At 37.9% G+C, this 144,179-nt stretch overlaps 2 protein-coding genes across 6 annotated transcripts; both read left to right on the top strand.

Moving 5' to 3' along the window:
• Positions 1-23,904: 23,904 nt before the first annotated feature.
• Positions 23,905-109,817, top strand: MED14 (mediator complex subunit 14). Its single transcript, XM_069065704.1, has 31 exons — positions 23,905-24,125; positions 29,797-29,823; positions 34,176-34,281; positions 38,579-38,752; positions 39,545-39,674; positions 41,474-41,602; positions 43,445-43,552; positions 44,364-44,496; positions 45,213-45,363; positions 47,423-47,534; positions 49,525-49,650; positions 50,858-50,936; positions 53,602-53,761; positions 55,265-55,459; positions 55,799-55,933; positions 57,698-57,774; positions 79,896-80,056; positions 80,150-80,296; positions 83,465-83,556; positions 86,112-86,264; positions 86,576-86,845; positions 88,597-88,743; positions 95,142-95,253; positions 95,768-95,899; positions 97,412-97,594; positions 99,102-99,337; positions 100,139-100,318; positions 100,412-100,519; positions 105,068-105,193; positions 106,604-106,796; positions 109,190-109,817. The coding sequence occupies exons 1-31, from the start codon at positions 23,920-23,922 to the stop codon at positions 109,261-109,263; spliced, it is 4,362 nt and encodes a 1,453-aa protein (XP_068921805.1). The 5' UTR covers positions 23,905-23,919; the 3' UTR covers positions 109,264-109,817.
• Positions 109,818-116,461: 6,644 nt separating this feature from the next.
• CUNHXorf38 (chromosome unknown CXorf38 homolog) lies at positions 116,462-139,240 on the top strand. Of its 5 annotated transcripts, none has more exons than XM_069065706.1 (8): positions 116,464-116,851; positions 118,899-119,027; positions 123,912-123,962; positions 126,503-126,622; positions 128,515-128,664; positions 128,969-129,148; positions 138,166-138,328; positions 138,814-139,240. In XM_069065706.1, exons 1-7 carry the CDS (start codon positions 116,636-116,638, stop codon positions 138,301-138,303), a joined length of 984 nt encoding a protein of 327 aa, XP_068921807.1. In that variant the 5' UTR covers positions 116,464-116,635; the 3' UTR covers positions 138,304-138,328; positions 138,814-139,240. The 5 variants fall into 5 exon arrangements, with proteins under 5 accessions (XP_068921808.1, XP_068921807.1, XP_068921806.1 ...); XM_069065705.1 differs by having other exon boundaries at positions 118,893-119,027; XM_069065707.1 differs by lacking the exon at positions 123,912-123,962 and having other exon boundaries at positions 116,462-116,851; positions 118,893-119,027.
• Positions 139,241-144,179: the final 4,939 nt, after the last annotated feature.

Genomic DNA, 144,179 nt, shown 5'->3' with positions numbered 1-144,179 from the left:
CTGGGGGCAAAGGCCAACCACACTCCCAACTACTTGATCCCAAAGTTCACACTGCACTGACTTTTCACTTTGTCCTTTACACCTATGTGTTGATAATTCTGGAAACCACCACAGCTGCTGGTGATCTAAAGTCCCTCCAGCAAGTGTTTGGTCAGACCCACCCTGTGGCTAAAACCTCTGGCTCAAGTGGGGCTGGTCTAGGCTCCCTGAGTGCTGAGCTGGCTGCTTCCTGCTGGCCTGCCAGACTGTCCTCTTCGGGAGGTTAGCTTCTCTGTGTCATTTTGTGGGTTTTGTAGCTCCAAAGTCGTTCAGAATCCCCTTTTTACATGAATTGGGGGAAGTGGAAGCCAGAGCCCCACAGAAGTCCTGTTTCTACTCCTCCATCTTGACTCCACCCTGAGAAAAAATATTTTCAAAGCAAATAATTCTTATGTCCAAGTCTTATAACCAACATGCACAGACAAATGATACAAATATATTAGAAAGTGGTCAAAGGATATGAATAAGCAACTTTTTAAAAAGGGAAATGCAAGTTATCAACAACCAGATGACAGAATGCTTCAGATGGCCAATAATAATTGAAATGCAAATTCAAGCAACTCTGTGGTTTTAATTCACAGCTATCAGATTGGCAATGATGACAAGAGATGAAAATGGAAATGTAGGAAGTACAATTAGGGATGCTACAAATCCATCTAACCATTCTGTAAAACAACTTAGAATTTTTTTTAAAAAGTCACTAAATTATACATAACTTTGGCCCAAATATTAATTTCATTACTTCTGCTAAGCATATATCTCAAAGAAATCAAAGACAGAGGGAAAAGTCCCCTATATACAAAAATATTTATAGAAGCAAGTTTTTATAGAAGCAAAGAACTAGAAGGAAAGTGGTTTCTATTGATTAGTAAATGACTGAATAAAATTATTATATATAATATATTATTATATCACGAATAACAAATATGAAGGATTCATAAAAATTTGGCAAGATTTATATGACTTGATCTAGAACAAAGTAAGCAAAACATAACATTTCCCATGATGACCACAAGGAAAAGAACATTGAGAACTCTAATTAATGAAGTGAACAATTGAGACTTCAGAGGATTGATGATTAAGTATATCTTTTGCCTCTCAGTCAAGAAGAAATATTCAATTAATACAGCATCGGTGTTGATTTTCTTTGCTTCACTGTACTTGTTCCTTATAAGGAAGAGTTTTATTGGCAGGAGAGGGTTATCATTAGGAAATGACAATGTTGCTTTAAAAAAGAGCATCAACAAAATATTTTTTAAAATAAACATGCAGAAGTCATATATAATAATATAATACATATGCTTAAAATAATAGCTCATCTAGTAAGATAGAAGCAAACTATATGACAAATATATAGGTGATAATGCTATTTAATATGCTAAAACATATGAAAAATACCTTTTATGTATACTGAGCACCATTTGTTTACATGTATAACCACTTTACCCAATGTATTTCTAGCCTTCTAAGGTAGCCTCTCTTTCCAAAACCCCTTCATGCATTTTACAAATCAAAAAAATGGGCTACTTGCTCTTATTTTAGATAAAACCCTTCATGTCCTGTCTCAGCTTTGCGCACCTTGTCCCCCAAGCCTGAGATTCCCTCCCCCCTCACTTCTATCTCCTAGAATGCCTGGTTTCCTCCAAAACTCAGCTTGTGCCACCTTGTAATGAGGCTTTTCCTGTTCCCTCTGGTCCTGGTGCCTCCCCTCTCTGAAAGTACATTTTATTTAGTTAGTATGTATTTGTGCTTTTGTGTACATGTCATTTCCCCAATTAGAATGTTATTTCCTCAAGAGAAAGAAATTTCATTTTATTTTTGTATCTCCAGTTCCCAGCATAGTGCCTGGCAAATAGTAGGTGCCAAATAAATGCTTATTGGTTTACTGATTGCTTTGGGATAGTCCTGGGATTATCTTCAAGTGATCTAATATCAATTATGTATAAGCGCTATCCTCAGACTTATTAGCCTCTTAGTCTTATTTTGGGGCTTGGAACTGACTGTGGTTATCTTTTTTTTCTTTTTAAAAATTTTTAAAAATTAATTGATTTTTAACATTCATTTTTTTTTAAAATTCTGAGTTCCAAATTCTCTCCCTCCCCCACCTAGGCAAACAATATATCAATTATACACATAAAGTCATATAAAATATATTTCCACATTAAGCATGTTGCCAAAAAATAAAAATAAAAAGCATGAAGTGGAAAAAAAAAGTATGCTTCAAACTACACTCAGACTTCATCTCTCTCTGGAGATGGATAGCATTTGGTATCATAGGTCCTTAGGAATCGTCTCATGTCATTGTCTTGATCAGAGTAGCTAAGTCTTTCGCAGCTGATTATTGTTATAATATTGCTATTACTGTCTACAATGTTCTCCTGGCTCTGCTCACTTCACTTTGCATCAGTGCAGATAAGTCTTCCCAGCTTTTTCTGAAACCATCTTGCTCATCATTTCTTCTAGCTCAATAGTCTTCCATCACAATCACACACCACAACTTGTTCAGCCATTCCCCAATTGATGGGTATGCCCTCAATTTCCAATTCTTTGCCACCACAAAAAGAGCTACTTTAAATGTTTTTGTACATATAGGTCCTTTTCCCTTTTCTTTTATCTCCTTGGGCTACAGACTAGTAGTGACTTTGCTGGATTAAAGGGTAATCACACTTTTATAGCCCTTTGGGCATAGTTCTAATTTGTTCTCCAGAGTGACTGGAGAACTCCACAACTCCACCAACAGTGTGTATTAGTGTGGCTGTTATCTTTCTTAGGCTCACTGATTTACAGTCCCAGTCTTGAACTTGTAGATAGGGCAGGCTGGATATTTATATCTCTAGTCTCTGTAACTAACCTCCATTCCTGAGGGCCCTCTCTACAACTGAAGCGTTAAGCACAATAGAGAACTGATTCAGCCTTTCTCTCTGTTTAGGCAGACATTCTCTATATCTGGGTCTGGAACACCTATTTGATCTTTCCAGGTCTTAGGTGAATACGGATGACATACAGTTTCTTCCTCATGTGACTTGTCCCCTTCTAAGCTTTAATCCAGCTCTGGGGTTTCACTACAACTGGTGAATAGGTTCTTCTTGGAACCCATTTGGCTGACTCTCCATCTGTCTTGTCTTTCTTTTTGCCAGGGGGTCTGACCAACTCCCCTATGAGCAACAGATGGTTACAATGTATTGTCTTTGGAAAACTCTAATTGTTCTCTGGGGAAATTTTATATGCTGGCAAGTTGCCCAGTCTTTCAACTACTTAAGATCAAATGGTTTTCCAATAGTTTTTTACCTTCTGTGTCCTCCTTCCTACCCCCTCCCACACCAAGATTTTTTTGGCAAGACTCCCTATCTATGCTGAAGTTCTTAACAGCCAACTCAAACATTATAACATTGCTTATTTGTCTCTGAGATTTTCTGAGCTAAAGACATATCTAGACAGTAGTACTCCTTCAGGCAGTTTCTCAGTCAAAATATGAACTTATTGTGAGTCATGATGTCTTTTTCATATTCTAAGACCTGAAACACACATAAACAGGTTAACATTGGACTTAGGAGTTTCCCTCTTCCCTATGGTTCACTTTTTTATTCTTGCCTACTCAGAATGCAATAAAAATATCGTATTTGTTACAAAACAAATTATGCATTATAAAAGATACAGACATCAAATAAATAAGGAATAAAAAGAGTCAGAAACTCCCAAGGATAAATAATGTCAGTTTGCTAGACAGCAATATAGCAGGGAAGGAGAGGAAGTGGAGACTATAAATTTATCAGCTCCCATCAACAGTAAGGAAAGCATAGTCAGGGAAACAGCAAGATTCTATCTAGTTAGATCACTCTTCATGTGGGTCACTGAGACAGACATGGCTCCAGCTACTCAATATTATACTATATTCAGAACAGTGGTGCCATTCATTTGCAATTGACTCACCACTTATATATCCATTTCCTTCCTCCCTCCCTCCCTCCCTCCCTCCCTCCCTCCCTCCCTTCCTTCCTTCCTTCCTCCCTCCCTTCCTTCCTTCCTTCCTTCCTTCCTTCCTCCCTCCCTTCCTTCCTTCCTTCCTCCCTCCCTCCCTTCCTTCCTCCCTTCCTTCCTTCCTTCCCTGTCTCCCAGTCCACAAAGGATATCACACCCTTACCTGCTCTGCCTAAAGGGAATGTAAATTTTAATTTCTGAAACTTTTTTTTCTCTTAAAGATCAGTCAACCCAAATCACTCTGGCTGTCATTGATTGGCCAACAATAGGTCCCTATTTGGTCATTGTTTGGACCCAGATTGGCTCAGAATGAATATAAATAGCAATATTTTTATTTTGGCCAGAAACCCTGAGGATCTTTAATGTTAATGGGATTTAGGATCTTCTTGGGGAGGTTTGCTTATAGGAAATCTTTCACACCTTTTGCTAATATCTAATTAGGCACTGAGTCAGGGGAGTTGTGATGCCTTCTGGCTCTGAAAAGTGTATAAGTTGTTAGTTTGCTTTGGGAGCTCTCTTATGAGGAGGATCTTGTGATTCCCTGGTTGAAATTCTGAGTGGCCATATATTCAGAGCTTCCTGACTGCTCAGATCTAAAGGTTCTCTCCATCCAGGGATGTATGTAAAGTATATAGTTGATTCAGGCAGTCAGAGCCCTGTCTGTTGGACTTTATTTCTCTGTTTGTATTTTCTCTCAAGTTCAAGGTGCTGACTTTTCCCCTAAGCTAGTGAATGTAATTTAAAAAGATTTATGACCCCTTAAACAGCTATCTTTCCTACTAAGGCAGATCTAAGAACCTGTGCTAGCAGCCATCCTGGGTATGCTGCTACAATCTTCCCCCTCCCAGATCTCTCTCTCTCTCTCTCTCTCTCTCTCTCTCTCTCTCTCTCTCTCTATATATATATATATATATATATATATATATATATATATATATATATATTTTTTTTTTAGAGGCCATTCTTTGCCTCATTTCTTATTAAGTGAATAGGCATTGCCTCAGTCAAACTGAGACCTGCTAAAGACCTTAGCTTGAAAAGACTCATGTCCCCACTGCATTCTTGGCCATCTCCAGTTGTCCTGATCTATATCTGGTCACTGGACCCAGATGGCTCCAGAGGAGAAAGTGAGACTGGTGACTTTGCACAACCCTTCCTCACTTAAATACAATTTACTCATATATCATGACATCACCTCCCTAATGTCACAGTTCTCTTTGCAGCAGCATAAATCTTCAAAGAAACTCTTCTCCTACAATACGTTAGTAACTCTCTAAGCTTTCTGGTTCTTGTTTGGTTATACCTGTATACAAATGAAATGGTCTGTTGCCACTAGGACATTACTTATATTCTTTCTACTGCCTTCCAGAGATAAAAAAAAAAAGTATAAACAACAACAACAAAAACCCCTAAGTATTTCTTATTTGTATACTGTCCAAGTTTGCAGTATAAGTTGGTAACACCTTGGAATATATTGAAAGCAAATCTCACACTTCTTACAGACATCTACTGATACCTTTAACCAATACAATCTAATTCTTACTAGCTTTAGTGAAATGTTGATCTAAAAGTTCAAAATTATCATGCAGTACTTTTATGGCCATAGGACAAAACACCTTGTTTCCTGGTACCATACATTGGATCAATAACAGTCTAGTACAATATTCTATTATATAGGTCAAAGTGCTGCTACTCTCTCAAAATTTTTTTCCTCTTTATTCATTCATTTGTTAAAAAGTTTAGGCAATTTACTTTTTGTCCTGCAGTTTTCATTTATGATTTCTTGAAATATAGCTCTGAAGAATCAGGCTTCCAAAAAGCCCATTGTGATTCAAATGGAGCTACTTGACTAAACCTTTAAAGCCAAATTACCTTGGATTTCACTGAGCTGCCAATAATATCCCCTAGTCCAAGCCTCAGTGGCTCATTGTTTAGATTTTGATACCTTATGATGAGTTCAGGTAACAATTGTTTTCTGTTCAGGCCAGGAGCTTTGAAGGTCTTTCCCTCCCAGATTGATACTTTTGTGATAGGCTGTCTTTTGTCTCAATTCTTACTTTGCCCTTAGTAATTGAATGGAAGTTACCTCGGACAAATAGAGACCTGGAAAAGATCTTTAGAAAGGCCAACGTCACCCACTGCATCCCAGACCATTAGCCAGTCATCTTGACTTTTGTCTTGCCACTGGAGGATGGCTCTGGAGGAGAGAATGAGCCTGACAACCTTGTGTAGCTCTGCCTCACTTAAATCCAATTCATGAGCAAAGACATCACCTTTGTGGTATCCTCTTTTAGAAAGAAGTATCAACAACAACTCTCTCAACGCTGGGGGGCCCTCTGAGGAATTAAGATGGAATCCCCAAGGGTCACTCTTTTGTCTCTAGCCCTCTCCCTATGTTACATCTTATAGTTCTTTTTCATGAAGTTGTTTCCTCTGTCAATCATCCAACGAAACTGAGACAAGGAGAATTCATTTAGTGTAACAGGTTCACATCTAAGGGCATATTCTTAGATGGGAGTCCCAATCTCTCATAACTTTGCTTCCATATGAGAGGGGCCTGACCTCTTACATGTCAGAGATTACTTTCATTCTTCTATAGGAGTCACTGCAATGTGCCCTCATAACTTCTGGGCCAGAGTTTCTATATCCACATTAGTTGGCCTTGGATAGCAATGCAAGCTGAACTTGTGTTTTACTAGGATTGCAAGCCAGAGTGCTAATTTTGTCTTTGTATCTCTTTAAATTGCAAGGTAGACTGGTAGCTTAAAGCACCACCTGGTGGAGCTGTGAATTTGTCGAACTATTCCAGAAAGCAATTTGGAAGTGTGCCCCAAAAGCTCTTAAATTGTGGATACCCTTTGACCTTGTGTTATTGCTACTAGGTCTATACTCCAAAGAGATCAAGGAAAGAGGAAAAGGACTCATAGATAAAAAAAAATATTTATAGCAGTTGTTTTTTGTGTTGGCAAGGAATTGGAAACTGAGGTGATGCCTTTCAACTGGAGAATGGCTGAATAAGTTATAGTATATTAATTTGATGGAATACTATTGTTGTAAGAAATGAAGGGGATGATGCCAGAAAAAAAAACTGGGAAGACTTGTAAGAAAAATGAAGTGATCAGAATCAAGAGAACAATTTATATATTAACAACAATATTGTAAGGATAATCAGCTTTGAAAGACTTAGGAACTATGATCAACACAATTTTTGTTGTTCAATCATGTCTGACTCTTCATGACCCTATTTGGCGTTTTCTTGACAAAGATACTGGAGTGGTTTGCCATTTCCTTCTCCAGCTCATTTAATAGGTGAGGAAACTGAGGCAAATAGGGACTTGCTCAGGGTCACATAACTAGTAAGTGTCTGAGACTGGATTTGAGCCCAGGAAGATGATTCCAGGCCCAACTTCCCACAATTAATACCATGACCAATCACAGTTCCAAAGGACTCACAATGAAACATGCTCCACACCTTCAGATAAGGAGCTGAGGAATTCCGTGTAGACTGCAGCCTCTTTTCTTTTTTTTTCTTTCTCCCTTTTTTTTGGACATTGCTAATGTGGAAATTTGTTTTATGTGACTATATGTACTCATTGTTTTTCTTGCCTTCTCAATAAGTGGAGGAAAGGTAAGAGGGAGGGAGAGAATTCAGAAGTGAAAATAAAATAAAACTAAATTAAATTTTTAAAATTTTAATATAAAGTGGAGTATTTATACATTTTAATAGAGATCCTAAAGGGGTCTGTTTTTTTTTGGAGGGCAGTTGGGGTTAAGTGACTTACCCAAGGTCACAAGGCTAGTTTTTGTGTTAAGTGTCTGAGATCGGATTTGAACTCAGGTCCTCCTGACTCCAGGGCCAGTGCTCTATTCACTGTGTCACCTAGCTTCCCCCTAAAGGAGTTTTCTTGAACAAGGATGCTCTATCTAAAGTTGAAAGTGTGCTATTCAAACTTTTTATGGCATGGATTGATCTAACGGTCACTTTTTAGACCTTAATAAATCATTGCAATATAGGACCAATCTAATGTTTATTATTTACCCAAATACCATGTAAAGTGACCCTCTTGAGGTTTTAATTTACCTTCTATATTTTGGGCTACTCTGAATATTCTACATTTCCTCTACATCTTCAATTTGTTGCTTATTACTTCATTCCATTAATGAATCTGTGGTCTCCTCTATGTGACTACTCCCTCCATTGGTGCAGATTCCAATATATTAATGCCCTTTCATGCTTTGTTATTCTTGTTTATCTTTCTGCAAATTCTCCATAGAGGATCTATCCACCATGCAAGAGACCTTCCCCCTGTTTTCTTAGTATTTTATGGATACCAGTGAATATCCACCAAATATGTCAATCTGTTACCTCTTATTCTTTTTTTTTCTTCAATTTTATTTTATTAAATATGTTTATCTACTTTTAGTTTACAACATTCAGTTCCACCATCCCTTGAGTTTCAAATTTTCTCTCCCTCCCTCTCCTCCATGTCCCTCTCCCTAGTGGCATGGGATACAATATAGGCTCTACAACATACCTTCACATTAAGCATTAGGTTGTAAAGAAGATTTATACCCAATGAAGTGAACGAGAAAGAAGGAATGAAACAAAGCTAAACACAAAAGAGAGGGCAAGTAGTTTGCTTCAATCTGCATTTGAACTCTCTAGTTCTTTTCTCTGGATGTGGATATCCTTCCCATCATGAGTCTTTTGGAGTTGTCTTATAACCTTGCATTGCTGAGAGGAGCCCAGTCTATCAAAGTTAGTCATCACACATATGATGTGTCTGTAATTGTATACAAATGATGGGGTGCTTGGGATCTATGCTTGTAAAATCAATTTGTAAACTCAGTTTGTAATACCAATTTGTAACATCAGTAATGATCGGGTGCTTGGGATCTATATTTGTAACATCAGTCTGTAAAACTTAGTAACATCAGTTTGTAAAACCAGTTTGTAAAATCACACTCCATTCCCCCACCCCTGTCTCAGAGCATCAACTCTGTCCCTTCTCCCCCTGCCCCTAGCTTCAAAGCATTAATTGTGCCCAGCAACAACTCATGGATTGTTTATCTCAGCCTTGAAATACTAACAAGCTATACCTACCAATCCTTCACAAAAGTATCTATAAACATTCCAGTTTAGGCAACTATTATCTCCCCCTTGCATAGTGTCTCCTTACCCCCATGAATTCTTCAGTACCCTATCTCTAGGTTGACTCCCTGGCTGCCTCAATGAATCCTTCAGGACCCTATCTCTGGGTTAACTCCTTTGCCTATTATCCACTGAGTCTCCGGTTAACCTTGGTTCCCAGACATTAATCTTGTCAAACAGGACACTGACACAGATGGGTGGCATTTCTCCATCAGCCCTTGACTTAGTGACATTTCAAGCCTAAAACTACACCTCTAGGTAGCCCCACCTTGGGCTTTTTCCCAGTGAATCATGGGCAATACACCTTTGAAGTTACATTACACTGTCCCCACCTTAACTGCTCCCTAATCCCACCCTTAATCACCTAGTTAGCATAATTGGCACAGGTTCTACTATGAATGATTCTATATAAATCCTAATTCTACCCCTTTAAGGTTGCAGGTCCCCTAAGGATCCTTGCCCGCTGTAAGGCGTATAAAAAACTTTTTCAACTCTGACTCCGAGTAAGCCTGAGCTGAATTCTTTCCAGATGGAATCACAGGTTCTGGTCTTAGATAAGATCAGAGTTCCTGCTGAACCTATTGGGAGCCATCCCTCATCACAAAGTCCTCCTGGTTCTGCTCTTCTCACTCAGCATCAGTTTATATACATCTCTCCAGGTTATTATGGAATCCATCTGTTCCTCATTTCTTATAACACAATAGTATTCCATTACATTCATATATTTGTTTAGCCATTCCCCAATTGATGAGCATCCCCTTGATTTCCAATTCTTTGCCACTATAAAAAGAGCTTCTATAAAACCTCTTCTTCTTTTTTTTCTTTTTGGAGGGCAATTAAGGTTAATTGACTTGCCTGAGATCACAAGACTAGTTTTTGTGTTAAGTGTGTGAGGCCAGATTTCAACTCAGGTCCTCCTAAGGGCCAGTGCTCTATGCACTGTGCCACCTAGCCACCCCTAAAACCTCTTATTCTTAACACATAACATACCAACTTCCTTTTCTGGTCCCATACATCATCATTATATGGCAGTTTAAGGTTTGCAAACCACTTTACATATGTTAACTCATTTGATTACATCCTTGATTTTCTACTACTCCTCACACAAGTCATTCCTGATAACATGCTGCAGCCTGCTGCTACCCATCTTGCATTTTTCTTGCCCTTTGGATCATTTGTGATTAGGATTTTTCTAAGTTAGTAGGATCCCATGATTCACAGCCATTGAACATGACTGGGAGAATATTATTGTTAAAAAAGAAATAGGATTATCTGTCCACAGAAGAATAGCTAAACAAATTGTAACATCTGAATAAAATAGAATATTATAGTGTTGTAAGAAACAGTTATTATGAAGAATTCAAAAAACCCTGGAGGGTTTATATGGATTGATTAAGAATGAAATAAGCAGAATCAGGAAAACAACATACACAATGACTACAATGATGTGAATGGAAAGAACAACAACTAAAAACTGTGAATATATTGACCAAGCATGTCCCTGGAGAAAAGTTGAGAAACTGTATCCATATAGCTTCTTTGCTAAATTGGTGGACTTGAAATGTTGCTTGTATTGCCAGGCAAGACTATTTTGGCTGAACTGTTTTTCCTTCTTTTTCTTATTAATGTTTGTTATAGGGGTTAGGGGAAAGGGATAAAACAATGCTATCTTCTGAAATATATTCTGCAAAAATAAAAGATACAAATAAAAAATAAGACCCTTCAAAAAGATTTTTTTTGTGGTAGTGATGAGTTGAGCATAGGATAGGCAACCCAGCTTAACTGAAGAAGCAAGCCACCCTGAGGGAGAGTCAAAGAGTAGCATGTCCCAAGTGATTCAAATCATTAGCACCTCCTTCCCTCAGACCCTAACGGATATAATACAGAAATCTAAGCCCAAGAATCCTGGATGAAGCAACACTCCATCCCACTATCTGTGCCTCCAGCCAACATCAAAGGGAGAAATCTTTGTGGAGAATTGACCCATTATCCTTGCCATTGCCAAATCAACCACTGACCAAATACCATCAATGGAGATATAAGTTCAGTCATCAAAGTAAAAGCAATGCCCTCCAATCTGGTCCTGCTTCCAGTTCAGCTCCCTATAATGGTAAGGGAATTTGAAGATCTTCCCTTCACCTTAATAGACCTCAAGTGGAACCCAATAGGGGGGCCTTGATTGGGGGGAGGCTTGTGTTCAGGAAGGCCCACACCTTTTGTTACTTTGTAATTAGGCAGTGTGTCGTGAAGGTTGTGATATCCTCTAACCCTGAACAAGGGTATATATACTCTGAGGTGAGGTTTTGCTTTGGGGCTCACTTATGGGAATAGTTGTGTGATTTGGCCAGGTGAGACTTTGGGTAGCTGTTAAGCCTTTGAAAACCCAGATGTTGACACTCCCCTCTCCTGTAACTAACTATGTATGTATGTAATGGTTAGACAGCTAGAAGTCCTGTCTGTTGGTCTGTTAAATTTTGTTATTTTTTCTGTCTGTATTTTTTGTCTGATTATAATTTCTGTTTGTATTTTCTGAAGCTCAAAGTGCTGACTTTTTTCCCCTGTACTAAGTGAATGATACACACACCCACCCATATGTGTGTATATATGTTTAATTAAAAACTATTTAAAGTTGCTTTCCTTTAGAAAAGCATATCAAAGAACCTATGCTAGTAGCCATCCTGGTTATGCTACGGTGCTTGCTATACACTCCCACAGTCATCATTTAGAAGACCCAACCCTGTAGAGAAGAGGCCAGGAATCTTTACCAATTGCCCTATGACTGCCACCCACAGGTCAGGCAAGTCAGCCTGGTTGAAGTGGCTGTATTGCCATGCACAGAAGCTTTCCAGAAGAACTGCTACTGTGAACAGCTTTTTAAAGGTTCTGATTACTCAGTTCCTTGACCTCCGGGGAGGTGCTGCTCCATACTGGCATTCACAGGGCCTGGTCCATGTCAACTCCTTCACCATTTCTGCTCCAAGGAATTCAAGGCTCAACCAAGCCACAAACAAACAAAGTCTCAGCATCCTGGTCATGCTTCAGTGACCTGGGCTCCTGGGCTCCTGGCTCTGGGCTCCTGGGACCTGTTCAGAAGAAGCTCTGTTGGGGATGGCAATAGGTTATACAGGAACTCTAATCCTTATCAAAGACCAGAATGCCTGTGATTCAGTCTGGTAAAGAATTCAGTAGGCCCAAGCACTCTTGAAGTTGGGATTGTAAAAGTTTATTGTAAGCTTTACAGCAGGCAAGGGTACTTAGCGGACCTGCAAGTTTATTGTTATGCTGTACTGCAGGCAAGAGCTCTTGGAGAACCTGAAAACTTAAAGAAGACACAGGCATAGTTTTTAAGGGTTCTAGGCAATTAATTAGATGTCAATTATGCTAACTAGGTAAGGGTGGGATTAGGGAGGAGTTAAGGAGTGGTCAGTGCTTAAAGGAATGTGAACTTTTAATGTCAACTTCAAAGGCGTATTGCCTATAATTCACTGGGAAATAGCCCAAGGGGGGGCTACCTGGAGGTGTGATTTTTAGCCTGAAATGTCACTAAGTCAGTTAGCAGTCAAGGGCTGACTGAGAGGTGTTTAGTCTACCACCCATCAGTGTCATGTTCGACAAGATGGATGTTGGGAACCAAGGCTAACTGAGACTCAGTATATGTATAACTGGCTAAGGAGTAACCTATAGATAGTGCTTTGAAGGATTCATGGGTGCAGGTGACCACTTCCTAAGCTAAAATGTTTATAGATGGTTTAGTGAAGGATTCATAGGTGCAGCTTGTTATTGTTCTAAGCAGAGATAAACAATTCATGAGTTGTTGCTGGGCAGAGTGCTGGCAGGGGGAAGGGGCAGAGTTAATGCTCTGAGGCTGGGGGGGAGAAATGTGATTTTACAGACTGGTTTTGCAAATTGATGTTACAAACTGATATTACAGACTGAAGTTACAAACATAGATCCCAAGCACCTCATCAGCTCCACCATCACAAGTTTTCAGGACTCAGTTCTCCATTCTTCTGTAGCTGTTCTGCCACGAGATCTTGGTCTCAAGGAAATTCTGACTGTGCCTCTCTGGGGCTTTTCTTATATACACAGTATTACCTACTTTCTTTGACCAACCCCTTCCTGTTACCCAACCCCTTCCTGTTATGTCAGTTAACAGGAGACAGGAGTCCATACCTTCTGTTCCCCCAATCAGAGGCTTGATAAATTACTAAGTGTTAAGTACCTGCTACTTTTGCCAACACAAAAGGGATCTTCAAATTCAAAATTACATTACCATTACAGTAGCAAGCCACCCTGAGGGACAGATGGCAAGTGAAATATTCCAAAGAAGTCAAACACATTTACCACCTCCCCTAAGACACCAATGAACACAGCCTAGGACCCCAAACTCATGAGACCAGGAAATAGCTCCTACAAGGATTATGTAAGTGAACCAATTCTTAAGGCAATACAACCTGTCTGCTTTTGTGGCGGTATTACAGTGCCTGCCTCTGCAGGAGCCACAACTACTGCAGATCTGGTAAAGACAGTTCTTGCCACCAAAGTCCTTGGCACTGTCAAAAGGTTCAACATAAGAAACAGATATAGTTCTGTTAGTAAAATTAGCTTTAAAGATGATGCATTTTTCCAATTTGCTTTCTGTACCCTAGGGACCATGGGACTTTTCCATGTATCTCACTTGTTTCTTCCTATTAGAAAGTTAGCTCCTTGAGATCAGGGACTGCCTTGCTTTTCTATTTCTTCGCCTTACATGTGCAATCCAGTCCAACATTCTCCTCCTAGGCTATTTTGGTTCCTTTCAAATTCTTGACCTTTTTTCCTTCTTATTGAATTTTTGTTTGTTTCTATGAAGTAACTCCTTGATGGCATGAACATTTTAAAAAATTAAATAAAAAATAATTTGTAGCTAAATGGAAGAACACTTCACAGGTATTCTTCAGAAAAAAAAAACAAAGAAAAGAGTTGTAAGTTAATCTTGTCGGGGCAGGCAGGGAAGGGGCCTGATCAACTCTGAGTTCAAGTCTTCCCACCAACCACAAGGTCTACTACCAGGCCTGTCACCAAAGGGCTGGGACTGGAAAGAGCAAGGTAAGAAGCAAATACAGGGGCCCCTGTCCTGGACAGCAAATACTCCTGGGGCTACCACTTCATAGCCCGGAAATTTTTTTTTTTTAAAAGCTCCTTTCAGGACCTCCAAAGATTAGGATGACAGAGTGAACCTCACTTGCTCCAAACCTCCCCCTCTGACCCTGAAAACATAGTAACTCTTGCCCCAGGGCAAAACCCTCTACAGTAAAGGCTTGGGATCCTAGAGGAAGGGCGTGGCTAGGACCCTGCCTCAAAATGGGTAGAAAGCAGACTACAGAGACAAAGACTCTGGAGTCCTACTATCCTCAGAGGGAGGAACCAATCTCAGAGGGAGACAATGTGGACTCCACACCCAAAGCTGGAACTTCAACAAGAAATGGGTCCCAAGCACAGAAGGCTCTCCTAGATGAGATCAAAAGGAACTTTGAAAACAAAATGAGAGATAGAAGACAAAATGAATAATTCTCTCAAAACCAAAATAGCAGAATTAGAAAAACATTATAATGAGGAAAACATCTCTCTAAAAAGAAAAGTGTATGATATGGAAAAGGAGCTTCAAAAATTAACCAAGGAAAAATGATTTGCTAAAAACCAGAACTAACCAAATGGAAACAAATAACTCTATGAGGAACCAAGAATTAGCCAAGCAAAACAACAAGAATGAAAAATTAGAAAAAGAGGTAAAATACCTCAAAGAAAAAATAACTGACCTGGAAAACAGATCCAGGAGAGATAATCTGAGAATCATAGGCCTACCAGAAAAATATGATGAAAAAATGAGCCTGGACAACATTCTCCAAGAGCTCGTTAAGGAAAACTGCCCTGAGATACTAGAACCTGAGGGTAAAATAGAAATTGAGAGAATCCACCGGACACCTGCTGTAAGAGATCCCAAACTGAAAAGTCCTCGAAATGTTGTGGCCAAACTCCAGAACTACCAGATAAAAGAGAAAATACTTCAAGCGGCCAGGAAGAAACAATTCAAACATCGAGGGTCCACAGTGAGAATTGCACAGGATTTGGCAGGCTCTACACTGAAAGATCGGAGGCAGTGGAATACAATTTTCCGGAAGGCAAAAGAGCTCGGGTTACAACCAAGGATCACATACCCAGTGTGACTGTGCATATTCTTCCAGGCAAAGAGATGGTCATTCAATGATATAAAAGAGTTCCAGACCTTCTTGATAGAAAAGCCAGAACTCAATGGAAAATTCAACCTCCAATTACGAGATGCAACAGAGATGTAACAGACTTAGAAAGGTGAACAAGGAGAACACACACACACACACCCTGCTATTTGATAAGAGCAAACTGGTTATAGACAAGTATTTTATATGACTATAAAATACACAAAATGAGGATTTAAAAAAAATCTTCTTAAGGGCTACAAAGGGACTGCAATGGAAGAAAGGGAATGGTTGAAGTGGAAAAGGGTAAATTATGCCACTCATAGAGGCATAAAAACTGTATAGCAGAGGAAAAAAAGGGAGGGAGTTGGGAAGCATATGAGCTTTTCCCTCATTGGTTCTGGTAGAAGGAGGGAATAACAACCAGTTAAGCATAGGACTCTATGGAGAAGAAACGCAAAAAGTATCATTTTAGAGGGAAAGAGGGGAGGGAGAGGAGCTTCGCATGAGATTTGTTCCTGTCATTTTTGATTTGAAGAAGAAATAGCATAGTTCATTAAGTATAACAATATCCTATAGGCAGTAGGAGGGGGAAAGGGGAGGACAAGGGAGGGGGGCTGAAAAGGGAACACTGAGGGAGGCGGTGGTCAAAAGGAAAACTATTAAGGGGGGGAAGGGAGAAGGGAGGGAAAATATGAATATTAACAGGGGCAGGAATAGGATGGGGGGAAAGAAATAGATAACAATCATAACAGTAAATGTGCATGGAATGAACTGTCCCATAAAACAGAGACGGATAGCAGAATGGATTAGAAATCATAATCCTACAATATGCTGTTTACAAGAAACACATCTGAAACAGAGGGATACACACAAGGTAAAGGTAAATGGTTGGAATAAAATATATCATGCCTCAGCTAAAGTAAAAAAAGCAGGGGTAGCAATCCTTATCTCAGATAAAGCAAATGCAAAAATTGACCTAATTAAAAGAGATAAGGAAGGAAACTATATCCTGTTAAAAGGCACCATCGAGAATGAAGCAATATCACTACTTAACATATATGCACCAAGTGGTGTAGCATCCAAATTCCTAGAGGAGAAGGTAAAGGAATTAGAGGAAGAAATAGATAGCAAAACTATACTAGTGGGAAACCTTAATCTCCCCCTCTCTGAACTTGATAAATCCAACCTCAAAATAAACAAGAAAGAAGTTAAGGAGGTGAACAGGATTTTAGAGAGGATAGGTATGATAGATCTCTGGAGAAAACTGAATGGGGATAAAAAGGAATATGCTTTCTTCTCAGCGGTTCATGGCACATACTCAAAAACTGACCATTTTCTAGGGCATAAAAACCTCATAATTCTATGCAGTAAGGCAGAAATATTAAATTCATCCTTCTCAGATCATGATGCAATAAAAATTATATGCAATAAAGGGCCAGGGAAAGACAGACTAAAAACTAATTGGAAATTAAACAATTTAATCCTAAAGAATGAGTGGGTCAAACAAGAAATCATAGAAACAATCAGTAATTTCATTCAAGAGAATGATAATAATTAGACAACATACCAAAATCTGTGGGATGCATTAAAGGCAGTTCTTAGGGGAAGTTTTATATCCCTGAATGCATATGTGATTAAATTAGAGAAAAGAGAGCTCAACGAATTGGGCATGCAATTAAAAAACCTAGAAAAAGAACAAATTCAAAATCCCCAATTAAATACTAAATTAGAAATATTGAAAACCAAAGGAGAGATGAATAAAATTGAAATTAAGAAAACTATTGAACTAATAAATAAAACCAAGAGCTGGTTTTAGGAAAAAACCAACAAAAGTGATAGACCCTTAGTCAATATGATAAAAAAAAAAAGAAAGAAGAAAAGCAAATTATCAGTATAAAAAATGAAAAGGGTGAATCTACCTCCAATGAAGAGGAAATCAAAACAATAATTAGGAATTATTTTTCCCAATTGTATGCACATAAATTTAACAATCTTAGGGAAATGGATGAATACTTACAAACATACAAATTGCCCAGATTAACTGAAGAAGAAGTAAATTACTTAAATAATCCCATCTCAGAAAAAGAAATTGAACAAGCCATCAGTCAGCTCCCTAGGAAAAAATCTCCAGGGCCAGATGGATTCACTAGTGAATTCTATCAAACATTTAAAGAACAATTGATTCCAATACTCTACAAACTATTTGGGAAAATTAGTGAAGAAGGAGTCCTACCAAATTCTTTTTATGACACAAATATGGTACTGATACCTAAATCAGGAAGAGATAAAACAGAGAAAGAAAATTATAGACCAATCTCTCTCATGAATATAGATGCAAAAATTCTAAATCAAATACTAGCCAAAAGACTACAGCAACTTATCTCAAGAATAATACACTTTGATCAGGTAGGATTTATTCCAGGAATGCAAGGATGGTTTAATATTAGGAAAACCATCAATATAATTGATCATATCAACAATAAAACTAGCAGAAACCACATGATCATCTCAATAGATGCAGAAAAGGCTTTTGACAAAATACAACATCCATTCCTATTAAAAACATTAGAAAGTATAGGAATAAATGGAGCCTTCCTTAAAATAATAGGTAGCATCTATTTAAAGCCATCAGCAAGTATTATATGTAATGGGGAGAAGCTAGAAGCATTTCCCATAAGATCAGGGGTGAAACAAGGGTGTCCACTATCACCCCTCTTATTCAATCTGGTACTAGAAATGTTAGCAGTAGCAATTAGAGAAGAAAAAGAAATCAAAGGAATCAAGTTAGGCAAAGAAGAGACCAAGCTATCACTCTTTGCATATGATATGATGATATACTTAAAGAATCCCAGAGAATCAAGTAAAAAACTGCTTGAGACAATAAATAAATTTGGCAGAGTTGCAGGATATAAAATAAACCCACATAAATCCTCGGCATTCCTATATATTTCCAATGAAATTCAACAGCAAGAAATAGAAAGAGAAATCCCATTTAAAGTTACTGTAGACATTATAAAATATTTGGGAATCTACCTGCCAAAACAAACCTAGGATCTGTATGGTCACAACTACAAAACACTTTTCACACAAATAAACTCAGATCTAACTAATTGGAAAAATATCAATTGCTCATGGCTGGGTCGAGCTAATATAATAAAAATGACAATTTTACCCAAATTAAGTTATATATTTAGTGCCATATCAATTAATTTACCAAAAAACTACTTTATAGAGCTAGAAAAAATAGTAACAAAATTCACTTGGAAGAATAAACGGTCCAGAATATCAAGGGAATTAATGAAAAGAAATGCTAGGGAAGGTGGACTAGCTTTACCAGATTTCAATCTGTACTATAAAGCTACTTGGTCATCAAAACTACTTGGTACTGGCTGAGGAATAGAGGAGTGTATCAATGGAATAGATTAGGCACAGGAGATTCAGAAGTCAATGACTATAGTAATGTATTGTTTGATAAACCTCCAGACCCTGGTTTTGGGGATAAGAACTCACTATTTGATAAAAACTTCTGGGAAAACTGGAATATAGTATGGCAGAAACTGGGCATAGACCATTATGTAACACCATATACCAAAATCAAGTCTAAATGGGTTCATGAACTAGGTATAAAGGTTGATACTGTAAGTAGTCTCCTAAAACATGGAACAGTTTACCTATCAGACTTGTGGAGAGGGAAAGACTTTATGACTAAACAAGAATTAGAGAACATTATAAAATGTAAAATGGATAATTTTGACTACATGAAATTGAAAAGTTTCTGTACAAACAAAGCCAATGTAACCAAGATTAAGAGGTGGGAAATTGGGAAAGAATCTTTACAACCTATGTCTCTGACAAACGACTCATTTCCAAAATATACAGAGAATTGAGTCAAATTTATAAGAATACAAGTCATTCCCCAATTGATAATTGGTCAAAGGATATGAACAGGCAGTTTTCAGAGAAAAAAATTAAAGCTATCTATAAGCCCATGAAGAAATGCTCTAATTCACTATTGATTAGAGAAATGCAAATCAAAACAACTCTGAGGTACCACATCTCACCATTCAGATTGGCTAAGATGACAAAACAGGAAAATGACAAATGCTGGAGAGGATGTGGGCAAATTGGAACACTAATGCATTGTTGGTGGAGTTGTGAACTGAGCCAGCCTTTCTGGAGAGCAATCTGGAATTATGCCCAAAGGGCTATAAATACTTTCATACCCTTTGATCCAGCAATACCACTCCTAGGGTTATATCCCAAAGAGATCATAGAAATGAGAGAAAGACCCATATGTACAAAAATGTTTATAGCAGCTCTTTTTGTGGTGGCAAAGAATTGGAAATTAAGGGGGTGCCCATCAATTGGGGAATGGCTGAACAAGTTGTGGTATAAGCATGTTATGGAATACTATTGTGCTATAAGAAACGAAGAGCAGGCAGTCTTCATATTTACCTGGAGAGGCTTAAAAGAACTGATGCTGAGTGAGAAGAGTAGAACCAGGAGAAATTTGTATACAATTACAAACACAGCATATGTGTGATGACCAACTTTGATAGACTGGACTCTTCTCAGCAATGCAGTGATATAAGTCAATCCCAAAAGACTCATGATGGAGAGAAATATGTGCATCCAGAGAAAGAACTAAGTTTATATCCAGGTGGAAGCAAAATACCTGATCTTTTTCATTCTGTTATTTGGTTTTATGTCCTCTTTACCATTTTTCATTCCAGCTGGTGCAATCCGTCCTTATAACCTAACTAATGTATAATTTGAAAGTATTTACAGATCCTATACTTGACTATAAGCCGCCATGGGGGGAAGGTGAGGGAGGGGGACAAAATGTGAAATTCAAGGAATCGTGGAATTGAATCCTGTAAACTAAAAGGAAACAAATAAATTAATAAAAAAAATTAAATTAAAAAAAAAGAGTTAATCTTGTGGTGTGCTTCAAACCCTGGAGGGTTTAAATGTAGTGATGCAGAGTAAAATGAGAACATGGAGAACAATTCATATTATAACTACAACTTATAAAGAGAAACAATGTAGAGAAACTTAACAACTCTGATAAAGTCAGTTATCAGCCACAGTTCTGTAGACCTGATAATTAAACATGCTTCCCATCTCTTGACAGAGAGGGGATAGACAAGAAGTGAAGATCAAGGTATACATTTTCAGAGCTGGTTAATATGTGGATTTGTTTTTCTTGACTTTAATTATTGATTATTTCTCAGGGTTGTTGTGAGGAATAAAGAGATAATAATTGTATAGCACCTAGCACAGTGTCTTACACATAATAAGTGCTATATTAATGTTAGTTATTGTTGTTATCATTATTTTTACAAGAGAAGGTTTTTATTGGAGGGTGGGGAAGAATGAGGGGATGATAATATTGACAAAAAATGTCAATAAAACATTTAAAGAAGTGTACAGAATAGAACAGAAGGAAACAAAGGGAAACAGAAAAATAGGACATCTCTGGAACTAACATGCTGAATCTATTATATACTTTTTTTTTAAGCCAAGTAGTATGTAATAGAGATTCGAAGTTTCATATACAATCTGTTCAGCCACTTTCCAATTAATGGTGCTCCTTTTAGTTCTGTGATACAACAAAAGTGCAAGTATAAATATTTTTGTACATATGGGTCCCTTCCCTCTTTTAATCTTTTGAGGTATAAGCCTAATATTGGCATAAATGGGTCAAAGGGTATAAAAGCTTTTTTAACTTTATGCAATCAAAATTATTTTGTCTCCCACGATCCTCTCAATCCCTGATTTAGTCGAGGGTTTTTTCCTATCCATAGCTGTGAAAGGTATCTTCTTTCTTGCTCTTCCAATTTGTTTATGATGTAGCCTTTTATGACTGGGTCACATACCCACTTGGGAGTTATAGCATACGGTGGGAGTTGCAGGTCTCAGACTAATTTCTGTCAAACAGCTTTCCAGCAGTTTTTATCCAATAGTGAGTCATTATCCCAGTTATTGGGGTATTTGGGTTTATTGAACAGTTTGCTTCTAAATCTCGTGTATCTAATCTGTCCAGTTGATTAACTTTTCTACTTTTTAGGCATTACCAATCTGTTTTGATGATTACTATGTTGTAAGGATAAATTGAGATCTATTCCCACTTTCCTAATTGTTTCCTTTCAAACACTTGACCTTTTGTTCTTCCAGATGAATTTTTGTCATTTTTTTTTCTATTTCTATAATGTAACTACTTGGCAGTTTGATTGGAATGGCACTGAACAACTACATTAATTTAGCTAATATATATCTTCTTCCACTCTGATGCCAAACCCTCAGAATCTCTGTATAGTTCTAAGATCCTTCCTTTAATACAAATTTCTTGGGGCATGAATAAATCTCTTACATAGTACCTTTGATTAATTCAAGGAAATGTTGCAACCCTGTTCACACTGATTCTGGTTGATTGGTTCAACTAAGAAGTGTTCTTACCTAACAAAGGTAATTACTTAAAAGTAATACTTAATTATTTATTATAGTAATTACTTAAAAGAAGTGGGTAGAATAATCAGTCAAGTACCACCTTCTCACTGAAATCAATCTGGTTGAATTTGTAACCTCCCCCATCTGTAAGTCTTCCATCAAGACAAAACAAAATCAAAATGCGTTTGGTATTTTACAAGTTTATATGTGTTAGTAGGGATATCATTTGGATCTACAATTTGCTTCACTTTTTACTGGCTGTTCCAAGGCCTGGAATTCTCTCCCTCCTCATTTCTGTCCCCTGGTTTTCTTCAAATCCCATCTAAAACAACACTTTCTACAAGAAACCTTTCACAATTCCCCATAATGCTAGCACCTTTCCTCTATTGATTATCTTAATTTTGTACATTATCTTGTTTATACATAGTTGTTTTCAAGTTGTCTCCCCACTAGAGAGCTCCTTAGAGAAGGGGCTGCATTTTGTCTTTTCTTTGTACCTCCTGGTTTTAGAAAGTTGCTTGGCACATAGGCAGACTGGTAAATGCTTCTTAACTGACTTGCTTGATTGCTTCCGGGAATGGATCTTTCTCCATGCTGTCAGAAGTTATTAACCGTTTTCTGTGTCACAGACCCCTTTGACAGTCAGGTGAAGCCTATGAATCCCTTCTCAGAATAACATTTTTATATACATTAAAATCAAATGTATAGAATTACAAAGGAAACTTATTAAAATGAAATAACATAAAAATATTTTTCTTTGTAATACTTTCATTTTTCCCCAATTACATGTAAAAAATAACTTTAACATGCTTAAAAAAAATTAAGGTCCAAATTTGCTCCCTCTTTCCCCCCATTGAGAAGGCAAGGAATTTATCAAAAATATTTTTTTTAATTCATGAACCCTTTCGGCAGTCCGGTGAAGCATACAAACTCCTCAGAATAACGTTTTCAAATGCATGAGATAACATGACACAAAAGAAATCAATTATATTGAAATAAAATTATCAAAATAAATTGGGGGGAAAAATCAAAGATCCTTTGAAACGTAAGCACCGACCCCTGGTTAAGAACGCCCGTTCTTTGTGAAGTCTAGACACTCCAGGTCTTCATTTAAGAACAATAACGGTGCTAATTGAGACTTAAGTGGATAAAGGATTTCTTTTTCTGTTTCCTCTAGGAAGAAAAGGCAGGGATGCTAATTCACCAGAAGTTATCTCCAAAGCCCCCCCAGCTAGTGACAACCGGAGCCAGGGGTCGAAACTAGTATGCAAAGCACGTCTGGGTGAGGGCAGCCGGGGCGCAGCGGGGAGCCAGTCTCCGGGAGAAAAGCGGAGGCAGGCTGGCATTGGCTCCCAGCAGCATCCTCACACTGCGCCTCGGCATCTTCCGCCTCCTGTTGTCAGGCAGAATAAGAGGGGGGAGGGGAAGGGAGGACCGGGCCCTGTGCTCCACGGCTCCGCCAGTTTATTAGCCTAGCTCCAACCTCGCCACATTCCCTCCCCCTCCCCCCTGAAAGGCTGCTAGCCAAGCAACAGCCGCCGGTTAACAGCCGCCCCAAGCCCGCCAGACATCCCCTCCCTCCCCGCGCGAGCTCCAGCGCCTCGGCCCCGCCTCCCGGCGCCAAGAGAAGCCGGACCTCGGCGAAAGCGAGTGCAGGTTGCTGTCGGAAGTCCCCCACGAGTTCCCCTTCCGCTCTACAAACCACTTCCGGTTTGGTCCGCCAACATGGAGGCTGAGGCTTCTTGGGCGAGTGGCTTCTGATCGGCGGCAGTGCCACTTATTTTTCCCCGCTTCTTTTCCCCACACCCCGTCCCCTTTCCGGCTCCCGAGCTCGTTGAATGGGGTCGGAGCTCCCTGCCGGCCGCCCCGGTTCCCGCTCCGTTGCGGGGCAGCGTTAGGTAGAAGCGGGGTGGCAACAGGCCAAGCCGAGGCTGCCGCGGCAGCGGCAGCGGCTGCGCCAACCCCGGTTTCCGAGCGGCGGCGGCGGCGGCGGCGGGCGGGGGAGGGAGGCGGGTCTCCCGAGCCGCTTTCTACGGCGCCGCCGCGCGCGAGCCGCCCCCGCTCCTCCCTGCGCTAGCCACCATGGCCCCTGTGCAGCTGGAGAGTCACCAGCTGGTCCCGCCCGGAGGCGGCGGCGGAGGCCCTGCGTCCACGCCCGCGCCTCCTCCTCCGGGGGCCGCGGTGGCTGCGGCGGCCGCAGCGGCGGCCAGTCCGGGCTACCGGCTCAGCACCCTCATCGAATTCCTGCTCCACCGGGCCTACGCCGAGCTCATGGTGCTGACAGACCTGTAAGTGCCCTCGCCCTCAGGGGCTCTCACTCCCCCGGGCAGACCTGGACCGGGTTGCGACTGTCGGGATACTTAGACGGAGGGGCTGGGTGGTCCCCGCGTGTGTGCGGGACCGTCACGGTTGTGCAGGACATGGCAGAACCATTTTAAATTTGTGCTTCATTATAATTGTAGCGAAGCTTGCTCAGAAGTCGTTTTGCGCCCCCTTCCCCGGGCGCCCTTTGACTAGAAAGGCGGTCTATCTGTCAAAAGGCTGAGACTGTCATCTGCCTGGTACATCAGGTACATACATTTTTTCAGCACCAAGGTGTAGAAGGAGAAGGAATCTTTCTCAATTTTTCCTTTTTTTTAAAGTGAGTTTTAAGTTCAGGTTGTATGTTCGTTTACTTGGTGTAGCAGTGTTTAATTATTTAAACTTAAAGGATCGTAGATTTAGAGCTGGAAGGGACCTTGGAGGTAAGTTATCGCATTTATAAGTGAGGATCAGAGAGGTTAAATGACTTGCCCAGAATCACATCTAGTAAGCGTCTGAGTTCAGATTTCAACTAAGTTCTTCATGACAATCCAAGTCCGACTCTATCCAAGTACCTGCCTTATGTGCTTGTATCAACTTGTATAAATAAGAAGCCTGGGAACTGTACTATGTAAAGAGATTGGAGGAAAAAATTTTTTTTGAGCTTTTAAGAAGATTCTTAAAGCTTTATGGGTTTCTGGAAGTAAAGAGTGTTTTTAAATCTCAGCTAGGGAAATTTTATAGACAGCTTAATGCTGCCCAACTAATTATAAAGTTATTTATGTTATAATTTGGGGGATGCAAGCATATTTTGGAATCATAGCATACATTTTAGACTTTTTTTCTCTGCTAGGTTTTTAAAGTCCTCTTCTCTTTTGAGAAGGCAGAACCACATTTTATGTATCTGAATTTTGTCCACTCTTTTGTGAATTAGTGATTTTTGAATTTTATGAGCATGAGACATGTGTAGGAATTCTTGGAAGAAACTTGTTTTAAAATTCCTGAGCAGCATAATCCTTGCTGTCTTTACCAGAGGAGAATCACCAGGACTTAGAACAAATATTTCTTCTCAGATGCCTTAGAGAGGATAAGGTGGTTATGTTCTTGCTTCTGTCTGACACATTAAGACCCTAGGCAAAATTATGAAGTAAAAGTCTGTATTACAGCCTTCCTTTTAACCCTTATTCTCCTTTTGCTCTCTTAACACTTTTTTTTTTTTAATTTTTTTAAGGCAATTGGGGTTAAGTAACTTGCTCAAGGTTACAAGGCCAGTTATTTCTGGGTGTGGTGCTAAGTGTCTGAGCCTGGATTGGATGCCCAGGTTATCCCGACTCTGGGGCCGGTGCTCTAACTTGCTGTGCTATCTCTAACACTTCTTTAAAAATTGACTGATTGATGATCCTTTATTTTCCTTCTGTTACCTTTACCCTCGTTTACATTTTAAGTGTTCTGTCTCAAGTTGCACAGTGGATGGAAGGTTCTGAGGTCAGGGAAGTCTGAGTTACGTTTGACTCTTAGTGACACTGAGAAGATCATATTACTTTTCAAGACCCCAGACTGTAGAGTGCTGTTGATTGTCTTAGTAGAGGGAGCTCCCTGCAGCTGTGAAATTACAGATCTGGACCAAAAAAAGAATCTCAAATTGTGGAATGAAAACTTTTGCTTCACATAAAGAACTTTGAGCTGTCTGTTAGCTATAATCATAATCTATTAATAAAGCCATTTCTCAATCCCAGACTAATGTAATACTTTTATTAGGATAAAGGATTGGAAGGGATTGTTTATAGTCTCCATCTGAGGAAGAGGGCAGTGAATGAATTGGTATATCTACTGACACAAGAATGGGTCACTTGGTTGCTTTCAGTCTTTGTCCTGTGGTAAAAAGGACATTGGATTTGGAGTTCACTTTTGATTCACAATTGAATTTGGAGTAGACTGTTTGTATGATCTTTTGCACATCACTTAACATCTTTGGGCATCCATATTTTCACCTATAAAATGACTTGAGGTGATCCTGAGTCCCATTGGGCTCAAATCCTACATACATTTGATTCCTGAAACTACCTGAATCACAGATTTGACCTTCTGAACTCCTTTCTCTCCACATCTTTTTGCCAAAGCCTTTCTGAACTCCCTCCTTTCTCTAGATATCCTTGTCAATTCCTTATTCATAATTGCATTTAAATGCTTTAACAGATCTGTGATATCAGTATATATTCTTTCTACCCAACATAGATCAGATTTGCTCCTCAACATGGTAGATGGTTCTGTAAATTGTTATGACTGAAAGACATTACTTGGTGGCCAATCTTCTGGTGATAAAAGTTCTCCAAATTTAATTAGGTTAGTTCTTGAACAGAACTTCTTTCACTTGGCTCTCCAGGAAGACTTTTCAGCTTGATAGGACCTGACAGAGCTCATGCCCTGCAAAGCATAGTTTTTAAGGACCCAGAGTCAGCACCATAGTACAATGAAACATTGTAGTAGTCTTTGTTGGAAGAATAGTCATACTATATGTTTCTACAGTACTTATGTGCTATCCTGTAAATGATCTCATTTGTTTATTAAAACATCCTGTGATCCAGACCTGTCAAATGTTATTTGTATTTAACAGATATGATAACTGAACCTTAGATTAAATGAGTTGCATAAAGTCATATGGATAATTAGTAGTAAAATCAGAACTAGAACCCATGTCTTCTAATTTAGATACAAAGAGTCTAAATTAGAAGGTACCTTAGAGTTCATCTAATCCACTTTCTGCCTAAAAACATCTCCACAATATCCTTGAAGAAGTGGTCGTGCAGTTTCCACTTGACCTCCAGTAAAAGGAAACCTCCCAAGGTTCTAATTATTAGGAAGTTTTTCTTTAAATTCTGCTAAAATCTGCTGTTGTAACATCAGTCTATTACTGTGTAGTTCTTTCTTCTCCAGATTAAGCCTCCCTGTTATTTAAAACTCTTGGTCTTCATATGTGGTCTCCTATTCCCTCACTCGTCCACATTATTAAATGTCCTTCCTTAAATGTAACACCTAGAACTGAATAAAGTACTCCATATGTGGTCTGACCTGGGCAAAACACGGGATGATCATCACCTCCTCAGTCAGAACAGTAAGCCTATCTTAAGGTTATGTTAGTTCTTTTGGCTCCAGTGATTCCATATTTACTCATGTTGTGATCTTTTTAATCTTAGACCATTTGCTTTCATAGTTTTCCCATATTTCTGTTCTCATTGAAACCTGACTTACTCTAGAAGATACTGCACTCTTGACCACTCTTTCTGGTACCAAATGTTCACTTTCATGTTCCCTCACACACTAGTTCAGAAGTAGTTTAGTTTGCTTGTTCCTCCCTACCACTTCCAAACCCCTTTCTCTCCTTTTTGAGGTGTTTATTTCATCTCTCATCACCTGATCCAAATCTTTCTCAAAGTCATCTACTAGGGGTTTATTCTCTCCACTTGATCAAGTAGTTCAGTGATTGGATTCTAGTCTTCATACGAATAACCCCTATCCTCACACTCAAGAACTGAAACATTGATGTCCTTTAGAATAAACCATATGTCATCATGTTCAATCCAAAGTGTAAGGAGTGCTGAAAGGGTCTTAAGTGGAAAAAGTTTAAGAAACCCTGCAGTTTAAATTTTTTCCTTGGCCTCCTGTTTCTCCAACTTCTTCAAGTCCTATAGTGTGCATTTTCATTGTACCTCAGCCATCCTAGAGCTCTTACCCACTCCGTAACTCTTCTTCCTCTATTAACTTGAGTTATTAAATTTTACTTCTAATTATAATTACTATTGTTTCGTCCATTCCACCCCACTCTTAAAACATCCTTATTCTCAACATGACTTTTAGTCCCTCATGCACTCTTTTCTTCCAGTCACTCTAATTCTGGCCTCACATTTTTCCCTTCACACTCTAGTTAACCATTTTAACTATATACTGTCTACTGCCTTGACTTCCTTTCCCTTTTGCCCTGTTTCCACTCAAACCCCAATCCTCTTTTGTGCTGTTGGATGCCACTAAAGGAAAGTCGGATAACTGTTTATTATAGTTCCACTTTAACTCTTGATAACAGTCTTTTTATTCTTCCCTATCTTATATCCTGCACTGACTTTTCCAAAACTTTTCCCTTCTTAAGCCCCCTCATATCATCCCTTTTTCTCTCACTTTTCCTCAGAAGGGGACCTCATCTTCTACTTTACTGAGAAAATCAAGGCCATCTCTCTCCCTCTTTTTTGAAAACGACTCTACAGTTTACCTGCTTCCAGTTCTTACTTGTGTTTCATGATTTGGGGGGGAAAAAGGATGACTTAGAGTGTCTCAGTCAAAGCTGTCAATTCTTTCAGTAGTGGGATATAGTTCAACTCAGTCTGGGGATTCATTGAATAGCTAGTTGATACCTTGTTATCTCACCCCCAGTCTACTTGTACCATACTGCCTCTCACCTCACCTTAAGACTCCATTGTCTAAAACCTAGAACTCTTTTTTGGTGTATGTTTCCTATATCACCATCCTCTAGGTCTTCCCCATCTCATTCTTGCAATGTGATTGGCATTTAGTAATTCTGGGACAGGCCATCCCACAACCATGGAAGCATAGAAATTCTCTTTCCGTTGGCCTTTGGGCACACAGGATTTCCTGGGATGTGTGTATATTGGGAAGGGAGTAAGAGGAGCGTTGGACAGTCGTATATTGAGGCACAGTATTCTGGATCCTTAAGATGAATGGCCAGGTATGTAAGGAAATACTAGTCTTGGGCCTAGACCATCGCAGGGAGGGGAAAGTGCAGATCGAAAGAAACCTACTTTTGGAGCAAAAAAAAAGGGGGGGGGGGATTGCCCATGGATTTATCAGATACGGATTAAATTATATGTGGTTGAGGGGAAGGAGTATAGGGGACAGTGACTCTTGCTGATTATAGATACTAGAGAGCTACTAAGAAAAACCTAACAAGTTTGGTTTGTGTATAAATAGTTGTAATTACAGTCATTTCTCAGCTGATTTCATGCCTAATCACTATGAAATACAATAAGTTTGCAACTGTGTATTGATTAACTTGTCTGTCTCCAGTTTTATTATAGGAATAAAATATATTCATAAGCCTTCAGCCTTTTGTGCATTGAGTTACAGTCTGTTCACAATATGAATTTGTCCAAAAAATTATGAAAATTAGTGTTAACATTACTAAAAACCTTTTTCCTATGAGTGTATTTATAGTTCTCTTGATGGAGTTGGTTCTTGTTCCTATGGGCCTGTGGTTCCTGAACCTGTGAGCACTTCAGAGTTAAAAGAAATGTCATACTTTGCAGAACTTGTGCCACAATGCCTGGCACATAATAGGTGTATTTAATAAACTCTTGTTGATTTATTATTAGCATAAAAAGTGCTTTATGAAGCACTTTGAGTAGAAAAAAATTGTCATTTTTCCTTGGTTTCATACTTGTAAAAATGCTTTTATTGCACGCAGTTTTATGTCTTTGGAAATAAAATCAGGTTATTAAGGTTATTAGCCGAGTTGGACTTTGCAGTGTATAATGACAGGTCTTATACTGATGTTTTCTAAAACTTTCAATAATGGTATGCAATACTACATTTAAAATAGTGGATTGTTTTGATTCAGGTGTGATATTTATATAATTATTTTTGTTTCCATAGACTGCCAAGGAAGTCGGATGTGGAAAGGTGAGTTTTAAAGATATCCTTATCTATATCTCAGCTTAAATATACCTAGGAATTTGTAAGAATATGTTATGTGAAGAGAGAACCTCAAGAAACAAAACTTTACTAGCTTCAAGTGTACTCAGTATTGGCTTAGAACTTTCATTATTTTAACAAATATTTATTGTCTATAAAGTGCTAGAACCTTAGGGACCGTGCAAAGATGTGGTACATTCTGGTCACTTTTGTGTAATTATCTATCACTGTTGAACATGAATCACTTCCTCTATGCTCGTTATTAGATGTCTTAGTGGATTGACAGCTGCTTATTTCTGTGGTTGCTCTACAGAAAACTTGATTCTTGTAAAGAATGAGGTTTGAGATGGACATAAATAAGTATTAGCATATGGTCCATTGGTAAAGAATTTAAAATAAATTAACCCATTTAAAAATCATATTATGGAATTTTAAATTATCGCCACAAAACAGCATACTGTGAGAGAGATTTTAATGAGAGACTTTAGTGTTTTCTAAAGGCCCTTCCTCTGAAGTACTGGGAAAATCTTAGAAAACCTTGAAACCTTGTTGCAATTAGGGAACCTTGGAAAGGCACAATTTTAACAAATGCTTAGTGTGGCATATTTTACTGATAAGCACTTTGCCACAGCCTGTCCCTTACTCATAATGACTTGTCATTCTGGGCCTTTCTGGGCCATAAGTCATTCTTTCAGATTCTTAAGTGGCAGAGAAGGAATTGCTGACTTGCATTGGTAGAGAGAGTTTCTGTACCTGGTGGTCCCTCCACAAATGAAAGATCTAGATTAAAAAAAAAGCTTTATATTTACTTTCAGTGTACAGGAGGGTAAGGACTGCTTCCAGAATCACTGAATTTTAAAATTAGAAGGAACCATAGCAGCCATCATACACACTTCACACCTGAAAGGAATTCCCATTATACCTAACAAGTAGTCATCCAGTTTCTGCTTTGTGTTTGTGTATCCCCAGCACAGTAAATGCCTTTTCAATCTTTGTTGAATTGAATTTTTAAATTTATGAATAGTGATTTTTGTTTACAGAGTTGCTTTCAGGATTTTCTTTTGCTCACTTTCTAGGTATACCCCATGATTAGGTGGTTATTATAAGTAAGTCGTTTTAGATACCTTCTTTTGTAATAGTGAGGTTTTAATTAAATTACAAATTATGTCTGTGGCCCTTTTACCTTGTAGTTGGTGCCCAGCAAGAAAAAAGAACTTTCCTTGTTTCTGTTAGACATCTGAGCACTGGCTTTAATTACAAATGTTTACCTGGATTTGACTCCCCCAAGGAGCTAGACTTGGCATAGAGTCAGGAAAATCTAGGGCATGTATGGGGAATTGTGAATCGTCTAGTTATACTAGATTATGTGGAGGGCATTGGCATCAGGGAATGGTAGAAAGGGAAGGTGGTGATGTATTATGAAAGGCCTTGAATGCCAAGCAAAGGAGTTTTAACTAAACTCGGACAAAAAAAGAGCCCTACCAAAGGATTTTCAGTAGACCTCTTATATAATGTGACAGTTGTATGAAGGATGGATAAAAATTGATTGAGGAAGCTATTGAAAGGTCACCATTTTTTAGCAGGACTGAGGAAGTATAAGTAGAAATGAAAAGAGTAATAAAAATATTCTATAAGTATCAGGATTCAGTAACTAAAAAATTTCTTTTACACTAAAGGGAAACTTTTCAACATTGGCTGACCTCCTGTAGAGGCCTCTATAAAAGTTTTATGAGTTGGTAGGAAATCCAAGATGATTAGACTATATTAAATGACTCTGAATTGATCAACTGTGATAAGTTAATTCATTCAGCTGTGCCCATTTCCATTTCATAAGAACAAGATGTGCACTTAAGTAAACAAACATTCCTTTTGTAGGGTTGGATTTACTTTAGCTACTCATCTTCAGGATGTCCCTAAATGACCTTTAGAAGAAAACTACATAATATGACTTTTTTTTAAGGCCCTTTAAATTAAGACCCCTTCTCTTTTTGTAGTCTGTTTGTATAGAATTTTACTTTTAAATGTTTATAAGCCCTATTGCAAATACAGATGAATTATGGGGGTCAGGAACCAACCTTTTTATTGATACACGTTCCTTCACCCTTGAATCCTTACCCCTTGACCTTATTAAAGGGGGTCATGAGACAGAACTTGGTTTCTCTGCTATAAATTCTGCCTATAGAATTTATAGTACATACATACATATAGTATATAGCTGTTCAGTACATACAATCTACTATGTCTGGCAAGTTGATATGTTTCATATCATGATATAATCTGTTTATTGGTCTAATCTAGTAAATCTGTATTAAGCACTACCTGCCAGGCACTATGCTAAGCATGGGAAATACAATAAATAAAAGGAAAAACAGTCCCTGTTCTCAAAGAGCTTGATGACATCTAATTATGGGTAAAGAGTTACATGGCAATTTTAAGGTCCCTTTGGTTATCCATTGTTGGATTTCCCTAGCAATGTCACTTTAAGGGGGGGGGGGGGACATGAGTACAGGATTACCTGGCTTCATGTTTTTGAAAGACTTTGTAGAAAGGCTTAGGTTTTCATGCATTGGAAAGATCCTTTTCATTCTCATCTCCTTTAGTTTCACATTCTCTTCAAGGCCAACCCCCTCTAAAGGCCTGGATTCTGTCTCCTCTTATCTTCTCCAGCTGATTTTCCTCATAATCATTTCATAATCCCTTTCCTCCTGCTTACTAACATACCAAGGTTTCCTCTTCTTTAAAAAAACTCTCAGGTTGTCTTATCCCTTCAAGTTGTCTGTCTTGGCTCACTCTCAGCCAAACTCCTAGGAAACAGTCTACACTTGTTTCTACTTCCGCCTTTCACTGAATTCTCTGCCTTTTGCAGTCTGGCTCCAGACCTCATCATTCAGAACTACTCTCTTCAAAGTTTTCAGTTGTCTTTTACTTGTTAAATTGAATAACCGCTTCTCAGTCCTCATCCATGTTGTTAACCTCTCAGTATTGTACTATATTCTTGATGAGTAATTTCTCCTTTCTGGATTGTTATGACAGTGTTTTCTCTTTGTTGTCCTCTTTCTGGTCTGACTGCTCCTTTTTCCTTGGGAGGATCATCATTCATATCTTACTCCTTTGCTGTAGGGGTACCCCAAGGTTCTTGCCTGGGTACTTCTCTGTAGACTCAGTTTTACCAGGTCCCAGTGGGTTCCTTTATCATTTCTATCCATAAGACTCCCAAATCTATATATACTAGCTTAGTTGCTTTCTTAAGTTGCCATATTCTTTCATTTCCACCTGCATGTCTGTAGCAAACTTCCTCTTTTCTGCTCACACAGCTGCCACCTTAGTTCAAACCTTTATCACCTCTTACTTGGACTATTGCAATAATCTTCTAATTGCTCTCCCTAAGCTCTCCGCTTCAAAATGTCTTCCACATAGCTGCCAAAGTGATTGATTTTTCTCAATGCTCCCCCCCCACCCCATGCACTGAACTCCAGTGATTCCCTGTCAACTCTAGATTCAATCTCCTGTTTGATGTTCTAGGTTCTTCACTTTCTAGCTTCAACTATGTTTCCAGTCCTCTTTTATGTTACTCCTCTTCATGCATTCTTTGGGCCAGTCAGACTGGCTTTTTCATTATTCTTCATATGTGTCACCCTTGTCCTTGACTTTTGCATGGACTTAGTTCCCTTCAGAGATTCAACTCAAATGCCACTTTCTACATGAGACCTTTCCTTAATCCCTCCATTGCTAATAATCACCTCTATTGTTGATTTGGGTCTATTTTGTATATACATATATGTGTACATATTTGTCTTTTCCTTTAAGCTCCTTGAGGTCAGGATCTGTTTTTATCTTTGTATCCTTATGGCCTAGTACATATAGTAGACATTTAGTAAATGTTTGATTGATTGAATCTTTGATTTTGAATGACATATGTTTTGAAAAAGTTACATATAATTCTGCATTTTTAGATGTGGACTTTTGTTTAGCTAAATTAAACTTTATTAACAACTGATTTCACATATTCTATAGAAATTTAAAAAATTTTTTAAGCAAAAACTATAACGTGTACTAAAACAAATATGAAATCATTCAATTCTTTAATATGTTTGTTCGTTTGCTTATTTATTATCCTGTGGTAGAAATTGAGCTTATTGAGTTGATTGTGCTTATAGAAATAGTGAATTAATAATAGATTATAGATTTAGACTGAAGTGGTTATTTACAATCTTTTTGAAAAAAAAATATTTTTTGTTATGGTTTTAAATGAAGATGGTGAGATTTTCACACTCAACCCAACTTTAAAATATCCTTTCTGATATTTTTTGTTTACTTAGAATTATGCTTTATTTTTATAGGAAAATAGAAATTGTGCAGTTTGCTAGCCGGACTCGTCAACTCTTTGTTCGATTGTTAGCTTTGGTAAAATGGGCTAATAATGCTGGGAAGGTGGAAAAATGTGCGGTAAGTCTTTTTTCAGAATTTGGTACAAAATTGATTTGTGGTATATTTAAACTAGTTATTAATTTACTTTCTAATTCAAGCTTACTTTTTCATCTTCTGATTAATTGCAAGAGGCCACATCATTACTTGAATAATCTTTTCTCTATTTAATTTAATTTAATGTATTCCAATGGAATTTTAACAATTGTTCATATGTATTACATCACTAATAGTCATGTCTCATTTCAGTACCAGCAATGAGAGTTATGAATGTGTTTGCTTTTTTGATTGAGGTATGATCCTATATTTAGAGACTCTTAAGAGCAATATGATTTGAGGGATGGGAAGTTCTAAAAAAAAAATAATTTCTAACTTTACATCTGCTAATAATCCTGATGAGAAAGAGTGAGACTAGGTAGATAAAAAGATGGAATGTAAGGAGAAGAGAGATAGAAAAACTAGATCAAGGATAAATACAACAGGATTTCCTCTGAAAAAAGGATTTGAGGGCTAAATTCTAGAATAAACCTGAGGATTGGGGGGGGGGGGGGGGAGGGATTGCTTTAAAAAATCCCAGCAAAACAAATTTTGAAAACTAGAATAATCAGGAAGGAGAAATCCCTCTATTTGAGAGCTAAAAGGCACAGCTAATCAAATCATTTGTTTATTTTCTGTTTTCAAGAATAATAGACTTCAGAGGGAAATAAGGATTCCATATTATGAAAGAGTGATTAAAACCCGAAGCTGGTGAAGAGATAATAAGAGAACATCTGGTTACTTTAAATGAATTGAAATTTCTTGCCCAGATAAAGATTCAAGACTACCAAAAAAGTGTCCTCCTTTCCCTCTGTGAAAAGTGGTCCTGGAGCCCTTTTCAATAATTGAGAAATTGTGGAGAATTAATAAGAGTTTCCAGAAGACCAGTGACAGACAAATATTGTCCTGGTTTACAGGAATTTTAGATAAGTAAGCATAACATCAAGCCCTGATAAAATTCAAGAATGAACTATTAAGTATATTTATGGGCTCTTAGGAGATAATACAGTGCCAGTCAAACATGGATTCTCTTAAAAACAAGTAATGCCAAACTATTGGGAAATCAAGGGAATACCTCAGGCATAGCATATCTTGAGGTAAAAAGAAAATGATCAGAAGTTCTTATTTTATCCTTGTAAATAAGTTGGAAAAATATGGAATAGCTAGTACAGTTTGCAACTGGTTGAAAATAAAAAAATAATGAGTAATAGTGTCTTCCTGGAGAGAATTCTGCATTGTAATGTCATAGAACTGAACAAGTCAGCATTTTTTATCATTTACTTAAAGAAGCATAAAAAGTATGCTAATGATATTTGTGAAAGCCACAAAGCAGGAAAAGTAACTGTTGTGATGGGTGAACAAATAAAGATTCAAAATGTATATTGGAACTGGAATCAGAACTATGAAAATTAACAAAAGTAAATGTAAACTTTTATATCTAGGCTTTTAAAATATCATTTACAGTAAGTGCAGGGAATATGTGACTTAATAATTCTTATGGGGAGAAAAGAACCTGACAGGTTTCCTTTGACATGCCATTACTCCCACCCCCTTCCAGTAAACTCCAGTGACTCCCTGTTGCTTCTAGAAGCAAATAGAAAATATTTTGTCTGACTTCAAAGCCCTTAATTCCCTTGGCTCCCTTCTACCTTTCCAGTCTTCTTATAATTTACTCCCTTCCAGGTACCTTTGATTCAGTGACACTGGCTTCCTGGCCATTCCAGGAACAAGACAGTTCATATCTCAGCTCCAGGAACTTTCTCTGGCTGTCTTCTGTTCTTGGAACTTTCTTTCCCTCTGCTCTAACTACTCTCCTCCAATGCTTTTAAGTCCCTTCTAAAATCTCATCTTCTACAGGAAGCCTTCCCTAACCCCTCTTAATTCCAGTGCTTTCTCTCAGTTAATTATCTCTTATGTATAGCTTGGCTTTATATATTTGTGTGCTTGTTGTCGTCCGTCCCCCTTTCCTCCCCCCCCCCCCCAATTAAATTGTAAGCTTTTTGAGAGCAGGGACTGTCTTTTGCTTCTTGTTATATCCCCAGCACTTAGCATGGTGCCTGCCACATAGAAGGTGCTTAATAAATAATTTCGACCTGTAGTGTTTATGCAGTCTTTTACTGTGCTAAAAGTAGTATAAAGGCTGGAGACATAATAATGGTCTGTTTGCTGGTCAGACCATACATCGGTGGACCAGAAGTCTATGATGTGGGTTCTAGTTCTGGCTTTTTCAGCTACTAGTTTTGTGGTCATGGGCAAATCACTTAATCTCTGTGAGTCTTAGTTTTTTCCACACTTTAGAAGAGGGATAATAATACTTATTTAACTTTAGGGGGTTTTTTTGGTCAGGTTCAGATAAGGTCACATGAAAATCTTTTTTAAATTGTGAAACACTTAAGTGAATAAGAGTGATGGAAGCTATAATGCCAGACAACATTTCAAGCAGGAACTTAGTTAACAAGACAACTTAACAAGACAGGGAAGCTAGGTGGAGAAGTAATGGAACCACCATAATCGAGGAAAGTTGGAAGTAATTACAGAAGAAGAAATGAAGAAGAGATACTTGTCTTCACAGATCTGTAGGGTTTCATGCTGAAGGAGTGATAAGATTTCAAAGGATCAATGCATAGAAATTGCCAAGAAGAAAGATTTTGGCTCAACATAAGACTGGTTTTAATAGTGGAACATAAGCTTCTTCATGAAGTCACAAGTTCCTCCTCACTAAGTTTAAGGATGACTCTTATCAGGAAAGATGTGGAAGGAGTTCATTGATTCATAGACTCAAAGTTGGAAGTGATTTTACATGCCCTTTGGCTCAACCTCTCATCTCATGTAGTCATCCCTAAGATTTTGTTCTTAAACTCTCTTTATCCTTTCCTTGGTGATCTCATTCATTCCAGTGGCTACAGTCATCACATCTGTGGCTGTTACTCTTTTAATTCTTGCCCTTGCCATTTCTCCTAACTTCAGTCCCATAATCCCTTAAGTTCTCTTGTAACTCTGAAGTACATGAGTTTGGTTCAGACCTATGATTTTATCAGTGTTGGGTACTCCCTGTGTGTAAATTCCCACCACCAACACAGACATTCTACAACTTAATTTTTTTTTAAAGCACTTGGGGTTAAGTAACTTGCCCAAGGTTACATGGCCAGTTATTTTGTGTGGGTGTTAAGTATCTGAGGCCGGAATTGATCCCGGGTCCTCCCGACTCCAAGGCTGGAGCTCTTACTCACTGCACCACCTAGCCACCACCTGATAAACCATTTTTCTTTTTTTTAAAGCAATCGGGGTTAAGTAACTTTGTCAAGGTTACACGGCCAGTTATTTCTGGGTGTGGTGCTAAGTATCTGAGTCCGGATTCGATCCCCAGGTCATCCTGACACTGGAGCCGGTGCTCTTACTAGCTGTGCTACCTGGCTGTCCCTACAACTTAATTTCTTAAGAGGGTTGCTGAGGCACTAAAAGTTTGTGTCAGAATTAAGAAATAACCCATGTCATCCTGAATTTTATGCTCTGCCTTCTATCCTCTAGACATAGCAAGGCAGTGGGTAGCAGTGACCAGAAAGTGGCATCAGAGTCAGTAAGACATGGGCTCAAGGGGCGGCTAGGTGGCACAGTGAGTAAAGTGCTGGCCTGGGAGTCAGGAGGACCTGAGTTCGGTTCTGGCCTCAGACACTTAACACTCACATACAAAAAAACTAGCCATGTAACCTTGGGTAAGTTACTTAACCCCAGTTGCCCTCCAAAAGGCAAAAAAAAAAAACAAAAAAGACATGGGCTCAAGTCCCAACTCTTCTCCTATACTGACTATATGACTATGGGCAAGTCATTTAACTTCTCAATGCCCTAGACCACTCTTAAGACCATAGGCTGGAAAGAAGATAGCACTCTATATTGCCAAAGGAAGATTCTTGCCAAGAGTTCCCTATGCTAATAAAAATCACAGGTGAAGTTAGAATAGTGTGTATTAGCACATATTTTTATCCCCTCAGTATGTGAGAGTAAAAGGTACTAAATTTTATTTAGGATTCTTAACATACACATTATTTTTTATTGTACTTGTGGTTAAGGAAGGGAAACCAAATGGGAAAGATTTTAAAAGGGTAAGGTAGTGTTAAATGACCTTTTTTCCAACTGTTTTTCTTTTTTTTTTTTTGTCTTTAAGTTTTGTTGAATTAGAAATATTTTTAATTTTAAATTTTCATTTGTTTTACCTTTAACTTAAGAATGAGTATGAAGACCAAATCGTTTTCAAGAATAATAACATTTATACTTTCCTTTAAAGATGATATCTAGCTTTTTAGATCAACAAGCCATCCTCTTTGTTGACACTGCTGATCGTCTGGCATCATTGGCTAGAGATGCATTGGTCCATGCACGTTTACCCAGTTTTGCTATTCCTTATGCAATTGATGTATTGACGACTGGGTCTTATCCACGACTACCAACATGCATTAGGGTAAGGGTTTTTAAATTTTTTTTTCAAAATTTATTTTCTGTAGTGTTTGTTATTTGGTGTTACTGTATTTTGCCAGTACTACTACATTTTTATGTTAAGTTAATTGGAACTAAAATATTATAAGTACTTTAAAAATCAGTTGTTTTGTGTTGGAGCCTTTTGGGGAGGAGATGAGAAAATCAAACATTGGACTGAAAAATAAACATTTAAAATGAAAATGTCATGAGCTAATTATGTCCATGGTTCTTTAATGGAATTATCACTTGAAGGTATAGTGTTAAAGTATAACTAGAGCATTCACTTTGAAGTAGTTCCAAGAATAGAATAAGATAAAACTTGTTCAGGTAAAATCATAGATAGCTTTTCTTCATTGAGAGCACTTCATTAAAGCTCTAAATCCTAAGAGGGAGTGTCTCATATTGACTTAGAGAGCCAGCCAAGAAAACCTGGTTTCAAGTACCCCCTTTTGACTCATACTGGCTGTGTGACCCTGGGCAAATCCTTTAACCATCTCAGTACAATATAGGCAACTCTCTAAGATTCTTAAGTTACAGAGAAGGTACTGATCTTCATTTTAATTCATTTCCTCACCTGGAAGTTCCTGACCTTAATGAAAACACCAGTCTAGTTTCTGTCTTTGTCCTTAATGTTAACCCATGAATTGAGTGTTGATTTTTGTTTAAAAAAAAAAAATTCAAACTAAGGAAACAGTTGGATTTTCTCAGTTGCATGTAAAAAAATAACTCCCACTTTATGTCTTTCTAAACACGGCTTTTGAATATATATTTTTAGGATAAAATCATTCCTCCTGACCCTATTACCAAAAGTGAGAAACAGACCACTCTGCATCAGCTGAACCAGATTCTTAGACATCGACTAGTAACTACAGATCTTCCTCCTCAGCTGGCAAATCTTACAGTGGGTATGGATCTAATTGTATCTCTTAAAGAGTAGTTTTGTTTAAATGACTTCTTTTTCTCCCTGGCTTCATTTTGAAAGTATTTAAAATATTAATAATACATTTCATGTAATTATGTACAATCTGTAAAATTAAAACCAGTTTTAGTGTGGAGTAGCCACTTAAGATTTCTCGCTTTGAAAGTATTAGAGAATTATGGAAGGGTGGCAGAAGCAAAAAGATACTGAAGAGACACAGTATAGGAGAAAAAGGGGGATGAGAACATGAGAGATTCAGGTAGAAAAAGTATTCTTTTTTCTTGTTTTTCATTAGTAAACAAATACGTATTGAATACATAAAATTACTATGGGGAATCCCAAAGAAATAGAACATTGCTAGGCCATTAGATAACTCAAGCATTCAAGTGCCTCAGATGTTTCAGACCTGTGCTAGATGCTGGGGATATAATGGCAGAATTGGAGCAGCCCCTGCCCTCATGTTGGAGAAATTAACACACTCGTGTAGCCAGACATAGAAAAAACAAATACACAGTGACCTGGGAGGGGAATGCCCTCAAAGCTGGAGTTGAGTGGAGGTAGGATACACCAAGAAGGAAACACTTGAACTGCATCTTCAAGAAAACCTGTGGGTCCAAGAGATGCAGGTGAGGAGGAAGAACATTTCTGTCATGGAGTGCAAAAAGGTAAATGTATGTGTGAGGAACAGTCCAAAAGCCAGTATGGCTGAATTGTAGAGTTCATGGAGGAGAAAAATGTGGAAAAAGTCTAGAAAAAGTAGGGGGGGAAGAGGTCAGGGTGAGAAGAAACTTAAATGCCAAATAGAGGAGTTTTAAGTTTAATCCCAGAGGAAATAGTCACTGGAATATATCGTCAGCTATGACATGGTCAGATTTGTGCACTGTGGACAGAAATAAGTATAAGGTAGAGTCCCTGCCCATTGACCTTTTCAGTTGATTTGGAGAGATGAGACCAAAAAAATGAAACAATTATCATATGCCTATTATTGTTTCATATGCTCCTTGAGGGCAGAAACTCGTTTTGTGTTTTTGCCTTTGTGGCCTTAGCAGTTAGCCATGTACCTGGTACATAGTGAAACCTTATTAATAGCTAGTTACTTTCTTGTTTAATGAGGCTCTAATATGTGAATACTGCAAAATTGTTATGGACTTGATCAGGATACCTGTCATCTTTCTCTTTGTTGTTTTAGCTTACTGTCCTTTGATAAACCCTTTAATCAGTTTTTGCATATACAAAAGGCATGTTCTTTTGTACTGGTCTTGAGGTTTAAATTTTGATCTTCTGATTAGTATTATAGACATTTGGAATTAGTGTTAAGTCACAGAAATGCATGACATAAAAATGATTAAAAACACCCAAACCCTTACTAAAGCTACCTTTAAATAACTATTAGAACCAAAGTTTAGGAAGGAAATTTCATACTTCATTTCACTTCCTTACTATTGGTAGATTTATTGAGTAGAATTCTTTCTCACATGTCTGCTTAGCTTTGGAGTCACTGATTTCCTAGTAAATATTGTTTAGTACTACTAGAACACCTGGTTTTATTTCTTCAGTATTATCTAAGGGCAGAAAGTAGCCATGTCTCACACACATGTATTTGAATGAAAAACTAGGCCAAATAGGTGGCATTAGGATGATGTTGGATTCTTTTCAAATAGTTCTCAACTGTATATTAATTCTTCTCTTAAATTAAAAAAAAAAATAAAAGTCTAGTGAGTAGCAAGGTTAAGGATAATTCTCTTTTTCTTTTACTCTTCTTAAACTGTGACAAAAACTATCCAGCAAATGGTCGGGTAAAGTTTCGAGTGGAAGGAGAATTTGAAGCCACCTTGACAGTAATGGGAGATGACCCTGATGTCCCTTGGCGTCTTCTCAAATTGGAGATTCTTGTTGAGGATAAGGAGACTGGAGGTAAAACCAGAAAAATTGTTTTGTTAAAGTATTTCATCATTTTTGTACCTACAAGAGAAATATCTTTTGAGTTCATGTAGTAGGTGACTGCTTCCACAGTATATTTGCCACAATGTGGAAATTATAAAGGCAATAATTTCTATAGGTTTGTTCTTATGCTTAACCATCAGTTTAGGCTTCAGAGAGAACCTGAACCATCATTAGGAATTTAATCAGACTTCATTTAGGTGGAATTATTTAAGTGACAGAGAAATAATTCTTTTAACTTATTGCAATCTTGTCCATTCCTTGGCCATAAGAGTTAAAGAAAAGGTAGATTCATAATAGCATATTTCTACCAATGTCATAAAATTTGAACAGATTTAGACAATCACAATCTCATACATCCCCTAAGGAAACAGACTTTGTCAAATAAACTCTATAAGCAAACTAAGTCAGGTTACAAATTAAACTATGTTTAGGGGGTTCACAATCAGCTGGGTGAGGGCGAAGTTTTATATGTTGACAAGGAGTTAGGGACAGTGGAGAGTCTTCCTCTGGCTCCTTATCTAAGGAATATTTAAAGATTTAAGTAAATTTTCACATCCCATGGGTCATGTTGTAGTTAACTCAATAACATCTCAGCTAAAAGAAATGGCGCTGACCATCCCTTAACATTATTATTCTATGAGTGAGGTTTTGGTCAGGTGAAGTTGATAAATCAAGAGTCAGAAATTCCCATTAGACCTGAAACATGTACCTTTTCTTTTTTGGATCTGGACCTATAATTTTCACATGATCAGTAACAAGTCAGTTAACTTTTAATCATAGAGAATTGCTTGGATCACTTAGATTGTGACTTACCCATGAACATATTTCAGAACAAGTCTTCCAAACACCAGTGCTGACTTTTCCATCTACCAAGCTACATTGGCATTACTTTTCATAGAAATATGGCCTGTGGAACAATAAAAATTCCTTAGTTCTTATTTCTGTTTAAACATTTTTGATGAGTATCTTAATTAACTCTTAATGATTGAAATCAAGTGAAAAGATGTATTTCTCTTTTTGGTCTTTCTTGAATTACAGTGTACTGATTTACATTGACAGTGGTTTGCATTTCTATTCATTTTATTTCATTTCATATACCATTTATTTCTGTGTCTAGTGCCTATATATTTTTATCACATAGGGTGGAGGATGGAGTCCTGTGACTTTGTTGGTATAGGAACTCTCAGTTGATAAAACTCCCTCTATTAATTCAGATCACTTACTGCACATAATTCTCTGCAACTTTTTTTTTTGCTTTTTGGAGGGGGGAGGACAGGGCAATTCGGGTTAAGTGACTTGCCCAAGGTCACACGGCTAGTAAGTGTTAAGTGTCTGAGGTTGGATTTGAACTCAGGTCCTCCTGACTCCACGGCCAGTGCTCTATTCACTGTGCCACCTAGCCGCCCCTTAAATTTTTTTTTTTTTGGTTTGCTTTTTGGAGGGCAATTGGGGTTAAGTGACCTGCCCAGAGTCACATGGCTAGTAATTGTGTCAAGTGTCTGAGGCTGGGGTTGAACTCAGGTTCTCTTGATTCCAGGGCCGGTGCTCTATTCACTGCACCACTTAGCTGTCCCAGTTCTCTGCAACTTAGTCTTAGAGTTGCTGAGAGTAGTAAGGCTTTAAGTAACTTGCCCAGTGTTGCCTAGCCAGTATGCATTAAAGTCAGGACTTGAACCCAGATCTTCCCAAATCTTCTAAAGCTGGCTTTCTAGCCTCTCTTTTTTTATTATATACTTGTAAAAATATATTTTTGCATTTCCATGATTTGTAAAACTGTGATTAATTTGTTTTTCTTGTGTCTTCCTGATATAGATGGTCGAGCTTTGGTCCATAGTATGCAGATCAGTTTTATTCATCAGTTGGTCCAGTCTAGGCTCTTTGCTGATGAGAAGCCTCTTCAGGACATGTACAATTGCTTACGTATCCTTTTGAAAATAGAGGCTGGTAGTTCTTGATACAGCTTTCCTATTCCTTTTTCCTTTCTGTTCTTAAGTTTTGTTTGTTTTTTTTAATGCTCAAACATACTGAAATCTCTCTATTAAAGTAAGATTATACTGGCTTGACAAATGTAAAAAAAAACTGTAATAGAGAATAATGAAAAGTGGTATTAGTGGGTCTGTCTATAATCCATACATTTCTAGATGTTTTTATAGTACAAAAATGGAAATTCTGACATTTTCATAAGGGTGTTAGGTTACTTATTGCTATTTAAAGTAAATTCTTATACAAAGTTGTATTGAAATGAGTTTCTCTAATTTCTAAAACTTTTGAAAAGGTGGGAAAAATGATATCAGTCTTTTCCTCAGAGGATGGAGAACAAAGTTGCCAATTTGGTAGAAGGCCAGACAACTGTGAAAGAGTGGCTCTTTCTCAGAGATCTAACTCTCAAGAGAATTTATTTTCTGCTATTATTTTATAACTTTTATTGGTGATAGCAATAAAGTTATTTTTCCTTTGTATACCTGATTTTTTAGATTTGTTGAGGTAGACTGACTCCATTACTAGGTTTTGTTTTGTTTTGTTTTCTAGTTACAGGGCCAAAAATAATCCCAAGATCTTTCTTCTTTAATTGTGTAATGTAAATCAATGTGATGACATGATTCAGGCAATATAAATTTGTTTTCTAGCTAACTTTTCTGTGAGGTGTTGTTTTAAAAATAAGGTTCACCTCTACTCGATTGATTTTTGAACAAGAGAAAATGTTGCTTATGTTCTTAACTTTGTTTATCAGATTCTTTCTGCTTATCACTTCAATTAGAAGTATTACATTCACAAACTCTAATGCTAATTCGAGAACGTTGGGGTGATCTTGTTCAAGTGGAGAAGTATCATGCTGGAAAGTGCCTCTCACTCACGGTTTGGAAGTAAGTAAAGCTGTTTCCAGTTGTCTTTTGCTATTACTTAGATCACATTTTTATGCTTCTTATTTCTGTTAGATATTTATGCAAAGTATGATTGTCACCATTAAGTGATATTTGGATCTCTTTCAACGGATGATCCTGTGACCAAGATCCCGCTGCAATAGAAACATTTCTACTTGATTTGGCTTGTTTATATTTCTCAAAAATTTGAGGAACAAAATAATTCTCTTCTGACTCAAACTGGATTCTTAAAAGAAGGGGTCCACCTTATTTCAACTTGTTAATTGTTTGACAAGTTTTCTGTCAAAGAATTTTGTTAGACTGCTGAACTTTCCTATCTTTAGATACAGGTGTCCCAAAAAAACTTGTGCATTTGAAATGTTGACATACTCTAAATTACTGTCTCTCACAGAAGGTTGTATACTGTTAGAGCTTTCCCTTTTTTAGGATTTTGGAACAAGCATCCATTAGACTGCCACTAGCCTTGCATCCTGTTATAATATATGAATGATATTACCCTTTTATTACAAAAGGATGAGAAATGATAACACAGTTTATTTTTATGTACTTTAAATTATACCTCCATGCTGTCCAGAAAAGTAAAGCAAATACAAATGTAACACAAAACATAGCTTCCAAAAATGCATTGTAATATTGAAGGTTTACTTTTCAAAGCTAACTTTGAATTAGCATACTTAACACTTCAGTTTTCTGTTAAGCCAACAGGTTCTTGGGAGAAAAACAGGGATTGCCTCTGTCCACAAGGTCACAATCAAAATTGATGAGAATGATGTCTCCAAACCTTTACAGATTTTTCATGATCCTCCTTTGCCAGCTTCTGACTCCAAATTAGTAGAAAGAGCCATGAAGGTAAGTGTCTGTCTGTAAGTGAGTATCATCTAACTTATTTTTAGCATCTTAGCCATTATCAGAAACTCTTCAACATACTTTTCAGAGAGCTATTTAGGAAACTTGCTACGTATTAATTATGTGGGAGACATTGGGAATCCAAAGATGAGAAGTAGCAGTTTTAGACCTCAGGGAAATTTGCAGCCTAGAATGAATAAGACATGTATAATAGCAATGCCAGGTAGAAATTTCCATTTTTTTTTCTTGTTGAAAATTAATCATTTCAAATTCATTAAGATATTTCAAATACGCAAAGATTTTCTTTTCCATTTAACACAAGAAAAAAGGCCCAAGGAAGTGAGTGACTTACCCAGAGTCTCTCAGAGAGGAGGGAGGAGGCTCAACCATACCCTAAGAAAAAGCAAAAAATAGGGGTGGGGCAGTGAGGAGGGGGAGAGAGAGGGAAAAGAGAGGGAGGAGGGGAGAGGGAGTAGATGGTATGAGGGAAGACAGTTCTGTTCAAGAACACAGCAGAGGCCTGGGGGTGGCTCACAGGCCTGAGTCCTCCTAGCCGAAAGGTCTTGCTACTGGTAGATATAGCCAGAATACTCGCAGGAGGGGAGCAGGGAGGCAGGCAGGTGGGCACCATTCCTTGAACAGAGATGGGTTTCCCTGGCACAGATAGGTTTCACAGTAAATTAAGATCATTCAGGATTGTAAGAATCTTTGGCCTTAGCCACAGCTGAAGCTGCTCCTTTGGGGGCTGTGAGCTACTGCCATGGCTCTCTTAGGTGTATCAAGCAAGCTGTCATGGGGGCTCCCTCGAACCTGGACGCTGACCACAAGGTTGCCAGGGTGCTGGTGATTAAATTCACACCATCATCTCTGGACTCTTCTTCTGTGGTGGCTTCTGTGGCCTCCCAAGCCAGCAGCATTGATGACTGGGCAAGAGGAAGGCATCAGCAGGAAGCTAGGGTGCTCGAGGTGGCAGTGAGGACAGAGTGGAGCAGGGTGGCGAGCAAAGGACTGGAAATAAATTCCTGCTCATACAGCTCCCGAGGACCTGAAATTGCCATTTTAAAAAACAAAGGATTCATGGTTTAAAAAGATAAAAGAGAAATCTATTGCATAGCTAGTCTTAGAATTAGAAAGATTTGGGTTGAAGTCCCACCTGTGACACATAATTAACTGTATAATCCTGTACAAGTCATTTAATCGCAGGGCTGGAGACCACTCTTGAATATAAGTTGCTGAACAGTCACTGATCTACCTTGGTAGGGACAGTTTCTTCATAGGGATTTCCTTACAAAGATGAAATTACAGGTCTGGACCAAACATGGTGTAAAAGGCACTCTACAGAAATGATTTCATTGTATCCTAACAAGCATCTGGGAAATACAGAGTTCAAGTATTCAATACTTGACGCATCTGGGATTGTGTGTCTTTGTGGCTGCTTACTGATACTAATTAAGATGAAACACAGAAAGTAGTTGTAGTCAATTTCTTTGGGCCCCCAAAGTCTTCATATTTTGGCCAAACTGGTTGCTAAACTTTTAGCAGGGAAGGGACTTACTTCCCTGGAATAACCTACAAGAATCCACAGCTATTTCCAAGCCACAGTGAGGCAGCAGATGCAAATTTACAAATGAGAAAACTAAGGTTTGAAAAGGTTGTGACTTGCTACTTTATACATGAGAGTAGATCTGGAACTTGAAAACATCTTCATACTGATATTTTGGAAGTTATACAAATTTATCTTTTTTATTATATTCTATAGCTGATCATATTATAAAGTTTTAAGTATAATTCATAAACTGAACCTAATTTGCAAATTAAGTTAGCCTTTTCATAGAAGGTACATTTACATTCTTCAAAATTTGTCTTATTTGCTTCTTTAAAAAATTCTCAAGGAACTCTATAATATTACCTGTCAAATGTATTTATTTCAACATGGTTATGAGGCTTTAAAAATGAAGATGTAAATTGTTAATCAACTTCAGTGTTTTAAATTCTCATAGCTTGGGCTTAAGTTCTTTTGTTAACAGAAAACTAGAAAGATGTGTTTTTCTTCTTTCTGCAGATTGATCACTTATCAATAGAAAAACTCTTAATTGATAGTGTACATGCAAGATCTCATCAGAAGCTCCAGGAGCTGAAGTCCATTCTTAAAGGTTTCAATGCCAACGAAAATTGTGTGTACTTTTTATTAACATTTATTCATCCTTTTGAAATAAGTCCTCACTTTATGAAAGCTTTGCATTAAAATGTGACTCCACTTACTTGACTGTTTGTATACAGTAGTTTGTTTTCAAGCATTTGGACTTTTCTTTAAGTAGAAATTTTATTTTGTGTATGTTGGTATCATTTTTATTTAATCAGATATATTGATAGGCAAAGGGAGCTCCTGGATAAGGAAACTCCCTGGAGCAGGTCAGGTTGGTACCATCTTTGCAACATCTGGTCTTATTGGAGAGTTGCTTTGAGCACTCAGAGGTTAAATGACTTAGCTGGGGTACCCTGCCCAGCTAGACCAGTGTGGGGACTTGGCCCTGAACTGTGCTGTCAACTATTACAACACAGACCTCTTTAAAGATCAGTAACTGGCAGATTAACTCTATGAGTTCTGAGGATAGGGACCATGTCTTGATAATCACTGTGTGCACCCTTAAGCACAGTGTCTGGCATATATTTGAATCTGAGCTGTGACTTTTTTGTTAGATTTTTAAAGGTTAATGGTGTTAATGTGGAGGAAGCTGGTCGGAGTATTATAATTTTGTTTTATTGCTTTCAATTATATATAATAACACAAAATAGAGTCCTTAGCTTTCTTCAAGGCTGAGCTTATGTTCAACTTCCTATAGTAAACCTTTCCTGATATCCCTACTTGTTAGTGCTCCCTCTCCTTTTAAATTATCTTGTTTACTTTTTTGTATGTTGTGTCCCCCAGTAGAATATAAGGTTCTTAAGGACAGGAACTATTTCATTTTTTTCTTTGTACCTTAGTGCCCTGGACAGTGCCTTCCATGTAGTAGGCACTTAATAAATGCTTGCTAAATAAAATATAATTGAAAGTAGGAGGCTGCATGGTATATTGGAAGAAACACTGGATTTATATATCAGAGGACCTGGATTCAGATCTTACCTCTAATAACCTCTCTGGGCCTCAATTTCCTCAGCCGTAAAATGAGGGGAGATGAAATAGGTGAGCTCTAATGTCCCTTCCAATTCTTGGTCTATAATCTGATGATCCTATAATGAAAAGATTTTATCTAATTTCTTACATCAGATATTTCTTTTCCCACTAATTTACTTAGTAAATCCTGTTTTCCTTGTTAGCTTGAAAGGAAACTACATTCCAACTGTTTCTGAACTGTCAACCTTTTTTAACTTAGAGAGATTTTGATGTTTGTTTCTGATAATAGGAATAAGAAATAATAGCAATAATACAACAGTGATAAGAAAGAAGTGAATCATGTTGAACCATACTATACATTTTTCAAAGCATTTCATATACGTTATCTTATTTCAATTCAGCAAACATTTATTAGGTGCCTGCTGTATGCAAATGATTATTGTTGCCCTCAAGTTTAAAATCTAATATGACAACTACATTATATATATTTTATCCTCACAATGGAAGTTTCTGTTTTTAATTGGACTCTGTGTATCTGCATTCAGTAGCTTCTGATAATTTAGTTTTTTTATTATGTCTTACTATATAGGCACTATTTAGTTGAGAATGATATTTTGAAACTTTAGTCTGTAAATTAAGGTGTTTAGGTTTTCCTAAATATCTCTTCTTCATTCTTCCTTTGTAATTGGAAGGTGAAGGTAGGAATAGAGAGAAATTACCTGAGAGAAATATTTTCATAATTGATAATATAGTAAAACCACTGATTGAAGTAGTAAATAGGGCCCAGAAGGCTCACTATTGAGGTATTAGGAGTATTCAGTACCTACAAAAGATACTCTTTTCTCTATTTTTTGCTGCAGATTTTGAGACTACTACATTTAATTGCTGCTTGAAAATTGCATTCTTCCTATTTATAATATAATAGTATCCCAAATTTAACAAATCTGTTTTGTCCTGGACGTGCATCATAGACATCTGTTTTATTATTTTAGAGTTGAATTTTAAAAACATAGAGAGAGAGATGTAAATTTTAACCTTTGACTATTTAGCATTCATAGAGACTGCACTTCCAACTCTCGTTGTTCCCATCTTGGAGCCCTGTAGCCGCTCGGAGTGTCTACATATTTTTGTAGACCTGCATTCTGGAATGTTCCAACTGATGCTTTATGGACTTGGTAGGTTAAAAATATTACAGCCATTCAGTAAATAGTTATTTAACCCATATCTATTAAAAATGGAAAAGATCTGTATATTTTCCCAGATATTTGGTGTTGAAGAGAAGTGCCAGCAGTGAAGGATATGATATATGACAGAAAGAACAACCCTATCTGAATTTTATAGGAGCTATTGCTCCTGATAATATATTACCACCATGTTTGCAGTATTTCAGGTTTATTGAAATATTCAAGAAATTTACATTTTGCTTTAGTGTTTATGCTTCAAACTAAGAAGCTAATTGTTTACCTAACAGGTCCTTGCATACAAACTGTTGGTGATTTTTAAAGAGGGAAATTGTGCTAGAATTACAGAAGCCTTATTTTATAACTAAACCAAGCTCTGTAACATTTTGATATGAAAATATCTGTGATTAAAACAATTTAGTAATTTTAGGAACTGAAATGTTACCCCCCCAAATTCGTGAATTTGCTGCTTGCTTTTCCCTTCTGTATAAAATAGTTTTTAGCTTTATAGTCTTTAACCTTAAGGTCCTCTTAATAGATCAAATTATATCCTCCAAATAGAGCAAGTTTATTGAAATAAAAACTTTTTATAACAGTTCACCTATAATGTACCTTGCCTTCTGACACTAGTGTTATAAAAAAGTTACATTGCATTGATTTTCCTAATTTATAGATATTAATAATCTTGGAACCCCAATTTGAATGATGCATGTATGTTATTTTTTAGTCCGCTTATAAAAAATTTTGAAAATGTTGTTTGCTGACTTACAAAATATTGTATGTGATAGGTAATACACTAACATTTCCTTGACAAGATTCCATCCCCCCCTTCCCACATTAATTTTAACTTTATGTATAGTTTTACTGAAGAGTTAAGCCTTCTCTACCACTGTTTCTGTTCATCACTGTGCCTGTTGCTATTCTAGGAGTAGCCTGGGGAAGGAGAACTTTTCTGACTCCTAATCAGTGTGGATAGAATGTTACTTAGTTTTGATATTGGCAAAAATTAAGCAAATGTATTTTGTGATATATGGTCATTTAAACTCTGTGGTTGTTCCTTGATGTTCAAGCTATTTGTGATTCAAAAATAAGTTTTTTTAGAAACCCATTTTACCATTTTTTTTACTCCATTCTTTTGAAAGGTTTATGTATAAAAGATGTTGTTCATTTAAGCAATTAATGAAAAGCTTCATCCTTTTAGATCAGACAACTCTGGATGACATAGAGAAATCTGTGAATGATGATATGAAAAGAATCATCCCTTGGATTCAACAGCTCAAGTAAGTTTATTTTTTTCAAGACAAAATGTGAACTAGCTTTAACTTGATGTGTTGCTTTTTCACATTCTTTTCCTTTCATTGGGTTTTAATCTAATTGCTTTGAAATATACTTTTTAGTTTATGTTGACATTGGCTAATATATTAGCATTTTAATTATATTCCAGAAAGGTTTTGTTTTTGTTTTTTTAAAAGATTTAGCTAAAATTTCACTTTTCATATTGAAAAAAATCTTCTTTTAGAATTTTGCTAAGTTCTGTTTTGACCAAAATATCAAGTAGTAGAACCTATTCTTCTAGAAGTAACTACTTGTGTATTCATACCATGGATGGTATTTTGGAACATTAGTGTGAATTCACAACACATAGATAATGATAAGAATCCATCACATTGAGCAGTTGCTAGGTAGAAACCTGCTGGATAAGTGATCATTTGTGAGACTTTTATTCAGAACAAAACCTCACATCGTGGAAAAGTTAACTTTTTTGGTGAAAATGTCATTTAAGTTAATCTTAATACAAATATTCTGAAATCATACAATATCCCTTTTCACTTCAAAGTGGAATTTAAGTTAAGGCATCTTTGTCTTGAACCCTTTTTTTTTTGGCATTCTGGAGGGCAGTTGGGGTTAAGTGACTTGCCCAAGGTCACACGGCTAGTAAGTGTTAAGTGTCTGAGGCCAGATTTGAATTCAGGTCCTCCTGACTCCAGGGCTGGTGCTCTATTCACTGTGCCACTTAGCCGCCCCTTGAACCCTTTCTTAAATGGAGTTCAGTTATAAGTTAAGTATGAAAAGGCTTGTAATGAAAGAGAGTTCTGTGGTATTGACCCTGAGGATGGTGGAAAGACCTCATTGTACTCCTTTTTATAGCTTTCCCCCTCTCCCCATGCCCCACAGTTTTGTTTTTGTAAATATTGTGGTATTTGCTCTAACTCAAAAAAATATGTATGAACAAAATGATTTTTTGGATAGAAGTCATTAATCGTTCTGTGTTTTTTTGTTTTTTGGGGGGGGGCAGGTTATTACTCTTGTTTTTCTCCACTGATTTAATATTAATCCCTATACAGTTTGACCAACTACTTTTCTTTTAAAATAATGAGTAAGTAAAACTGTAGCACATTTACAATATTTCTGGAAAGCACCTACCTTGCCATTTCAGTTGTGTGAAACACAGCCAAGAGACAGGAAGTTTTTAGGTTTTTCTTGTTTTTAAGGAAGGGTAGGATTGAGAAACCTGTAATCAGCCAGAGCAGATCTCCCAAAACCCATGAATCAACTAATGCTTTTTACTTACTGGAGAAGGCCCTTACTGCTTTATTTATCTGATTTCTGAGGACAGTAACAGACAATAGAGGCAAATTATAGAAGAACCAACAGTGTACCAAGAAGTGAAAGCAGCGAGCCAAATTCAAAAAGTTTTAGCAGTTTGAGGTAATTTTATATATAAGAGGCAAACAACCATTTAGGGCATTGTAATATAATGTCAAGGAAAGGCAACTTCCCAAGGTTCAAAATACCAGCATAGGTGCTCTCCATTTTATTCAGTGACAAATTAAGAACCGAGAAGGTCAAAACATGACATCATTCAAAATACAGCATTTACTAAGTGTGATTAATTAATCTCCAAGTACTACCCCACCCCAGGACCTTCCATTCATTCAATCAATTACAAAGTCCCTGTTCTAAACACTACTCCACCCCTAGGCTGTACCTTCATTCTCTCTCCAAATCTACAGTCACCAGCTCCTCCCAGTTCGTGTCTCTCTTTTCAAGTCAACAAGTCCATCCCACAGGTGGGATTAACAAGCTCTGGGTTTTAACACAATCAGTTTGCAAACCAAGCCAATACAGGGGAATCTTTATATTCCATTACTATCACAGGCATTACTGTTTTAAAGCAATTATAATAATGGTGCTTATAATGAGCATTTGTCATCAAGAAAAACCAAATCAAGTCAGTATTTTCTTTTTTAAGAAGACAGAGTTTATAATGTGTTTTAGAAAGGTTCCTGTTTAAAATAGTGAAAATCAGAAGTTGTTACCTATCCTAAGGGATTAATTTCAGTTACTTGGAAAATCATTTATATAGAATAACTTCTTGACAGTGTTTATGTACACACATATAAATATACTTTGTGTCATTTTATAAGTTCTTTAGTGAATACATGATTGAATTAGAAAGATGTTGTGGACCCCTTTGGCAGTCTGGTGAAGCCCATGGACTCCTCAGAGTATACTTTTAAGTGTATTAAATAAAATGCATAGGATTACAAAGGAAACCAACTATGTTGAAATGTAGTTAGCAATATTTTTAAAAGTTCACAGACCCCAGGTTAAGAATTCCTTTATTAAGAGATTAGTTTGTTTTGCTGCTCTAAGATGAAAGACATTCTGTGCACTTCTCTTACTGATCATTTCTATCTCATAACTCTGAAATACATTTCTCTTATTTAAAGCTAGTCCAAACCACAACTGAGTAGAGAAGATAACCACTTGAGAGAGTTTTACCCTCTATTTATATATCCTTTTAGTGATTCTGTGAAATTTACATTAATTTATTTGATTGGTTGCTTTTGTAATATGACTGAATTTGTAGTCTTAATCATTCATACTAGGTTAACCAGAATAATCTGTTTTTCTAATAATTACTTGTTTTTTTAAATTAAGATTTTGGCTTGGACAGCAACGTTGCAAGCAGTCTATAAAACATCTCCCTATAATGTGCAGTGAAACTTTGCAGCTATCTAATTATTCAATTCATCCTGTTGGAAACCTTTCGAAGAATAAACTGTTTATCAAACTCACTCGTCTCCCACAGTATTACATTGTAAGTAACTAAATGGAACTTCTCTGATAAATCTTTTTAGAGTTCTATAAGTCTGTCATTTCTCTGGCTTCTTTATTACTTTGGTAGGAATATTACTTTCCTGCAAAGGAAGCACCATTGTTCCTTAAAAGGTTATTTGGCGGGGGAGCAGGTAAGCAGGGCAATGGGGCTTAAGTGACTTGCCCAAGGTCACATGACTAAGTAAGTGTTAAGTGTCTAAGGCCAGGATTTGAACTCAAGTCCTCCTGACTCCAGGGCGCCGGTGCTCTTTTCACTGGGCCACCTAGCTACCCCTGGTTATTTTCTTTAGTTACCAAGACTGAAATCTTGTTTAATACAGCAGTTTAAATATGGTATGTCATGATTAATTGGACATTGATCCTATTTATAATCCTCTTCTGTTCCTTTTTTCCTACTTTTAAAAAAATCTTAATTTGGTTAATATACTTCTAAATTATTTTTTTAAATTTCATCTAGCATAATTAAAAAAAATTTTTTTAAGGAGTATATTAGACTTCAAATAAGATGATTCTGGTCTCAGCAGTTTTCCTAAGGCTTTTGCATTTTCTCTATCTGGTCACATGCCAAATGGAATGAAAAGATGGTTTTCTTTTTCTTTGCTTTTTTTTTTAAAGTATTAGACTTGATTTGTGATGGTATATTTACTATATACGGGAACACTAGTACTATTCTCCAGATTTATCACCTAAATTAGACACAGTTGTTAGAAATAATCATAGGATCATAGATTTAGAGCAATAAGGGACCTCAGAGGTCATCTAGTCCCACCTCTCCTTTTCACAGATAAGGAAACTGAGGCCCAGAGAACTTAAGTGCCTTGTCCAGGGCCATAAGGCAAGGATTTGAAAATAGTTTTTTTTGTGATTCAGTATAAGGTGAAAAAAGACTAATGGAAAACATGACTTGGAAGAAAGAGTAGGTAGGCTATTGCTTTTGTGGTATGTTGGTACTCTGAATTCTTTATTGAGCTAAAATTGGTCAGATACATAGGTATTCTGGCTATCACCAGAATAGCCTCTGCATTGCACAGGACCTTCTCCAGTGGAATTAATTTTGCAACCACTAAGGTGACCCTTCTTTAAATTTTTCTTAGGGTATGGGAGTAAAAATTTGAAGTTAGCAGTGCTAGTTTGACGTCTTCTATCTGGCTATGTCAGTGTGTCAGCATCTTGAAGACTTCTTATATTTATTATATACTAGTGTTTGCTTCTAACTTTGGCAAATTTTATGTCTATTTTTGCTTTTCTCACCCCATCTGCTGGGTTTCAATTCTGACAGTTTTAGTGGCATGCATTTTTGTATATAAGAAAGGAATATTCATTTTGAAATGACTGACTAATCCTGCATTGGATTTTTATTTCATAGCACCACTTAAAACTGCATTTGAGATTAGGAAGAGTAAGGAAAGCACCTCATTCTATAAATTGATTTAATTGTTAATGTTTAATTTATTGGGTCTGAGATTTTATTATTAATGTTTAGGTGGTAGAGATGTTTGAAGTTCCTAGCAGCCCCACAGAGCTGGAGTATAAATATCATTTTCTGTCTGTGAGTTCGGCAGAAGGAGATGAGAGTCCAGCCACAGCCTTGTTACTACAGCAATTCAAAACTAATGTTGAAGAACGGCTGCTGGACTCAAAAGCTGGGAAACAAGTAAGAGCAGGTGTCAAACGCAAGGTAAGGAAATTTGGCGTTCTCGGGAACCTGTCAGTTTAGATGTTTTGTGGAACTAACCAACCATAACCTTTGAAAGAATTACCTGGAATTTATGAGGGATAGACAGAAGTTTGATTTGTATAAAAATGGTACATTTTCTTAAGTACTTGAATTTCAGATTATGACTCATTGACAAACCAGAAGCCAACTTGATAGACAAAATATTGTTATGTGTGTCATTCTAAATATTTTTTAACAAATGTCTTTTAAAACTAAACTGTGGCATAGTAACTTAGAAAATTTCCTTAAAGCAGTTTCAAAAAAACTTTTATTTACTTGTACTCTTTACTACAATTTTAGTTGTCTGGAGATCCAAACCCTACAGAGTCCAAGAAACCCAAACAATCAGGAGAAATGTGTGCCTTCAATAAAGTTCTGGCTCACTTTGTAGCTGTGTGTGACACAAATATGCCATTTATAGGACTTCGTATGGAGGTAGGGGTTTTGACAGTTTGGTTTGTCATCTATTCCCCTTCCCTGCTTTAGGGTAAGTCTTTTTAAGGCTAAGTGGTTCCCATTAAGGAAACTGAAATTTTTGTGAATCCTTTTTTTGGGTTCCTTTTGTCATGAAATTCTAGCAGGTTTTGGAGTATGTGTGTGATTTTTGTGACAAAATTAAAAGCAAATGTTTAGCTTCCTGACATCTTTTGTTTACCAACTTAACAGTGCTTGTATTTGTTGAAGATATTCTTAATAGGAGAAGACCAGCATTCTTGCTAGCCAAAGACAAATTTAAATTTTCATGATCTCAGTTTTATTTATGTCCTCTTTGGCAAGTACTATTTACATTTTATAGAACTTATTAATGACATTTGAGTTAATACTTTTATATTACAAAAGATTTGGATTTCATTTTTCTCCTTTTACTACCCAGATAAATAATCTTTATCTTTTGGAAAAATAGAGGCATTTTTGGATTTGGATAGAAACATCTCTTAGCCTCATGCAATATTCCAATCTACAAAGATGTCAGTGAGTAGCTTAATAACTGCCTCTGGTGGATTACACTAGTAAACATGGTTAGTTTCAGGATCACTTAAGACAGTAATCCATATTTTCAGACATGAAACTATATGCTAAATGCTTTGGATATATTCATCCTTTTTCAACTATAAAGATCTGTATTCAGTTGGGTAAGACATCTGATCAAATAAAGACAGTTGAGAAGCTATCTTGTTTCTATTTAAATAGATCACACAGGAAATATGTTTCATTTGGTAGAAATTTGCATATTGTGAAGAAATTACAAGCTAGTTGGTACTGTTTGGGGTTAGAAATGAGATGAGCATAGAATAGAGTAATGATAGAACCCTCTCATAGAGTTGTATATGCCTCATCTCCCAAAAGTGTTAGTGCAACTTTCAGCTTTAATCGTTAAGAATAGTTTTAATAACTTAAAACTGAACATGGGACTTTTGGGACGCACTGTGTTCATACACACAGGTGTACACACATTTGCACATGCATACAACTTGGTAGAGCTACTTTTCATACCTCACACAGTTAGTTGCATAATTAGATTCACCTTATTTTTGTTTTGCCAAAGACAATTAGCCAACATGATCAAAAACTGTCAGACTTGGCTCTGAATGACTTTTGGCTTTTTTTTTTTAAGTAAATTCCTTCCTTAGGCAGATTAAAATTTGACTCTTTGAGAATTTTCAGAAGAATATGTTACATTATCTGAAATATAGTTTCATACATTTTTTGAGGACTGGTTACATCATTGGAACAAATGTACTCATAGAACTGCTTGGAAGTGGATGTCATGAATGAATGAGAAAAAACAAAACTTAGATATCTGCTCGTTTAGGTGTGTGTCAGTTCTCCTGTGTATTGATTATTTTATAGTTAATATCTCCTAATGTGCATGCAACACCATACCAAAAGAAATGACTTAAAGGAATTTTTTTTTGCATTTTTGGGGGGAATGGGGAAAAGCAGGGCAATTGAGGTTAAGTGACTTAACCAAGGTCACATGGCTAGTAAGTGTTAAGTGTCTGAGGATGGATTTGAACTCGGGTCCTTCTGACTCCAGGGCTGGCACTCTATTCACTGTGCCACCTAGCCGCCCCACTTAAAGGAATTTGTAAAAGGTTTTGTATAATTTGACTGTCATCAGATCCATACCAAAAGAAGTAAGACTTAGGGGAATTTGTTAAAGGTTTTATATAACTTGACTGAATTTTTCTCTTTTAGTTATGTAATATGGAGATTCCACATCAAGGAGTACAAGCAGAAGGAGATGGTTTCAGCCATGCTATCCGTTTATTGAAGTAAGGATGCTTTAATGAATGTCATTTTCTGAAACAAGTGCAGTTACACTTCCCTAAAGAATTACTTTTTAAAAAACCCTAAGGGAATGGAATTCTTTTTCTGTGTAAGAGGTATAATTATAAATACTTGTTTTAAATTTGTTTTATATATTGATTTCATTATTTACTGTCTATCAGTTCACAAAAATCATTGAATAAGGATTAGCTGTGTGGATGATGGGACCAGTGGAGGTAAAGGACTGTTTTTAACCTAAAGGATTTTGAGGTTGTTTCTGCCTTAAAAGAATTTCCTTCAGTACTTTTATGCCCTGGGGATTGCTGCTGTCTGTCACACTAACTGCTTTCATATAGCACAGGATATTGTATAGTTACATCATCAGTAGCACTGCTGTCTCTGGGCAATTCCTTTAACCTCTCAGGGTTCCAGGCTACTCTCTTAAGTTGCAGAGAATGTGCTTTGATAGAGGAAGTCCCCCACAGGGGAGTTTCCTATACCAGTTAAATTACAGGTCCAGTTTCTGTCCCCTCCTGATATATTAGGAAATGAGGCTAATTTTTCAGTATATAGTATTCATTGTGTAGTACTGAATTATTTTTCTAGTTGTTGCTTTACAATATAAATTACCACAGTGCTTAAACTATTGAACTTATTATAATTTTCCATAAGATTCTTTGTGAATTCTTATTCTTCTTGTATATAATTGTGGAGAGACTTTATTTCCCCTCTCTGTGTTACTATAACTTCCAAGCCGATTCTCTAGTTTGAAATATATGGGATCGAGTTTTATTCTACTCTGGCCAACATAGTTATGTATATTGCCTCAGATACTCTGGCTTCCTGCTCCCCTGGACTCCTTAGTTCACATGATCTTTACCCTAACCACATGTAACATGGTCACACCTTTTATCACACCATTTCATAATTAAGAATTTCTAAATTCTTTTGCCCAAGCATTAATGAAGAAGCCAAAAGCTTTGCTTTTACTTCCTCTGTTCTCACTTCTCAGCCCATTGTAATCTGATTTATGACCTCATCAGTCATCTGAAAATACTCTTTTTAAAGTCACTGATCCTTTTTTAAATGATCAGATTTGATGATCTCTTCTCAATCCTTATCCTTCTTGAGCTCTCTGTGGCATGGGGCACTGTTGATCACCCTCTCCTCCTATATATGTTTTCCTCTGTGGGTTTTGAAACAGTGCATTCTTTTGGTTCTCCTACCTGCCTGACTGCTCCTTCCCAGCCTTTATTGCTTGGTCACATATACTGACCCTTAATTACTGTGGGCATGTCCTCTTTCTAAACTGTCTCTCAGTGATATATCATCACCCATGGATTCAGCTATCAGTTATCTTTATGCAAATGACTCTCAGAACTATATATCCTCACCCAGCCTCTCCCCTAAGCTCTAGTATTCTTTTTTGCCTTCTGGGGCATTTCTGAAATTCAGTATGTCTAAAACAGACAGTATGTCTAAAACAGACATCGTTTCCTTACCCCCCCCCAAGCCCACCCCTTTTCCAAGTACCCCAGTATCCTTTCAGTCCCCTAGGTTCTCAGACTTGAAGTCATTCTTGACTCTTCACTCTTCCCCTATTTGCAAAACATTGTCTTTTATACTGCCACCAATACCAACCCCCATAGCATCTGTCCCTTTCACCCACTCACAGAGCCACCACCCTGGTTCATTTCCTCATAGCTGCTTGCCTAGACTATTATAATAGCTTCTTAGTTGTGACCCCTGCCTCAAATCTCTCCCTTCACCAGGTCTTTTTTTGCATGGTTGTGAAATTGATGTAACTAAAGCTTAGGTCTAACTATGTTGTTTCCCCTGCTTAATAAATATTTTAGTGACTCCCTATCACCTCTTGGACCAAATATAGACTCCTGTATTTCAGCATTTAGAGCTTTTCACAATCTGGCTTCAACTAATCTTCGAAGCTTTATTTCACATTACTTTCCTTCACACCCTCTGCAGTTCAGCCAAACTAGCCTTTGTTATTCCTTACACACAGCCCTCCATCTCCCATCTTGGTATCTGTCCCCTATCTTGGAATATGTGTCCTCTTCACCTCTATCTCTTTAAAATCCATAGTTTCTTTTGGAACTCATTTTAGATGCTGCCTCTCTGAAACCTTTCCTGACCAACTCCTCCTCCTTTTCTCCCTCTCCCAACTAATAGTGCCTTTCCCCAAAAATTGCAGTGTGATTGTTTTGTATATATTTTTTATGTATACATATAGATTGTCTTCCCTGTTCAACTGACTGTAACCTCTTTAAGGGCAGGAACTGTTTGACTTTTGCCTTTGTGCCCTCACCACCTTGCACAGTGGCTGGCAGATATTTGATGTTTAAAATGATTGTTGCTAGGGGGTGGAGCCAAGATGGCAGAATGGAAGCAGTAACTTTTCTAAGTTCCTCCTTGAATCCCATCACTAAACTTTAAAAAGTGAATCTGAACAGATTTTGGAGTGTCAGAATCCATTGGGAGACAGAGCATGGCAGAATCCAGCCCAGGAAAGTGCCCACGTGGGTCCAGGCAGGGGGAGTGCAAAGCACGTGTGGGCTGCAGCAGCTCGAACTAGAGAGCAGACTAGAGCAGAGAGAGAAGGAACCCCAGCTGGCAGACTCAACCACCCCAAGGGCGATTTGCAGCCATCTCACCAACATCGCACCATGGGACAGGAAGATCCATTGGAGCCCTGTAAAAGAGGGCTTGGGGGCCCCCAGCAGAGACAGAAGCTTCTCCTGGGGCTGTCAGCCCCCAGCCTGGAAGTTTAGAAATCGCCTGCCTGACTTTCCAGAGGCTAGAATGACAAAGTAAACTCTGGCTGCTCTGATTCCCCCTCCCTGACCTAGAAAACCCAGAGATAAGTGTCCTACCCAGAGTGAAATCCTGAGATAGTGGAAATAGCCTTGGTCTTGGGAGTCTTTGAGAAGGGGTGCAACTGAGGCAGCAAGGAGTCTGAAGAGAATAGGGGGAGGGGTCCCAACAAGCCCTACCTCACCTGACCAGCAAAAGCCTGCCTGAGCGGTAGCCCAGGGACATAGAGACAGAAATCTGAAGTGGCCAGACCACCCCTCCTCCACAGAGTAACCTGTGAACATCAGCATAATTCAAGGGAAACACTGAGAGTCCTGACCTTGGCCTCAATCTAGACACCAGAGGCTACAGCACAGAAAGCCAAAAACCAGGCACCTAGCTCCCAGCCTAAGAAATTAGGAAATAGGAAATTACAATGGGAAGGAAGGAAGCTGAGAAGGAGAAAGGGAAGGCAAGAAAATTGATTAGAGCTTATTATAGTGAGCAAGAACAACCAAATACAGAGGACAACATGGACTCTATACTCACACCTGAGACCACAGAAGGAAATATGAACTGTTCTCAAGTCCAAAAAGCATTCTTGGAGGAGCTCAAGAAAAATTTTAAAGGCCAAATTAGGGAGGCAGAAGACAAATTTAAATCTGCAGTGACCAAATTGGAAAAATATCTCACTGAAGAAAACAAATCCTTATTTTAAAAAGTTAAAAAAAAAAAGAAAACAAATCCTTAAAAAGTAAAATTAGTGAAGTAATTGGAGAAAATGCCTCTCTAAAAAAGAACCTTCAAAAACTAACCGAAGAGAATAATTCACTAAAAATTAGAATCAGTCAAATTGAAGCTCAGGTCTCTATGATGCACCAAGAGTCAATCAAACAAACCATGAAGATTGGAAAATTGGAAGGACGTGTAAAATATCTCACTGGCAAAACAACTGACCTAGAGAACAGATCCAGGAGAGATAACTTAAGAATTATTGGTCTACTGGAAAGCCATGATGAAAAAAGCAGCCTGGACGACATCCTCCAAGAGATTGTCAAAGAAAACTGTCCTGAAGTCCTGGAATCAGAAGATAAAATAGTTATCAAAAGAATTCACCAGACTCCTCCTGAAAGAGATCCCAAATTGAAAACTCCAAGAAATATAGTAGCCAAATTCCAGAATTACAAGATTAAGGAGAAAATACTGCAAGCAGCCAAAAAGAAACAATTCAAATATTGTGGAACTACAGTCAGGATCACACAGGACCTAGCAGCTTCTACATTAAAAGATCAGAGGGATTGGAATTTGATATTTCCTAGGGCAAAAGATCTAGGACTGCAACCCAGGATTAACTACCCAGCAAAACTGAGCATAATCTTTCAGGCAAGGAGAAGGTCATTTAATGAAATAAGGGACTTCCAGTCTTTCCTGATGAAAAAGCCAGAGCTCAATGGAAAATTTGATCTCCAGTTACAAGACTCAAGAAATACATAAAAAGGTAAACAAGGAAAACACACACACATACACACATTCACACTCACACACACATTCACATAACTTGGGATGCAATAAGAGCAAAATATTCACATCCCTATATGAGAAGCTGATAACTGTTAGTATTGAAATTTATATGATTATCATGACCTTTAAAAGGGTTATACATACATAGAGGGTGTGGGTATAAATGAACTAATCTGATGATAAAAAAAAACAACCTTATTAAGGGGTCGAAGGGACTGTAATGGGATAAAAGGAAAGATTGAGACAGAAAACGGTAAATTATGCCATACAAAGAGGCATAAAAACACACTATAGTAGAGGGGAAGGAAAGAGGGAGAGGAACATCATTTGAACATTATTCTCACTGGTTCTGGTTCAAAGAGGGATCAGCATAATCAGTTAAGTTTAAGATTCTAATGTGAAAAGACACGAAAACACATTAAATAGAGGGAAAGGAGGGAGGGAGAGGAGCACTGTATGAAATTTACTCTCATTGGTTTGCGGTAAAAGGGGGATTAACATACTCTGATAAGTATAAAAATCAATTGTGTCCTATAGGCAGTAGGAGTGTAAGGGGGATTAGAGGGGAGGGAAATAGTAGTAAGGGGAGAAGGTAGGTAAAGAAGGGGGGGGTCACCAGGAGGGAACACTGAGGGAGATCGTGGTCAAAAGGAAAATCCTTTTGGAGGGGAAGGGAGAAGGAAGAAACAAAAACATAAGCAGGAGAGGGAATAGGAAGGAGAGGAAGAGACAGATAGTCATCATTACTGTGAATGGGATGAACTCTCCCATAAAACAGAGGTAGATAGCAGAATGGATTAAAAACCATAATCCTACAATATGCTGTCTACAAGAAACACATTTGAAACAAAGGGATACCCACAGGGTAAAGGTAAAAGGTAAAGGTAAAGGTAAAAGACTGGATATATTATATATATAATATATATTATAATTAATATATTATAATATAATTATAATATGTAATATAAAATAATAATATATTATATATAATATATTATATATTATGAGGCATAATATATAAATATATTATGCCTCAGCTAAAGTAAAAAAAAGCAGGGGTAGCAATCCTTATCTGAGATAAAGCAAAAGCAAAAATAGATATAATTAAAAGAGATAAAGAAGGAAACTATATCCTGCTAAAAGGCACCATTGAGAATGAAGCAATATCATTACTTAACATATATGCACCAAGTGGTATAGCGTCCAGATTCCTAGAGGAGAAGTTAAGGGAATTAGAGGAAGAAATAGATAACAAAACTATACTAGTGGGGGACCTTAATCTCCCCCTCTCTGAACCGGAGAAATCTAACCTCAAAATAAACAAGAAAGAAGTTAAGGAGGTGGATAGAATTTTAGAGAGGCTAGATATGATAGAGCTCTGGAGAAAACTGAATGGGGATAAAAAGGAATATACTTTCTTCTCAGCAGTTCATGGCACATAGTCAAAAATTGACCATGTCCTAGGGCATAAAAACCTCACAATTCTGTGCAGAAAGGAAGAAATATTAAATGCATCCTTCTCAGATCATGATACAATAAAAATTATATGCAATAAAGGGCCATGGAAAGATAAACTAAAAATTAATTGGAAATTAATCCTAAAGAATGAGTGGGTCAAACAAGAAATTATAGGAACAATCAGTTATTTCATTCAAGAGAATGATGATAATGAGACAACATACCAAAATTTGTGGGATGCATTAAAGGCTGTTATTAGGGGAAGTTTTATATTCCTGAGTGCATACATGATTAAATTAGAGAAAAGGGAGGTCAATGAATTGGGTATGCAATTGAAAAACCTAGAAAAAGAGCAAATTGAAAATCCCCAATTAAATACTAAATTAGAAATATTGAAAACCAAAGGAGAGATTAATAAAATTGAAATTAAGAAAACTATTGAATTAATAAATAAAACTAAGAGCTGGTTTTATGAAAAAACCAATAAAATTGATAGACCCTTAGTCAATGTTTGAAAAAAAGAAGAAAACCAAATTATGAGTATCAAAAATGAAAAGGGTGAATCTACCTCCAATGAAGAGGAAATCAAAACAATAATTAGGAATTATTCCCAATTGTATGCACATAAATTTGACAATCTTAGTGAAATGGATGAATATTTACAAAAACATTAAGTTGCCCAGATTAACTGAAGAGGAAGTAAATTACTTAAATAATCCCTTCTCAGAAAAAGAAATCAAACAAGCCATCAGTGAACTCCCTAGGAAAAAAAATCTCCAGGGCCAGACTGACTTAGTAGTAAATTCTATCAAACATTTAAAGAACAATTGATTCCAATACTCTACAGACTTTTCGGGAAATGATGATATACTTAGAGAATCCTAGAGAATCAAGTAAAAAACTGCTTGAGACAATAAATAAATTTGGCAGAGTTGCAGGATATAAAATAAACTCACATAAATCCTCGGCATTCCTGTATATTTCTAATGAAATTCAACAGCAAGAGATAGAAAGCCAAATCCCATTTAAAGTTACTGTAGACATTATAAAATATTTGGGAATCTACCTGCCAAAACAAACCCAGGATCTGTATGATCACAACTACAAAACACTTTTCACACAAATAAAGTCAGATCTAACTAATTGGAAAGGTATCAGTTGCTTGTGGCTGGATTGAGCTAATATAATAAAAATGACAATTTTACCTAAATTAAATTATATATTTAGTGCCATACCAATCAATTTACCAAAAAACTACTTTATCGAGTTAGAAAAAATAGTAACAAAATTCATTTGGAAGAACAAATGGTCCAGAATATCAAGGGAATTATTGAAAAGAAATGCTAGGGAAGGTGGGCTAACTATATCAGATTTCAGTCTGTATTATAAAGCAGTAGTCATCAAAACTACTTGGTACTGGCTGAGGAATATAGTAGTGGATCAATAGAATAGATTAGGCACACTAGATTCAGCAGTCAATGACTATAGTAATCTATTGTTTGATAATCCCAAAGACCCCAGTTTTTGGGATAAGAACTCAGTATTTGACAAAAACTTCTGGGAAAAATGGAATATAGTATGGCAGAAACTGGGCATAGACCATTATCTAACACCATGTTCCAAAATCAAATCTAAATGGGTGCATGATCTAAGTATAAAGGTTGATACTGTAAGCAATCTCAGAAAGCAAGTAATAGTTTACCTGTCAGATTTGTGAAGAGGGAAAGACTTTTATGACCAAATAAGAATTAGAGAGCATTATAAAATGCAAAATGGATAATTTTGATTACGTTAAATTGAAAAGCTTCTGTACAAACAAAGCCAATGTAACCAAGATTAAGAGGGAGGTGGGAGATTGGGAAAGAATCTTTACAACCTATGCCTCTGCAAAGGCCTCATTTCTAAAATATACAGAGAATTGAGTCAAATTTATACAAGTCATTCCCCAATTGATAAATGGTCAAAGGATATGAACAGGCAATTTTCAGAGAAAGAAATTAAAGATATTTATAAGCACATTGAAGAAATGCTCTAAATCAGTATTAATTAGAGAAATGCAAATCAAAACAACCCTGAGGTACCACATCTCACCAGTCAGATTGGCTAAGATGACAAAACAGGAAAATGACAAATGCTGGAGAGGATGTGGGTAAATTGGAACACTAATGCATTGTCCATGGAGTTGTGAACTGATCCAACCTTTCTGTAGAGCAATCTGGAATTATGCCCAAAGGGCTATAAATAATTTCATATCCTTTGACCCTTTAATACCACTTCTAGGGTTATATCCCTAAGAGATCATAGAAGTGGGAGGAAGACCCATATGTACAAAAATATATATAGCAGTTCTTTTTGTGGTGGCAAAGAATTGGAAATTAAGGGGGTGCCCATCAATTGGGGAATGGCTGAACAAGTTGTGGTATATGCATGTAATGGAATACTATTGTGCTATAAGAAATGAGCAGATGGACTTCATATTTACCTGGAGACGCTTATACAAACTGATGCTGAGTGAGAAGAGTAGAACCAGGAGAAATTTTTACACAATTACAGACACACCATATGTGTGATGACCATCTTTGATAGACAAGCCTCTTCTCAGCAATGCAAGTCAATCCCAAAAGACTCATGAAAGAGAGAGATGTCTACATCTAGAGAAAGAACTGAGTTTGAATCTAAATTGAAGCAAACTACCTGATTTTTTTCTTTTTCTTGTTTGATTTTATTTCCTCTTTACCATTTTTCATTCCGTTTGATACAGTCCGTCTTTATAACCTGACTAATGTCTAATGTGAATGTATTTACAGATCCTATACTTGATTGTAAGCTGCCATGGGGCGCGGGGGGGGGGAGGGAGGGAGACAGAATTTGAAACTCAAGACATTGTGGAATTGAATCTTGTAAACTAAAAGTAAACATTAATTTAAAAAAATACAGAAAAAAAATGATTGTTGCTAGACAGGCTTACCTTTTTAAACTTGTATGCTCCTCCCACCCTCAATCAAAAAATATTTATAGTAATTAATATGCCTGAGAAAGAAAGAAAGATTAGGCCAAGGACACTTAGATTTCTGTTTCCTTGCCCCATCTCTACCACCCAAAATCCCATCTGAATTTTCCAGAATATCCAAGTGTGGCCTCCATTTTAATGCTTTGCCATGGCTTTCAGATTTATGAAGAGTTTGTCATCAGTGACTTCTGAGGTGCCTTCCAGGTGTAAATCTGTGATCACAAGTGTTTTTGTAGGGAGTGGCAGGTCGTGAGTTAGTGAAGACTTCCTGACTTTTTGAAATAGGTGGTTATTAAGAGGTATAAGAATTTGAATAGATTGAGAAGGGAGCAGGAAGGGCATGCAAAGAATCATTACAGAGTGAACAAAAGCACTGAAGCTGGAAAGGGCAGGGTGTATATATACAAAGAACAGTTTGGCTAGGCTGTGGCTTACATGGAAATATTTCATGGTGGATCTTGAAAGGTATAAGGTGGTTTGATCTTTACTTGACAGTCAATAAAGAGCCATTGAAAGACTTTTCTTTTCAAAAGAAAGTTTATTATTTTTATTTTTTATATCAAAAAGCATTTTACAAAATTAATCTGATCCCCCTATATTGACCAAGTAATTTTACAAAAGGAAAAAAAAAGAAAGCCATAAGTACATATATAGTCTACCAAAATAAAATCCCACATTAGTCATTTCCTAGCATGTCCCTTTCTATAGTTTCTGGGGTGGAGAACCTGCAGCCTCTAGGTCACATGTGGCCCTGTAGGTCCTTGGGTGTGACCTTTTGACTGAGTCCAAGTTTTACAGTAGAATAAATCTTTTTATTGAGAGTATTTGTTCTGTGAAGTTTGGGTTCAATCAAAGGGCTGCACTTGAGGACCTAAAAGGGCCTCAACATGTGACGTTGAGGCCACAGGTTTCCCTGGGTTAAGCTCATCTTCCCTCTGTTAAGAGGTGATACTGTATTTCATCTTCACTCTTCTAGACTCAGTTTAGCATTGCGTTGATCAGAGTTCTAAAGTCTTTCAAAGTTGTTTTTCTCTATAATGTTATCATCATTTAAATTTTTCTGTTCACCTCACTCTGCATCACTTCATAGTGATCATCCCAGTTTCCTCTGGAGCTCTCAGTTTCACTTTTTCTTATGGCAGAATAATATTCCATTATACTCATATGCAACAATTTCTTTAATCATTCCCTGAAAGGAGGATACCTGATACTCCTTAGTTTCCAAATTTTGGTTACCTTGAAAAGAACTTCTATAGATGTATTGTACATCTTGATGCTTTTCCTTTTGGAGTATTGGCCTAGTAGTGATATAACTGGATCAAAGGGTATGCTAAGTTTGGTGACTTTTTAGACACACTAGTTACAAATGGCTTTACAAAATGGCTGGAACCTATTCACAGTTCCACCAGCAAGGTATTTGTAGAGCTGTTTTCCTGCAGTTTCTCCAACAGTTGTCATTTTCTTCTTTTGTCATCTTTGTGAGCTGATAGGTAAGGAGGAACCTCAGAGTTGTTTTCATTTTCATTTCCTTTACTGTAGTTGTTAATGATTTAGAGCATCTTTTATTCATGAGACTGTTGATACCTTTAATTTATCCCTTTGAAAACTACCTGTTCATATTCTTTGATCATTTTTGTAGTTAGGTGATAAAATAGATAGAGCACTGAACCCAGAGTCACCTGATTTTAAATTCAGTCTCAAGACACTGATTAACTGTGTGAGCCCTGAGGCAAGCCCCATTTTCTCATCTGTAAGATCAGAATAAGATCAGCACTTATACCCCAGGATTATTATGAGAATAAAACAAGATAATATTTGTAAATCAAATATGTAAATGCTAGGTATTATTATTATTATTTATCTGATGGTGAATGGCTCTTAGTTTGAATCTTATAAATTTGAATCAACTTCTTATATATCTTTGATATGAAACCTTTATTATAGAAACTTGCTTTAAGGATTTTTTTCCCTAGTTACTTGTGTCCTAACTTTAACATTAAATCTGTTTGTGCAATCCTCTCTACCACTTGTTTAGTCACAAACTCTTCCCCATCCATAGATCCAAAAATAATTTCCTTACTCCTCTCATTTGTTTATGATGTTACCTTTTAGGTTTAAGTCTTATATCTGTTTGGAGTTTATCTTGATTTGTGGTTTTAGATGTTCTGATTTCTGTAAATAAGGGTCCATTTTTCGCAGCAGTTTTTGTCAGATGTTCAGTACTTCTTAGTAACTCCAGTCCTGAGGTTTATCAAACAATGCTACTGTTTGAAGATTTCTGCTTTGTAATAATAGTACTGAAAGAGTCCCTTCACACTTTTTCATTATTCTCCATGAGATTTTAGACCTTTTGTTCTTTCATATGAATTGTTTTTTTCCCTAGGTCTTTAATTAAATAGCCTTTTGGGAGTATGAAACAGCACTGAATAAATTAATTTAGGAGGGATTGACATCTTTTATTATGCTGGTTTATCTTACCTTTGAGTAATATTTCTCTGGTTTTTAGGTCTCTACTCGTTTCTGCAAAGAGTATTTTAGAGTTATATTGATACAGCCCCTGGGTGTATCCCAGTAGATATATATACTCCCAAACATTTTGTAGCTTCTCTTAGTTATTTTGAATGGAATTTCTCTTTTGATCTTTTCCTGCTGGGTTTTGATTGTTATATATAGGAATGCTTACTGATTTTATATCTTGCAACTTTGCTGAAACTATTCTTTTATTTAATATTTTAGTTTTCTCCCTAGGATTCTTTAAGTATACCATCATGTTACCTTCAAAAAAGTAGTAATTTTACTTCTTTGCTTATGCTTATTTCTTACATTTCTTTTTAATAATGGTATAATAGCTAGCATTTCTGTAGTACTTTAAGGTTTGCAAAAGACTTCACAAATATCTCATTTCATCCTCACAACCCTAGGAGGCACGTGTAGTTATCCCCATTTTATAGATGAAGAAACTAAGGTTAAAAGATTTGCCTGGGGTCACACAGTTTCTGAGATAGAATCTGGGCGTAGTTCTTTCAGAATCTAGCTCTAATGCTCTCTACCCACTCTGACACCTAAATGTCTTTTTTTTAAGCTACCCTTGTCTTATTGCTATAGCTAGCATTTCTTAGCACCATTAAATAGCAGTGGTGGTAGTGGACATCTGAAGATTTTTGACGAATGAAGATGCAGTGTTATTTTTGCATGCTGAAAATTAATCTAATAGTGGTATGAGGAGTTGTAGAGGATAAAAATTTGAGGCAGGAAGTCCCGTTAGGAGCTGTTGCATTGTGTAGTTCCTTTGAGTAGAAATGAGAGCCTGTATTAGATTGGTGGCTATAGAAATTGAAATGAAGGACAGATGAAGGAAATACCATTGGTAGTATCAGTGGTACCTGGCAGCTGTTTATGCTATGAGAGGAAAATTTAAAAATTTGTTCCAAAAGACACCAGAAGTAGTGAAGTCAGGAGGAGAAAGTCCAGTGGCAAAGATGCTATAAGTTTCATTTTGTAGTCCTTTTCTTTGTAAAAATCTCAGTAACACAAGGTGTTAGAGTTGGAATGAACCTCAAAGGCTACCTACTCCTGTGTGGGATACAAAGACCCTAGCCCAGATTGACTACTTGGAGACCTCTCAAAGTAAAGGTAGAAAGTTTTATTAGAATCTCGAAAGAAGCAGGCAGTCCAGTCCCTGGGACAACACCAAGAGAGAGGAGGCTGAGGTACAGAAGCTAAAGTTGGGTTAAATGAGCAAGGATTACACAGCCCTCCCAAACATTAACCTAATTATTACTAATGAGACTCTAATCTTGTTAGATAATATACTTAATACATGAGGTCCATTACTCAAGCTCATTAACAACCTCAGAATACTGAACCTCCTTCAGTCTAACCTAGATACATCCTTATCTGGGCCTGGGTGCCCCAAGGCTGTTTCCTGATTGGTCAACTCCACCTGCTGCTGCCAGCTTCTTCTGTTCTACATTATTTCATTTTAGTATTATCTAGGAGTTCTCTGGAAACTGGGAACTCAACTTCCTCCCAAAGCTACTGCCTCAACTCCCCCAAGGCTACTGTGTTGTTACTTTTTATCAGTAGTCTTGTTCAGCAATTCTTGTAGTTCTGTAAAAACCCCTTTGTTACCTCTCACACTACCATTCCTTTCCCAAAACTAAAAACACCTCTAATTTGGTCTCAATAGTTAATCCAAGCAATTGTATTAATACCCAGTAGCTCTTACATTACCTTGAAATACACGACTTACATATAAATTATATATATATATGGAAATAATACTGAACCTAGTTACAAAACATAAGGAAGTAGTAAGAATGTATATATGATATTTAGAATGGGGAAACTTCACTGTAAGTCATTACACACAATCCCCACTCCTTTTTTTACACCTTTGAAGTTTCCCCACTTTTCTTAATCCTGATTCCCATCGTTGCATTGACAGCATACAAGGGGGCAGTCCCCTTTATGAGTGCAGATGCAGAGATGCAAAGGAAACAGTAACAAACAATTGTCTCTTCCAAAGTCCAAAAGTCTCTTTTCACACTGTTGTCTGGCAGGGGTATACCATCTGATGGGAGTCCTCTGGTTGTTTTCCATCCATCCATCCTCAGCATCGAATTCCAGGCTTTTTCTCTTCTGTCTTCTTTCATTCACTTTCCTATAAAAGTAACCTTGGAACCAGTTTAAATTACTCGTCATTTATTACCTTGTCATTCTTATAAAATTAAAATTGGGAGTCTCAGTCAATTGTCGTGATCACACATTAAAGCTAGTTTCTTATATTTTCGCATTAATCCTCCACCAGGAGGATGAGACTTCATGAAGGGATTTACATTGTACTAACAATTATAACAATTAAAATATTTATTAAGTAGTCCAGAGACTGTTCTCCTTTTAATATTAACTAATTAAGAGAAAGCTGAGACAAGTGTGATGCTAACTAAATAACAGAATAATATTCCCACAAATCTTTGACTTACTTGTCCTCACATTATTACAAAGATCTAAAGGACCCTGACTTATACAGGAATACCTATGCCAAATCCTAAGCCTAATAGTTTTATCTTATAGTAACTTAAGATGTTCCAGAATCAAGTATTTAATAGATTTGTTGTTGTGTTTTCAAAACTTTTAATTATTGAAACTTGCCACCAAGAATGGGGACAAAACTGTAATCAGGGGGCCATATTTCCCCCCAACTTCAGAATGTCAATTTCAGGCAAAATGTATACCAAGCTGCAATCTGTATTGAGCCAAGCTCAGAGTCTGCCAGGTGTCACTGAGAGGGTTGAGTCAGGAGGATCCTACCTCAGCTCATTCAGAACAGTTGTTCTCCCGACCTTCCATACCCATACTTCAGAGGCCTTCCATACCTGTACCTCATAGGGTTTGGCATCATGGATCAGTGGCTCAAATAGCTTGGATAGCCTTTCTTAATATCCATACCTGGAGTTAGACTCAGAGGAATAGTCAGTTAACAGTCCCATCAGATCTTACATAACAAGCTCCAACAATCAGTTTAAGATATGATTATAATCTCACATTGGTTAAGGAGCATCTCCAAAAAGAGCCTCAAATAACCTGTATTCATTTCTGTATTTATTCTTGTTCATAAGAATCAAATCTCTCATCAGGATTATAGATTATTGCTCTAATAGATTTGCATCTATTTCCCAAGCTTCCCTATCTTCTTATAACTATGCTCAGTTTCAGCTCACACTAAAATTTCTTTTCTCTCAACTAAAAATGTTTCTGACTTAATCCCAACAATTAATTCAGTCAATTGCATTAATACCCAGTTATACTTTGAAATACACTGGGACCCCATTCCACACATATACACAGATATAACTTTTCTACAGTAACTTTATAATCCCAATCTCAATCCATGGGATAATTTATATTCAGTATTGCATTTGTATCCTTATTTCCTTCTCTCCTCAAATATGATCGAGCTATAAATTATAAAATCAAATTACAAACCTTTCTGCCTTCCTAAATACTTCCTCACACTCTTCTCAACATACTTAAACCATCTGATACAATGGTATCCAGACCACTATTTTTTTTTCTTTTTTTTCTTTTTATTTTAAGCAATCTGGGTTAAGTAACTTGCTCAAGGTTACACGGCCAGTTATTATTTCTGGGTGTGGTGCTGAGTGTCTGAGCCCGAGATTCAATCTCCAGGTCATCCCGACACACTGGAGCTGGTGCTCTTACTCACTGAGCCACCTGGCTACCCCAGACCACTATTTAGAGACAGGAGGGGCTTGGAAATCCCCATTTGTCCCCAAACCTTCTTATCTGCCTTTCATATTTCTAATCAAACTTCATTCATCCTTCCAAATCTCCTAAGTCCCTTATCCGGATTATTCAGCTTTCCTTTCACAATTTTTTTTTTAACTCGTCCTGGTAAAGCCAATTGTTAGAGATCCTTTTTAATCTTTTGAACATAGACTTGCTACTTCTCAGCAAGTCAAGTTTATTGTTTAGGAGCTTCACAACTAAAACAAGCTTGCTTTCCTAGGCTGAATGACCTTGCCTAATAGAGAAAATTTCTTTGGGACTTTGGCAGTTTTACAACATCATACAGTAGCAGGAGGACTGTTCTGAATGAGCAGAACTAGTCAAAATAAAGTTTTCATCCAGTCTCCCTCTTTCCACATACAGTAATCAATTAATAATTTTAGTTTTTAGCATTAAAACAAATTCCCACACTTTGATCAAATTATTCTAATTATAAGCAATTAACTACAGATGATACCTAATGCACTAATGGGCAGATTTCTCTACCTCCTGTCCCTCTCTCCCTGCTACCTTTCCCAGGACTAATAAGATTGCTTCCCCATCCTAAATTATAAAATTTTCCTTGTCTCTCTGATCTTTCCCATAAAACTTCTGAAACTACTTCACTATTGTGGAACCCATAAACACCACTCTCCAAATTTCAGGGTCTGTTTCTCCTAGTCTTCCTACCAGGAGACTCACACTGCTTTCTTAAAACCCTTTTGTTTACTTCCTTGCACATAAGACACTTAACAGATTTGTTTAGCAACTATACACACACACACACACACACACACACACATATCTCTATTTCTTTAGAGCTAGGACACACATTACTCATATTCCGCAATGGACTCCTTGACATAAAAATTGACAGAATTTCCTTCATTTGTTAATTAACCATTTCTCTCCCATCAAGCCATAACCAATGGTCTTGTAAATTTTCCCTTTCAGCTTCTATGAACACAAGTATTGCTTTTATCTTAGGGGCTTGGGGATTCAACACAAAGATCTTCATAGATTCTATGGACAGGGCAACCTCCTTAACTTTCTTGTCTGCTAATCTGTTCCCCATTATCTCATACCAAAGATCTTATAAAACATTTCTTCATAAGCATATTTCCCTTTGTCAAAAATAGTTTATCCTGATATCATTAACTACTATACAATTCCTAAATTCTCTGGTCATAAAATCTTTCCCAAATAATTAACAAAATTTACACAAAGAGGTTTCACAGGTTTTTTCTTTACATAATTACCTTTCACGAGCATACTTTTGTAAATATTTGATTTATGCAATAACTCCAAATTGCTCGGTTAACAATATTACAAGTTTGAACAATCTTAACTGAAACTCTCTTTTAATACAACTGTTTACCAGTAACAATATCATAAATAAGTATCACGACCTAAATTTAGACTTTGAAACCAAAATCAAGTAATTACCAACCTGGTGAAACCAAAATCAAGTAATTACCAACCTGGTGATATTAATTTAGTCATTTCCAAATTGCTTTGCACAGAAAACCATTCATCCCATTACCACTGGCATAAAATTCACACTTAAGGAAAATTCCACATAAGATTAACAACATGAAACAATTAATTTTTAGCTTACACAGTTTATACTCAAATAGTACTGTTGTTTTGTGCCAGGCATTGTACCAAGCACCTTTACAATTATATCAGTCCCATAAAAATCCCTAGGATGTGGATTCCACCACCATCCCCTTACTGAAAGGTAAACTAAGGTAAATAAAACTTTCAAGGGGGGAAGGGAGACATACAGTGAATCACTTTAATGCCAAATAACAATATGTACCTTTTGATCATGTAACTATATATTTCTAAGTTCTAATATACTTGGTCCTCAGAAAGGAAATACATATCCACAAATTTATTTCTTTCCTTACTATTCCAATTACCCATTCACAATCATATCTTCCAAAAAGTTTATCATTATTATTATTATTACCTATTTGTATCCCTAATGTAACAGTTTAAATGAAAAGATTTTATAACATAAAAAAAATCCAATTCACATTATAAGATAGGCTTAACAGAATTGATAAAGTAACAGATGTTTTTACACAACTTTTTTTTCCATCTTTTAGTTTCAACAGAATTCAGATTGAAAACTGCTTTATCTAACACCATTTCTGGCTCACAGTGGTCATTCAGTTTTTATGGTATAAGAGGATTTTACAATCTAGAGATACCATAACAACACAATGACATTAATTGCATTGATAGCATTTCCAAATCATCACATACAAAAATTATTGATAGAAAATTAGACTTACCAAGTGTAGAGGCTTTTCTCCTCTCCCCACAGTTGCAGAGCCTGGTTGTGCACCCAGGGATTTGAAAGGAGAGAGCGTCATCTGCATGCCTAGAGGTGGGGGCTTTGGGGTACCCAGGGGCACAGGGCTGTTGCCAGTAGGGCCCCTCCATATAGCTTTCAAGTGGGGGAGGGTAACTCAAATTCCCTACTATTCTCCAGCACTCTCTTTCCTTAACCTGATCTGGTGGGAGAGGCTTTAACACAATCTGCTCAAATGTTTTTAGCTGTTCTAACTTTTACTCCTATAAATTTCACTTATGTGTCCACTCCTTAAAAACTTCTTTAAAAGTGAGAGCTTTGAATCTGCCAGTCGAGTGAGTGGACCCTGGTGTCTGTCCTCTTCTGTACTGGAGAGCTCAAAGCTTCACTTCTGAGGTGTCTCTTTTACAGATCTATGTATTTTCCTAATTTTCCCTCAGTGCCAAATACTATTTATCTTTAGCATTGAATCAGGAGTGACACTCTTCAAAAATGACCAGAATATATTCAGTTGCCTTTCAGTTGCATTCTGATACACAAAGCTTTCCTCTTTTAGACAAGGCAGGAAATAGTTAAATGTTCATCTGCCTGCCTCTTTGATCTGAGGGGAGAAGATTCCCTCCCTTTCTTATCGCCTTCTCCTCACTCCATCTGGCCAGAGTGGAATGAAGAGGATGAGATTTTCAAACTTTTAAAAATCTTAAAGCTGCTTTTCACACTTTTCAATAGCAAATAACTTATACCTATCTTAACTTCTTACCCATGCTTCTTCCTTTGCTACATGCTTAAACTTCCTTGCTTTTCCTACTGTCTACTCATCCTTCTGTTGGACTTTGATTAAAGCCCCTTTAAAACCACACATAACTTATTTCTTTCTAATTCTGACCTGACACTTCTACACTCTTTGACTTGCATTTACCATCATATAACCTAAACAAGACAATATTTTCCTGTCTTTCTCTCCCTCTCCGGCCTGCATTCAGCAGCAGGGGAAGGAAGGAGGAGGGAAAGAGATAACAGCATTCCAAAGAAATGTCCAGCAGTCCAGCTGCAGTTTAAACCTTACAGGGTGTTAGATTACTCATTCACACTTATTCACACAGCAACACAAAATAACAGAGCAGATAGAGAAACTGACAGGAAGGTTCCAAAAGCTCACAGAGGATTGTCAGAAATCCTTGGCAGAAATCACATGTTTCCTTGGCCTCCAGATAGATGTTAATGGAGGCCAGGTAAGACTTGCTTTAAGATAACCTAGGCACAGATCCTCAGGTGTAGAGGGAAACTGGCCCATCCTTTCTTCCTGCCCTTGAACACACAGAGGCTGTTAATTACACAGACAGAGACTTTACACAGAAACACAAAGAACGAATATACAAGCCAGTTTCACTTGATCATTTTTTTTCCTTCCCTTTATATTTTGGTAATTCATTCCAGTTTTGTAATCTACTTCCCAAGGGACTTCCCAGCACTTCCTGACACTTCTCTGAATTTCTTTGGGGTTTGGACTGCGCTTTCCCCATTTCACATGAGAGGCTCTTCCTCTCTGAGACGCTCTTCCTCTCTGAGAGGCTCTTCCTTTCCAGGCCGAATTGACTCCCAGACTCTTGAGGTTTGCTTGGTAATCTTACCTTTGGGCCACACTAGTGTAGTTCTCTGACTGCAAGTGCTCATTTACCATAGGAGTTCTCTGGAAACTGGGAGAACTTCCTCCCAAGGCTACTGCCTCAACTCCCCCAAGGCTACTGTCCATTACTTTTTATCAGTAGTCTTGTTCAGCAATTCTTGAAGTTCTGTAAAAACTTAACCCTTTGTTACCTCTCACACTACCATTCCTTTCCTCAAACTAAAAACACCTCTAATTTGTTCTCAATAGTTAATCCAAGCAACTGTATTAATACCCAGTAGCTCTTACATTACCTTGAAATATACGACTCATATATATATATATGTGGAAACAATATTGAACTTAGTTACAAAATACAAGGAAGTAATAAGAATGTATATATGATATTTAGAATGGGGAAACTTTACTGCAAGTCATTCCACACAGTCCCAATTCTTTTTTTTTTGTTTGTTTGTTTTTGCTTTTGGGGGGGCAATTGGGGTTAATTGACTTGCCCAAAGTCACATGGCTAGTAAGTGTGTCAAGTGTCTGAGGCCGGATTTGAACTCAGGTCCTCCTGACTCTAGGGCCGGTGCTCTATTCACTGCACCACCTAGCCTCCCCTCTAGTCCCAATTCTTATACCTGACCAATAGCGTCCTCTGTAGCATCCTTATGGGCCATTTGGCCTCTCTTCTTAATGGACACAAGTAAGTGTTCTAGTTCCTAAAGTATTTGTATGGCACTTCATATTTTCCAGAATTGTTATTTTCATCTAAAATTTTGTACTAAAATATGGAAACATTAGAAACATCTGTTGTTCAGATGCTGCTTTCTCATAGAAAAGAAAATATAGATAGAGAGTGCATGGAAACAATTGTCTTAATATGATATGTGCATAATTTTTAATGAGTAGCTGTTAACAAGCTAGTGTTAAGCCTTCAAAATTATTGCTACTGGTGTAGTTTCTTTAAAAATGGCTGTTTACAGATTTAGCTAATATATTATTCAGGAGACCTGGAAAGACTTTTATGAACCAGTGCAGTGAAGTGAGGAGAACCAGGAGAACAATTTATATAGTAACAATATTGTAGAGACAAACAACTTTGAAAGGCTTAAGAACTTCAATCAACCATGATTCAAGAGGACCCATGATGAAGCCCTGTTATGCACTTCTCAGAGGTGAAAAAAAGGGGTGCATATTGAGATGTATTTTTTTTTTTTGGACATGGCCAATTTGGCCATGTTTTTGTTTGACTGTGTCTGTTTATTACAAAGATTTGGGGAGAGGAGGCATTGTATTTTTCCAGTGAGAAAAATAAAAGAGAGAGAATAGGTTTTTTAATGAAAAAAATTAAAGGGGGAAAAAAAAGAAGATAATCTTGGCAGTGAGGGGAGGATGAATTTTGGAGTAGAGACTTGTGACAGGGAGAACAACCAGAAGGTTGTTACCATAGTCAAGGCAAGAGGAGATGAGGACCTACACCATGGAAGAAGTTATGTGAATGGAGAAAAAAGATGACACATTATTAAAGCAGAGACAAGATTCAGCAGTTGGTTAGATATGTGGAGTGAGTGCAAGTGTGTATGACACAGAGGTTTGTGACTTCAGTGACACCCATGCCTGGGTGACTGGGAGGATGCTAATACCCTAGACGGTAATAGGAAAGTGGGGGAAAGAAGAGGATTAGGGGTAAAGATAGTGAATTCTGTTTTGGATATGTTGAGTTTGAAATGACTTATTAGATGTTTTGATCTGTCTTAAAAGGCAGTTTATGAAGCATGACTAGCCTAGAAGTAGATTAGGATTAATATCTAGATCTGGGAATCATATGCATAGAGACGAAAATTAAACTCATGGAAACTGAACCAAGCAAGATAGTCTAAAGGGATAAGAGAAGAGATCCTCTAAGACAGAGTCTTTGGGGAGCTTCATGGTTAGTAGACTTAATCTGTATAAATATATATCAGAGGAGACTGAGAAGGAGTAGTCATCCAGGGTAGAAGGAGAACCAGGAGAGAACAAGGTCAGGAAAACTGCTAAAGAAGGGAGTATTTTATGTTGTAATAGGGGTCGCTAGAGGGCAGCTAGGTGAGGCAGTAGATAGAGTGCTGGACCTGGAGTCAAGACTCATCTTCATGAACTCAAATCTGGGCTCAGACACATAGTAGCTGTGTGACCCTGGGCACTCACTTAACCCTGTTTGCCTCAGTTTCCTCATCTGTAAAATGAACTGGAGAAAGAAATGGCAAACCATTCCAGTATCTTTGCCAAGAAAACCCCAGATGGGGTTATGAAGAATCAGGTATTATTGAACAACAACAGGAAACACTAAGCAACAAAAGGGACCTTAGAAGTCAACTGGTTCAAGGGTTTTTAACTTTTTTGTGTCATGGACTCCTCAGAATAATGTTTTTAAATGTGTAAAATAATAATACATATGATTACAAAGGGAACCAGTATCTAAATATAGTTGTCAAAATGTAGAACAAAGAAAATTTACAAAGCTCACGTTGAGAACCCAACATGAGAAGATGGGTTCTTCCACCCAACTCTGCCCCTTATTTTTCACATGAGGAAACTGAGGTCAGAGAGATGAAAGGAGTTACCACTTAGCAGTAGATGATGAGCAGAGCCGTGCTTTGAATATAGTCTTCTGAATCCAGATCCAGTGGGCTTTCCATTTGACCATTCTTCCTTCTGTTCTGATCTTTATAATGACCATATGTAATCAAAACTTGTTTCCATAGCTATTTAAATTAATGCCTTTATAGTTTAGTTACCCTTAGCTTTCGTTACCCTGAGCATTTTTTTATTTGAGCTTATTGGAAAGTATTTCCTGATTAGTCACTATTTCCATGGGAAATGAGTCTTATACCATATTAAATTACTGACTAGAAGTAATGTCTCTGCAAAATTTAGGGTCAGAGTCAAGGATTTTACTAATGTTGAATGCTATTATGTATTGGCAATTTTTTTTTTTTGCAACAAGTAGCTTTTAGTGCTCTTAGAACTGAAGCTGCTTTTTAACCTACTAAAATGAACACATTTTGGTTTTGTGTGTATATCATGTACATGTATACTTCACATGTTATTTTTTCATCATCAGAATACCTCCATGTAAAGGCACAAGTGAAGAAACCCAGAAGGCTCTTGATCGAGCTCTTCTCGATTGCACTTTCCGATTGCAAGGTAGAAACAATCGGACATGGGTGGCAGAATTAGTGTTTGCAAATTGTCCACTTAGTAGCACTTCTACCAGAGAACAAGGTAAGGTGTTCCATATAATATGTATGAATTTTAATAAATTTGTCAGCTTTGATTTGGCTGATCATCAACTGTTTTTTACTCTTACTATCACAGGACCAACAAGGCATGTTTACTTAACATATGAAAATTTATTGTCTGAACCTGTTGGTGGTCGAAAAGTCGTTGAGATGTTCCTTAATGACTGGAATAGTATTGCACGGTTATATGAATGTGTGTTAGAGTTTGCACGGTCTCTACCAGGTAAGTCAGATTTTTCTTTTTCTTTTCTTTTAGTTCATGGAAGAACAATGAACTCCATTTATTGATTCTTTTTTTTTAATGCTTTATTAACTTCTGATTTACATCATTCATTTCCTCCAGATTTTGAGTTACAAATTTTCTCCCCGTTTTTCCCCTACCCACCGCCCCAAAATAGCAGTCCCACAGGATATCCCCTCCTCCAATCTGCTCTCTCCCATATTTTCTCCCATACCCCTTTCGACTTTTCCAGTGGATCTCTATGCCTCAGTGCCTGTATATCTTATTCCCCAATTACATGTAAGATAGTATTAATAATAGTGTGTATGGATACACACACACACATATTTGAATATTTGATTTCAAAACTTTCAATTCCACATTCATTCCCTTCCTTCCTTGTCACCCCACCCTTACTGGGAAGATAAGCAGTTCAGTATAGGTTGTACATGTGTGGCTAATGCAAAACAATAACATACTAGATATAAAAGACTGACTATATTTCCCTCCCTCCTATCCCACCTCCCACTTGTTCTATTCTCTACTTTGATCCCGTCCTTTTTCAAAAGTGGGTGTGTTCAACTTCCCTCCCCTGACAGCCTGCCCTCACTTCCATCATCCCCCCTCTCATTCCCTTCCCCCCTACTCTCCTGGAGGGTGAGATACCCTATCTCGTGTGTATTTCATTCCCTCCTCAAGCCAAATTCAATGGGAATAAGGTTGACCCATTTCCTTTTGCCTTCCTATTCTTCCCCTCCATTGTAACCATTTTCCCTTACCTCTTCTGTATGAGATAGTTTACTCCATTCTGTCTCTCCCCATCTCCTCTCATTATATTCCTCTCTCACCTCTTAATTTCACCTTTTAAGTATCATCCCTTCCTGTTAAATTGGTCCTGTGCCCTCTATCTATGTATACCTATAAACATATATACACACATTCACATATGTATTCATATGCCCATATACCCTCGTATATAGACATATATATATTTCTAATCCCTTCAACTACTGAGAAAAGTTTCATCAGTTACAATTATTTTTTTTCCATGTAGGAATGTTAATAGTTCAACTTTGATAAGTTCCTTATGGTTTCTTTTCCCTGTTTACCTTCTCATGCTTCTCTTGCTTGTTGTATCTGAATGTCAAATTTTCTATTCAACTCTGTTTTTTTCAGCAAGAATGCTTGAAAGTCCTCTATTCCACTGAATGACCATATTTTCCCCTGAAACATGATACTCAGTTTTGCTGGGTAGGTGACTCTTGGTTTTAATCCCAGCTCCTTTGACCTCCGGAATATCCTATTCCAAGCCCTTCGATCCCTCAGTGTAGAAGCTGCCAGATCCTGGGTAATCCTGATTGTGTTTCCACAATATTCAAATTGTTTCTTCCTGGCTGCTTGTAATATTCTTTCCTTAATCTGGGAATTTCGGAACCTGGCTATAATATTCCTAGGAGTTTTCTTTTTGGGATCTTTTTCAGGAGGTGATTGGTGGATTCTTTCAACATCTATTTTGCCCTCTGGTTCTAAAACATCAGGGCAGGTTTTTTTTGAGAACTTCCTGGAGGATGATTTCTAGGTTCTTACTTTGATCGTGGCTTTCAGGTAGTCCAGTAATTTTAAAATTATCTCTCCTGGATCTGTTTTCCAGGTCAGTGGTTTTTCCCATGAGATATTTCACATTGCCTTCTATTCTTTTATTTGTTTGGATCTGTTTAACAGCATCTTTTTTTTAAATTTTTATTAAAATTTTTTTTTAAGCAATTGGAGTTAAGTAACTTGCTCAAGGTTACATGGCCAGTTATTTCTGGGTGTGGTGCTAAGTATCTGAGCCCAGATTTGATCCCCAGGTCATCCCGACACTGGGGCCGGTGCTCTTACTTGTTGAGCCACCTGGTCGCCCCTGTTTAACAGCATCTTGATTTCTCATAAAGTCATTAGCTTACATTTGCTCCAATCTAATTCTGAAGCAATGATTCTCCTCAGTGAGCTTTTGAGATTCTTTTTCCATCTGGCAAATTTGGCTTCTTAAGGCATTCTTCTCATTGTCTTTTTGAGCCTCTTTTGCCATTTGAGTCAGTCTGTTTTTTAAGGTATTATTTTCCTCAGTCAGGCTGTTGACTCTCATTTCATAATTTTCTTTCATTGTTCTCATTTCTCTTCCCAATTTTTCCTCTACTTCTCTTATCTATTTCTTAAGGTCCTCTATGGCCTATAACGAGATCATATTTTCCTTTGAAGGTTTTGGTGCAGGAGTTCTGATTTCACTATCTTCCTCCTGTTCCATGCTTTGCTCCCTTTTGTCCCCAAAATAGGAGTCTGATGTTGGAATCTTCTGTCTGCTTTGTTTCCTTTGCCTGGTCATGTCGCCCCTCGGTCACTTGACCCCTGGGCTTTTTTCCATGGTAGGACTCTGCCACCAGACAGGGGAACTTTCGTCTCAAACGCTGGGGTTTTCTCAGCTGCTGGAGGTATTAGATGGGTGCCCTCTCTGAGGTCTCCACACACTCTGGCAAGCTGGACACTCACCCCAGGACCTCCACCCTAGACTGCAATCCATATCCAAGCAGGTTAAAGCAAGAGCGATTACCCCTTAGACTGGTGCTTGGTTCCCCTACACTCTGCAGGCCAGGAGCTGAAGCTTCCACGTGGCGCTGGCTGGCTGTGCTGGTGTCTCAGCGGCTTCTCACCCCGGGGGGCAAAAGCCACGCACTCCCAGTTACTGGGTCCCAAAGTCCAGACTGCACTGACCTGTCACTTTGTCCTTTGAATCTATGTGTTGATAAATGTGGAAATGGCCACACATTCTGCTGATCTGGAGTCCTTCCAGCCATGGCAGCTGGTCAGGCCCACCCTGGGGCTAAAGCCTCAGTATGGGGCTGAGTTTGGTTCCCAGAGCGCTGTGCTGGATTCCTGCTGACCTGCCAGGCTGTCCTCAGCGGGAGGTTAGCTTCTCTGTGTCATTTTGTGGGTTCTACAGCTCCAAAGTTTGTTTAGAGTCCCCTTTTTAAATGGATTGGGGAAGGTGGAAGCCGGAGCTGCAGGAAGGTCATGCTTCTACTCCACCATCTTGGCTCCGCCTCCTCCAGATTTTTCTAATTGTTTTTAACTTATTTTTATTTTTGTGTATGTTGTAATCTTATTTCCTTTTCTCTCTTATGCATCCACTAGACATACCCGCGCATCTAAATATTTTCTCAGAAGTTCGTGTCTATAATTATCGCAAGCTTATCTTATGCTATGGAACCACCAAGGGAAGCTCAGTGAGTGATCAAGTCCTTGTTATTGTAGCTGTGGGCTTTTGCATCAGTTCTGAAGGTAGAAAATCTAGGGAGCAGCTAGGTGGCGCCGTGAATAGAGCACCTGCCCTGGAGTCAAGAGGACCTGAGTTCAAATCCGGCATCAGACACTTGACACACTGGCTGTGTGACTTTGGGCAAGTCATTTAACCCCAATTGCCCTCCAAAAAGCAAAAAAAAAAAAAAAGGTATAAAATCTGAAGTTTCTTATAGTAGGAGAATTACAAATATAAGAAAGATTACCTACATATGGGCAAGTGACAACCTCTTCAGAGCTTAATTTCCTCTTCTGTAAAAGGAGTAGGTTGGAGTAGATGGCTCTCTGATACCTCATCTCCTATGACCTTTTGTCATTTGAAAAATCACTTACTTATAAAGGCTATAAACTTTGATTTAACAGAATAAAATTTCACAAGGTATAAAATGCTGTATTTCAAGTACTTTCTTTACTTTAGTAGTGCCAAAAATATGTTTTTCCTTAGCTTTTTAATTTAGAATGCTTTATCAATAAAATACATGACTGAAAAGTATTGGGCAAGATTTCAGTATGTTTCCTTAAGATCGTATGAATCCTTTTAGCAAGAAGAAGTAATAGTATACGAAGCAGCAGTTAATGCCTATATGATGCTTTAAGATTGGCAAAACAATAAAAAAAAGTCTAATTTACTCATCTTGACAACTCTGGGAGTTTAGGTACTGCCATCCCTATTTTTTTCCCTTTTTTTTTTTTTTTGTAAAAAGCAGTCGGGGTTAAGTAACTTGCTCAAGGTTACACGGCCAGTTATTTCTGGGTGTGGTGCTAAGTATCTGCTCCCGGATTTGATCCCCAGTTCATCTCGACACTGGAGCCGGTGCTCTTACTTGCTGAGCCACCTGGCCGCCCCTAAGCAGTTGGGGCTAAGTAACTTGCTCAAGGTTACACAGCCAGGTGTTTCTGGGTGGGTGCTAAGTGTCAGAACCCGGATTCGATCCCCAGGTCGCCCCGACACTGGAGCCAGTGCTCTTACTCGCTGTGCTACCTGGCCGCCCCCTGCCATCCCTGTTTTTAAAGTAATCAAAGCTTAGAGACACTGAATGACTTTGCCAAGATCACACAACTATTACAATCAAGAAGCAGCACCCTTTCTGTACTACATTGCTGTTCATTTCTGCTTTTCACCGGGAAAAATTAAATTCACTGGGCAGAGAGAATAATTTTATGTTGTGAATTGTATATATACTTATTTCCAGTGTATATAATTTTTTCATCTTTTCTGTTTACCTTTTGATTTATTGCAGTTTTTAGTTTTACAAACATCAATTCATTATCCCCTCTTAATTCAGAAAGTGGGCAAGACTTAAATAGTTTTTTGTTTGTTTAGGGTTTTTTTTTTGCTTTTTGGAGGGGGAAAGGCAGGGCATTTATTGATTTAGTGCCATCAATAAATGCCACTAGTCATACCTACCTATGACTAGCCATAGGTCATATGGCTAGTAAGAGTTAGGTGTCTGAGGTCAGATTTGAACTCAGGTCCCCCTGACTCTAGGGCCGGTGCTCTATTTACTGTGCCACCTAGCTGCCCCCCACTTAGGTAGTTTTAAAGTGATTATTATAGAGGAGGTTTTAGTACTTTATGGTTATAAATACCCTATAAATGTCCAAAATAGTGGTGTTTTGTTTTGTTTTTAAAGTTCTAACATTAAGCAGATTTGATGAAATCTTGCAGAATTGATGAAAATACTGCTGCTATTTTAACTAAGGCTGTATTTTTTTGTCTCTTAAAATTTATTTTTTCCATACATAAACTTATATAATATAAACTTAAGGCTAGATATTTTTGCATTGAAGTTCAGTGTCCCCACTTCATAATGGTCTAAGTATGAAAGGATGGGTTTTGAGACATTCAAGGAAATCTTAATATTAACCAGAAGGCATGTCTTATGGCATAATCAATAAACTCCTCTTGGTTTAAATGCTCTCTGGTCCTTTAGAGTAAGACTGAAAAGACTGTTTCAGTTCAGAAGGGAGACTGGTCAAGCTCAGATACTGCTGCTGCTGTTTTTTTTTTTTTCTGTTGTTTTTTTTTTTGAGGGGCAATTGGGGTTAAGTGACTTGTCCAAGGTCGGCTAGTAAATGTTAAGTGTCTGAAGCTAGATTTGAGCTCAGGTCCTCCTGACTCCAGGGCTCGTGGTCTATTCACTGTGCCACCTAGCTGCCCCTCAGATACTGTTCTAAACATAACATTGAATAAAAAAATTGTTTTTGGTGCATTCTGACTGTAATTTTTCCTCAGCAAAATTTGGCTGTCTCAGAAATTGATTTATTAATACTTCACCACCTGTCCTGACTTACAGAGGAAAGAGTTTAAGCCCTCTTAGTTTCTTCCTTAGTTTTTTACTGAGAACTTATTCAGCATAAGAAAACAAACATGTAGATTTTAGGTTTTCTACATTTGTTCTTGTTTTCGCTATAGCTTTTCTTTAGCTAAATCTAAATGAGTACTTCTTAGGTTCTGAAATTTGTGTTCTTTGTTATTTAGATTAGCATTCAGTGGAACTCTTCACATCAGAAATTTAATATTTCGTTGGGAACTGTTGGTCCAAACTCAGGTTGTAGTAACTGTCACAATACTATCCTCCATCAGCTCCAGGAGATGTTCAACAAAACCCCGAATGTGGTCCAGTTGTTACAGGTAACCAGTATACTTCCTGGGATTGAACAAAAGTCAGGGTTGTATGTAAAATTGTCCGTAAGTTCAGGAGGAATGCATTTGGCACTTGGAGTCTGATAACTTTTAAAATGTTAAAACAACACCAGGTGTGTAATTTGTCTGATGTCGCATCATGTGTTTTAGAAGGGGAATTTTGATGGATAGCATGAGAAGGGCCTTAGAAATAGTGCTTCCATCTTCCTATAATGAAATCTGAAGGTAGCAAATGCCATCTACTGAATGCCAGTGTATGTGTTGATCATTTAACTTTTCTCTATGTGTTTTTTTTACAGGTACTTTTTGACACTCAAGCTCCATTAAATGCCATCAATAAGCTCCCAACTGTGCCAATGTTAGGCCTGACGCAACGGACTAATACTGCCTACCAGTGTTTCTCAATTCTGCCTCAGTCGTCCACCCACATCAGGCTGGCTTTTAGGAATATGTATTGTATTGATATATACTGCCGGAGTAGGGGTGTTGTGGCCATACGTGACGGAGCCTACAGTCTTTTTGACAACAGTAAGATAGTTGAAGGTTTTTATCCAGCACCAGGACTAAAGGTAATAGTCTCAAGCATTCTGGCATATTAAATATGTGAGAAAATATTAAAATGTGCCCTGAGACATTCCTTTGGAGAAGAAAATAATTTATTAAATTTTTTTCTAAAAAGCCTATTGAAAAAATTATTCCATCTGCTTAATTCATCTATTCTGTGATTTCATTCAGGAACATAATTGCTAAAGATAATAGGAATTTTGTTAAAGTTACATATGTCCACCTGCCTTTTGTGACTGTCTTTCCTTGTCTTTTAGAAATACTTTTTTTTATTAAAAGGAAGTGACAAAAATGTTATATCTTTAATTTCCTTTTTATCTGATTAGGGAATGGCATTGAAAAGAATGGTGCTTCTCATTAGAATGCTTTAGAAGGGCATTCAACCTGCCTTCCTGGTGACTTATACCTGGAGGGTGGGTTTATTTAGGTGGGTTTGATTCCATTGAACAGGCCGTTAACAAGTACTTGTTATGGGCTAGTTGTAGTAGTTCTAGTGCAGCATGGCCTAGTGGATAGAGGGCTAATCTTAGAGCCAGGAAAAAGACCTAGATTCTAGTCGTATCTCTGACGCCTGCTGACTGTGTGACTGGGCAGGTCACTTAATTTTCAATGCTTTTAGACAACTAAGAGTGTGTGTTATAGAGAAGGAACTCCCTATATCTTTGAAGTCATAACTCCAGCACTGTCTCTATCCCTGTTAGGTATTGAGACTATAAAGACAAAAAAAAGTAGTTCCTGCTGTCAAGGAAACTTTCATTCTACTGGAAAATGGTTTATTGAAACCCACTTTTGTCCTATTTAAATCTTAATTCCACTTGGGGGCATCAGGAAAGATGTTAGAAGCTTTGGAAGTCATGCCCAATGTAAGGCCACTGTCATGAAAACTTTTCTGTCTCTTGGTTCTAGTCAGGCCAATAAGGTGGATAAAAAGGAAAAAAACATTACTTAACAATGTTCCTCTACTATTCCTCTAGTATACTCTCACTTTAAAAAAGAAAGAATAGGGGAGACTAGGGAGGACCTGAGTTCAAATTTGACCTCAGACACTTAACACTTATTAGCCATGTGACCTTGGGCAAGTCACTTAACCCCAGTTGCCCTGCCTTCTCCCTCCAAAATGCAATCAATCAATCAGTCAATCAATAAAAAGGAAAGAATTTTTCAAGTTACTCATCGGGTTCATATGTTGTTCGGGCTAGAAGGATGTTTAAAGATCACCTTATTCAACCATTTTACAAATTAGACAACTCAGACCTAGCTAAGGTAACCCCAGCCTAGGGTGTACTGAGATCTGTTATATGACCTGCCCAAAGACAACTAGCTTAGTTAGAGGCAAACAATTGTGGGCTAGGCCTAGGAGTTTTTCAAGTCTGAAAATAGTAAATACTTAAATTACCAAAATAATTTTTTTCACTTCTGAACAAGACGATAAAATGGAAACATTTTTGTCTCATTGTACTAGCATACACTTAAAAACTTTCTAATCAGAATTTCCTGTTCTTCAAGTGTTAATAACTATATGCCTTTTGGTGATTATTTGATAAGGTGCTTATTTATTCTTCATATTCTGACTTTTCTGCCTCCAATCCTGAGAGTATCTATTTCAGGTTGTGGATTTGATATAAAAAAGGCTTCTCCTTTGGGTTTAGGATATCCAGTCAAGTCTCTATTGGTTGATTTTTAGATATTTTAAAAGAAAAATATTTTAAAAAGAAATGCAAAGCATTTTAAACAGTGTCTTTATGTGTATCTGCAGACATTCCTGAACATGTTTGTTGATAGCAATCAAGATGCTCGAAGACGATCTGTAAATGAGGATGATAACCCCCCTTCTCCGATAGGGGGTGATATGATGGATTCTTTAATATCACAGCTACAGCCCCAGCCACCACCCCAACAACAGGTAAGTATGCTAATGGTTTAAACATGTATTATGCACATGTAATCTAATTTTTTCTCTGAAAACCAGTCTTGTTTGAGTAGGAGCTTAAATATATCATATGTCATTAAAGCTTAAAAACAAACCCTGTTATTTTGTATGGGATTTCCTCACCATAAGATAGTAATTTGCAAATTTTAAGCCTGTATATAAGTTAAAAAATTTTTCCTCCCATCAGAAGTTTGTTTCAGGTATACAGGTAGCCTCATAGTACAGTGTTTTTTACTTGTAGATACCACAGCAGGGTACTGTTTATGTCTGGTCAGACAAACTTGACCTTGGTGCAAAATCAGAAATCAGATGCCTAGCCCTGTCTTTCCAAAGGGAAACTTTCCTTGACAAATGCAATTCACACAGTCCCTCTGCTTCCAGGTGCTTCCTGTGTAGTGTATCTAGGCATTGGTTACCTTAACCTGCCTACTTGTCTCACCTTGAGTTGAAGACAGCTGAAAGAAGTTATTTTCTTAAACTTACATAGAACAGGGTGGTTTATGGAGGGAGTTTCAGACAACTATCTAGTAAGACATGGCCTAAGGTGCTTCAGCTTTAGACTTGAAGAAGCATCAGAATATTGCTGTTTTAGGCTGTGTTCTGCTAGTTGCCTGCATTGCTTTTCTTCTTTTTAAATGATGGGACTACACAACATGACCCTTTTCAATTTATGACAAAGACAAAATTTATGACAAAAAGACAAGTCACATCTCTTGTCTTTTAATAGTTTCCTTTTCTAAAGTGGTTGGCCTAGATGAGCCTCTAAAGTCCCTTTGAGTTCTAGACTTTATGATTGCTGATTAAATGGCAGACCCCAGATAATAATAGCTAGTATTTATATGGTAATTTGAAGTTTGTAAAGCACTTTACAAACATTTGGTCCACAAAACAACCCCAGGAGGTAGGTGTTATTTTATCCCCATTTCAAAGCTAAGGAAACCAGTAGGGGCAAAGGCTGGATTTGAAATCAGGTCTTCCTGACTCCTGGCCCCATTGTTCTATCTTTTGTACTACCAGTGGTCGTTCCTACAGGTTGTGTGTGCAGTTTTTAAGCATGTCACAAAGTACAGAAGAAAACATTGCTATCCATTGCAAAGAAATCCTAATACGTGAGCTACAAATATTTAAAACCAGTGAACTTTCAGCTGGTTGTCCTTAGCTAACCCAGCCTTGATTAAAACTTGACATGTGTTCTGCTGTCTACTCAGTAACTGAATTACTTCTTTATATTCTGGATGCTTAATTTTATTACCATTATAGATAAATTTCTTTTTTAATTTTACTAGGTTTTTTTTTTCTTTTTTTGCTTTTTGGAGGGCAGTTGGGGTTAAGTGATTTGACCAAGGTCACATGGCTAGTTTTTTTTGTGTTAGATGTCTGAGGCTGGATTTGAACTTGGGTCCTCCTGACTCCAGGGTCAGTGCTATTCATTGTGCCACCTAGCTGCTCCTACTAGTTTCTTTTTATCCTAATTGTACACACTTTCCTGAAGAGTCTTCCTACAGTTTCTTTGTTGAATTCTTACATGAATATAATCTTCAGTCCCAGCAGGAACAGGGCATTACCCTTATTAGCATATTGATCAGTTAATAAGTTTTTATTAAGTGCCTGCTGTATGCCAGACACTGTGCTAAGCACTAGAAATACAAAGAAAGATAAAAGACAGCCCCTGCTCCCAAGGAGCACATTGTCCAATGGGGGAAATAACATTCAAATAACTGAACAAACAGGTATGTACAGGATAAGTTGGAAATAAATCAACAGAGGAAGGCACTAGAATTAAGAGGAATCAGGAAAATAGTAGAAAATGGAGTTTTAGCTAGGACTTGAAGGAGGCCAGGAGGTAGAGAAGAGGAGGGAGAACAAGCATTTCAGACATGAGGGATAGCCACTGAAAATGCCCAGAGTAAGAAAAAGAATTGTCTTGCTCAAGGAACAGCAAGTAGGCCAGTGTCACTGGATTATAGAGTACTGGGAGGAGGGGGGCATTGCAAGAGAAATGGAAGTAGGGGGACAGCTTATGATGGGCTTTAAACACTAAGCAGAGGATTTTCTATTTGTTCCTAGAGGTAATAGGGAGCCACTACAGTTTATGTATGATATGTGTATGGTGGGGAGGATGGGGGGTGGGGCGGGATTGGCAGTGACAGGATCCAGAGCTATGCTTTAGGAGAATCACTGACAGCTAAATGGAGGATATTACTGGAGTAGAGAGAGACTTGTGGCATTCAAAGCAACTCTGGATCCAGTAGTCTAGTCTTGAACTGAAAAGGGTTGTAGTGCTCTCAGAGCAGAAAAGGAGGCAGATACAAGAGATTATATGTGCATAGATTGGGTATGGGGCATGAGGAATAGGGGATGACGTCTAGGTTGCAAGTTTGTTGGAAGGGGAAAATGGTGATTAAATGATCAAAGAGAAGTTTGAAAAGTAATGGTTTGGGGGAGAAAGATGATGGATTCAGTTTTGTACATGTTCAGTAAAAGAAATCTATAGCCCATCCAATTTGAGATGTCTGAAAAACAATTGAAGATGTCAGTCTGAAGGTCAGCAAAGAGGTTAGGGCTGGATAAACAGATTTGAAATCATTAGCATAGATATGATAAGTGAATCCATAGGAACTGATAAGATCACCAAGTAAAATAATATAAAGGGAGAAGAGGAACCAGGATAGAGCCTTGTGGGGCACCCATAGTAAGTGGGTGTGACCTGGGTAAGGATCCAATGAGGTCAGGTAGGTAAGGGGAGAACCAGAAGGGAATAATGTCACAAAAACATAGAGAGAAGAGGGTATTAAAGAGAAGAGGGTCATTGACTGTTTCAGAGGCTACAGAGAAATTAAAAAAGGATAAGGATTGACAAAAGTCCATTAGACAGGGGCAGCTAGGTGGCACAGTGAATAGAGCACTGGCCCTGGAGTCAGGAGGCTCTGAGTTCAAATCTGAACTTTTTTGCCCTGCCTTCCCCCCTCCAAAAAAAAGACCCCCAAAAAATCCATTGGAATCGGTTTTTCTAACAGAGTAGTTCCAGTTTAATGCAATTAGAGAGTTAAGAAGAGGAGGAGGAAAAGAATTGGAGTTACATAGTGTAGAGATCTTTCTGGAGGCATTTAGCCACAAAAGGAAGAAGAGATAGGGCATAATAGCCATCAGGGATAGATGGATCAAGTAAGGGTTTTTTGAGAATGGGACAGACATGATATGTTCTCAATCAGGAGAAAAGCAGCCAGTAGACAAGATTGAAGATAAGTTGAGAGGGTGGGGATGATGGATGGGACAATCAGCCAGAGAAAATGGGAAAGAATGAGATCAGTTGTGCACATAGAGAGGTTTACATTGGCAAGAATGGCCACCTCTTCATGGATGATAGAGATGAAGATGAAGATATTAGCAGAAGGTGTCTGAGTAACGTGAGGTAAAGAGGAAGGGAAAAGAGTTCTCAGCAAATGGCCTCAATTTTTTTTTTTTAAGTAAAAATAGGAAGCAAGGTTCCCAGTTGAGAGGGTGAGGGGAGTGAAAACCAGGGGAGATTTGAGGGGCAATGAAAACATTTGGAAGAACTGAGGTGGTGAATGGGCTAGTGAGTTAATTATGGAGGTTTAAAAAGATTGCCTAGTAGCAGTGAGAATTTAGTTGAGATTGTATAGGATAAATTTGTGGTAGATCCAGTTGTGATTTTCTCCAGCTTCTTTCCCACTATGTGTGTAGGAGTGAAGACAGCAGGTAATGGGAGTTATCCAAAGCTGAGATTTGACAGGGCAAGAACATTAATATCAGTAACCAGTACTTTGAGGAAGGACAGTGTAGAGTTCAACTAGTTTATTAGGGGCCAACATGGGAAAAGGAAGAAAGAGTTAGCTAGTAGAATTCACAAAAATGTAATTACTAGATAGCTGTCACGTAATTTGATTCATTTTCCTATGTGAAAAAGACCCACAGAAAGCTAGAGGGAAGTTGGAGTCAGGGACACAGCCCAAAAAAGAGGGTACTGAGTCTTCAGACACATTGTGTCCTACATAATCTACTTTGCAGATGTTTCATCTCTTTAAGCAACTTCTTTGGGAATTGTAATCATAGTCTTAGATAGTGCCTTAAATCCTGTAAATCACTGGTTACAAGGTTGATGATCTCATCTTTTATTTTAACCAAGGGACTGCAAGAAAAGCATGGAAGAACAAAACAGATAGCAAGAGAAAACATGGAAGGCCTCTGATAGCGTAGCCCCCGTGTTTCAGCGTACCTCTCTTTGGAGTGACACCTTAGACTTTTACAATATTGAGTACTCTGTGTTTAATAATAATAGAGGCATTGTGGTGTAATATGGTATTGCCTAAAGTATGATCTGTGGACCCTGAGGTTTTCCTAAGACCCTTTCAAGGGTCCTTGAGGTCTAAACTATTTTCTTAATAATACTATGGCATTTTTTGCCTATTAAAATACTACTCCCTTTTCCATCTACATATCTATGTGCAGCCAGAATTTTGTTCTTATACTTGAACCAAAATAACATCACAGTAAATTGGAAAAAAGCAAATTGAAAATCCAGCAGTCTTCTGTTAAGCCAGACATTAAAACATGTAAAAGATATTTACAAAAATATATAAAACAATGCCATTCTCACCATTTTTCTTGTTTTAGAATATTGTTTTTTCATAATATTATTTATATTAATGTGTAATGCAATTGTTATTTTAATGGATTAATCTTAAGATTTCATTTGTTTTATACTGTAATATGGTAAATTTCGTTAGATGTAACCCATATAAACAAGCTATTTGAAGTTCTCAGTAATTTTTAAGAGTATGGAAGTCCTAAGAACATATTCGAAACTGCTAGTGTAGTGAATAGAAAGCTGGCCTGAGGGGCAGGTTGATTTGGTTCATGTCTTGCCTCTGACATTTATTGACTCTGTGACCTTAGGCAAGTCATTTAACCTCCTTGTCTTCTAAGCAAATCTTTAAAACTGTACTGACCTACATTGGTAAGGTTTCCTCATCCAGGAATTCCCTATTTTGGTGAAACCACAGGTTTAGACACCTAACCTTATTCTTTGTAATAAAAGTTATGTAATATTTTTTAAAAGAAAGAAGGAAAAGGGGGAAAATTTTACTAATTTCAGGCTAGAGCATTAGAACCATGATTGAGGAGCAGAGGGTAAAAAATTTAAAATGCTTTGGGAATATATTAAGTTATCTTTATTTGAAGTAATATTATTAGTAGTGCCAGAAAGCTAGGTACATATTCTATTAGCTGAGAATGATACTGTATGTACCTTTGATGGTTTTTTGTTTTTGTTTTTGTTTTTGCTTTTTGGAGGGCAATTGGGGTTAAGTGACTTGCCCAAGGCCAAATGGCTAGTTTTTGTGTTGTGTATGAGGTCAGATTTGAACTCAGGTCCTCTTGACTCCAGGGCCAATGCTCTATTCACCACGCCACCTGGCCGCCCCTGTACATTTGTTTTTGAGCTAGTTAAAATGAAATTACAGAGCTAGAAGAAGAGTGCTAAATGAGCTTGAAATGATCTTAGCAGCCATCTAGTAAATCCGTACATAAACTTCACAGCATCCAGTCTCTGCTTGAATATTTCCAGTGAGGGGGAGGGAGATATTGCTCCATCCTGTGGAAGTCCCTTCAAATTTCAAAGAGCTCTGATTATTAGACAATTTTTCTTGAAATCAAACCTAAATTTGTTCCTTTTCAACTTCCCCTTACCCCTATTTAGGATAAATGGGACCTCTGAACAATTTTAATCCCTCTTCCATATAACTTCAAATAGTTGAGGCAACTATCATATCCGACCCCTCGCCCTGAACTCTAGATCGGTCTTCTCTTCTCCAACCTAAACATCCCCAGATCTTTCCGTTGAACCTCCTATGACATGATGGATCCTGTGGTACAAGACTCAAGACTCCTTACCCTCTTGGCTGACTTTCTTGTATGTTCTTCATCTTATCAATGTCCTTCTTAAAATGGACCACCTAGAAGGAAATACAGTTCTTCAAATAATCCAAGGACTAGGTTGGAAAGTGGAGAAATAGAACTTAGTCACGAGAAGAGAGATGGAGGGGGTGGGGGGGAAGTCTCTGTTGTACTCAGAATGATAGGCATAGTAGCCATATAAGAGTCAAATAAAAAAAAATAGACTTCATAATTCTGATGTGTAGGACTGTCCTTTTCCTCTTCCATGTAAGAAAGGGGACTTATTGTTTGAAATTTTAGCTTGAAAGGTTTTAACGCATCTGAAAAGGAATTTTTAAGTACTTGTTCATTTGGAGTTAATTAAGTGGACAGTTTCATGTTTGTGTGTGCTTTCACTGATTAGGCCTGAGTTTTATGCCAACTTTTATTTTTCAATTTTATTTTTAAACTTGTAGCCATTTCCAAAGCAGCCAGGGTCATCAGGAGCTTATCCTCTTACTTCACCACCTACATCTTATCATAGTACTGTCAACCAGTCTCCTTCCATGATGCACACACAATCCCCTGGTAAGATATCACTCATTGTATGGTTATGTTTTGCCTTCAAGTAATTTTATTAGAAGCAGTCAATGCATTGGTAAGCAGTAAACTAGCTTTTAGCATAATTTTTTTGTTATTTGTCACCCAGTGTCTTCTTTCTGCTGATCAATTTTCTCTCTTTGCATCATTTATTTAAGCTCTTTTGCTTATTTCTTTGGTATGTGAATATTTCGTGTATATATATATATATATAAAATGATCCTCCACTGGTGAAGTACTCGTGTGTGACAGTTAATCTTCTGTACCAAGTTGCAAAGGCATCAAATTCTGGCCCAGAAGTTTGGGATGAGGCTCATCACCAGAAAGTTGGTCAACAGGAGTGATTTTTTTTTTATTGCCATAGGCATTCAGTAGTCTATAGTGATCATAATCTAGATCTATGGACCAAGTAGCTATGCTAATAAAATGCTACATCTCGTTAATTATTGAAATATATGTAGTGTATTGAAAGCCTCTCGGTGATTAATTTTCCCTTGATTAGGAAATCTGCATGCTGCCAGTTCGCCTAGTGGTGCTTTGAGAGCTCCATCACCAGCATCATTTGTTCCAACTCCTCCCCCTTCCTCACATGGAATCTCTATAGGACCAGGGGCCAGCTTTGCCAGTCCACATGGTAAGTCCTCATAGAGAAACCAGTGATAAAAGTAAAAGATTTTTCTGAAATAATGCATTTAGGAACAAATTCAGGCTGATAGAAAAAGCCAGAAAAGAACTATACTTGGTATATTTGTAGGAGACAATTTCTGGTCCCATTTAAAAAAATATCTTTTTAAGAATATTTACAAAAAGACGACATTTTTCAGACTCGACCAATGTGTGCGTTTGTTTTACTTGCCTACTTGTAACAAAGGAGGGCTTTTATTTTGTGGTAAAGAGTTGTGAGAAAGGTGGGAGTAGAGGGTTAATGATAATTTAGAAAATAAACAGAAAAGCACCAAAGAAAGTTAAGGAGACAGACTTTTTTAGAGCTGTAATTGGTATGGCCATGTTAAACCTTAATTTATACTTTTGAAAAAAAGTTATAATGTATCACCCATGTATAGTTTCATATAGAAGCCTCTTTTTCTGTTCTTTTTTTAAGGAAATGTTCATATTTATTGATATTTGTCAAGTTTGTAATAAATAATTAAATAAATCCATATCATTCAGAAAGATGCTGGCTTTTGCCACATCATAATATCTGATATTTGCCAAATGAAAAACTCTTTTCATTTTTTTTCAGTTTTGTCAGTCTTTCCTTGGTATAATAAAACATATCCAAGAAAACTAGAGGCTTAATTTTAGCTGATTAGTCAACAGTTATATTGAGCACCTGCTGTATATATAATATGCACTAGTGGAAAAAGAACTGAACAGAGAATCTGATGGCATGGGCTCTCATTTCTTTGCTATATAACCTTGAACAGGTCATTTAGACTCATCACCTTCACAAGGTAATGGTTATATGGATCAAAAGACCTGTATCTAAAAGCACCTTATAAATCTAAAGTATCCTATAACTATAAGTATATATGGTTTTTTGCCTTTTGGAGGGCAATTGGGGTTAAATAAATTGCCTAAGGTTACACAGCTAGTTTTTTTGTGTGGGTATTAAGTGTCTGAGGCCAGAATCGAACTCGGGTCCTCCTGACTCTGGGGCCGGCGTTTTACTCACTGTGCCACCTAGCCGCCCCACCATAAGTATTATGGTATGTGCTAGGTGGTATAAAGGATGGAAAAGAATGTAAAATGAGGTCTCTAGTCCCCTGGAGCCTATTTTAACGTGCTCTTTAAGTCTAGTGAGTTAATTTTGTAAGGCATTGATATTGCATGAAGCATTTGCTTAGGTAAATTGTACCGTTTCTCAGTCTATATGATGGTGGTGAAACCAGATGTTACTCCATCTGGTAAATTACATATAATAGATTCTGAAGTGGCATGCTAGGATGTACTTGTCTTCAGTTAAAATATTATTTTAAAGGAAAAAAATAAAATTGGGTAGCTATTAATATCTTTGCTCTGAAAAGAAAACATTAAGGATCATTATGGGTGTTGAGCCAGGAATAGATTTCAATTTTTTTTTAACCTTTTGCTTGAACTCTTTCGTAGTATAAATGAAATAGGAATAACTTTGCAATTTATACAGGTACCATTGATCCTAGTTCACCATATACTATGGTGTCACCAAGTGGAAGAGCAGGAAATTGGCCAGGATCTCCTCAAGTGTCTGGTCCCTCACCAGCAACACGAATGCCTGGAATGTCACCAGCCAATCCATCTCTACATTCTCCTGTTCCAGATGCTTCTCATTCCCCTCGTGCTGGAACAAGTAAATCTCATCACATTTTTTGCATAGATTAATGTCTTTTGTTAATATTATCTTTTTTGCTCTCATACTAATCAATTGAATACATTATGTCCTCACATTTAAAAGAATTTAAATGTGATATCAAAAACTTATTAGTCTTGACCTATCTAGTCACTTCTTTTTATAAAGGGTTTCTGATAAGTCTTTTTTTTTCCCTTTTTGGAGGAGGAAGGGCAGGGCAATTGGGGGTTAAGTGACTTGCCCAAGGTCACACAACTATCAAGTGTTAAGTGTCTGCGGCCAGATTTGAACTCAGGTCCTCCTGACTCCAGGGGCCAATGCTCTATTCACTGCACCACCTAGCCACCACCTGATAAACCATTTTTTTTTTTTTAAGCAATCGGGTTAAGTAACTTGCTCAAGGTTACATGGCCAGTTATTTCTGGATGTGGTACTGAGTATCTGAGCCCGGATTTGATCCCCAGGTCATCCCGACACTGGAGCCTGTGCTCTTACTCGCTGTGCTACCTGGCCACCCCTGATAAACCATTTTTAAGTCATTCTATATTCAACTAAAAATTTGAAGATCAAAAAAGATCAGTAATATCTGATGATACATTACCATAAAAGATTGACCATCCATGCTTTGTTGTTGTTCAGCCGTATCTGGTGCTTCATAATTTTCTTGGCAAAGATTTTGGAGCAGTTTGCCATTTCCTTCTCTAGCTCATTTTACAGATAAGGAAACAAGGTTAAGTGACTTGCCCAGGGTCACATAGCTACTAAGTGTCTGAGGCCAGGTTTGAACTCAGGAAGATGAACCTCCCTGACTCAAGTTCTAGCACTGTCCACTGTGTCACCTAGCTGCCTTACATGCTTTATAGGAAACAAGTTTACAGAAGTTTGTCCAAAATAGTCCTTAATGAGCTGAGTCTTTGTGACCTTGGACAAGTCACTTCTCTCAGCCTCAGTTTGCTCATCTGTAAAATAAGGGACTCAAAGTAGATGGCCCAAGGTCCTTTCCATCCCCAGATGTTATGATCGCATGAAATTCTGTGAGCCTTTGCACTTACTTATTAAGTTTATACTGACTGCAGTCAGTTTGAAAGAGATTTAGTGCTATTGTTGTGATATTGAAGATGATGAATTAAAAATCTTAGTGTGGTGAGCCATCTTTTGAAAAAGATTACTTAATAACTGCCCGTCAATCATAAAATAAATAGATTAACAAAAGTAGCTATTCATCACCAACACTTTGGGAACTCTTTAATTCAGTAGGGTCAAAATAAAGTCTCAGATTTTAAAGTATTTATTTATAGTTCTAGAGTTTTGGTTGTGGTATTGTCCTAACTTTACAGATTTGCTCCTGAATCCTATCTAATCAGTGCCATTAAGTGTACAGAGTGGGGTTATTCAACCAGAAACACCCACAGTTTGTTTTTTAAATAGGAAAAATTGTAAAGTTGAAAATAGAGAAAAATAAATTAATAGTCATTGGAATTGAAATTAATAGATTTTTTTTCAAAAGGTTCTCAAACAATGCCAACCAACATGCCTCCACCTCGTAAACTACCTCAGCGCTCTTGGGCTGCATCCATACCTACCATCCTCACTCACAGTGCCTTGAATATTTTACTTTTGCCCTCTCCTACTCCGGGACTTGTACCTGGCCTGGCTGGTAGTTACCTTTGTTCCCCACTTGAGCGATTCCTTGGATCAGTTATCATGAGACGACATCTCCAAAGGATTATTCAACAAGAAACGGTATTTGGTACTTTATAATTCCACAAACAAAATTAATTTTGAAAGAAAATATTCAAATTGTAGAATGCGATCTTTTCCTTCCCAGAGCAGAACTAAAGTAATTTCCCTAATGTTACTAAGCTAGTCAAATTCAAGTGCCCTTCCCTTAATATTACCATTATGGATGGGTATTTTTTATAATGGGTTTTACTTATTATTTATTTGTTTTCTGTTATATGGTGTTATTATGCTTCAGCTCTTTATAGTTCCTGTATCACAGATGTCATCTTCAAACCTGATGAAGTGCTTAACCAGACTTCCCTACAGATTCTGTCATTAAGCCTTATTAGGATAATGGATGTTTGCTTTTTGAAGACTTCCAAAATTCCAACAATCTATATATCTGTAGAAATTCCATCATTTTAAGTCAATAAGTAGTGTCAACTAATATTGATAGTTCTTTTTACATGTCTAAACCTGCTTGGGGAATGGTTACCAGGTACTTTGATTGTAAAACTTTCAGGTAATACATATTAAATTTATATGAAATTTCTGGCCCAATCATTGCAAATATTGTTTGGGATAAACAGTTGTATTTTAAAATAGTTATTTATTTGTGTCATTTTAGTCATAACTGTTCACATTTTCAAAATTGATATGTTAAAGTAGATTTGACTTTTTATAGACATTAGTAAAACTGCATATTAAGCTCCTTATTTTGCATATAGTTTTCTATTTCTGGCCTCTAGTCTCAATATTACTGAGTTCTCCTATAGTCTCCTGAATATGTTAATAATTATATAAATTGTTTTGATTTTGTAGCTACAGCTAATAAACTCCAATGAACCTGGAGTAATAATGTTTAAGACCGATGCCCTTAAGTGTAGAGTTGCTCTCAGCCCCAAGACCAATCAAACTCTTCAGCTAAAAGTAACACCTGAAAATGCAGGACAATGGAAACCAGATGAGCTTCAAGTTTTGGAGAAATTCTTTGAAACAAGAGTATGTACTTAGTTTTAAAAAATTAAGCATTTTAAAAAATGAAATGTTAAGTCATATCAGAATTAAAAATAATTGCGTCTTTTATTTCTTTAGGTTGCAGGACCGCCATTTAAAGCCAATACACTAATAGCCTTCACCAAGCTATTAGGCGCTCCTACACATATCCTCAGGGACTGTGTGCACATCATGAAACTAGAGCTGGTGAGTTGTAAGGAAAGAAGCAAGATCAGTTAGTGGTGATACTGAGCATACTACGTATATACATATACACATATATATGCAGATGTAGGTATAGGTATATAAGCAAAAGTGTGACTTGAAGAAAAGCAGTAAGTCTATTTTCTATTTCTGTGATTATTCTTCACTTACCTTTCTGCCTCTTTTCTTTTTTTTACCTAGAAGTATTTTATAGCTAAAAGTAGGAATGGGGAGGGGCAGCTAGGTGGCACAATGAATAGAGCACCAGCCCTGGAGTCAGGAGGACCTGAGTTCAAATCCTGCCTCAGACACACATAAAAAAGTAGCCTTGTGACCTTGGGCAAGTCACTTAAACTCAGTTGCCCTACCTTCCCCCTCCAAAAAGCTTAAAAAAAAAAAAGGAATGGGGATTATTTGGCAAAATTGCCTTATTATGAGCCTAGTTAGCTTATAACTTCATCAAGAGTTTGTGGGAGAACTGGCAGTGTTCTTTATGGTGAGGGAAGCAGGGTGCTGCAGTGGGAGGAAGACAGGCTTGGGAGAATATGGGTCCAAACCCCACCTCCAGTGCTTAATACCTTTCTGACTTAAGCACTTAACCTCCCTGAGCCTCAGTTTCCTTCTCTTTAAAATGGGAGATGTTGAGGTAAACCAGATGACCTTACCCTACTAGCTTTTATGTCTGTGATTCTAATTCAGTAAGGGATATCTTGAGGGAACAAATAGCCTTGTAGACTATTCATACCATTACATCATGAGTATTTTCTTCAGGAAGAGTTGAAAAGCAGTGTATGTATTGATGATTTAGCAACATCATAAAAAAGAAATAGACATCTTAAGGGATTGTAGCAGCAAGCACCCAAGCATCCCCAGGATGGCTGCTAGCACAGGTTCTTAGATCTGCTTTTCTAAAGGAAAGCAACTCAAAATGGGGTAACAATCTTGCTTTAATCAAATATATGTCATTTACCGAGTTTAGGGGAAAAAGGTCAGCACCCCAAACTTCAGAGAATACAAACAGAGGTTACAAGCAGACAAAAAAATACAGAGAAACAGAGCAACGGACAGGCCTCCAACTTCTCTGACCATTACATCCATACCTAGTCAGTTACCAGAGAGGGAAGCATCAATATCTGGGTTTTCAAAGCTGGGGGGCTCAATGGCTGCCCAGAGTCTCATCTGACCAAATCACATAACACTTCTCAAAGTGAGCCCCAAAACAAAATCTCACATCAGGGTATACATAGCCTTCTCCTGCCTCAGAGAATGTCACGACCCTCTTGACCCACTGCCCAATCACAGAGCACCAAGGTGTGGGCATTCCTGAAAACCAAGCCTCCTGCCACAGGCTCCAGGTGCACGTAAGCCTATAAAAGGGCCTAGGGGCAGGGAAGATCTTAAATTCCCATTCCCATAACAGAGATAGGAAACAGCTGGTTACATGACAGATGCAGCAGGCATCTCAAAATCAACCTGTGTATGGTCATTATTGACTAGTTAGAACAGAGGTAAAGTAAGGAAAAATAAAGATGAGAAGGCAATTAATGTAATTACAGCAGCTCCATTCTGATCTGTTTGACTTGATGGTTGACTTTGGGAAAAAATGGGAAATGAACAAAAAGAAAGTAGCTGATCGTTATCTTAGAGAAGTTGACTGATGCTGGTGACCAATGGCATTATAGTCATGGGGCTCAGGAGAGGAAACGTTTCATCTCTTTGCCAAGCAAAGAATCCAGGGGTAGCCCACACTTGTCATAGAAGCTTTTTTTGCAGAGTATTAGAAGGGAGATTGAGAGAAGATGACAGTGTCGCTTCTCCACACAGTAGAAGGCAATTGAGGAGGCAGTGAAGCTTCACAGATCTTGGTGTGAGGATTATTGAAGCAGCATCTGCAGAGAGTGCTCCTGGCTGAGACCACAGGGAAGATGGCAGCTCCGTTAGCAGGACTCCATGATTCAGGAATCGCTGCCTTTAAATTCTCAAATCTCCAGTAATGGATCAACATTATGAGGAAGTGACAGTGATGGTGCTTCACTGACCTTTGAACTTGCAGTCAAGAAAGCCGTAGTCAGGGTCTTTTTTTTGCCACTAGCTAACTCTGATTTCATGACTCCACTTCCCTGAACCTCAGCTTTCTGTTGACTGAGTCTTAACTCTGGTGCCAAGCACATAGTTGGCTCTTAAAGGTTGGTTGACAAGACATTTTGAATTACCTTTTGACTTTCACAATCTGTGACTAAATTAATGTGTGACACAATTTTAAAGACATTCAGGGATCTACTACTAAGAGCTCTAAGGGGATGACTGAAAGAATGGAAAAGATCACATAAATTTTTTTAGAGTGACCCAGAAGACAAAACTGGATCCATCTATCTACTTCAATTCAACAAACATTTATAAAGTGCTTACTATATACTTCCTCTTTTCTATAAAATCTAAGAATCTGCACATGAGAAGGGAATAAGGCAGCCCCTTTCTTATCAGTGATTTTTTGTAGCAAACTATATTTTTATGGCCACACTGAGAAGTATGAAAACATGAGTCCTACTATGCAATTTCTTTCTAAATTCAATGTGGTAAAACAGTATGAAGCTCACCTCAAAAAAAGTTTCTTCATTAACATATGGTTAAATTGTAGAATCGTGTGAAATGGCATATTTTAAACATAGTTATGGGTGATGTTTTGAGGAATTATTGTGTGACAGGTATGTAACTACAATGAGTTTTGTTCAGTGCACATGAGTATTGCCTAAATGTAGCAAAAAGCAGGCAAATACGTGCTCACTTAAAGTATTCAACAGTGTCACAGAAGATAACTTGCACAAAATTCATTTAAAAGGATTCCCTAGGTGTACCCATCAATTGGGGAATGGCCAAACAAATTATTTTATATGAATACAATAAAATACTGTTGAGGTATAAGAAATTATGAGAGTTCATTTCAGAGAAACCTAGGAAGACTTATGTGCTGATGCAGAGCAAAGTGAGAACGACTAAGGGAACAATTTATATTATAGCAACATTGTAAAAATGAACAGTTTTGAGATCAAAACTCTGATCAATGCAGTAATCAACCATATTTCCAGAGCGTGGATGATGATAAATGCTACCACCTTCTGACAGCAAAATGATGCAAGATAGACCTGCATTTTAGGACAGGGCCAGTATGTGCATTTGTTTTGCATGACTGTGTACTTGTTGCAAGTATATTTTGTTTTTCTTTTTTCCCAGGGGTGGGAGGAAAAAAAATAAATGTTTAATAATTGAAAAAAAATTTATTTTTAAAAAAGGATTCGTTATCAAATGCAAGGTTCTCTAAACATTTTTACATCTGATATTGTACTAAGCGCATTGATTGTCAGAATACTATTCTAACTGAAATCTACAGAAGAAAGTCATCAAACCATCCACATTGAATGAAAATGGAGATAGCCTACCCCATGACATTCTGATGGACAAACAGCCCATTTGGCTCCTCCATCAATGTGTATATTAATATTTTGGGTAGACACTACAGCTAGATAGTGAGCTGAGCCCAGAGTTAAATAAGATCTTATTTGTGAAATATTTGTGAAAGACCTTTGATTCAAGGTTCCATGTGGCAAAATCTTAATCTTAAATGTTTTGAATCACAATGGGATACTTGACATAAAGATAGGAAACAGAGGATAAGCCTGATCAGCATGCTGTAGGAATGTTGGTTATTGAAAAGCTTGAAAGAGGTAAATATATAACAAATTAAAGAAACTACCATTTAACACAGTATATAGAAAACTATGGCATGGGTGGCATAGGATGAAGAGATGATAATTAACTTAAATAATAGTTTAATAGACTGATGAATAATGGACCTCTGAGAATCCTGTTGAGGGTAAAAGTCCAATGAATAAGGTTAGACAAACCCACACTTCTAAGTTGGGTTCTTTGTTGGGGTAGATGGGATGGTGGTCTGACCATGCATGTCAGTTTATGTTGGTAAGGAAAAGCAATTTTCTTCTCCAGTGGAGTTTTGGGAAATCTTAGAGCAATTAACCATTGTTAAAATGTTCATGAACATGTTTCCTTTTTTTTTTTTGCTTTTTGGAGGGGGAAAGCAGGGCAATTGCCCAAAGTCACATAGTTAATGTTAAATGTCTGAGGCTGGATTTGAACTCAGTTCCTCCTGACTCCAGGGCTGGTGCTCTATTCACTGTGCCGCCTAACTGCCTCACATTCCTTTTTTGAGATAGTGATAAACACATCTTAAGTTGCCCTGACCAAGTTTTCAGACTAGTTGTTGGACCTCCTGATCAAGATGTACTGTTTAGTTGACTAGGGAAGTAATGTGGAGAAAAATGGAGTAGACAAGATAATTATATGTAAATCCATAATTAAGTTCTCAAATAAAAATTCATAAAAATATAGAAAATAACTGATATTTTTGTGATCTTGTAATAATGAATGTTTGAAGTAGTCTGAAAGATTAGAACATCTAATGCCAAATTGAGATACCGTACTAGAATACTATTTACATAGCCTTATCAGTTACTTTCTTTTTATTTCTAAATATAGTTCCCTGATCAAGCTACACAATTGAAATGGAATGTGCAGTTCTGTCTCACAATCCCTCCCAGTGCACCACCTATTGCACCTCCTGGGACACCAGCTGTAGTACTCAAATCCAAAATGCTGTTTTTTGTAAGTATTATTATATAACTGAATTAAAAGTGATTTAGAGGTAAATGAGGCATTTTTGTGGTGAAAATATCAGATTAAGTTTTTATGGTCAATATCAATATCGGATGAGGCTGCAGAAACTCCAGAATATGCATAACCATGACATTTGCTTGGAGATATCCTCCAGAAGGTAACCCAGTCCCTGACCCCAAATTAAGATCCTTTTATTATTATTATTATGTTTAACCTCACTTTGGGAACAGGGAGAAATTTGTCTTATTTTGAAATATTCAGACAATATATTTCATATTAGGTGGAGATCAGCATAAGATATATTGGTAGTTCGCTGATGACTTAATAAACTATGTGATGGAGTCATATTTTGATGTACAAAATAAAGAAACTGATTTTTAAAAAAGGTAATTAAGAGGTTACCCACTAAGACCTCATCCGATATTGATATTGACCATAAAGATGAAGAGGGTACCCACTAAGAGGGTTAGGGTTGCTTTGGAGACCCCAAAATACCAACACACCGGGTCCTGCCGAATGAATTCGACTCAAGTCTTCTTAGCCAAAGAAAAGTAAAATTTATTAAAAGTTCACTTGCTTTAGACACAGAGTAAGTCTGTGTTAGGTCATTCTGTGGCATTCTGTGGTGCTCTCATGTCCCTTATGTAAACAATCAGATATTGCTGAATTATAGGGCTAGTTTTCTGCACTTTGAAAGCTTGAATTTCATGTATCAGGTCCAAATTATTCAATTGAGAAGCTATATTTGATCCTCTATTTCCTTACTTTGACCTATTCAGTCTTTGCAATCTTGTGTCTCCATGACTGTACTGAAATAGCTTTCTAAAATCACAATCTTCTTATTTCCAAATCCCTCCCCTTTAATTACACTCTATTCCTTGCACATTCCCACCCTTCCCTTGGCTTCCTCATTTGTCATTTTTATGCATCATACACACACACATACACACTTTCACTTTTTTTTTAAATTTCCTAGTTTTTCCTCAAAACTTCTAGTCCTGTTTTTCCAGATGCCTCCTGGATAACTCCACCAGAATACCCTGGCAAATCAAGTAGTTTTACTTGTCTTAAAATTAGATTTTCAGCTATTGGAGAGCAGACACATCTTATATATCTTTGTATCCCCATTGCCTCTCAAAGAATGTTAGAATGGGCCAACAGCAATTAATAATTTTGCAACCAGGTATGGGGAAGAGGAAGGTCGAGTCTTGCAGTAGTTAATTTAGACATTACCTCTCTAAAGCAAATTTCCTTGGCAAGAAAGTAAAAAATTCAAGTTTACATACAGTATCTCAGTTCTACATATAGAGTAATAGCAACTTTTAAAAATTAAGACACTCTCTTTTACCTCATTAAATATTTTAATTCTTTGTTTTGTGTGTGTTGTATTGCCTACAGCTTCAGCTGACTCAGAAAACATCAGTACCTCCCCAGGAACCTGTTAGCATTATTGTTCCAATTATTTATGACATGGCTTCAGGTACAACACAACAGGCAGACATTCCCCGACAGCAGAATTCTTCTGTTGCTGCACCCATGATGGTTAGCAACATTCTAAAGAGGTTTGCAGAGATGAATCCGCCACGACAAGGTACATGACCAGTTAGATGGTATTTTGTTACGTGGGTCTTAAGATTCTGATGAGAAAGCGCCCTCCTCCTCACTTCTCTTTGTTGTGACCCCCTTAATGTCTGCTTTCACTTTATCTCCTTCCTCACTTGTTACTTTTGTTCATTTCTCTGCTGCCAAGATTTTACTTTTGTTCATGATTTAATAATGGGACTGTCCCCATTGCTACTACCAGAAAGTTATATGTATAGCACGTGTTGCCAGAGGACTGTAGTTAGGACAACAAAATTCTCCCTGGTTCTGCTTCCCCCAGCATTGATACTTGCTCTGTAACTCACAAAGTTGAAATGCATGTTTCTTTATCATATCTCATGGCTGATGAACAATATGAATAACAAATTAACAGAATTATCTTTAAAAGTTCTGTATATTCAAATGTTTTGTGAAGAATAAAAGCTGATACAACTAGCATCACCGCTGTATGGGCTTCTTATGTAAGTGTCAGGTTGGGTGCAAGTGAACATTTTCACCAAGTGCTCAGTGAAGCTCTCAAACCTAACATTTTCAAGGAAACCAGAATGTTATTAGATGTCAAACCCCTTTAATTTTTACTTTATATGGTAGCATGCAATTTAAAATTTTTGACTTTTCTGGCAGTGTTAAATTTTGTTTAAAAAAAATTTTTTTTAAATCAGAAGGGGGAAACTTTCCTCCATTTGGCTCATCTCAAAGAAGATTCTCTTTAATCTGAATAGGATAGCAATTTACAGTTTGAAATGAAGTGAAATTGTTCTCCAAAAAGATTTTATTCAATATATTTTTAGTTAAAGCTACTTATCAAAAAATTTCTAGGAGTAAGAATCATAGAAGAAATTATACTTTTTATTATTAGGGTTTTTTTTTCACGTGATGGAAAAATTGTGGTTTCCCATATTATGCATGCTCATGAGTAAGGGATTGAGAAAAGCTATTTTTTCATTTCAGAAGTAACCACAGTAGTTTCTTCTTACTTGTTAAGTTTTCATTGAATTAGAACTTATAAGAAGTACAGTAGCAGTAGGGAGGGTTATGCTTTATTTATTGCAATACTTCCTCAACTTTCATATTGCTATCTTCATTTCTTCCTTTGGCTTCTCACCTCTTTGGGCGAAAAGTAGAATTCTTCAAGAATCAAGGTTGAATGCTATCAGAGTCTTTGACCTAACAATTTTCATTTTTCACAGGCTGATGAATGGCATTACTATATTTTGTAGAATTTAAAATTATACTTACTTGGGAGGGTGGGGGTAATAATTTCAACCTGTATTAATTGAGCAAGCTTTTCCACCTAGAGTGATGACTTTTCAGTGAACTACAAAAAATTATACACTAGGAATCATGAAGAAAAATGGAAGATAGAAACATTTTTGGTGTTTAGAAATTGCTTGCATTATTCTGGAGGGGAATTATTTAAAATATAATTTAGTTTAACTTTCACATTCCAGTTTTCTTTATCTGGTTTTCCATTTCTATGGATTAAAGATTAAGTTAAAAGTAACCAAAAACCAGTGTCTTAGTAGTACAGTTAACCATATATAATCCTTGATTCCAATTTCTTCCAGGGTATTGTGTGTGGAAGTAGGACTATTCTGTATAAATAGCTGCACTCTGACTATTTGATTATCATATGTAACAGACCAAATTAAGATCTGGCAGTTTCTGATTTGTTTGGCCAGAGCAAGTCAGGGAGGGGGTGGGGGGAGGTGCACAAAAACATTAAACAACACATCCCAGCTTAAAAACATCTATTATTTTTGCATTTTTGGTTAAAATTCCTTCTCAGATGCTTTTGATGGGTATAACATTTTTCTTGAAGACATCTGTTTTGATACAAAGACTTCACTTAGTGGAGAATGTTTCTCTATCTTTAAAACTACTGTGACTGAGAAGGATGGCTATGTACCTGAAATTTTATTGAAAATCCTGGTGGATTTCCTAACCAATACTAATAGGCTTTTAATGAAAATTTTGTATCAAAACACATTGATGATGTAGGTAACGTATCAACACTTAAGATAAATAACCCTATTATTTGCTAGGTTCAAAGTATAAAAACAAGTACAGCCTTAAAACCTAACTTCTATTAATGCCTACTTGAGGCAAAGGTTTTACTATGCAAAATTTTCAGTGTAGATGGCATTCATTACTCAGTACCTTTATAAATTAAAACCCTAGGTGTCAATTGACTAGAAATTTCTTCCAAACCCCAAATATTGCCTTATAACTGATACCTATAATCTGGGCAATTAAAAATTAAGTTCCTTTAATTTTTCAATTTCTTATTACTTACAAGTTAAACACTCCCCCACCACCAGTTGTGTTAAGATCCTCTTTCCTATGTTGCGAATAGCTAATTAACATTTTTCTCTGTTACAGGTGAATGCACAATATTCCCAGCTGTTCGTGATTTAATGGCTAATCTTACACTGCCCCCTGGTGGGCGTCCATAGACACTATTGTTTTTAAACAAGGCTGAAAAATGAAACAAAACAACAAAAAAATATGAACTAAGCCTTCAGTTTAAAAAAGGAAAAGGACATTTTGACATGATTTGTTTTTTTTTTAAGAGATAAATATACTAAACTGGCAAAAAAAAAAACCACTTTCAGGGATGCACTTCTTTCATCAAAATGCGCATCAACCTTTTTGTACAGTGATCTTGTATAGTGTGTTTAAATGGGACACATTTCAAACTAGATTATATAGGTCAGTGTCAGCTTGCCAGTAATAGATTTAATATTCTGTTTTATACTACAAAAATTATGAAAAATGCCAAACTTGTTTATTTAATTGTTTTCTTATGTTTTGGGTGTAATAGTCCTTTTTTTTTTTTTTTAAAGGCAGGTCTGTCATTTTGAATACTGTAAAACTGTGATAAACTTTATATTGAAGCTGTATTTTAATATGACCGCTTTGAATCCTTACATGAAAATGTTCTGGGGATTTGTTATAAACATATCCCAAGGAAGCAATATTTAATAAAACTAGGTTAAAAAAAGAATAATAGTACTAATGTGTGTGTATAAACTCTATATAAACTCAGTTCCTCCCGTGACCTTTAACTTGGTGGGAGCATTCATTTGCAATAATATTTGACTGAAACTTGACTACAAATACTTGATTTTGTATACTTTGGAATTGAGCCAGTTTCCTTTTCTTTGAACCTTCATGGCTTCTTGTAGTTTATCTTCACCAAATCGTGGCTCTTTTTTGTAGGGCTTGAGTGGGTAGAACACATATTGTGAGTGCTACATATGGCCATGGTTTATAAGTATTACAGTAATATTTTTCATCCATTGAGAAAATGGAAAATTTCCCATTGGATAAAAGTAGTTCACAAGATATTTTGCCATGGCATCAGAGATACTCTATTTCTAAAATCAAGAAATAGCATTAAGATGTTGCAGCCTTGGAAGTAATTTCCTTTATTTCACTGAGACAGCCCCCTCTTGAATTCATTTGTGCTCCTGCCATGATATGGTAGCCTAATAGACATTTACTTTTTTGACAAACTTGGGAATTTATCAGAAAGGACGGAGAACTTCTGGTGATTTGATATAGGGAAAATTTAGAAATGGTATTATGCTGAGTTAACTAATCAACATAAGATCTTCCTGTATATTTTTTAATAATTTGTCTAATTCTGTTTTTTAAGTTACATAGGTTGATTGGGCTTCCATCGCTACTAAATACCCAAATTCCAGCATGCTACCTGTTGTGACTTACATTTCATGAAAAATATAGTTCCCATCAGTTTCTTCTCACTCTTTTTGATCTCCATTAAGTTCTGAATCAGATTCAAGACCTTTCCTTTGTCTTTCTTCTAAGGCTTCTTTTACTTTCGCCTCCTGATATTGCTGTGCTTCTCACCCAACCTTGAGGCTATTATGGAACCTTCTCCTGGTGACTTATATTTTCCTTTATTTAATTCTTCTTTTAACTTCATTTTCCTTCGGTTTTCTCTCATCTTTAAAATGGTGGTAACATCAGTTTGAGGATGCAGGATACCAACATTGGATTAATTCTGTTCTCTTGGGTTTAATCTTACATATACATTTCCATGGGCACAAAAAGGTTTGCTTTTTAAATTTTTTTTAATTTTGTGACTTCTAGAACAGTATTATTTTTACTATTTTGAGTACTTTCATAAAAATGTTATTTTTCCTTTTAAATATGTGACTTTAAAAGGCCATAGATCATTCTTAAATGTGATGTTACCATATCTATATGCCATGGTTTTTTTTTACAGTGCAGCAATCTGATTATATAGTATAAATCAAAGGACAATTTACTTCACAAAAGTTTCCTTTACAGTAAAACTTTGCAGGAATTCATCTCTTCCAGTGAGGGATACTTATAAAATAAAAGTTCATGAATTTAGGCATGTAAATTCTGTGATGAGGAAATGCAGGGTGTCCTGAGTTTTTTGCTGCTGCTGAGTGACAGGACAGGAGTGGCAGCAGCCAGCATGGGCTTTCCTGGTGGTAGATAGATATCAGGGGTGGTGAATGCCTTCAGCCTTAATTCACATTCCCTTACGATACAATTTTAATGCTGTCTAATACTGAACAAAAATGGTACCACAAATTTTAGAGAATCTTAATGTTTCTCTTATGTACTTATTTTTGCTGAAGATGCTTTGGGCAATAGCCTGGGTTTTTTTAGGTGTGTAATAACTTCCTTGAAGTGAAATTTAAATATCTCATAACTAAAATGTTATTGCATTTTAAAAATATCTGTTAAAATTCTAGGATTGGTTTTAATATTTTAAGAAACAATTATGAGAGACCTTTAAATAATAGAGGCTGATTTGATAGTTCCTGAGCCAAATAAAGGCATAAATATAAATATTTGCTACACAGCCATTTAAAATTTTTTCTGATTGTATAAATTTTTAGTATTCATCACATTTGGCATTTAAAGTAATGCAGTTAAAAGCAGTAGCAAGGAGATTGTAGTAATAGAAAATGCATGTTCCATGAATATAGTTTCATAATGGAACCTTGCTCACATCATATATCAAACAGATGTAGAATGAAAAATTACCTTAGGGGCCATCTAGTAGGAAACTGAGGCACAGAAAGGTGGAATGACTTACCAGAAGCCATATACAGGTAAGTGGCAGAGGTGAAATTTAACCAGGGCCTCTGACTCCAAATCCATTACTCTTTCAACCATATACACTGAAGCCCTCTTTATAAAGGCTGGCATTAATACTTTACTTAATATAGATTCATCAATTTATCATTTATACTTTCATCAGTACAGTTATGCTAGAGGTGAAGAATGACTATTTTAATTGTGTATATGTGCGTAAATTATATTAACATAATATTGGCTATATCAGTGCTAATAAAAATAAGTGGGACTAGCCTGAGGATAGTTATCAGGATCAAATTGTATAACCTACATGAAGTTCTCTGTAAACCTAAAAAGTTCTTTATATATACATCAGCTATAATGTGTCTATACAAAAGACTTGAGATTACCAACAGTGAGTTTCCCTTTCACTGTTCAAGTGCTACAAATAGAAGACGTTATTGGAATCCAGTGTTACACATAGCAAGAGAGAAACTGTAAATTATGTAAGGGGTTTTATGGCTAGTTGGCCAAAGAGCAGATTAACACAACTATTACAGTAGTCAAGGCACAGTTGTGAGACTGTAACAACTTAGTTTTTTCCTGGGCTGTGCTTGATTTGATATTTTCTGAGAATTCAAGGACCTTTCACCAGAAAAAGGAGCTAGCATAGTATGAAGCCTTGCTATGTAGTTGGAGTGAAAAAAAAGAAACAAAAGCCCGCAACATTTTGTTACATTTTTAAGCACCTGTGGTATTCTTGGTATGATCTATCAATATGAAAACTATAAAGAAAGTCTGTGTCCAAAATGATCGTGGAACAGAATGGAAAAATAGATAGCAAAACTGAAAATTGTTTTCTATGAATGCCTCTCCCCCATGCTCCAAGATCCCCCACCCGTTTTCATTTGGCAGTGGAGAAGGAAGGGGCTGTGTGCACAGGTTTCCTGTGAAAATACTCCGAATGGATTCAGTGTGCGGTGTGCAGTGGATAGAGTGTCAGAGCTGGAATTAGGAGATGAGTCTTCCTGAGTTCATATCTGGGCCTATGACCCTGGGAAAGTCACTTCACCCTGTTTGCCTCAGTTTCCTTATCTGTTAGGTGAGCTGGAGAAGAAAATGGCAAACCCCTCCTTATCTTTGCCAAGAAAATCCCAAATAGGGTCACTAAGAGACACAATTGGAAAACAGCTGAACAACAAAGTCAAGGGTCTGTGGGCAGTGATATTCCTAGAAGTTTTCTGTGACATGCCTCTGCACCACCCAGTTGGTTTAAAAAATTTGTAAAAATGTCTAGACTAGGAAAACCACACAAAAAAATTTAGCTCAATATATGTGTCTGTTCAGAGATAAGAGATAATGACCACCCCCCCCCCCCAAAAAAAAAAAAAACTTCTGGACAGTCTTAGGTCCTTCAGAGCCATCTTACTATTTTAGACACAATTTTAATGAGCTTGATTACTGACTGGAGTCCCACGATAATTAGAAGGGAAGTCCCCACCCCCAAGATACTGATAGCCTGATAATAAGTAAAAAGTCGAAAATTTCTTTGTTTTTTAAGAAGAGACCTGGGACCACTTAGTATTGCTAAGGATGAGGAAAACTGCCACTTTCCTCAGCAGCCCAGGAAGAAGTCATGGAGAGAAACTATTGAGTTTCACATGTACAAGTTACCAAGCTGGTTGCCTTCACGGAGCTGAAATATCTACTATGTGCAAGGCATTCTGTCCTAAAGGAGCTTAGATTCTAATAGATACATTAAACACAAGTAATACTGGGTAATATAATGGGGGGGGGGGGAGAGAAAGCAGTAAAAAAAAAAAAAATCCTTCAGAAGGATGTGCCACTGGAGCTAAGCCTTGAAGGAAGCTAAGGATTCTAGGAAATGAAGAGGGAGGGGTCCAGACCAAATCCAGACTCTGAGAAGGCACCTCAAGAGGAGGTGAAATTCAGAGTTTGGGGACCAGGCAGTAGGTGGTATGAAAGTTTGTGAAAGGATAATATAGAATAAAGCTGGATTAGAGCCAGAGCTTTAAATGCCAATCAGAGGATTTTATCCCAGAGCTACTTGAGGTTTTTGAGCAGGGAAGTGGTATGGCCAGAACTGTGTCTTAGGACAGTTATTTTGATGGTTATGCTGCATATGGACTGAAGAAGAAAGACTGAAAGAATTATTGGCAAGGGTAGGTTAGAGTGGGAGAGCATTAAAATAGCATCAGTGAGAAGGACTGAAGCTAATGTCCACACACTAGAGGACAGATTTGAGAAGAAAGAAGTGGCAAGACTTGGTAACTAACCAGAAGTGGAGGGTGATGGGGTGTCAACAGAAACAGGAAAGTTGAGGGGCAGGTTTAGGAGAAAGAGTATGAGTTCCATTTAGAACATGTTTTGGATGCCAACACGACACCCACGTAGAGGTGTCCAGAAGACAAGTGGTACTGTGTAACTGGCAGTCTGAAAGGATGGAGCTGGGGACATACGTTTGGAAGTCACCTGCAGCCGTAATTGAAACAGTAGATACTAATGAGATTACCAAGAGAAAAAAACTTACAGGGATAAATCTTGAGAATAGGACATTGATGGTTGGTCCAGCAGGGCCTATTTAGGGCCTACTGAGACTAGGATTAGGTGGAGAGGAATGAGGTAGGGAATGGATTGAAGGCATAGGCAAAAATAGAGGGGGAAGCACATGACTTATAAAGAGAAAAACCAGTTGTCTGGAATGGAGCCAGTAAACTGTAAGCACCAACAAGTTAGATGAGAAAATGTTTCCCCGATACATTGTATACTGCCCGGTCTCACAGAGGACACAGATCCTAACTTCTTGCTAATGTAACTTCATTACAAATTTACTGTGATCTCAGCATACTGAAGGTCAAGCAACCCCAAACTGCTTTACTTTTTTTGAGTCTTTGTATCTTTATAGTTACACATTTCTTTCCCATATGATTTGCATTTTGCAGCTCTTGGTGTATAGGCCTCTACAATGTCCTCTCCCTCCTTTGCTTCTGATTTGGTATAAACTTAAAAAACAGGTAATTAATCCTATTAACAGTGTGTGATAAATACAAGCTCTAAATGAAGGAACTGCCCTGAGTGAAAATACACGTGCTTTACTGCAAGGTCTTTGTGACATTTAAAGGCAATGTGGTATACAGAAACCTAGTCAAAAGAAATGTTAATGAAGTGCCCCTTAAAGTCCATGTCACCTTGGGCAAGTCACAAACCAAGCTCAGAATCAGACTTGTAGTAGAGAGCATTTAGTCAAATCCTCTCCTTTTACAGATAACATTTTACCTTAGGGTGCTTTTCCGACTTTCCTTATCTACAAAATGGGGATATATTTGTGCTATTTCCCAAATGAACAAATGAGCTCATGTAGAAAGTGCTAGGGTATAGGTAACATGAAAGTCTAACAAAGCAGCTGCCCCCAAGTGGCTTGGGGGCCCTTCCAGGTTCTTGATTTTCTCTCCCACAAATGAAGCATTACTATATCCAGTGAGAAGATTTTAAGGTATTAGCAGAAGTGTTGACAGAAAGAAGCTATTAGAGCAATCACTGAAGTGAAGGAAGTGGTTTGAGATGCTGAACTGGAGATTGGAGCTCTAAGGTATGGGTGTGACTTGGCTATGTTGACAGAAGGCAGTGGGCATTACAAACCAAATAGCATTTTTGTATCATTAATACAATTGGTACCTAATTGTCCTCTGCCATAGGAAATTACCCAGGAAAATACATGGAAAATCTTCAAATCAGTATTTATTAAGGGCTTATGAGTCAAGCCCTGGGCTAGGTGCTGGAGATAAAAATGAAACATTCATTTCAAACTAAAGCCTTTTTAAGCCACACTTATCTAGAGGCTGTAGACGCCTCATCCCCAAGGTTCTTTCACCAAAACCGTTCGTTTATGGTACAGTCATTTCCGACTCTGTGACCCCATTGGGGTTTTCTTGGCAAAGATACTGGAGTGGTTGGCCATTTCCTTCTCCAGTTCATTTTTACAGATGATGAACTGGGGCAAACTTGCCCAGGGTTACATAGCTATTAAGTGTTTAAGGCCAGATTTGAACTCAGGAGGAAGTCTAACAAGCCCAGCACTGTCCATTCCATCATCTAGCTGCCCCAAACCATCCCAAAGGTGATGCTAATGTTGAAATCCGCAATGCCAAATCACAGGGTAAGTGAGTAGCGTATGTTTTTTGTTGAGATTGGGGACAGTGGAATATAGCACAAACTCGAAATGTCTGGTTTTGCTTTAATTGCTTCCCCCAATCCCCTACCTCTTAATCTTTATCTCTGGAGAAGGGAGGAGATAATGGATATATTTGTAAACCACGGTAAAGTTAAAAACAAAAGAAAAATCTTCCGCGGAACAAAGGTAACAAAACAAAGAAAAGATTTAAGAAAAAAAAAAAAGCCCAACGGACTTTTCCCACAGTGGCTGGGCTGAGCATGGCACCAGAGCAGCGCTTATCCCCGAAACTACTGGTGCGACGCGCGTCCGCGCCCAGAAGACCAGAGGGGAAAAGAGGCGGGGAATGGGATGCCCCCGGATTTCCGGAAGCTGGGAGAAGGTAGAGAAGGGAGGAACCGAGCAGAAGACCGGAGGTGCCCAAGTTAGGTGGCAAATGACTCCTCCCCATTCCCCCCAAACCAAAAGGGCGAGCATGCGCACAATCCCTTGATGCCACTCCCAGGACACCCTTGGGCAGTCCTCGGTTTGCGTCTGGGGCTTCCGCGCAAATGGTGCTTTCGGAGCTGGCCTTGCGTCTCAACTGTACGGAGTATAAGAACTGGGTCAAGGCGGGACACTGCCTGCTGCTGCTGCGGGCTTGCCTGCAGGGCTTCATCCGCGCCGAGGTGGATGCCTTCCACCAGCGCATCCTGTCCGGGGCCCCCAACCTGGGCCCCCGCGCCTCCTGCAGCGGAGGCGTGCGCTGCACCCCCCGCGCTCGGCAGGTGAGAAGAATGGCTTGAGCATGCCGTCTCCACCCTCCCCTTCCCTTCCCAACCTGGCTGCGCCCTCTTCCTCTTAGCAATCTTTGTCCCTAGGACTTCCCCTAGGGACGCCCCCAGTTTTTCTTGGCTTCCGGCCGCACAGTTAGCCAGAGGAGGTGAGGGACTCCAGACATCACTTATATCACCCGAAACTGAGCTGCACTTGGAAGCAAAGAAACTTGAAAGAATTCCCAGTGCCTCCTTCTCAGTTTTTCCCCCACAGACCACCTACCTATACTCCCACCCCTCTTGGTTTCTTGCTCCTAAGTGTACGTCTCAGCTCCCACGGACTCAGATCTGTTTAACCCTAACCTCTCTCCCAGCCGCCACACTCTCATCTTGAGCTGCCTCTTGGACATCTCGAACTGTGTGTCCCCTAGACATCTTAAAACCCAACATGTTAAGAACTCAATTCACTCTCTTCCACCCCTTCTTCCCCAAGCCTCCTTTCTTCCTGACTTCCCTGTTACTTCGGAGGGCACCACTATCCCCCCGTCACAACCTAGGAGTCATCCTTGAATGCTCTACAGGTTTGACCACATCACCTCTTTAGTAAAATGCTGTGGCTCCCGGTCATCTCCATAATAAAATATATTCTCTCTTTGACATTTGTCAGAGCCCTTCGCAACCTGGCCCCTGCCTGCCTTCCTAGTCCAGTGACACCCCATCTCTCTGTTGCTTCTCACAGGACGCTCCATCTCCAGACAGTGGGCATTTTCACCTGCTGCTCCCCATGCTCGGAATACTCTTCCCTCATCTCTATCTCTTTGGCTTCTTTCAAGTCAGCTAAAAGCCCACTAAGAATCCTTTTCCAGTTCCCCTTAATGCTAGTGCCTCCATCTATTGATTAGCTCCGATTTCTTCCCCTATCTTATTTGTTCCTAGTTTTCATAAGTCTCCCCTATTAAACATTGAGCTCCTTGAGAGGACTGCCTATCTTCTGCCTTTCTTGGTACACACAGAGCTTAGCCAGTGAACCTGCCATGTGCTAAGATGCTTAATGAATGCTTGTCTACTGACATACCTTGGAAAGTCCTGGGACAGAGTCCCAAGTCCTGTGCTCATTCATCTTCCTTGGTAGGCTTACTTGTCAGCTAAGGTAGGGGGCCAGGGCAGGGGTGGGGAACCTGTGGCCTGGAGGCCACATGTGGCCTTCTAGGTCCTTGGGTGTGGCTTTTTGACTGAGTCCAAGTTTTACAGAACAAATCCTTTAATTAAGGGGATTTGTTCTATGAAGTTTGGATTCAGTCAAAGGGCTGCACTTTAGGACCTAGAGGACTACACCTGCTTCGAGGCTGAAAGTTCCCTACCCTTGGGCCAGTGACACTTCTCCCAGGGATAAGACACTTGGGGATTAGGCAGCAATCCTGTGGACTACCTAGTCCAACGTTATATAGGTGAATGTTTTGTCAGGGACTGCTCATGTGGGACTTTTATTAACTTTTTTTTTGGAGGGGGGAATGCAGGCCAATTGGTGTTAAGTGACTTGCCCAAGGTCATATGTCGAGTAAATGTTAAGTGTCTGAGGTCGAATTCAAACTCCTGCCTCCAGGACCTGTGCTCTATTCACTGTGCCACCTAGTCGCCCAGGACTTTATTTTTAGTGAATTGAATGTCAGGAGCTAAAATGTTGCCAGTCTTTTCCCAGCAAACTGGTTTTTCAGCTGTTTACTAAGCTAATGCTTATGTGGTAAAAGAACATTGGATTTGGAGTCAGGGGACCTGGGTCCAGATCCAAGCTCTGGCCTTTCCAAGCTGTGTGAGCAAGTGACAGCCTCTATAATAAGGAGGTTGGACTAGACAGCCTCTGAGGTCCCTTCCTGCTATAACTATGATCTTCATGAACCACACTGAAAATCGAAAGCAAAGACTTGCCAAGTTCACAAGCATTTATTAAGTACCTACCACATGCTGGCCACTGTGCCAAGCCAGCACCCTGCATCCAGAATTACTTAGAACTCCATGTATACACCATTTGCCTTCCTCCCCTTATCCCTTTTAGTTTCAGCCTCAATGTGAGTTGTGTGCAGAATGGAAAAAGGAGATTTTGAAACATCACACCAATCGAAATGGAGACATCTACTGGGGAAATTGCAAGCCTGAGTGCTGGCCTTTTGACCCCTGGGAACTGGCAAAGGTAATTTCTTATCTAATACTTTCTTCACAGGGACCTACATTAAAAGCATCAAAGAGCAAAAGATTGTGGCCCAAATATAGGGCTATGGGAGCCCAGAGGTGTAGTACAGGTGGGATTCAACTCAATTCAGTCAGTCAATCAATAAGCATTTATTTTTTTTTATTAAGTTACTTATTTTTAGTTTTCAACATTTGCTTCCATAAGTTTTAAATTTTCTTCCCCTCCCTCCCCAAGATGGCTTGCAATCTGATATGGGCTCCACACATACATTCCTATTAAACACATTTTCACATTAGTCATGTTGCTCGATAAACATTTATTAAGCATCTACTACGTGCCAGGAACTTCATTCAACAAGCATTTGTTAAGCCTCTTTTTATGTACCAGGCTCTGTGCTAGGAGCAGGGAACGTGAAGACAAAAACAAGACAGTCTCCAACCTCAAGACACTTACTTTCTGCTCTGGGCATATGAAAAGTAACTAAGTAGATGCATGATGGATAGTGAATGGAAGAAAGATGGGTAGGTAGATAGACATATGATAAATTCAAAGTACTGGAGAGGGTGAAGGACAGGCAGTAACAGAGCTGGGAAGGGAACTTCAGGCACAGGTATGGGGGAGAATTCAGAGAAAGGCACCTAAGTAGGAGATGGGATGGTGTTTACTGGGCTGCTGGGTCCCTCTGGCTGAAATGAAAAAAGGTAATTAGCCTGGAAGACAGGCTGGGACTAGCTTATGAGGGGTTTTGAAATGCCAAAGGGCAGAGGCCACATTCTGGCAACTGATTGGCTATAGTGAAGAGAGTCAGAGACGACTCTGAAGTTGCAAACTGGGGTGGCTGGAAGAGCAGTGATGCCCTTTACAAATAGAAGTTAAGGGAAGGGAAGGGTTTAGGGGACAGAGATTGGGTTCAGTTCGGGACATAATGAGTTTGAGGTGATTCTGGGAATCCAGTGACTCATACACCTAGGAAGCCACTGGAGATGTAGAACTTAGAAGAGAAAGGGGGGTTAGACATGTAGATCTGGTGGGCATCTGCTAGTTGAATTCACAGAACACAGAGAAAGAAGAGAAGATCTACAGCTGAGTCTTGAGGAACACCCACACATGGGGACCAGAGATAGATGATGGTTTTGCAAAGGGTGCTGGGAAGAATCTCTCCTAGAGGTAGAAGTGTTGTTTGTCATTAAAACTTAGGAAATGAATTGATAATGAAGCGCTTGTTGTATAAGGCACTGTGCTAAACACCGGGTGTGCAAATAAAAGCAAACCAGACAGTCCCTCTCCTCCAGGAACTTAGATTCTAAAAGAAGAAGTTGTGGTGGCCAGGGAGGAGTGTTCAGAACAGGAAAAGTCCTAGAGAATGGTGACTGGAGTCCCAGGACAATTCACTGACACTTCCTTTCTAGAAATGGTAATGTAGATTTGATTTCTGTCCTCAGGGCTAGAGTTGGAATGGAGTAAAGGAAGAGAGGGTAGAGGAGTAGTATGGTGGGTCTGGGTCTGGGCAAGAGAAAGTGAATGTTCCCAAGTCAGAAACCTGCGGAAGCAGAGGTGGGAACCTGAGTTCCAGTTTGAAAGAGGAGGCTTAACTCCAAGTATCATGCCATGAAAATGACTGGGAAGATGGCCTAGGGAGGAGAGAATGGCCAGAGGAAGGGATGGTCACCAGTAGCAAGTGCTGCAGAGAGGTCAAGAAGGTTGAGTGTTACCATGACATCAAGAAAGATGAACTCTGAGAATAGGTTGTGGAATTTAACAAGATGTCTCTGGTAATCTGAAGTGAGCAAGCTGTTTCAGTGGAATGGTAGAATTGTAAACCAGATTTCTAGAGGCTGAAAACTGAGCAGGAGGTAAAGGAGTGAAGTACTTTGTCTCCTCTGTCCCGGGCCCTTGTTATCTCACACTCTGACTATATCAGCAGCCTGCTGGTTGGTCTCCTTGCTTCAAAGCTTTCCCCACTCCAGTCAGTCCAGCCCCTCAGCTGTCAGATTGATCTTCCTGGAGCTCAGATCTCACCATGTCTCTCCCCATTCAATAAATTCCAGTGGCTCCCAATCACCTTCAGGATCAAATATAAAATTCTAAAACAAAATCCATTCAAAACCTTTCACAATTTGGTTCATTCGAACTACCTCAACAGACTTCTTGCACTTTACTCCCTCCCTTCTCCCCTGCACCCTGCCCCCCCATGCCCCACCATGAACTCTGCAATCTAAAGACACTATTCCTCACACAAGACTCTCCCATCTCCAGAATCTGGACGTTTCAGTAGCTATTTGTTCTTCAGGCCTGGAATATTGTCCTTCCTCATTTCTGCCTCCAGACTTCTCTGGCTTCCTTTAAAATCTCTTCTTCTACAAGGTTTTCCCCTGCTTAATAGTACCTGCTTTCTACTTATTAGCTCTAATTTATCCTACACATATATTGTTTTGTGTGGTTTTCATGTTGTCTCCCCCTTTAGACTTCAAACTCCTCGAGAGCAGGGACTGTTTTTTGCCTTTCTTTGAATGCCCAGCATTTAGCACGTTCCTAGCACATAGTAGGTATTCAATAAATGCTTACTGACTGAGTGAATAGCTTTGGTTCCCAGAACATTCTGGAAGCCTATGTTGTAGAAACTAAAGTCAGTTTCCCTCCATAGTTCCATCAAGATCCTTCTCCTCTCCTGATCCCTTAGGGCCCTGACTGGGAATGGAACAGGGTTAGGAACAACCAGTATGAACCTCAGAATTCTGGGGTCATGACAATGGAAAGAACCCCAGGACTGAGAAGGTAATATGGATTCTCTCCCACGTCCCCAAATGAGCAGGGACTATAACAGCACCCTGAGTTATTCCACTGACCCAAGAAGAAACTTTGAATGTGTTTTATAGAAGCAGGTGGGGAAGAAATAAAGAACAGAAGGTTGGGTGAGGGGCTTCCAGAAAATATTCCACAAATAAAAACTGCTTAGGTCAAGTCAAATTGGCCAGCACTAACCACTTCTGGAGAACAGGAAGATGAACTTTACCCTAAGAGTTGATTTAGTAGCCCTAAGGAGATGCAGACTAATTTAGACTTGACTGACTTTATATTCCATGTAGCCTTGCAAAATAATAGTGCCTTTTGTAATAGCAAAAATAGCAAAAAAAAAAAAACCTAAAAGTGAAAAGAGTTGGTACTCATTGATTAGGGAGTGGAGAAACAAATGGTGGTTTATGAATATGATTTCTGTGTGTCTCGATTGGACCCATATGCAAAGGGCCAAAGTACCTTCCAGCTCTAAAATGATGTGATTTTGTGAAGGTGATGAACTATTATTGCATCATATTAATAAAAGATATAAGGAATTCAGGGAAATGTGGGAAGATTTGTATGAAATGATTCAGACTAAAATAAACAGAACCAAGAAGGTTATTTGGTGGTTATATATTATGATCACAAAAAGACATCATAATCCAGATCAGCATACTCAGATCAATCTTGATTGATGAGGACTGAAGCATGCCTCCAAGTTTCACAACTGAAAGGTGGTAAGCTATAGTAGGAACAGCAAGAGACATTGCTATAAGACATATTTGTTTTTTAACTTTGTTTTTCTTAACTATATATACCTCTTTGTTATGAGGGAGGTGTTATTAAGTAACAATGTCAACTCATATAGAAACCATCCCTTGCGTTTAATTTTCCAGGTTCCTTATGGTGGAGCTCCAGTCTCATTCACCAGTGCAGATAACAATCACAGCTCTTTATCCTGTGTCTCTTATCCATGTTCTCCTGACGGGTAGTACCACATGATCGCTGAGGCCCTTTCTAGCTCTCTGTCATCCTCTGTTCCCCTTGTAAATTCTCCAAAGGCCATTCACCCCATGTTCGAGGGGCCTTCATGTAGTTCTTCAGTGAAGCAGGCTGGCTGTCCAGCCTTCACTCCCGTCATGTGAGCAGCCCACCTTCTTTTCTGGTCATAGGTCCCTAGGATTTTTATGCTGCTTACCCTGTTCACTTCTAAACCGGTAATAGACCACCGCCTTCTCAGACCTATCTGTATATACCGTGACATTACTCTCTGGGTGGCCACCCTTTAAATTCGGAGACTTCAGAGTCTGTGGCTGTTCCCATGATTTATATCCACATCTCATCCTTGGAAAAACACTGATGTTAAAAAGACAAGCCTTTGTTTCAAGTAGAAGTTTGGGTTCATTAAAAGCACTGTAAGGTTTCCCAAATATAAGCCAGCCTTCCTTTCTCCTCTTAATCAGTTGTGGACACAGTTCATCTTCCATCTTTAGTTTTTGTCTAGGATATGTTCTGATGTTTGTATAGCTGTGATCATAATCTGGACAATAGGCATTCTTATTGGTCCCATGTGGATAGTGGTTATATATCTCCCATAGGAGGCTCTGTGATGTTCTGGGGCTTGATGCAGCCAGCATAATGTCATCAGCTACCAGGAGCATCAGAGAGATCCTAACCTCTTTTATGTAATGGATCCCTTTGGTAGTCTGGCCAAACCTGGGTACCCCTTCTCAGGAGAATATTTTTAAATAATTGAAGTACAAAATTTTGTTTGGAGGTTAGTGAAAATAAAGATGTGTTGTTGGTTTTTTTTCCCATTGAAGTTCGTGGACCTTCTGAAATCTCCATGGACCCCATGACATGGAAGCCATTTTAAGAACCCCTGATCAGGAAGGCAAATACCTCTTACATTTAGATTTAATTGGACATCTTCCATGGCAGCATCAAATACTTTTGGTACACATTCATCTTCTGTCATATGCTTTGCTTCATATTAATAATCAGAGGACTTTAGAACAAAGTAATTTCTGTTTTAGTACAATGGAAAGAGGGCTAAATTTAGAGGACCTAAATTTAAATCCTGATTCTTCCTTTTACTACCTTCAGCCTCATTTTCCTAAGGGCACTGGGCTAAATAACCTCCAAAGTATTTTTCAGGTATGATTATGATCCTATAATCTACAATTATATTTTAATATCTTAATAGTAATGTTATATGCTTGTAACCAATGCATGGGAGCCACCTTGCTGGAAAAGAGTCTTTGAGGCAATCAAGTGGTTTTTGTAGTTACCGTGTTTCCCCGATAATAAGACACTGTCTTATTATTTTTTTTGGCCAGAAAAACACCAGAGGCCTTATTTTCAGGGGAGGGCTTATTTTAATGAACATTGACAGCAATTTTAATAAACAGGTAAATGTGAACAAAAAAATGTACCTTTATTCAATAATGAATTCAATAAAGAACAGGATGACGCGCTCACTGCTGCAGCTCTGATTGGATGCAGCTCGGAGCACGGCGTGCGTTTCACCCGGGGCGGGGGGGGGGGGCGGTGCATACAGAGGGTACCGTAATGTAGCGTGTAGCGCAGGGGATCACCTTCACTACCGTAGCAATCTCAATAGGGCTTATTTTGGGGGGAGGGCTTATTTTCGGGATAGGTCTTATTATCGGGGAAACACAGTAATAAACAAGAAAGTAGGATCTTATATGCTCTATAGTACCTTTCAGTCATTTGTGTGATAGTAAAGATGGGAGGGTCTACTAGTCTATTATTGAATGTTGGCTTGTGAAAACCTGCCTGTTTCCCTTCTCAGATCTTCAAGAATGGCCTGACTGTATGTGAGGGCATTATTCTATCAAAAGATTTTTGTAGTGATAAGCTAGCTACCGATGCAATGGGTATTGCCATTTTCTTAGTCTCATTTTTCAGTAACTACATGATTTTCCCCCTAAGTGTTTAGTAGTCTCTCCTCCCTCTTAGGTATGTTGAGAAACGATGCCTCAAGTTTTCACCTCTAGCACAGATCCCTCCTGAGCATACATGGTCTAGCCCAGCCACTCTGCCCACATTTTTTTATTAACATGGGAACCATATGTTTAAAGTAGACTTGATGTAGCTACACTGCATTACAGAGAAAATTTTTTAGAGAAATAGTGTCTTTGTCTTTCTGTTTTTATTAACTACTTTCCAAACAATCTGGCGTGGTTGTATTTCATACCAAGTTTTCTATAAGCTTGTTCCTTACTTCACTGTTTTGTGAACTGATACTGCACATAATTTCCCATCATCCTCCTCTCTAAGATTTTATAAGAGTTTACAGCCTATGCCAGTGTTGCCCTTGGCTACCCTTTCTCTTCCCTTGGCAAAGAGATTAAGTATTTGGTGATAAAACAGTTTGCAGGTTCTTTTGGTGTCTTCCTTGTGGTAATTGATTTACATCAAATTAAACTTCCTTAGGCAAAGCTGATAGTCTGTGAACTCAAATAAAAGGAGACAATAAGACAAACACACAATAAAACATTATTGAATTGAAAGAATTAAGGAAAAAAATGTAGCAGTCAAGTCTTAGCACCATTACTACCATGAGCTAGAGAATCTGTGAAATTCATAGATTTTCCCTTTTCCTGTTACATTCAGTGTGGTTTTAAGGAGGGAAAAAAAGCTGATTTATGGAGTGAAGGGGAGAGAAGCTAGGCCAGGTTAGTAAGAAAGAAACTATTTTACACTGCGTAATAGTGCTTTAAAATTATATATCTTTAAAACTTTCTGAATATATTTTTAAAAATTGTATATATTAAAGCTTAAACCTGCATAAAATTTTGGGGATACTACCATCTATGTATTTATTTTAAAATATGCACTAAAAAGTGTACAGTAATCTAAGGGAGATTTTATACACATACATATATACATAGCTGCACACATTTTGATGCAATGGTTTTTGCCATTTTTTCAGTAACTATAAGGTACATGACTTTTCCCTCTAAGGGTTTATTATCCTCTCCTTTCAGATAGCTTGAGAATTGATTCATCGGAGTTGTGTTAGCTTCAGCATAGATTACTTCTGTGTGGACGTGGTCTAGCTCAGCTACTCTTCCCGATTTTGTTTTCATTAGAAAATAGATATAGATACATAGATACATGTGTGTATAATATTTCTTAGACTTCTATCTTCCTGTCTGTGTTACACTGAATCCTTAGCTGTGGTGGGTTGTGTTGTATAGATGTTTCTTTTACTTATCTCCCAAAGACTGTGTCTGTTTAGGGAACTAGCTGTGTTTTATAAAGCTTCTACTTTAACAGCACAACCACTGATATTTCAATGAGAAAACTTCCCTACAATTAGAATCTGTGAAATGCTGGCACAAGTTACCAGGTTATGTAGTACACTTTTGTAGTACAGCTTTGAAAACAGGACAAATACCAAATTTCCCAGGTTAGCCAGTTTTACTTGGGGTAAGAAAAATAGACTAAATAAACCCTTCCTTTGAAGTTTCTTTAAGAAAGTTCTATGACTGTTTAGAATCCTGCTGCCCAATTTTTACTTAGGATTCACTATAAACCTTACTCAGGCAAACTTTTGTTTGTTATTTAAAGACTAAAGAAGTTGGTTGCTATCCTTAGGGAAACAGAGATATGATGAATATTTGCAACTTCCTAAAGCAAATGACAATTTTGTGGGCTCTGTGATATAGGCCTTTATGCCCAGGGGATTGGCAGACAAAAAAGGACCTGAGGAATGTGATGCAGTTGCTCTTCTCAGTCTTATCAACTCCTGTGATCACTTCAGAATTGATCGAAAAAAAGTCATAGAGGTAAGAACTTCCAGGTACTTGTCTGATTTTAAATTTTAAGCCAGACAGGAATGCCAGTGAACTTGTTAGTTTAGTAGTGGAAATATCAGTATAAAACAAGTGTGGAAAATCTTTTTCCTGTTGAGAACCTCTGATTGATAGAAAAAAAGATCAAGGACTGCAAAAATAAAGCACCTTAATTCAGGTTTTCATGAGTTTGTGGGGTTCAAAGGTGTTTGTTTTACTTTTAAAGTGATACAAAAGTGTAAAATGCTTCACTTTAAAAATTAAGAATAGGTAAAATAAAAGCTATTCAATAAACAGAACAAATTTTTAAAAATCACATGCCCCCACACCCTAACATATGCTTTGTTCCTGCCATAGTAGCCTATTTGCTCTTCCCATAATTTAAAATTTTCTCAATTATGGCTTTTCAGAAAATTATTACTTAACTGTTTTGGGGAAAAGAATATTAGAAAAGGCATAAAACTATTATTATTTTAGGTGGATAGCACTATTGCTGGAAATGAATAGGACAACAATAATGGAGAAAAACAGACCTGCTTAACTTTATTTTGTATGTTTTCTGAGCCAAAGAGGATATTCTTCCAACTAGATAGAACAGAACTAAAATGACTAAATAAGGAGTTGAAGTAAGGTCATTAGATCCGGATGATCTTTGTCCTAGCATACTGAAAGTGCTGACAGCCCTGATTGCCAAATTGTCACTGATCTTCAAGAGATCATAAAGAATGGAAGAAGTGCAACAAGACTGAAAAAGGGAAAATTTCCAAATTTTCTAAAAACTGAAGAGAACTGAGTCTGCAAACTATAGACCTATGAGCTTAAATTCGAATCCTGATAAGATTCTAGAATATATTATTTAAACAATGATTAGTAAATATCTAGAAAAGATGCTGATCACTGTCAGTATGGTTTCTTCAAAAAGGGGAGGGAGGGCTATGCCCAACTAACCTCATTTACTGACACATTTTTAGACTAAATCAGGGGAATTTGTAGATAGCATTTATCTATATTCCAGCAACAAAAACAACAAAATGTCTTGTCTCCCCAAATTAGAGTGTGAGCTCCTTGAGAGTAAAGACTGTTTCATTTTTTTCTGTTTTTATCCCAAGTACTTGACATGTAGCAAGAACCTAATAATACATGTATTTTCATTCATTCATAATATTTGACAAAGTCTTTCCTGCTAGTCTTGTATAAAAGATGGAGAAAGGTGAGCTGTACAGTAATACATTCAGATTGATTTGAAACTTCTGAGTAACTATACACAAAGGGCATTTATTAATGGGGAATTAGCTTAGAACTAATTTCTCAACAAGTATGAGTTAAGTGCCTCCTATATGCTAGTGAAGATCTAAGTACAAAAAATGAAGGAATCTCTACTCACAAGAAACTTACATTCTAATATGGGAGACAATAGGTACAAACAAAAATATATACTGTATGAATATAAAGTAGATGAATAAAGACAAATCTATACTAAGCAGTTTATACAAAATAGTGTGGGAGGGAGGTTCAAAGCATTTGGGGGAAGTAGACAGGGTTTTCATGCAGAAGACGGTGCTTGAATTTTGTCTTAAAGAGACTATTGAAGCGGGAGGCTAGGTGGCACAGTGAATTAGAGCACTGGCTCTAGAGTCAGGAGGACCTGAGTTCAAATCCTGCCTCAGACACTCAACACTAACTAGCTGTGTGACCTTGGGCAAGTCACTTAACCCCAATTGCCTTCCCCTGTCCAAAAAAAAGCGTGAAGAGGACTGATCTGAGAGCTGGTATATTCTCCAGAATATTGAGGATATTGTAGAGGCATCTCCAGTCGAGTGTGAATTCAGTTAGGTGGTCTTTAAGGACATATACAAACTTGAAATTCTATGATTTCTTATTTTTAGGTGATTAAGTGTCGTAATGAAATCATGCATTCTTCAGAAATGAAAGTCTCTTCTACATGGCTGCAAGATTTTCAGAAGAAGATTCAGAGTTTTTTGAATGAATTCAGGAATATCCCAGAGATTGCAGCCACAAGTGCCAGAGTAGAACAGGTAAAAACTTCTGGCGACCATATGATACAGGGGACAAGAAGACAATTTTGCAAACATCTGGAGTTTGAATATTATAGGGTTTAACTCAATTTTAGGATTTTGATACGAAAAAAGAGAGTGCTCCAGATAAGTTCATATATGACTTGAAATCCTTCTGTACTTAGGTGCTTTTTTCCTACTGTCAAAATAATAGCAACACAGCCCCAATTAACAGCTTTTAATCATAATCCTTATTGAATGATTTTAAAAGGCTATGTCTGAAATATGAATGAATTAATATGTGTTTCTTTTGTGCACCAAATAGCTACTGACATCTGACTGGGCTGTTCATATCCCTGGGGATGATCAGTTGGATGGGCCTGAAAGTGAAACCAAGATTCACCTCAGTGAAAGTGAAATCAATGAAATAGAAATGGAATTATTAAGGGAAAAGCTTCAAGAGAATTATCTTCAAGCAGAAGAGCAAGCAATATCACCTGAAAAGGTAAAAAGCACATGTTGTGTGTAAAAATTCTTTTAAAAAATCCATTAGGAAAAGTTAATAGTCCAAGGCATGCTTATAATGAACATTTACTGTTCTGGCTTATAGGCCAAATAATCACTGGAAGTAAATATTTCATAAATACAGATTAATATATCTTTTAAAAAGTATGAATCCTAATTACTATGTCAAAAGTATAAGTTGGTCAATCAGTAAACATTTATTAAGTGCTAACTGTATGCCAGGCACTATGTTGAATGTTTGGTATACAAAAAGAGGCAAAAGACAATACCTGCCCCCTCAAGGAACTCAATCTTACAGGGAGACAACAGTCAAATAAATTTGTACAAAAAATCTACTGTATTTCACTGCATAATCATTGCTGATTTTATGCCAAATTTTTTTGCAAAAAAGTATGTGTTAGGGGTGGCTAGGTGGCACAGTGAATAGAGCACCGGCTCTGTAGTCAGGAGGACCTGAGTTCAAATCCAGTCTCAAACATTTAACACTTACTAGCTGTGCCCCTCCCCCTCCAAAAAGCAAAAAAAAAAAAGTGTATATGACCATTATGTGAAGCTTTTAAAAATATTTTTGTGTCAGTATTACTTAAAAATCATTCATTATTAAACTGTCTTTGATGCAAGATTAGGATTCACAGAATACTTGTGAATATCCATTAAAACTGAATACTGATAATGTGAATGCGCTAAGAATTCTAGGCTCATGACTCACAATGTGCAAGAGATAACTGCATATCCATATGCCACTGGTGAATACATTGCTGCTCTATTTCCCTTTCAAGTGGTATGACAAACAGAATTATACCATGCAACAATTACATGATGAAAGGTTATAAACTAATTTTTGGACTAGGGGGATCCCCTCCCACAAAAGAGGCTATGATAATGGTGAAATACAAATTTGTGTGTGTGTGTATATATATATACACACACACATACACAGAATAAATAGGAAATAAATGAAAGAAGGCATTAGAATTAAGAGGAACTGGGAAAAGCTTCCTGTAGAAGATGAGATTTTAGTTGTGACTTTAAGGAAGCCATTTAGTAAAGATAGGAAGGAAAGCATACCAGGGATGAGGTAATAGCCAGAGCTAAGAGATGGAGTGTCTTTGGAACAGCCAGGAGATCAAGGTCATTAGACTGAAGAGTGAGTATTAGAGTGTAAAATGTAAGAAGACTGGAAAGGTAGGAGGAGAGAAAGTAGAGGCACCATTGTTGATGGCCATTTCAAGACATTTAGCCACAAAGGGCAAAAGAGACATAGTACAATAGTAAGGAGATAAAAGTGAGGGATTTTTAGAAAGACTTAAGCATGCTTGTAGGCAGTAGGGGGAAAAAGTAGTAAACTGGGAGGGTTTGAAAGTAAGTGAAAGAGTGGGAATAACAGAAGGGACAGTTTGTTGGAGGATACAAAATGAGATGGGATCATTTGAAAAGAGCACGGCCACCTCATCCTGTGAGACAGGAATGATAGAGGCATTAGTGGTATAAGGCATCTATGTGATGAGGAAGGTGGAGCTCACAGCAAATGTTCTTAGTTGTTTCTGTAAAATATGAAGCAAGGTTCTCAGCTGAGAAATATAAAAAATAGCAATAGAAACAACACTGTATGCAGACAGACATCAGAAGTATCGTAGGTCTAATTAGACAAGAATCACCAGGAGACCCTGAGTAAACTACTTCAATTCATCTGGTTCCTTTTCTTCACTTGTACTACTGGTGGCATTGGTAGCGTTTGCCACTAGCTTCTTAAAATTCAAGGAAGATAATCATTTGATTGGCAGGGTGGTTTCTTCATGTAGCTTCTCTATCCCATAGTCTCAGAATAAGAATGCACAAATTCTGTAGCAGCTGCAGGACACAAGACAAGGCTGCATAGGGAAGTGTGGTTTCCAAAAATGAGGAAAGAATAGTCTTCCTGTACACTATCATAGATAGTACATACATGGAGTATTGTGTTCAGCTCTGAATAGCACAGTTCAAGAAAAACATGGATAAGCTAAGGAACATGAAGAGGACAGGAACAGGACAGTGAAGGATTCATGCTAAATGGGCAGTTACTCGCAAGAACCTAGGGATGGTTAGACTGAAGAAGACTGGTCTGAATTGGAGGGGGGAAGGTAGGATACAATAGCCTTTTAAGGTTATTGGAAGGGCTCTCATGTGGAAGAGGAATTAGACTTGTTCTGCTTATTCTCAAAGGGCAGAACTTAGAAGCAGTGCATGGATGTTGACAAGAGATATGTTTAGGACTAATGTCAGGAAAAACTTTCTAAAAATTCAAGGTGTCCAAAAGAGGAATGGGCTGCCACAAGAGGTGGTGGATTCCCTCCTTTTGGAAGTCTTCAGGCAGAAGACTGATGACAACTGTCCAAATCTATTCTAGTAGAGTTTCCTTTTGCTTGTGGGTCAGACTGGATGCCACTGAGGACCTTTCCAATCCCAGATTTTATGATTCTTTTAATGGGTGTTAAAACTTGATCAAAGGTTCTCATCCGGGTCTGTGAACTTGGCTTTTAAAAATGTTTTGATAATGGTACATCAAGATAATTGGTTTCCTTTGGAGCCTTCTGAATTTTATTTTATGCATTTAAAACATTATTCTAAGAGTTGGTCCCTAGGCTTTATAAGAACACCAAAGAGTTCCATGACACAAAAATGGTGAAGAACTTCTGCTTTCTCCCCTATCTGTCCGTCCATTGCTGGAGATGGGGGGTTGGGAGTATCAGCAAGACAAATTTTATGGATTTTCTAATGATCATGGAACAACAGCAAGAAACGCTAGTGTCATTCAAAAGAAAAACAAAACTTTTTAAATAAAATATTAGTATGTAGAGAGGTCAACAATCAGAGTCAAGCACTATGTTAAGCACTTTTACAAATATTATCTTATTTAATTCTTAGTAACAGCCCTGCAGAATAGGTGCAATACAGTTGGGGAAACTGAGGCAGAGATTAAGTGACTTGCCTAGGGTTACACGACTAGTTAGTCTCTGAGACCAGATTTGAACTCATCGCTCTTATTCTAGACCCAACACTATCCATTGCATAATCACCTGCCTCCAAGAAATGTATAAGACAAATACTAGGTAAGTGAAAACATAATAGAAAATCTCCAGTGTAGTAGAGATTCAAAAAATAAAAGATTTATAACTCAAAAATAAAGAAATATAATAAGGAGAAAATTCAGCAGAAGAAATGCAAGACAATTTTGGATTAAACCCAAGGAAGAGTTCTTTTTTTTTTTAAAGCAATCGGGGTCAAGTAACTTGCTCAAGGTTACACGGCCAATTATTTCTGGGTGTGGTGCTGAGTATCTGAGCCCGGATTTGATCCAGGTCATCCCGACACTGGAGCCGGTGCTCTTACTCGCTGAGCCACCTGGCCGCCCCTAAGCAATTGGGGTTAAGTAACTTGCTCAAGGTTACACGGCCAGGTGTTTCTGGGTGGGTGCTAAGTGTCTGAGCCTGGGATTCGATCTCCAGGTCTTCTCAACACTGGAGCCGGTGCTCTTACTCTCCGTGCTACCTGGCCACCCCAGGAAGAGTTCTTAATACTAATTGTGTGTTATTATTCACTCAGTGACTATTTATTGACAGTAAATATTTAAAATCTTAAACAAGATTCCCTGTTCTGCTTTTGGATTGGACTGGATGGCCACTGAGGTCCCAAATGTGTGGGGTGGAGAGACCCTGACCCAAATTGACTACTCAGAGACCTCTCAAAGTGAAGGTAGCTTTATTAGAATCTTGCGAGAAGTGGGCGGTCCAGTCTCTGGTACAGCACTGAGAGAGAGGAGGCCAAGGTACGGAAGCAGAAACTGGGTTAAATAAGCAAGGGTTATCCACCCCTCCCAAACATTAACCTAATTATTACTAATGAGGCTCTAATTTTGTTAGATAACATACCTAATACTTGACGTCCACTACAAAAACGCAGCAACAACCTCAGAATACTGAAACCCTTTCAGTCCAACCTAGATGTGTCCTTATCTGGGCCTGAGTGTCCCAAGGCCGCTGTCTGCCCGCTGTCTGCTTTCTGACTGGTCAAATCCACCTGCTGCTGCCAGCTCCTTTTATTCTACATTATGTCATTTTTAGTGTTATTTAGGAGTTCTCTGGGAACTGGAACTCAAACTTCTTCCCAAGGCTACTGTCTGATACTTTTTATCAGTAGTCTTATTTCAGCAAATCTTGCAGTTCTAAAGAAACTTAACCCGTCAGAGCTGGAAGAGTCCATCCTGAGACACTCTCATCTCCACTGCCATTGCCACTATATTTTCTCATTTCTCTCCTGAGTCCTCTACACTCAATTTTCATGCTCATATGACTAGAAGAAAATGACAGCAATGCCGGAAGAGTAGGCAGGGCCCTACTCCTAAAGCACTTTGAGAGTAGTTTTTCCCTCACTGTAATTCCATATGTTTGCCATTATAGTATGGGGCCCAATAACTTTTCCTCCTTATATTTAAAAATCCAAAGCTATATTTTTTTCAATATAATAGGAGTGAAATGACTTGGGAGTGACTTAAAACTGGTCCATTAGGAAGATGAGAGTGACATTGGCACTTTAAAGTAAATGTATAGTATTCTATTAAATGTGAGAAGACTCCTCAAGGATAGCAGAGGACGTTGTGGCAGCCATAGCTCATAATCTCCTTTTATTTTCTATAGTTTTCCTGAGCCTTAATGATACATAAAATTATAAAAAGAGGGCTATGTTAAAATATGCAGCACATGTATACAAATGATAGTCAGATATTTTCAGCAAAAGAGCTAAATGGCATCAGCAGCTGTTCAGGCTATGTTTGGATCAAGTGACAGCTGTACAAGGGGGATGTTCACCAGAATGCAGCTTCAGGCTTAGCAGAGCACCATGTTCGGTAGGGCTGGAGCCATAAGGCATCTCTCACATGATCCTTCAACATGTGAAGATGCTCACCACTCTTTTTATTAATTGGACTTTTTTTTTTAATAAATTCAGCTAAAATCCTCTTGTAGAAGAAAACCTAAATGCCTTGGTTCTCCCCGCTCCAATTCAAAAGCAGGCAGTTGAAGGTTAAGAAAATAAATGATAAAGCTTATCTCTCACCTGACAGGTGATGGACTAAAAGTGCAGGATGAGACACTTTCAGACAGCCAACGTGTAGATGTGCCCTGCTTGAGTCTGCTTATTTGCTACAAGGGAGGGAATATGGGGGGCTTGGAGTAGGAAGAAAATGGGAGGTGGGAAAATGGCAATACGATGCCAAGAAGGAAAAGAGGATCAATTAAAAAAATTTTTAATGAACAGAAGAACAAATTCAGAGGGAAAACATAGCTCTAGAATATGTTGAATTTATTATGTTATATATGATAATGTATATTACATACTACATATTTTAATAAAAAGATGTAGATCTGTAATAGATTTCATTTAGTTCTTATTTTTTACTTTGGGAAATGACCATGTTTGTTATGTTTGTCAAGCTTAGAATACTTAAAAATTAAAATCCAGAAAAAAATGGGTTAGATTCCCCACCAACAAAAGCACTATTCTTTAGGCATTGGTAAGGGGAAATACCTCCTCAGAAGTTATGTTTGAGGGCTTTAAGTAGAAACTACTACATCTGCATGGCTACAGTGAAGATCACATGAGATCAGATCTGTAAAATGCTTTGGCAAGTATAAATCTCTATATTAATATTAAATTTTAATGTACATGGGCAAATATATTATGTTCAGCTGAGATGATGCAATATATACCAGGCAGAATGTTCAGGGCAGCTAGGTGATGCAGGTGGATAGAGTGCTGATCCTGGAGTCAGGAAGACTCATCTTCCTTAATTCAAATCTGTTCTCAGACACTTACTGGCTGTGTGACCCTGCACAGGACACTTAACCCTGTTTGCCTCAGCTCCTCCTCTGTAAAATGAGCTGGAGGAGGAAATGGCAAAACACTTTGGTATCTTTGTCAAGAAAACCCCCAAAGGGTCATGAAGAGTCAGGCACAACTGAAATGACTGAACAATAAGAAGTATGTTATATTAATAGCAGAGTATACAAGACCAAAGAGGTAATAATTCCGTGGTACTGGTTGTATCACATTTGAAGGATTGAGTTTGGTACTGACTATAATATTTTAAAAGGTATATTGACAAGGGAGACTAGAAAGGTGAGGGGAATTGACACCTTGTTGTAAGACATACAGCTGAGAGGTCAGTGCAGTCTGCACTTTGGGACCCAGTAAGTGGGAGTGCTTGGCTTTTGCCCCCAGGGCGAGAAGCCGCTGATGCTGGCACAGCCAGCCAGCACCACGTGGCAGTTTCACCTCCTGGCCTGCAGAATGTAGGGGGAACAAGCACCACTCTGAGGGGTAATTGCTCTTGCTTTAACCTGCTTGGATCTGGATTGCAGTCTAGGGTAGAGGTCCTGGGGTGTGTGACCAGCTTGCCAGAGCATGTGGAGACCTCAGAGAGGGCACCCATCTAATACCTCCAGCACCTGAGAAAACCCCAGCGTTTGGGAAGAAAGCTCCCCTGTCTGGTGGCAGAGTCCTACTGTGGCAAAAAGCCCAAGGGTCAAGTGACTGAGGGGCTACATGACCAGGCAAAGGAAACAAAGCAGACAGAAGATTCCAACATTACACTCCTATTTGGGGGACAAAAAGGAGCAAAGCATGGAACAGGAGGAAGACAGTGAAGTCAGAACTCCTGCACCAAAAGCTTCAAAGGAAAATACAATCTGGTTACAGGCCATAGAGGACCTTAAGAAGCAGATAAGAGAAGTGGAGGAAAAATTGGGAAGAGAAATGAGAACAATACAAGAGAGTCAAAATGAGAGTCAGCAGCCTGACTGAGGAAAATCAAACCTTAAAAAATAGACATTCAAATGGCAAAAGAGGCTCAAAAAAGCAATAAGGAGAAGAATGCCTTAAAAAGCCAAATTTGCCAGATGGAAAAAGAATCTCAAAAGCTCACTGAGGAGAATCATTGCTTCAGAATTACATTGAAGCAAATGGAAGCTAATGACTTTATGAGAAATCAAGATGCTGTTAAACAGGGGCGGCCAGGTGGCTCAATAAGTAAGAGCACTGGCCCCAGTGTCGGGATGACCTGGGGATCAAATCTGGGCTCAGATACTTAGCACCACACCCAGAAATAACCAGCCATGTAACCATGAGTAAGTTACTTAACCCCAATTGCTTAAAAAAAAAATTAAATAAAAACTTAAAAAAAAAGATGCTGTTAAACAGATCCAAACAAATGAAAGAATAGAAGGCAATGTGAAATATCTCGTGGGAAAAACCACTGACCTGGAAAATAGATCCAGGAGAGATAATTTTAAAATTATTGGACTACCTGAAAGCCATGACCAAAGTAAGAAACTAGAAATCATCCTCCAGGAAATTCTCAAAAAAAAAAAACTGCTCAGATGTTTTAGAACCAGAGGGAAAAATAGAGGCTGAAAGAATCCACTGATCACCTCCTAAAAAAGATCCCAAAAAGAAAACTCCTAGGAATATTATAGCCAGGTTCCGGAATTCCGAAATTAAGGAGAGAATATTACAAGCAGCCCGGAAGAAATAATTTGAATATTGTGGAAACACAATAAGGATAACCCAGGATCTGGCAGCTTCTACACTGAGGGATTGAAGGGCTTGGAATAGGATATTCCGGAGGTCAAAGGAGCTGGGATTAAAACCAAGAGTCACCTACCCAGCAAAACTGAATATCATGTTTCAGGGGAAAATATGGTCATTCAGTGGAATAGAGGACTTTCAGGCATTCTTGATGAAAAAACCAGAGTTAAATAGAAAATTTGACATTCACATACTCTTGTATCTTAGCAAGAGAAGCATGAGAAGGTAAACAGGGAAAAGAAATCATAAGGAACTTATCAAAGTTGAACTATTAACATTCCTACATGGAAAAACAATAATTGTAACTAATGAAACTTTTCTCAGTAGTTGAAGGGAATAGAAATATATATGTGTATATAGAATATATACATATATATGGGGAATAGAAATATGTGTATATATGAGGGTATATACACATATGTGAATGTGTGTATATATGTTTACAGGTATACATAGATAGAGAGCACAGGACCAATTTAACAGGAAGGGATGATACTTAAAAGGTGAAATTAAGAGGTGAGAGAGGAATATAATGAGAGGAGATGGGGAGAGATAGAATGGGGTAAACTATTCCATATAGAAGAGGCAAGGGAAAATGGAGGGGAAGAATAGGAAGGCAAAAGGCTGAATTTGGCTTGAGGAGGGAAATACACACTAGATAGGGTATCTCACCCTCCAGGAGAGTAAGGGGTGAAGGGGATGAGAGGGGGATGATGGAAGGAAGGGCAGGCTGGGGGGGAGGGAAGTTGGAAGCACCTACTTTTGAAAAGGGACAGGATCAAAGTAGAGAATAGAACAAGTGGGAGGTGGGATAGGAGGGAGGGAAATATAGTCAGTCTTTTACAATATATCTACTATGTTATTGTTTTGCATTAGCCACACATGTACAACCTATACTGAACTGCTTATATTCCCAGTAAGGGTGGGTGACAAGGGAGGAAGGAAATGAATCTGGAATTCAAAGTTTTAAAATCAAATATTTAAATATATATATATACTATTATTAATAATATTTTACATGTAATTGGGAGATAAGATATACAGGCACTGGGGCATAGAGATCCACTGGAAAAGTCGAAAGGGGTATAGGAGAGGAGATTGGAGGAGGGGATATCCTGTGGGACTGCTATTTTGGGGCGGTGGGTAGGGGAAAAACGGGGAGAAAATTTGTAACTCAAAATCTGGCGGAAATGAATGATGTAAATCAGGAGTTAATAAAGCATTTGAAAAATGAAAAGACATACAGCTGAGATAAGTAGAGATAGGTGATTACCTGCCACCACAAGTTAACTTCCCTCACCCCCAGGGCCAGGCTTTAAAATGAAAGGCTTGTGATAATTTTCAATGTTAATGTTTTGTTTAATTTCACTATTGCAGATCGTTAAAAATGTAGAGGCAATGAAGATCTTCCTAAGAAACAACAAGGATCTTAGAATTAGTTTTGAAGAAGAAATACAAAAGTTGGAAGATCTTAATCTACAGTATCAAAAGTGTACAAAGGAACCTGGGAAATAGATGCTTGAACTGGTGGAGGTTGAAGGTGAGTTTTACTGCACACATTTTAACTGAGACAGTTATCTCTTCTCTAATCTCTTCTTATTGGGGAAATAGTAAGGTTGTTTATGGATTCAAAGAATATTTGGATTAAGGATTTAAATGATGTATGCTACTGCTGGAAGAAAGAACAGGCTACATCCTTGATTTGCTTCAAGTAATAGTTTCTTAACTATGAAAAGAAAGTTGATATATAACAAAACTCAGAGATTCTTATACAGAAACACTATATTATTCTTTTACTTTTAAGAGAATTAACTTTATATCCATAATAGATTTAATGGGGGTGGGGGTTCATCCCTAAAATAATAAAAATGCCTGTTTCTTAAGTAACTCTAGTAGGAACAACTGACAATTTCATTAAATATTATTTGTTGTTATTATTCTATGGAAATAATCCATAAAAGTAACCTTTAGTTTTTGCCTGCTGTTTTTTTGAAAAATTAATTTGAAACTCTTATTCTTTTTTAGGGATTCTGTTAGTCAAAATGAAACGTGTTTTCCAAAAATCATCTTCATTCCAGTCTCATTATTGAGGCAGCAAGGTCAAGCTGGGCATGAAACTAGGAAGACCCAAGTTCAAATCTGGCCTCAGACACTTACTAGCTGTGTGACTCTGGGCAATCCACTTAACTTCTGTTTGCTTCAGTTTCCCCAACTGTAAAATGGGGATAATAACAGTACCTGCCTTTCAGGATTGTTGTGAAGATCAAATGAGATATTTGTATAGTGCTTTGCACATAGTAGGTGCTATATAAATGCTTGTTCCCTTCATTATTGGAAACTTTTATTCAAGGAGGAAGAATGTACATAACAAGAAATGGAAATATTCTTTATAGTACTGAGGGATTTTTTTTCAGTATTCTTTTTCTTAATGATTAAAAGTTTGGGTACTCTATCTTCTTCATAGACCAAGTTTTTTAGAAGTTCTTATACTACAGCTTTCTCCTATCCAATAGTTATTTTCTTATTAAAAAAAAAGGTTAGGCTCTTCTCTGTTCTTAAGAGAGCTATAGAATCTCTGCAAGGCTAGCTTTATAGTCAGTGGATAAGTCCACTGCCACAATATTGCTATTTCTTATTGTCTTGGCCTCAAATTCCTAAAATTAGAATTAATGGATTAGATATAAAAAATGGGTTCATGATTAAAATTCAGATATATCATGTGGATGCTGCTCCCAAAACCTTTGCAATTTTTAAAAATCAAGCCAAATTACTTAGTATGGCAGCTAGTGAGAATGGCTATAGCTAGGGGGGGAAAGTGCTACATAACTATGACAATAAAAACAGAGTAAAGGGGCAAACTAGGTAAAGTGTACTTAGGAGATCCATTTAAGAGGCAATACAATTTTGAGGACGCTAAGGGTTAAATTCTCAAAATAGCTAAAAAGGAGCAGGATACCAAACACTTGGGGAAAGTCTCAGGCCTTATTATAACCAGAAAAAGACAACCAAGAAATTACTCCCAACCCATATGCCTATTTTTCTATCTCTACAAAATTTTTAGGAGAATACCCTGTACACACATTGAAGGAATCCTTGTTGAAGGCCTGAGAAGTCAACAAGCAAGCACTGGTAGAAAATATTCTATACAGACTAAAATTGAATGAAAAGTATACAAAAAATAAGATCCCACTCTGTTAAAAAGAATTTGACTCAGTACAGCAAAACACTGCTTTAAAAACTCTTCCAACACAGTGGGCCTATGCATATATCAAATCATTAGGTAGATAAGTGGTTCTGTGGATAGAGCACTGGGCCTGGAGTCAGGAAGACCCGAGTTCAAATTCCACGGCACTAGCTGTGTGAACTTAAGCAAGTCACCTAACCTCTGTTTGCCTGTTTCCTCCAACTATAATATGGGGATGATAATAATAACACCTCTCTCCCAGGGTAGTTGTGAGGATAAAAATGAGATTTTCATAAAACTCAGCACAGTGCCTGACATAAAATTTCCTGGAAAGATGTAACAAAAATACTATTTAATGACTCTCTTCTGTTCAGTACTATTAAGCCCTGGAACCTTGCAGAACCTACTGAATGAAATCCATGTCTATATTCATTCAAAAGTTCAGCCTAAGTATACACATTGGAAAACCCAAGTGTAGCAGCAAGCACCCCAAGCGTCCTCAGGGTTTGCTGCCCATACAGGTTCTTGGATCTGCTTTGATAAAGGAAAGCAACTCAAAATGGGCTAACAAGCTTACTTTAATCAGTCAAACATATATCGTTTACCTCGTTCAGGGGAAAAAGGTCAGCACCCTGAACTTCAAAGTATACAGGCAGAATTATCAAGACAGAAACAGATCAAGTAGACAGATTTCAAACTGTCCAACCATTACATCCATACCCAGTCAACATCTGGGTTTTTCAAAGCCGGGGGGGCTCTGGACAACGGCTTCCCAGAATCCAGATCAAATCACAGAACACTTCTCAAAGTGAGCCCCCAAAACAAAGCTACACATCAGGGCTTATATAGCCTTCTCCTGGCTCAGAGAATGTAACAACCTTATTGACTCACTGGCCAATCAAGAAGCATCTACTGAAAAACAAGCCTCCCACCCCAGGCTCCAGGTGCACTTTAGCCTATGGGCAGGGAAGATCTTAAAAATTTACATTCCCATTACATTCGGCCCCAAGATCTTTCATGCCCATAGCATAGACAATTTACTTTTGAATTAGCACTAAACATCTCTTAGGTCACATTTTCAAGGTACAGAACTAATGTTACCAAAGTGGCCACTGGGCCTTAAACAAACACAAAGTACATTTGCATTATCACCTCAATTCAAAACAAGAGTTCAAATAAAGTTCTCTGGGGGAGGGGGGAGGGGTATCCTTCCCCTCACACAGCTCCAGCCCCTGCCTCCAAGCACAGAGAGGGGGCTGAGAAACAAAACCAACAAGGTGGGGTCCCTGGAGATCCAAGGCACTTCATCCCACCCACCATAGTCACAAGTCCATCCTCCCCCTGGGTCCCAAACTGTGGGAAGCAGCCAGGAAACACACTCAGTGCCCCTGCTTTGCTGCTCAGTTCTTATCTTTTCCTGTGGCTGAATTCCGACCTCCTGGGTTCCTTCTCCTCCCACAGGTGGCAGCCGCTCCTGGCTTCTGCCCAGGTCCCGATGCAAGGCAGCTCACCATTCCTGCTCTCAGCTCAGTGAAGTCAGCATGTAGGCCGTTCTTCTCTCCTGCTCCATGGCTCCACAGAATCGCAGCTACCACAACTGGGAAACAAACAATTATCCCAGCCCCCATACTTTCCTTTTACTCTGCAGATCCTGTTCGTGATGCCATTTTGTAGCGGCAAGCACCCCAAGCACGTCCTCAGGGTTTGCTGCCCATACAGGTTCTTGGATCTGCTTTGATAAAGGAAAGCAACTCAAAATGGGCTAACAAGGTTACTTTAATCAGTCAGACATATATCGTTTACCTCGTTCAGGGGAAAAAGGTCAGCACCCCGAACTTCAAAAGTATACAGGCAGAATTATCAAGACAGAAACAGATCAAGTAGACAGATTTCAAACTGTCCAACCATTACATCCATACCCAGTCAACATCTGGGTTTCAACATCTGGGTTTTTTCAAAGCCGGGGGGGCTCTGGACAACGGCTTCCCAGAATCCAGATCAAATCACAGAACACTTCTCAAAGTGAGCCCCCAAAACAAAGCTACACATCAGGGCTTATATAGCCTTCTCCTGGCTCAGAGAATGTAACAACCTTATTGACTCACTGGCCAATCAAGAAGCATTTACTGAAAAACAAGCCTCCCACCCCAGGCTCTAGGTGCACTTTAGCCTATGGGCAGGGAAGATCTTAAAAATTTACATTCCCATTACACCAAGTAGCTGAATAATGCCTATTTTCCAAACTATGATTTAGACAACCCTTCAAGCCAGTCCATCAGTATAAATTTTGGAGGGAAAAATAAGCTGTATGTAAAAGAAATTCAGTTTCATGTACAATCCTTTTTCAATTCTTTATAGAAATATTCATTTTATTGCTTTGTTAAATTCATAATACAGCCACGTGCACTTCTTGAACACACTGCAAATAGATAACGTATTGGGCCCAGAAACAAAGGAGAAAAGCAGGCTGGTTTGCCTTGAGGCAATTAATCAGGCTTTTAATGGACCCAAGCTTCTCCCTGAAACAAAGGCCTATCTTTTTAATAGTAGTATTCTTCTGATAGATGTCTTATGGCTGAGTTATGGAATACCAGTCTAAAAATTAAAAGTTGGAGGTCACCCAAAGAGTAACGACAAAGAGGCATGTTGCAAAGGTTAGCAGGCTGTAAAGTATTGCCAAAAAGGAACTGCATGTTTGCAAAAGAGAAACAATATAAATGATGTCATCAGAAAGACACATGACTTGGGCTGAAAAAAAAAAGCAAAGGTGGTATCTATGGAAAACCTTTGTGTTCCTTTGGTACCCACATGATGTCATGCTATCTAGAGAACCCTCCAGCATGTTGGGTAGGTCCACTTTGTAGAATTTATGGGAAGATATGGACAAGAGTCACACAAAATGGAAAGGGGTGGATGGGTTGTGATAGATCTGCATTGTTGGAGTACCCACATCAGTTGAGACCACAGATCCACTGAAGTATTATATCAGCATTAGATTTTTCCTTCCCAAATGAAATCTTATGGGGTTTGGGTTTTTTTTTTTATAATTTTCTTTTGACACACTGAACACATCCTAACAAATACCTTGGCAATGTCCTTTAACTTTGACAGTATGGTACTAATTCCCCTCCATCCCCCATGGATATGAAATTGTCAGCCCCCTACTGACATTCACACCTGCAAGGGGACTATCCTCCATTGCTCCCCAACCCCATGTGTACACTCTTAATCTATACACATACACACCCCTGCCCTGCGTTTTGATCAATGTTTCTATTTAAGACCCTGCTTGCTTCATTTCATACAAGTCTTACCATTATCATAATTCTTCATAAAACAGCTGTGCCTAGATTTTAGTATGTGAAAATACTCGTTGAAGCTAATTTCAAATGAGAAATTTAAACATACTCATGGAAACTTAAACCCATCGTTTCCTTACGGCTGACCTTAAAAGATGACAGGAAAACCTTATTCAAATAAAAATGATTAAAGTTGATGGGAGAATATACTAATGGTAATACTTGGTGACTCTTCACAGTTAAGAATTTTGATTTTTTTTTATCTATCTCATGGTGCATTTTCAGAACCTGTCATTGTTTGAAACTCTACTTCATGTCTAAAATATTTTGCATCAAAAATGTCACTTTTTCCTAATTTATCCAGCAACCCACAAATACTGTATGCCATGCTATATAGTATATTGTAGGGCAAGTTTGTTCCTAATTTTTCTATTCACAGACTAACCTCACGAGCCGAAAGACCAGACAGAGTGAAGTGTCCTTTTGGTCCTCTTAGGCCGACAGTACAGGACTGGCCACTGTCTTACTCATTTACGTTACAGACCAGTGTAAAAATGTGATCCTTGACTCTTTTCACTGTCCATCCAAAGTTGAATACATCCCACAGAATTGGGGTGACTGTGTTTTTATTCTTTTTTTTAAACAAATGAATGCATTTTACTATAGAGAATGCCTGGATGTGCCTTTATATCCTCGCTGCCCAACTCTGGTTCTACATGCTGCTTCATCTCTGATCATCACTTTCTTAGAAGGACTTTCAAAACAAAATATAAAATTTCCATAAATCCACCTAAGGGAATAATAATCTCAGCTTTGGAAAAAGCTTTCAGTATCCTGGGTCCTTCACCCTGTGTCCAACAAAAGATCTTGGAGCTGATATTCTATTTATTTTCCATATTCCACCCAAT

Source organism: Petaurus breviceps, unplaced genomic scaffold (assembly GCF_028583685.1).
Source record: "Petaurus breviceps papuanus isolate PSGF00001 unplaced genomic scaffold, PetGlider_PUasm1.0 90700, whole genome shotgun sequence".
Lineage (NCBI taxonomy): Eukaryota > Metazoa > Chordata > Mammalia > Diprotodontia > Petauridae > Petaurus > Petaurus breviceps.
This window is presented reverse-complemented; position numbering and strand designations above follow the sequence as displayed.

Bases quoted from the DNA above. Each gene is read 5' to 3' on its own strand.
- CUNHXorf38 (XM_069065705.1), top strand. From the start codon at position 116,636: ATGGTGCTTTCGGAGCTGGCCTTGCGTCTCAACTGTACGGAGTATAAG. The intron at 116,852-118,892 runs GTGAGAAGAATG...TATCCCTTTTAG, and splicing joins GCACCCCCCGCGCTCGGCAG to TTTCAGCCTCAATGTGAGTT. The intron at 129,149-138,165 runs GTAAAAAGCACA...TCACTATTGCAG, and splicing joins AAGCAATATCACCTGAAAAG to ATCGTTAAAAATGTAGAGGC.
- MED14 (XM_069065704.1), top strand. From the start codon at position 23,920: ATGGCCCCTGTGCAGCTGGAGAGTCACCAGCTGGTCCCGCCCGGAGGC. The intron at 34,282-38,578 runs GTAAGTCTTTTT...TTTCCTTTAAAG, and splicing joins GGAAGGTGGAAAAATGTGCG to ATGATATCTAGCTTTTTAGA. The intron at 105,194-106,603 runs GTAAGTATTATT...TATTGCCTACAG, and splicing joins AATCCAAAATGCTGTTTTTT to CTTCAGCTGACTCAGAAAAC.